The sequence below is a fragment of the Copidosoma floridanum genome, unplaced genomic scaffold, assembly GCF_036245765.1.
Source record: "Copidosoma floridanum isolate Cflo_tuat_1 unplaced genomic scaffold, Cflo_Japanese_pri ptg000007l, whole genome shotgun sequence".
Lineage (NCBI taxonomy): Eukaryota > Metazoa > Arthropoda > Insecta > Hymenoptera > Encyrtidae > Copidosoma > Copidosoma floridanum.
Genome location: NW_028321884.1, coordinates 1,022,777 through 1,164,216, shown reverse-complemented (window position 1 = coordinate 1,164,216; position 141,440 = coordinate 1,022,777). Strand labels below are relative to the sequence as shown.

At 38.3% G+C, this 141,440-nt stretch overlaps 14 protein-coding genes across 31 annotated transcripts; 7 read left to right on the top strand and 7 right to left on the bottom strand.

Moving 5' to 3' along the window:
* Positions 1-66,911: 66,911 nt before the first annotated feature.
* On the bottom strand, positions 66,912-71,093 carry LOC106644939 (uncharacterized). Of its 2 annotated transcripts, XM_023390749.2 has the most exons (5): positions 70,723-71,093; positions 70,038-70,154; positions 69,826-69,936; positions 69,029-69,145; positions 66,912-68,952 (listed from the first exon to the last, which is right to left on the bottom strand). In XM_023390749.2, exons 1-5 carry the CDS (start codon positions 70,837-70,839, stop codon positions 67,096-67,098), a joined length of 2,319 nt encoding a protein of 772 aa, XP_023246517.2. In that variant the 5' UTR covers positions 70,840-71,093; the 3' UTR covers positions 66,912-67,095. The 2 variants fall into 2 exon arrangements, with proteins under 2 accessions (XP_023246517.2, XP_023246518.2); XM_023390750.2 differs by lacking the exon at positions 69,029-69,145.
* Positions 71,094-71,762: 669 nt separating this feature from the next.
* Positions 71,763-76,609, top strand: LOC106644944 (transmembrane protein 145). 3 transcript variants are annotated; one of them, XR_001339156.3, is made up of 6 exons: positions 71,763-73,467; positions 73,549-74,059; positions 74,132-74,269; positions 74,363-74,618; positions 74,699-74,928; positions 75,708-76,609. XR_001339156.3 is itself a non-coding variant. In XM_014360658.2 (5 exons), exons 1-5 carry the CDS (start codon positions 73,082-73,084, stop codon positions 74,875-74,877), a joined length of 1,470 nt encoding a protein of 489 aa, XP_014216144.2. In that variant the 5' UTR covers positions 71,763-73,081; the 3' UTR covers positions 74,878-75,695. The 3 variants fall into 3 exon arrangements, 1 of the variants encoding a protein (XP_014216144.2); XR_001339155.2 differs by lacking the exon at positions 75,708-76,609 and adding an exon at positions 75,018-75,695; XM_014360658.2 differs by lacking the exon at positions 75,708-76,609 and having other exon boundaries at positions 74,699-75,695.
* LOC106644936 (Glycerol kinase 2) lies at positions 74,907-90,238 on the top strand. 8 transcript variants are annotated; one of them, XM_089589187.1, is made up of 11 exons: positions 74,907-74,928; positions 83,805-83,960; positions 86,429-86,511; positions 86,694-86,952; positions 87,348-87,565; positions 87,676-87,888; positions 88,005-88,372; positions 88,488-88,693; positions 88,770-88,913; positions 89,002-89,088; positions 89,175-90,238. In XM_089589187.1, exons 2-11 carry the CDS (start codon positions 83,879-83,881, stop codon positions 89,270-89,272), a joined length of 1,758 nt encoding a protein of 585 aa, XP_089445313.1. In that variant the 5' UTR covers positions 74,907-74,928; positions 83,805-83,878; the 3' UTR covers positions 89,273-90,238. The 8 variants fall into 8 exon arrangements, with proteins under 8 accessions (XP_089445313.1, XP_014216130.2, XP_089445312.1 ...); XM_014360644.2 differs by lacking the exon at positions 74,907-74,928 and adding an exon at positions 78,147-78,397; XM_089589186.1 differs by lacking the exon at positions 74,907-74,928 and adding an exon at positions 78,147-78,397 and having other exon boundaries at positions 83,802-83,960.
* Positions 76,951-77,362, bottom strand: LOC106644948 (peptidyl-tRNA hydrolase 2, mitochondrial). The gene has a single exon (XM_014360665.2). The coding sequence runs from the start codon at positions 77,360-77,362 to the stop codon at positions 76,985-76,987; it is 378 nt and encodes a 125-aa protein (XP_014216151.2). The 3' UTR covers positions 76,951-76,984.
* Positions 77,364-77,964, bottom strand: LOC106644949 (uncharacterized). The gene is made up of 3 exons (XM_014360666.2): positions 77,857-77,964; positions 77,566-77,714; positions 77,364-77,474 (listed from the first exon to the last, which is right to left on the bottom strand). The coding sequence occupies exons 2-3, from the start codon at positions 77,674-77,676 to the stop codon at positions 77,364-77,366; spliced, it is 222 nt and encodes a 73-aa protein (XP_014216152.2). The 5' UTR covers positions 77,677-77,714; positions 77,857-77,964.
* Positions 90,239-91,282: 1,044 nt separating the features above from the next.
* On the top strand, positions 91,283-103,190 carry Cbl (E3 ubiquitin-protein ligase CBL). The gene is made up of 6 exons (XM_089589159.1): positions 91,283-92,125; positions 92,472-93,026; positions 99,497-99,643; positions 99,773-100,045; positions 100,392-100,611; positions 100,816-103,190. The coding sequence occupies exons 2-6, from the start codon at positions 92,479-92,481 to the stop codon at positions 100,990-100,992; spliced, it is 1,365 nt and encodes a 454-aa protein (XP_089445285.1). The 5' UTR covers positions 91,283-92,125; positions 92,472-92,478; the 3' UTR covers positions 100,993-103,190.
* LOC106644953 (uncharacterized) lies at positions 94,267-96,222 on the bottom strand. The gene is made up of 5 exons (XM_014360672.2): positions 96,079-96,222; positions 95,226-95,319; positions 95,037-95,146; positions 94,864-94,955; positions 94,267-94,769 (listed from the first exon to the last, which is right to left on the bottom strand). Exons 1-5 carry the CDS (start codon positions 96,173-96,175, stop codon positions 94,554-94,556), a joined length of 609 nt encoding a protein of 202 aa, XP_014216158.2. The 5' UTR covers positions 96,176-96,222; the 3' UTR covers positions 94,267-94,553.
* LOC111642748 (uncharacterized) lies at positions 96,802-98,546 on the bottom strand. Of its 3 annotated transcripts, none has more exons than XM_089589144.1 (5): positions 98,421-98,546; positions 97,488-97,581; positions 97,305-97,411; positions 97,144-97,235; positions 96,802-97,061 (listed from the first exon to the last, which is right to left on the bottom strand). In XM_089589144.1, the coding sequence occupies exons 2-5, from the start codon at positions 97,574-97,576 to the stop codon at positions 96,840-96,842; spliced, it is 510 nt and encodes a 169-aa protein (XP_089445270.1). In that variant the 5' UTR covers positions 97,577-97,581; positions 98,421-98,546; the 3' UTR covers positions 96,802-96,839. The 3 variants fall into 3 exon arrangements, with proteins under 3 accessions (XP_089445270.1, XP_089445271.1, XP_089445272.1); XM_089589145.1 differs by having other exon boundaries at positions 97,488-97,578; XM_089589146.1 differs by lacking the exon at positions 98,421-98,546 and adding an exon at positions 98,297-98,332 and having other exon boundaries at positions 97,488-97,578.
* Positions 103,191-109,109: 5,919 nt separating the features above from the next.
* On the bottom strand, positions 109,110-112,123 carry Pex6 (peroxisomal biogenesis factor 6). The gene is made up of 6 exons (XM_014360632.2): positions 112,102-112,123; positions 111,507-112,004; positions 110,974-111,429; positions 110,664-110,890; positions 110,165-110,570; positions 109,110-110,056 (listed from the first exon to the last, which is right to left on the bottom strand). Exons 2-6 carry the CDS (start codon positions 111,943-111,945, stop codon positions 109,158-109,160), a joined length of 2,427 nt encoding a protein of 808 aa, XP_014216118.2. The 5' UTR covers positions 111,946-112,004; positions 112,102-112,123; the 3' UTR covers positions 109,110-109,157.
* A 676-nt stretch (positions 112,124-112,799) lies between these two features.
* On the top strand, positions 112,800-121,532 carry LOC106644951 (uncharacterized). Of its 4 annotated transcripts, XM_089589157.1 has the most exons (16): positions 112,800-113,143; positions 113,278-113,377; positions 113,543-113,635; positions 114,093-114,261; positions 114,384-114,588; positions 114,670-114,866; positions 114,939-115,173; positions 115,259-115,415; positions 115,502-116,044; positions 116,129-117,282; positions 117,376-117,893; positions 117,971-118,653; positions 118,734-118,909; positions 118,982-119,229; positions 119,316-119,579; positions 119,671-121,532. In XM_089589157.1, the coding sequence occupies exons 4-16, from the start codon at positions 114,122-114,124 to the stop codon at positions 119,843-119,845; spliced, it is 4,695 nt and encodes a 1,564-aa protein (XP_089445283.1). In that variant the 5' UTR covers positions 112,800-113,143; positions 113,278-113,377; positions 113,543-113,635; positions 114,093-114,121; the 3' UTR covers positions 119,846-121,532. The 4 variants fall into 4 exon arrangements, with proteins under 4 accessions (XP_089445283.1, XP_089445284.1, XP_089445281.1 ...); XM_089589158.1 differs by lacking the exon at positions 113,278-113,377 and having other exon boundaries at positions 112,800-113,136; XM_089589155.1 differs by having other exon boundaries at positions 112,800-113,377; positions 113,456-113,635.
* Positions 121,361-128,866, bottom strand: LOC106644931 (ras GTPase-activating-like protein IQGAP1). 2 transcript variants are annotated; one of them, XM_089589153.1, is made up of 24 exons: positions 128,760-128,866; positions 128,469-128,650; positions 128,098-128,191; positions 127,786-128,020; positions 127,557-127,701; positions 127,174-127,466; positions 127,018-127,102; positions 126,698-126,952; positions 126,463-126,626; positions 126,266-126,400; positions 126,043-126,199; positions 125,710-125,955; positions 125,482-125,630; positions 125,259-125,402; positions 124,896-125,177; positions 124,644-124,808; positions 124,469-124,582; positions 124,052-124,392; positions 123,756-123,980; positions 123,292-123,682; positions 122,906-123,215; positions 122,563-122,833; positions 122,219-122,500; positions 121,361-121,994 (listed from the first exon to the last, which is right to left on the bottom strand). In XM_089589153.1, exons 1-24 carry the CDS (start codon positions 128,813-128,815, stop codon positions 121,634-121,636), a joined length of 5,082 nt encoding a protein of 1,693 aa, XP_089445279.1. In that variant the 5' UTR covers positions 128,816-128,866; the 3' UTR covers positions 121,361-121,633. The 2 variants fall into 2 exon arrangements, with proteins under 2 accessions (XP_089445279.1, XP_089445280.1); XM_089589154.1 differs by having other exon boundaries at positions 124,896-125,174.
* A 485-nt stretch (positions 128,867-129,351) lies between these two features.
* Positions 129,352-130,273, top strand: LOC106644947 (uncharacterized protein C9orf85 homolog). Of its 2 annotated transcripts, none has more exons than XM_014360664.2 (2): positions 129,352-130,004; positions 130,084-130,273. In XM_014360664.2, exons 1-2 carry the CDS (start codon positions 129,572-129,574, stop codon positions 130,269-130,271), a joined length of 621 nt encoding a protein of 206 aa, XP_014216150.2. In that variant the 5' UTR covers positions 129,352-129,571; the 3' UTR covers positions 130,272-130,273. The 2 variants fall into 2 exon arrangements, with proteins under 2 accessions (XP_014216150.2, XP_014216149.2); XM_014360663.2 differs by having other exon boundaries at positions 130,081-130,273.
* A 170-nt stretch (positions 130,274-130,443) lies between these two features.
* On the top strand, positions 130,444-131,426 carry LOC106644946 (ciliary microtubule associated protein 1A-like). The gene is made up of 4 exons (XM_014360662.2): positions 130,444-130,519; positions 130,605-130,817; positions 130,896-131,097; positions 131,168-131,426. Exons 1-4 carry the CDS (start codon positions 130,468-130,470, stop codon positions 131,424-131,426), a joined length of 726 nt encoding a protein of 241 aa, XP_014216148.2. The 5' UTR covers positions 130,444-130,467.
* A 295-nt stretch (positions 131,427-131,721) lies between these two features.
* LOC106644932 (ciliary microtubule associated protein 1A-like) lies at positions 131,722-132,688 on the top strand. The gene is made up of 4 exons (XM_014360635.2): positions 131,722-131,794; positions 131,877-132,074; positions 132,189-132,339; positions 132,436-132,688. The coding sequence occupies exons 1-4, from the start codon at positions 131,722-131,724 to the stop codon at positions 132,686-132,688; spliced, it is 675 nt and encodes a 224-aa protein (XP_014216121.2).
* The last annotated feature ends 8,752 nt before the right edge of the window (positions 132,689-141,440 follow it).

Below are 141,440 nucleotides of genomic sequence, written 5' to 3'. Positions count from 1 at the left end.
AATGACGGGGCGGGTGGGTGGCGAAAGATTCCGATACGTGAGTCGGATGCAAAAGTGAATTTTGCCGTGCCGGGAGAGGGAGGAGGTGGTGGTGGAAAGAGCAGCGATCACGAGCCGGAAGAAGGGTTCTATTAGCCTCACGTTCCCGCGAATACAAATATATAGGATACACGGGTGTGCACGAGTGAGGAGGAGGTATTGGGTGGCCTCTAGCTGTTACGTGAAACTCGGCTGTGCTGTCTGACTTTTGCTCAACTATTTTTTATAGATCGGGACGTGGCAGGACTCACTGGTAGGGTGGTTTCAGCGTCGGTATTCCCCTGATGGTACCTATATCCACTTTGTCGCCGCTTCGTCATCCCAATGCTCGCTTCACGTATAACATCTCGTATGTATACACCTACGTCTACACTGTGATGAGTTTCGGTAAAAGCTATGTATATACATATTCGCGCAAGTGTACATGCCAGAGACAAATTATTACTTTGTGCACCAATGTGCAACCATATTTCAACTTATTGAGTGGGCACATGCGCCCACTTGTCGATTAGGTGATACTTATTCGTTTCCCTCGGAAGGGAAAAAAAGGGGAACGACACTCGGCTTGCGTCAAATGAAAAAACAGTTCATCTCGGGCGAAAAAGGACCCACTCGACTATTTTTCGCCGTACCTACACATCATCACATCACGTTAGAGACAAGATTTCTCATTTTCGCCTTAAAATCCGCGTCGACTCCTTTATCCATCATCCATCTCGGGGGGAAGAGAGAAAAATAAGCGTTTCCAACTTGGATGCCTACATTTCCAGGAGCGGAAAAACTCGAGGGGGAGAATTCAAGTAGGCGAAAGGGGACGCGATAAAGTCGTTATAAGAGTTGCCCGTGCAGAGGAAAAATTTCAGCCCCAAACTCTTACCTCTGTGCCACTCGTTGCCTTTGTCCCACAGGCACCAGCCCAAATGAAAACAAAACCAAAAAAGAATCGACAGAGAGAGCAGTATATTATATTATACACGTATACGTGCATATACCGTGGTGGCTTTGAATCCACGAGAGAGTGGCCGAGCCTTTGTCCCCCGAGATACCTCGTACACCTATATAATTTATACACGCATCCTTGCTCGACAGACAGTAGCTTTTATTGGAGGATACACTGATTCGCTTATTGGTCGTCGCGGAAGAGTCACGTTACATTTGGTCATATCCAACCGACAGAGTACACGCTATAGTTAGGTACATATACGGATATAATTCTTGAAATTTTCTTCCATCGACAACCCCACGAATGAAGGTACAACCCCACCACGTTCATAAACTGCGAAAATCCACGAGCGTGAGTAAGTGAGTTGTAAATAACATGTATATTACAATATTACACTCATGTATGAATGCAACAATCATAAGAGCGGCAGATACGTTATTTTTTCTTAATTCTGCTACAAAATAAGCCATAGGAAGAGATAGAAAAAAAAAAAAAGTCAATGCCACGTACGAACGAACGAACGAGTGGTCCTTTCATTAGGATGTGGCTCGTTTAAACTCGGCACATGATTCATACAAGAGGAGGGGGAGGGCATTTTTCTATTCCGAGGCAGCGACAGGGCGCAACAACTTTGTTGACGCTATCACCTCGAGTCGGGGACAGAAAGAGAAAAATATCGCCCTCGCAGCGACCGCAAAAAAAAAAAACGTACCGAGAGGGAGTGTATCTGAATTAATACGCTGGCAGAGCGCTGACATGCGCGACGCCGCGAAACCGAGTTCGTCGGCGCGCCAATTCCGCGTCGCGCGTGTGCGCGGGCGTGCAAATATACACGCGCATATACATATGCATTGCACTTGTGCCGAATGCATGCCCCACGAAATTCTCGGAGCGGAAAATACAGTGCTTTTATGTGCTATAGCCCTCATATCTGTCCGTCTACTTTTTTTTTTTTTTTTTTCCTTTTTTTTCCCTTTTTTTTCACGATTCCTCCTTCGCCTCGCCGCGCCTCGACGTTTGCATTGTTGTAAAGCGAACGCGATCGACGCCTATCCTCTACACACACATGGATACAAGAGACGCAAAGCCAATTCGTCTCCTCTTTCACGTCGTTCGGGCTTTGTTTTGTTGCTGCTGGCTTTTTTTTTACAAACACTTTTTTCGTCCGAGTTTTCTCGCTTCTATGCTCGGATTGGAGGAGGAAACACTGGTGGCACTACGTATACATATATATATATTCCGCGTCAATCTATGTACACCTACGCTCTGTGCTTTGACTCGCATTTTTTGCTGCCTTTTATCATCATTATTATAACAATGCCTGCGCGACCTGATCGCGTGGGAGGATAAAGAAGAAGGGGACAACTCTATTATCTGCTTCTTAAAAAAAAAAAGTCAACTCGAATTTGAATTATTGTGTTGTCAATTTTCAATGTATCCTTGGGATGAGCACATGGAGACACAAATTGTTCTTCCAGCGTCAAGGTTCATAATGCAAGGTAGTCTTTTCATTATGAGAATCGATACATATATAATTATATAATGTGGTGCTAACATCAGGTAAACATCACACAAAGTGAGTATGTGAAACGAATCTGTATAAAATAGTACCAAAAAATACCAGCATTGATAAGAGGACCGAAGTACTCTTCTTCGAAGCACCACTCTATTAGCAGCATTGAGTATAAGGTGTATATAACATAAATCTGATTATACCTGTGCGCAGTTATACTTACCGCGCAATAATATACATCGTCATCTTGATTATGTGATATACCTGTAATAACGCTGACTGGACTAGCACTTCGGGTGTCGAGGAACATAACAGTCCGCGCAAGCGATCTGTCGGATACGCGATATCTTCCCCGTATAAGCGTCACGTCCAAACTGCCCTCCAAAGTGTCGCGTGACGACTCGGGCGACCGATGTGACGCGCATTAGGTGTACCACATGTATGTTATATATTGTACGTAGATATAGGTACAGCGCACTACTGTCCAATCATGCACCCTCGTGTCTGTCCAGATATCTCTTTGATTCTCATCTCTGACACGTGTCGTGTTCTTTAAACTAACGCGCACTGTATAATTGGTTATTACATATACTTGCATCTTCAAGTAACAATATGCCTGCGAAGCGCAGCTGCTCGGCTTCTTCTTCATCTACCCCATCACATGTGCTACGCGATATACATTTGTAGACTTATATGTATATAAAGCTGTTATATGTCTTGTGCAGCGAAAGCAGATATACATACATATGTAGGGTTCTCGTTATCAAGACTCGTGGGCCGAGTTGTTTGGCTGTTGCAAGGGGTCACACGCGGACAATGGACCGCGTAACGAAATTGGTCCAGCTTACGTTCTGAGCGAAAATCAAGTTTGTCAAGGAGCACGGGTACGGTAAGCACTGATGCCATATTCATGTAAAGAAGGGAGGATGGTATCGAGGCATTGTGTACGCAAGGCATACAGGTATATACACGCACTTTGTGGGTTGAGTTACAGCGTCGGTGGAAGTTTAAAACATTCAAGGTTTTGCCGAGTGCTCATCCGTACCTGGGCAAACTCGGCTCTGGCATCACGTCGTCGAGCACTACGTGACGGAGAGACGAGATGCCGATGCTGTTCTTTCAGCCGTGGGTAACGACATGACAGCAGACTTTGGGGAAGGAGATCCCCGGCCCTCCTCGGGGGTGGGTAAGGGAGTCGAAATCCAACCCAATAATTCGGAAGAACCAGCGACTGATCGACACTTTCTCGGGATGTGACGCGAGATAAATGGCACCGCCGCCGACGAGCATTGCTCCCGTGATTTCGACGCTCGATACTTTGCGCGAATATCCGCGTCAGCATCACGTCGCGTCACATGAATAATAAAGTAAAACCGCGCTACTCGATCGCGAATGAAAAAAAAAAAAAAAAAAAAAAAAGCATTGCGTTTCAACGTTGATTAAACGATCGAGGTATACGTAACTCGTTAGAGAACTCGAAATTAACTTTTCCGGACTTTGCTTCGCTTTCCTCGCTTCGTACGAGTAGACATATACTTTTCCTCAAAGTGGATATGAGTAAAATGAAATGTCAATGTTTGCTCTCCCTTGGCTCTTCGTTTCTCAAATCATGATGGAGCCCATCCGGCGATCGCGATACGCCCCTCCAAGGCCAATGACAATTTTCACATGCACCCACGGAGAGGAAAAAAAAAACAAAGTGGAACAAAGGGACAATGCGAGGGCAGGCCACTAATTTTGAAAAAAAAATAGGGGGTGCAATAAAACGGGGAGTATATAGGTGTACGTATAGCATCCGGTGCGCGGAGTCGAGCTGGTGTCACGGAGGTCCCGAGAAAAATAAAGAGCCTTTTTTTTAAATGGTAGTTGCATGTCCGACGTGCACCTAGTTGTGCGACCTCACTGGAATCGAGCTGGAATAATAAAAAAAAAAAAACTACGGTACATTGTTACAAGATAACAATGCGTTCTTGTCTACCTTGAAGGAAAAATAATACTGCGAAAAAGACGTGCGGCCTTAGAGTATACCGTATAGTCGCAGGTATCGGTAATGTGACTACCGACGACCAATTGCATATTCTGCAAGAAGAAGAAGAAAACCGTATGAGAAGTAAACAAGCATAAAAGTTATAATGTGATAATCAATGTTATATACAGATTGAGAATTTTTATTATTGGGCGCGCTGATTCAGTAAGATCGGGTATTTTAGTATAGAGTACTTTTTTCAAAATTGTTGTGTTTATATCGATTGACGATTTATTTCATCGTCATGAACAAACAAAACTCCAACTCAAGATTTCACGTGTACATTTTGACCGATGAATCGATAAATTTATCAACTGAGCAAAAAATAACCACATGTGATAAACATACATTTTGTATTTAAATTAATATCAAATGTAAAAGTTATATGCTGGGTAACGCGAGAGAATCGATACTTTCTTGAAAAAACGGTCTTTTTCTGCGACTCTGACATTATTGCATTGTACAGTATCTTTTGTGACATTATGGGGCAAAAATTATAATAAAAATCAAAAAATTATAATATGAAGTAGGTACGCAAGAGACAGGGGGAGAAATGATACATTTTGAAAAGATGCCATTGCACAATTATATACCATAAAGAAACATGCACCAAGTACATGGAAAACCTGTGGTCATAGGCCCATTTTGCTATTTCCTCCCTCTCATAGAGAAAGATTATCGGACTTGATTGGAGAATTTTCTCGTTATACAGGTATTAGGACGAAGAAAAAACGAAAAGACATAGCAAAATGAGTGCTGGCGTGCACCGAGTACCTACGAGACGGAGCCCCGTTGCAGATAGTGTGTGTATACGCGAACCCCATGGACGAGAGTCGTGGACCTCGATCGGGCCTACATGGATAAGGTATACACGCAGTTACCAATACACGTCTCGGGATATATTATACCTGCAGGCCCGCTGTGGCTGCTCCAGTTGTAGGAAGCTATAGGTATACATGAGTACACAGGGAGAGAAAGAGAAGCGCGCCCGTGGCAATCGTGGCATCTCGCAAGTGGGGGCAACAGCCACGCTTATCCTGTCTCCCACCCGAGCCGAAACAGGTATCTCTCGTTCGTTCTCATGCGCGCACCACCTCCCGACCGGTTGAAGGGGGGAGAGGGAATCAAGGTGAAACATGAAAGGAGCGCGAGCGGTATATACACTCGGCTCCAAAACTCCAAGGTATTGCACCGCGTAACTATATATTATCGTGCTCACGTCGAGCCGGACAAATGATGGATTTTTAGGGTTCAATGTAATCTGGAGCCGGTTTCGCCTCTCTCCCTCTTTCCTCTGCAATCCCCTGACCCGACGGAAAAATATTATTCAACTTTCCGAAGGGGCACAACAGCGAGCGTGGCTACGTACTTTCAAAACCAACACGGCTAGGATAATACGCCCCCCCCCCTCCCCTCAACAGTTTAATCGCTCTATTTTGTATAGCTGGTATATTGGGCGATCGGTGCGGTGCGAGCCAAGAGCGAGAGGCCAATTTGTATAAAAAAAGTCTCCTAATGTCACGTATGGGTGTACATAAATGTATATGTATATGACGTGAGAAAACAAGATGATGGTGAGACATGTGACAAGGGCAGCCAAGTCCCCCATTCGAGGTGTACCTGTATACATATTATGGAAACCACGCCCGCGAGGAGGTAAGGAGCAGAGGTAGAGGTATACATGTATAAAGTGTAGAAAGCAGCCGAAGACAAAAAAAAACCAAGAAAGAGGATCGGGAAAATGAGGCGAAGAGTAGTCGGGGACGCAGAGAAGCGCGACGCTCCCCCCCGTGCATATATATATATATATATATATATATATATATATATATATATATATATATATATATATATATGTATACTTGTATTACACCGGACACTGTGGGAAAGGGCCGACGTGCTTTTGTGCGTGTTACGTAAATAATACGTATGATGTGTATTGGGCGAACGAGCCCGAAGATCGAGGTGTCGGCGCTTATGAGACAACGCCGAGCCCTTATTTTTCTCTCGATGCAACTAATATAAGTATGCTCTTCCTCACTGTTTCTTCGTACACGCTCCGTTAATTAGATACCCACTGGTTCATTCTGTTACTATACTGCAGAACAAAAGTCCTGGAAATACTTACTGATGATTTTACAGGTCAGTATAATCAGATGTACAAAATTAATCCTACATCTTAGATGGATATGTCAGTTGATTTTGTTGCTCGTCGCACACCGTTATCTCACAAAATACTTAATTTACCATCATTTTGTCAACCCCTCCCCTGTGCGAACCCGATCGATGAAAAATCATGTGAAATGGTTCTCATGCGCTCCGACAACTATACAAGTAAGTATAATATTATATATATATTTATCTCAACTTTGAAGTTGCCTGCTGCAGCGTCGAGAGAGACGCGATACAGGTTTCGCTAAACAAGACGTAGCAATTTGTATACCCACACACGTGAATGTAAGAGTTGGCTTATCTTATCAAAGGCTCATTGTTTGCGGGATCTGGGCTTGCTTTCGTCTCGGCAAATCCTTGGCCCACATCGCTTGCCCGTTTCCCTACGCGACAACTCCAATCGTTGCGTTAATTTAAAAAAAAAAAAAAAAAAAAATATCATGCGACGAAAAGGAGGAAAAAAAAGTTACAAAACAGAAAGTATAGTAGCGAAATTCATGAACGAATGAAGCAGAGGTGAGCCGGGACGAGGTTAATGGACGGCTTACATTCATTCATTTCAGAGCTCCACTGTACGTACTGTACTGTGTATATGTGTATAAGCCAGCTCGTCTCGAGTACGTTCGCGCTCATCGGGCAAAACAAAAGGAAAAATCGGCCGGCAGAAGCGAGCGGCCTGAAAAATGATACAGCCCCTGCAGTGGCGCGGAATGCCTGATGCGCCAGCAGGTCTCGAGCACACGCGCGCCGAGTAGCAGCTGTTGGAGAGTCCCCGAGACCGGATGCCACTCGTACATATATATATATATATACGTTTATCCGTCGTATCGGGAAAAATCATCGAGAGGACGAGTCGAGAGCGAGCGCTCGCACCTCCACGGTTTCACCTGACTCGTCTCGACTGTGTACCTATGTATGTTCCACTGCGAGTGACGGGTCTCGAGTGCGACGTACACCGGTCAAGTGGGACGATACACTTTTGTGCCATTGAGCATGTGACTTGTGGAGAAAAAAAATATACATATGGGACTAGCCGTCGAAAATCTGGTCCTCTTTTTTTTTTTTTTGCCTTGCACTGCAGATTTAACCTGGACTGTCAACGATGTCCAATGTGCAAATTAGCTGATGGACTTTTTCTTTTGCCCGAGTGCCCTTCGTACGAGTGTACAAAAGATCGGTATAATCTCACGGTGTTCAAACTCGAGTAAAAGTCAAACATGTGCACCGAGACAAGTGGTGTTCTAATGGTCCCGTGGCTTTGTGATGATAACAACAGCGACAGTAGCAACAATAATACACCTACCACAGTCACGATGACGATAGAACATTTTTATACAGCGCACGCCACGGAAAGGAAATGGAGGGAGGGGGGGAAAGCATTGCTCGGTTTTTAACTAAATAAATCACTCGGATTCAATGGCTTCTCCCAGGGCAAGGCGAAAAAATTAGTTTTCATGCCGAGAGAGAGGTGGGTAATGTACACCGACGCCCCGCTCACTCTCCCATTCCATTCATCATATAAGCGTTCCCGTATAATATACTTAACGTATACTAAGGCGGAGGAGAACGGATGCCGGCCTGCAGCGACCTGAAGCATAGTACCTACAGAGAGAGAGAGAGGAACCCGCACGTAGCTTGGCACGGGTATAGGTGTACGTATATTTATATATATATAATGTATAAAGCTTAATCGAGAACGCGTTCACCGTTGCCTCGCCATGTATAGTTGCCACGCCCTTGCCTATCGAGTATACACCTATATACGTGTATATAGGTACACGACGCAGCTCCTCGCATTGCAGCGGCTGCATAAATGTGCACCCGAGCACGTGTACGAGCATAAAAACCGGCGGCAGCTCTTAACAGGTGCCTTGATTGATCCGGAGCTTGATATTCCACTTTGATTCTCGTGCACAGACGACGAGCGCTTATAAAGTGCCTACACGTGCCTTCCGCAGCAAACGTTCATCGACTTGTTAATTTGTTGAATGAAAACAAAAAACAAAAAAAACTTCAACATTACTTCGTTTGATTGAGAGATTTGCTTTCACCCGATTAGTAGTTAACGCAATGACGACTTTCATTATAATTATTACATAGTTGTAGTTTATTTACAAAGAAACACGTATTTCATGAAAATCCCTAATGCTCGGAACGATTTGCGATGTAGTTTTGACACTTGCCAAGTCAAATACCAGTGTTGGAGAACTTTGTGCTAAAGTGCGAGCGCTAGTCGGGAGCAAAGTTATTAATGCGACGGGAAAGCTTGGATTTCCCAACACGTTATCAGATTAATTTTAAACTACGTCAAAAAGTTGCCTCTGCAACCATTTATCAGTGCTTTCATGTTAAGCATTTCGTGTACTTTTCCGACAAATGTTGGATTATGCTGGACGAATGACAAGCTGTCCTTTTTTGGCAATCTGTAAAAGCTCAATCGGAAATACAGGTATTTGTGCGGTAACTCACTTCAAACTGATAATCACGTGTCCTATAGGCAATTTCCTTTATAACAAAAGACACCGTAAGAAAATTGGTACGACGAAAAAAAATCCGGAACATATCAAAGCGCCACGTTCGATCGCCTATCTCATGTAGGTCACATTTGTTAAACATTTAGTTTAAGGGATGAAAAAGTATCACTAACGAAATTTAGAAAAACAGGGTTCGTGTCGAATATGGAAGCGAAGACTCAATTGACAAAAGTTAAGTGGATACGGCGAGGTGAGAAGAAATAAAGACAGATCCACTGGGGAACGAAGTGAACTTTCATTTTATCGCTTGTTTTTCAGCACCGTACTTTTTGTATCGAAGATATTTAATAAGAAAGTCACTCAAGTGGACTATTCCCGTTGAGCGTAATGCTATAATTCCTTCCTTTCAACATCTTTTCTCTCAATAACTTGATTAAAGATTAAAATTTCATACGATACCATTGAAAAGTATACGTGTTTGAACTTTCCAGAATTATTATTGTTATTTTTTTTTTCTAATTACTTGAGCCTCAAAGTATAATGACAATGACTTGAATTTATTGTTTTTACTACTTTAGACATTTATACACATTAGAATGTAACAATGTAGAATTTGCTTTGATTACTTGTGTCTACTCTAAAAAAAAAACAACAAAAAAAAAAACAGTAACATGTGTCACCAATTATTACTCAAGTTGGCAAGCATCTAACTTTGTTGGTGCTTACGAGTTGAGGTATACGTTTTCGTAATACGTGTGAGGCATATGTAGGAGTAACGTTATGATCCTCCACCGTCTCTACGAATTACTTCTACGTGGGCGCTTTATTCTGAGAAAGCTAATATGGTAATTTTATTAACGCTGGGTACATTTATACCCAATCTTCAGACTTTGGGATCGCATACGCCGAGGTACACTTTGGTTTCGTTTACATTTGGGATTTAGTCTCGTAATTAATGTCGCAGATGGTATCAGCACCGAATTAAAAAGTCGTTCTCCGATTTTTCTAATTGGTTTCTCGAAATATCTCTCCATTAAAAAAAAAAAAATGCCCATGGCATGGGAAAGAATGGACAGAAATAAAAGAGAAACCATCCAAAAGGCTTGAGAGAATGGAGAGGTGAACGATGGGTCAAAGCGATACAATGGGAAGATGAAAATATAATTCGTTGGCTCGAAAGAGAAAAAAAAAAAAAGAGCCCTGCGTATGGATTACCTATAGTCCTCTTTTTATTGTTGCTGGTGCCAGCGATGCTCCATCGCTCGGTCCCTTAATTAGAAACTCCAGTGAAAAATACACTTTCCGCGTTAATTGGGAATCTCCCCGAGGAGGTACGATGAAAAAGAAATGGAGCGGGAGCCGATGAATGGACAAATTTTCCTTCCCTAATGATCTCGTTACGTTAGATTCAGCTTCAACGAAAAACAAACAGATGTAAAGAGACGCCTTCGTTTCCTCCTCTCTCTCACTTGCGTCAATTTTTCCCGCCGATCCTTAGGAAACGCCCCTCAAAGTACCCGATGAAAAAGGAACTTTGGAGCTTGATTATTGAAGCTTTGAACGCAACTGGCAGGAATTTACGCGAATCGATGAAAAAAAAAGAAAATTAGAAAACCTCGTGTCACGAGCGACTGCGCGTATGACGTCAGTTCCGAAGATCCTTTTTTCTTTTTTCTTCGCACGAGCAGCCAACTCGCGAAAGGCACGGCTCTGAAATAATTTAATCTCGAGAAACGTTCGCTAATTGTTCGGACGATGGAATTAAGGCGGAGCTCAAGGCCAAGCTGTCGTTAACCTTGTCTCTGTCTCGAGATTCTCGCGCACACGCGACAGTCACGAAGGAAGTTGCGCGCGTGTGGAGAGTTTCGCCTTGGTGTGTGTAAGTATGAGTATGCACGAATCAGGAAAGACCATTAATGCGCGGAGGAGAGGCATCAGAGGCTGTTGTTCCGAGCGAAAAATTAAAATCTTTGAGGGTAAGCCTCTCGCCGGTGCGGCCATCCAATTACTCTTTATTCAACGTTTGACCCGCGGAATATACCCTAATTACTGGTTGTCTTGACTCCTCAACGACATACTTACCAAAATTTATAATAACCAGCTCCACGCGTGACTTTTGATTTTATTTCAAGATGAAGAAGCGACTACTTTCTTTGCACAGTCCCACTGAAATTGTGAGGTCAAAGATTTAATTTTGTTAAAACATGAAACACTACACGTCAAAATTACACTATACAGATGACATTTTCAACGGATGTTGATTATTGACAGTCTGTTTCTGCATTTGTAAATACTGTGATGTATATTTTTCAGCTGGTCTCTACTGCCGATCAGGTAATCGATCAAAAAGTTTTTCCCCTTACTTAACCACGACCGATTTAGGTACGATAGAAATCGGTAAACCATTTTATCGGAATAAGCAACGGCAAGTTAACGTGGTGCTCCGTCCTCTGTAACTAATGCGTACCTCTATGGTAAACAACAACGTCGGCCCGTATATATAACCATCAAGAGGAGAGAAATAAAATCCTCTCGATGCTCCATTTGGCTCGTCGAGGCACGATACACGCAGCTTCCCGCGGTCGGTGCTCGCGCGAGCGTAGCTTTCGTATATACCTGTATCGGCCGTTCATTCATCCCGCCGATCGGCATCGGTATTGGTAAGACACTTATTCGTAAACGCATGCATACACTCTCTCTCGTCTCGAGCACATGACGCGTAAGAAGCTCTCCAAAGTACTATGTAATTACACTTGACTGTACGTACACACACACGCGCACTTTTACCTCGTATATACACACATACCTGGCCAGCAGTTGGTGGGGGGGGGGAAAGGACTCGTCTTGGCTGCTGATGTTGCTGCTCCTCGTAAATCGGCCACTTCCTCCACGTGCAGTAGAAGGTGCACTACATATTATATATAGGTACGTATACCAACATGTACGCGAGCAGATGGGAATGGGTGCAGCGCTCGTTACTTTGCGCTTGCTCTTCGCAATCTCCGCGCCCAACCTCTCCCCCCCCCTTCGTTCGTGGATAGAAAAAACAGTAGCGACCAGCGGGGGACCTTTACATTTTCATAGTTTCGAGAGAAGGAAACGCGCCAGGGTCCGTGATTGCCATCAAATTGACCGGGGCAAGGTCAAGATGGTACATTTTCTCGCAAATTGCCCGCCGTTTCGGGCCCCTCGCATCATCATTTTGTATACCTTTCGTGCCTGTTGCAATTATTGTCGTTCTCCTTACAATACTTTGATTTTAAATAGTTGCTCTGATGTTTGAACAAAAAAAATATGTATGTATAATAATTGTCTGCATTGTAGAAATCGAGGACGCGTAGGATATTTATGTTCCCCTGCGCCTATCGTCATAATCGCAGTTTCGAGAAATATCTCTGACCTTGGAAAACATGTAATATTTTTGATGAAAGCGTTTTAGAGGAGGCCCTCGAGGCACCAAACGTTTGACTCCGTTATTCATCGTACGTTTACATCATGAATATACATATATATATATATATATATATATATACCGTTATTTATGTTTGTATGGCTGAATGATGGTGATGTATTTCGATACGGCTCGAACAAAAATGTTGATCGATCGAGCATTTCTTTTTATCACGAGTACGCCGTAGGTATAATAACCATGTATATATTTAATCAAAAGTTGCAGAGAGGAGCGAAAATTGATGTCCTTTGTTTCGAGTTTCGCTGTTGCTCTAAAACTGATATAACTTTGGGGGTGGATCATCCACCAAATTGAGCAGAAACTGTTGTTCCATCAACAAAACCTCGCCGAAAGGGACTTTATCATCACCCATAAGCACAATGGAAGTCACCTCCCAAAGTTTTAACACAATCTCTGCAGTCACCCCAAAAGTCGGAGGCGTCCTCATCATCGGTGCTGTTTTCTTTCACTATTCGCAGCTCTTCACGAACGGAGGAACACAAATAATTAGGCACGCGTAGAAGGTCTTCCGTTAGCGGATTAAGTGTAGCTCCTGCACGAGTGAGAAGCAGCTCGCTTGTCCCAACGAAGCACGTACCAACCTGATCGGATGACTCGTTTTTTTTGCTCTTGACAATAGCCCGAGAAAGGGGTTTAATTGAAGCGCGTGGCATTTTAATCGGGCGGCGAATGCACTTGTCGCGCGCGTACATACCTTTATACTCCAAATCAATCGCGCCTACCCCCCCCCCCGACCTTGGAAAAACGTGTACAGGCTCAGAGAGCGCGCGACGTGGAAATTTCTACGGCAGAAAGAAAGAGCGGATACGAGCGCGGTGTGCAGCAGGTGATGAGAAAAATGGGACCAGCAAAAACTGGATCTGCAAGTTGTCGGCACGTGTAAGATTCACACTCGGCGAGGCTTTATTCCTCGATATACCCATATACTCGCTTGTTCTTCATATTTATACCCATGCATGTACGTGTGTGCCCAACAAACTTTGCGTTATAATCCCACATTATATATAATATATACACTCTGATTTGCTGGTACGAACCTTTTCCCCAAAATCTGTTGGTGCACAAGCAGTTGTGTCCATGGGCTCGTCCATCAGGCACGGGGGTGTTTGCCGTAAGTGTACGGAGAACCTCAAACCTGCACTACATTTTTCTTTCTTCGAAAATCTTTTTCTTACACCTTTGTACGCGGTTGTATCGCACGGAGCGGAAAGCTGGGCAATAAATTTCTATTCTCCATTAGCGGGTCCCTCGAGGTCGGGCGGAGAGAGTACGAGACGAGAAAGAAAAAAAAGAAAAAATGAAAAACGAATGAAATTTCGTTTCGATGAAAAACAAAAAAAAAAAACATTACGGGTACTTTTGTCAAAAGAGTCTAATAGAAGCAATAGAAGCGGGGCATCAGGGGCTGAAGCTATAAAGAGCTACGGTGTGAAAAGGCGACGGGAAAAAAATGAAGACAGTATTTTCAAGTTGCTAAAAATCTGTTTTACAGTATAGTGTTGTCGAGCATTTGAAAAACAATCAGTTTAATCAGCTCTTCCTTACAATTGTTGAACCGTGTACACACGGTAAAAATCATTAAACGAAAATTATTGGAAAATGTCCTTATACCATTATAGGTTCTTAACGAGTATTGAATCTGTGACCAGAGCATTTGACACTCCATGTACAACCTTGTTTTGACAATGAAAAAAAAAAAAAAAAAAAAAAAAAAAAATAGTGCGGTACAAATTTGTCTATTTTTTTTTTAACTACCCCAATTGAGACTACTGTCTTCATTTTTGTGAAAATTGTAACCTCAATTGAATAGACATGCACATGTTGCAATTCCATGTGTACTCAGATAACATTTTCAATTAAACTAAAAGATCAATAACCACATGTGCAGTATAGGTACACGCAAAACTTTCGATTCAAGGTGGATACAAAATTCATGAATCCCAGTGTTACGCTGTACACATACGAACGGATAATAATCTCATATTTATATATATTGTTATTATACGGTACTCTCCCAATTTTCTAGAGTTCGCGCGAGTAACGAGCCTCGGGTCTTTACGTTTATCATGGCTGCTTCCTCAGAGTTGGCCATTTTTCATCCCCCACCAGCGGCACGCTTCCTTGTATACCCGCTTATCTGAGCGCAGTTTCTCGGTCGCGGTTAGAGAGTCTACATTACACGTGTGCTGGAGCAATAGGTACTATGTATACGCAAGGCGTCAGCGTGCGAGCGCTACAAAATTGCCTCGGGGGATCCAATAAAAGTCTATTTTCTGATTAAAAAATGCTGATGCGGCGCACGTGCTTCCTGTTTGATTTTATTGATGTTCCTCTATCCCCCCCTGCTCGCATGCCCTTCTACCAAATAGGATTTTAGTTTTACATTGGAAAACGCACTCCATCGCGTCAAACGACCGTAAACCGAATCCTCGAGTAAGTAGCCGCGTACCGATGTAATGCCGCGCTCGGTAAGGTAAATTTATGGCTGGACCACCACTGATTATTCCGTACGACGATTAATTGAATCCCCGCGCTTGTTTGGCTCTTAAATCTTGTGGGCTCTTTTGAAGCGCAACCGCGGCATTCTTGGGTACACGTCAACAGAAAAAAAAAAATTAATGTTTTTAACTCGCGGGTAGAGGAGGTAGTATGGAGATCAAAAGCTTTTTTGTCTCGTGTACACATAAAGTTCCGAGACAAGCGGGCTCATCTAGATTTTCGGTTAAACAGAGGCCAAGGGAAAACTCGACGGGACGGAGATCGTATCGTTCAACTTTAAGGTACAATCTCGCGTTGAATCGATGTTCCGCGTCTGATGAAACATGAAATAAAAGATTTTTCTCATCATCTAATTGATTGCACGAGCCAGTGACATTAATAATTATTAAATTGTTACTTTTAACTATACATCGAGTCGGATCGCTTGATAAGTATGTAATCGATGAAAAAATTTCCTCTCTATTTTTTTTCACCATCACCTTTATATCACTTTTAAATTGAAGAAAATTTTGAAAAAATGGCCCACGCGGAAGAAATAGAAAATGAAAAAGCAGCTGGATAAAAGATGGTCAGACGTATAATCGAGACATAACTGCGGACAAAGGATCCAGTGGGTTATATACTCCCGGGGTCCCTATATGAATCAGCGAGTCTCGCGTCGTTTGCCGCTATTATACGTACCTCGTTTGTACCCATCAACAATATACCTACTGCGTTACAGAGCAGAAAGAGAAAGAGGAGCGTGAAAGAGATGGACACTAGATAGCCATTCATATACCAACACGAAAATCGAGTACAAAGCTTACCTACATTGATATATACTTACTTGTTTTTAACACTCGATTGACTCGGTGTAACGAGATATGTATAGGTATATAATATGTGCTTCCGTAAAAGTGTTTAGTTACGCAGAAATAAGCTATTAAAAGTACTAATTATACGAGTGTAACCATATATGTTAACCAAAGAATTAATAATTGTTTTATCTCATCATCTCGAGTGCTTTGATTTTACACTTCCTGCATATTACTCAAAACGCATTGTAATATCGTTTACCGCACTTGTAGTATTTAATATGATCTGTAATTATCGTAATCCCGATTGTTGGGCGAGTACAGGTAGACTTGGTGCCACACCCTGGTAAATCTATGTGCATGTGCACTCTAGTTGAAGCGCCGTTTAATCGAGAGTAAAGGACGTGATTCTCAATTTTTTTTTTTTTTTTTTTTTTTTTTTTTTAGCTCGTCGAACCCATCTCGATTTGCGCACGAAAATATTAAATAACAGAGTTTTAGGTATAGGTACAATCAAATTTGTTCTCGTTGTATTGAATACATATACACGTGTATACGCTTTTGACCTGTTGTCCCCGGGAAATTTCAAATCTGCTGCTACGGGGGCAGGGGGGGGGGATGTGTATGAATTTCCAATCGCGCGGTCACTCGAGATGCCAACGGTGAAAATAAATCGTTATTCCCCGAACCGAATACCCGCGTACACTCGATGATTACACTCGAGCAATTAATCGTTCCGTGCCGTTGAATTAATTTTCAGATTATTATTTTCCTCATCATTGCGCCCCGGAAGTTTCATTACGATCGAGCATACGCGTCGGCAGCGCCAGCGCCACTGTGCCCAAATGGATTTTTCAAAGAAAAATGGGCACAAACATCGCGTAATGATTTATTCAACGGTTACGATGAAGTTAAAATAACAACATGAAAAAAAAAAAAAAAAAATAAATAAATAAACAAAAAATAAGCATACATAAATTATATTGTTTTATGGATTCGTGTATTTAACAATATTCATAAAGAATATATTATTATTTGGGGGCTAAAGTTTATCAAGAGTATGATGTAGCAAAAAAGTCATGTAAGAATTGTACACCTCAAACTACATATTATATATAATGTGATATATACGCATAAACGCGCGCGCCGAGTGCAGCAAACGAAAGCAAAGGGAGGAAACGAGAGGAGGAGGAGGAGGAGGCGAGGAAGGAAGGCTGCTGCTGTTTCAGCCTGTGTATAGTATATATATAAGTGTAACGGAGCGAGGTGGATGATCAGGGCGCAGGTGCATCCCGAGCACCACCAGAAGCAGAGAGGAAGAGAGAGAGAGAGAGCGTATATATAATATATAGAGGGTCTGGTGCAAAGTAGGTGTATACCGTATGTATATACGTGGGGTAGGTATACCTATAGCTGTGGGACATGGGTACCTGTTGGAGGAGAGAGAGAGAGAGAGGAGGCAAAAGGCGAGGCAGGGCGCGCGCGTTCGCGTGGCGGCGCGCGACGCACCGAACAGAGAGCGCGAGGAAACGATGACCTCGGGCCCAGAGAGAGAGAGAGATAGACGCGATAAAACGAACCGGTTCTCTCGTGTGTGCGTCTATCAGGAGCGAGAGCTGCAGCCTCCCCGTGGCGTTTTCTCTCCAGGTGCTACTCTCTCCCTACCTCCGCCACACCATATACTATACCTCTCTCCTCTTTGCCTCGGACGCTCCTTTTATTTTCCCATTTTTGTTTCGAGCAGTGGCCATCGGTTGCTGCTACTATACTTTCCTTCTGATCTTCGTAGCTCATCTCTCTCTCAATGAAAACTCTACTCTGGTTTTTGCTCTTCTTATCATACAGAAGATATACTTATAATATTATAGGTACCAACCAACTTCCTCTCTTGCGAGTCCTGCTAATACCTCATATATATTATATATATTATACAGTCATACACGTGTATACACAAGGGGGTGAGATGATACTAAGTCCAGCCTGCCATATTTGTATGTTTGAGCGGCTCTCGCTCTTTCTCTCCGTATAATGAATATTTATGTACATACGACACAATATAAAATGTATGGGTGTACCTATTTCGGACCTTCTCGTGTATATATGCATACTACATACATACAATATAATATATACTAGGGTGTATATAGTGTACCAATAGAGCAAGGGCCGCAAGGGGACGGTATAAATACATTATATCTATACGATGCTTGTGGGAGGCAGCTCGCCCGCGGGCGGTGGAAAGCATGTATATTATACATATATAGTCCACTCCGTAATGTATATGTGTTGTGTATACTTGTACGTAGGTGTGTACCAACATAATAGGGGAGCAGGTCGGTCAGAGGTGGTTGAATTAAAGCGCAATATTTGGCTTTCGAAGACGAGCAACATACCGTATTCTTGTAAGCTTGCTTATACTCATATAGGTCTATATATACGCTTGTATGGGCCTATACGTATACCATAACGCGTGTAGGTACCAATATAATAATACAATATGATAAAATGTAGTCGGTATAATTCTTTACTTTTTCGGAGCACCGACCAAATTTTTATACATCACATTTTTTTCACTTACCATTTGTTTATGCGTACCAATCAGTACATAGGTATATCTCTCGTAGCCTCATTCATTGGACTTGTTTTGTTTTTACCTTAATTACTTTCGAGAAAACTCGCGTAGCTTTTGTGACACTCCAACAGCCATAAGCCATGTATGTACGTAATGAGTTGTAGACACGTTACTTGCATTTATAAAAATGTATAATAATAAGAGAGGTGACGAGAAAACGCAAAAACGACTTAACTTTATGTACTTATTATGTACCTACGAGTATATAATATACGGTCCCCCTGATTCCTGTAATTACTGCAATCCTTGAAATCGGATTAAAAATGTGAATTACTTAAATGCTTGCCATTAGCAACAATAACGATGAAGATGTGGAAGAACTTTATTCAATTTGTATACATGGATTAGGATTAAAATAATAGGTATACACGTTAGTGCACATCATATTACGTCCTCTCTTACCTACGTATGTAATAATATGTGTGCGAGCAAGAGTAGCGTAGTGATGGCTGAAGGTATAAAATAACAGCCCAAAGAGCGAGGGGAAAAAAAAAACCACTGCAGTGACAGTAACAAAAACTACGCCAGAAGTGCCGCGTGTCGATGAAGTCTCGATATTTAGATGTCGCGCCAGATTTGCATGAAGATCGAATTGACCGTACTCTGTAACAAAGGTGGACATCCGGCGAGGTAGACGAAAAAAAAAAAAAAAAAAAAAAATCCGATGAAAGCTCCTCCGTCGAGCATCGGTATAAAGCGAGGGAAATTCGGTCGATCGGAGCAACACCCGATGTCGAAGGCCAAGGCTTATCAAAATCTGCTGCCACATTAAGTAGCTCAGTTTAAGGATGGATTATCCTACACACAGGCTGCAATTGATAAATCTGCGGGACGCATGCGCGAGAGAAATACATACACTGTTTTCTCGATTAGTTGTGTCGTAGTTTGGTTGGCGTCCTATAACTCATCGAACTACAGATGCACATATGATAAAGTAAAAAATGTTAGTGAATGTGTATAATTCGAAGATTGGAAGTAAATGAAGTGGGAGGCAGTGGCGTCTTTGGTGAAGGTAATTTTTGCGTCCACCGCGAGGTTTTTCCTCCGCGCGGCTCTGGACAGCACCGGAGAAATTTCCCTTGTTCGCCAAAGAGTCCCAGATCTGGATTTCTTGGAGGAAAATCGTACTCGTCTTCGCAGCAAAGGGGGACGATGCAGGCATAGGGCAATAAACGAATGGGAAAAAAAGAAGAAGAAGAAAAAGAAGAAAAAAGGTAGCGTCTCGGATCACTCGAAGGAAACCAGCGATGCGTGATCTCGGTACTCCCGTTCTTTGCTCGCGCAAAGCAAAATCGCGAGACGCAAAAGAGGAGCGCATTCCCATGCGAAATCCGAGCTCGCTTCCTTCGGCTCGTCCTGCACCTCCTCTTTGCTTTGTCAGGGTGGCGCGCCGTGTCGACTCCTCCTCCTTTATTCCCTTTCTCGCTGGATATTTTCTCTGCAGCTAGAAATACGGACCGCGTGGATTCATTCCCTTTGTCCGTCCGATGCCTGCCCGCTGTCTCGGATGACCTAATCGAATCGATAAATATTCGGTGCGCAAGCTCGCCCTCCTTCCCCCGGCACTTTTGGTACCGGATGCTTTAAAATTCACGGCGCGGGGGACTGTCTTTCAATTGTTGAATTTCCACGTGCTTGCCTGTGACCTACAGCTCCCGACAAACGCTTCAAACGAAGCTAATCCTTGTAGCGTCAAAGGTGTGATAGGCTGTGAATTTTTCTCCCGGAGAAAGTAAGAGAATAATTTACGTTTGACAAAATTTTCCTCAAGTGCTCAGTTTATTCGTATATATACATGCGCCATTAGACACAGGGGGCCAAATTGATTACGAGCCCATACATCACGATAGAGATACAAGGACGTGTTTGTAACATTTATGAACTCCTTGACGCCCTCACGCGTAACCAAATAGATCCTGTATTAAGTATACCCAATGGCATCAACAACCCCATGGAACTCCGGGATTTGCATGATGAAGGTTTACAGATCCCAACTGTTGGAGTATATTATGTTCCGAAGATACGACAAGATAAATTTTTAAAGTGTACAATGCACAGTACAAGTACAATGTGGATAACTCATGCGTGTGGAGAAGAAGCACGATTTTTGGGTACATTTTTTTTTTTTTTTTTTTTTTTTTCGTACTTATAGGTACGCGCAAATCACGAAAATGATTGGGCGAGTTTTGGTTCAGTCATAGATATTGTCGGAGCTCTAAGGGGAAAAGTTGGAAAAAAAAATTAGCTGCAACAAAAGTGCTTTCAAATTCATCCCCACGTCGACCGTATTTATGTAGATAGGTATGAAACTGCAATGTACGCTTCCGCTCATGATATACTTAATCTCGTTATTCGTACACTTGGCGAGAGTTGCGCAATATAGCTCGCAGGTCGCGATCATTGGTGTGTTTTCTCACGTGGATCGACTGGCCACCGGTAAGCTATGATATATATACGCACGAGGACGATCGCCGCCGATGCAAAACCAAAAACGAAGACGAAGAGGGACGTCGACGACATACGTGATCCGGAGATCAGCGGCTAGTAAAGTCGGGGAAAACAAATTGCTTTTGCTAAAAAATTGAAACAACTCGGGCGCACAATGGTCTCCCGGTGGACTGGGCCCTCGCCGTGGCCGGAAAAATCCAAGGAACCCCAGTGACAACGAGGCAGACAGCTGAGGAGGAAGAGTATGGCTCGCGCTGCACGACTCACGCACGTCGCAATACACGAATGTGTACGAATATGTATATATGATATACATATATATCATAGCTTCGTATAATGCACATACAACATCACAGGGGGATCGAATTCGCAGTGGACGAAAGCGAGGGGAGACCGCGACACTCCGTGTGTACGTGTATAAGTAACCCGAGGCCCAAAACCGCAATAACTGCATGAGCTCTCTTTCTCTCACGCCATTCGCCGCGTCGTCATCATCATCGGATCCCTACATTTGCGGACGGACGATCGTTAGCCGTGAAGGTGCACGGATGAACGATGAATCCACGCTGTTGGTTTTCTTATCGTGGGTACCGTCCTATCCATCACCCCCTTTCGGCATATATGTATTTGTTTACTGTGGGACAAAACACACGTCGATCGGTGAGAGCCTGTCACCCGAGCCGAACAATCACTGCCATCAAAACGACAGTACGCAACCCACCAACCAACGCATCATACTCTAATTATGGGTGCTAACATCATCGATACTTCTTGCACTTCATAATATATCATGTATAATCACTCCAAGTTGTAAGAAGCAGATAACGTGTTTACGAGTATAAGGTAATTTACAAAAGGGAGTATCTTTTTTTTTTTGCAGCAACGCCCGCAGCTTCGCGTATGTAGCCCGCAGTGCTCGCCCTCCCCTGCAGGTACATTAATTGGTATGTGTTTCAAAAAACACTACTGTGAATATTGTAGGTTGTAATATACTTTAGCGTATGTTTTTTTGTTTATTTTAACTCATACCGTAAACAGTCAGTATGGTTAACTACACAGTGTATAGGTATACCCATCATATCGGCCTGCATGCGTTTCTTGTGGATTCTTCTCACAACGTAATCATATACATACGCCTATTCAGTTACGGTATGGTACCAGCGCGGCTTACTTTAACATAGGTATGAAAAGGCATAGCATATTATGTATTTATGATATATATGCACAACTTGACCACAACACGCTAACCAGAAATCGATTTTTGTATACCTATACTGGAATGGGTAGAGCGGCACCAACGGAACACATTCTATTTTTTTTTTTTTTTACGTTAACGTACACGTACGTGAATTCGTAAACACTATGCACAATTTGTTATTGCATGTTACGTTAATTGCAAAGTTTTTATTTTCCAAAATCCACTCTGTACGCAAAGTGTCACAGTATAGGATATACATGTATACGTTTCAAAGAAGTATATATTAGGCTGTGCGCAGTTGTAGTTTGTTACAGTTATGCCATATGCATGTATACGACGACATATTCATGGAGCTTTATAAATTATGCAGCCGTGAAGATCGAGATAGCGCTGGACACAACGTATATACATATACGTGTTGGTCATGACGCCGAAACTGGGCTGTTGGAAAATTGGAAGAATGAATGAAAGGTGACGTTTCGTCTCTTATACGCGACGCGTTGGTGAAGAAAAAAAAAAAAAAAAAACAGGAAAAAGGAAAATACTCGCGGCTTTTGTTAATTAAGTCGAGTGCGTGGGAAGCTACAGCTGATTCACAATTCCCCGGTCCAGTACCGTCAAACGTCACCCGTTCCCCAATTGAATGTGAAACCGTGTCGTATGGAAGCGACCGCTGACGCGTGGGCGATCCGAAAAATCCCGTGTCAGCCAGCAATTTTTTTTTTTTTCCTTTCCTTAGAATGTCCTGGCCTTCGGCTGCACATTGTACCTGCGCGCCCATCCGCTATATATTCATGTACACACCCGCGCGCGTACTATTCATTGACCTCGTGCACGTCGATCTACCGGATGAGGACAAAATATGTTTTAAATACATATTTAGATCATCTCAGCGCTTGTGCATTATGCAAGTGTAGGTAGTACAGGTGCATGGTGATGTGTGCAAAATACATTACCAGATGTACCTGTGCAGTTCATCATGTATATGGAGCCAACAAGGAGAGAACCACTAAGATCAGAATGGTGTATAGATAGAAGTAGCTCGATAATTGGGAGGGTATTAGTTGGTACATTAGTCTAAAGTCTGGAGCAAAGGGGCAACTCTACAGGCCCATCTAAGCCTGATGGGTGCAATTACGGGATTTGTACGTACTTTGCGCGCCACGCTGATGGTAGCAAACAATACCAGTGTGTATTCGTGTGCCTACAACTGTACGCCTATCCATTAAAAATGATTGTGATCTGCATGTAGACTCGTTTGAGTCGATCAACAACAACGACCACGACCACGTTCATATAAATTTTCTGATTTAGAGATTTAGTCACTTATTGTATTAAACTCGTGATTTTGACCCTCCACGAATGATTGTAAAAAATATACTAAGGTCGATTTGCCATCCCCGCTAATTTTGAGGTTTGATTTTTTTTTCCTGCATCGTTGACAAATAGTGGTGTAAAAATTAATTAATGGGATTACTTATTCAACAACAACAACAACAAGTCCACAGTAAGGGATGGCGTTCTCTGATACCTGCCTAATAGAGTAAAAGTTTTCCAACGGTGAGTTTCAAGTTAGCCCTCGGGCGAGGTGTAAAATTTTTTTTACGACTCGACCGTTCAATAGTAATTTTCGCGTGCTCCGGCGGATGCGAATTAAAAGCTTTTTCATGGTCCAAACCAACGACCCGCGAGTTCTGTAAGAGTTTCGCAGTTCGTTAAAACCTTAATTCCATGCTGCACTCGCCGAAACTCACCACCAAGTCCGTTTGAGCCCCCTCGCCCACTCTCGAAAATGCGTTCTCGCCCCTCCGCTCTGATTAGAAGCAACTCCGCTATCTCTTACCTGAAACCAAAAAAAAAAGAGCAAAAAGATGAGTCGAGATTTTAGGGCCGCGAAGAGAGAAACAGTATATTATGTGCGGATTAGGTCGTTCTTTTTCACCAAATGCATTTGTTAAAATGGTAGTTAAAATTTTTATGGCACAAGCATGCGTGAGTCTGCCGTTAATGGTTTGAATCGGATTAAACATTTTTTGAAACAAAAGCTGCTTCAAAAAATGTTTTTTCCATGGTATTAATTCCAAGTGCAAATACCGTTGACAGTTAACACCCAAAACGAATTTGCTATAAAGTTTTACAAACAAAATATACCCAAGATTTCGTCATTGGGAGTTTAAAGTTAATAAAAATTAAAAAAAAAACCCAAGCTCTACCAGAAGCTACAGTTACATAGAAAGAAGAGAGCACCTCCAAACTCGCTAAAGACGAGATTTTCGAGATATTTGCCGATGCTTCCACATTTCTCTTAAAAACGCCATATCTTTTGATTAGTAAGGCAGGTGACTCTTGCATCGCTCCAGTAACCGATTGATGTATATATTTTACATAGGTATACGCTTCCCCTTTTTTCTTCTTTGCACACCTACATTTATTACTTTTCTGATTGGCGCTCGTTCCTTTTTGTCCGGCTGATAAAGGGATACCGAGAAATGGGTGGAGATCAATTTAATATACTCGCGAGTCACAATACTTGGACTCTCACTGTACCTATATCGACGCATCGTACGAAGTCTATCCTTATTCAGATTTTCCAATGTTAATTTAAATGAGAAAATGTGAATAAAGCTAGACTTCGTACGAGGCGTGGTTACACACGCGCGCTCATCGGTCGTTTGCGAATTTCGAAATCGCCTCACAGCACGGAATTCGTGAAATTGTTGTGATTTACCTTGGAAAAGGTTCGCCTGAAATAAATGTCGCCTCTTCTCCATTTGAAAAAAAAGAATCCCAAGGTACAAGGAAATTCGCTCGTGAAGCGATCATTTCTCGAATGTGTGCGGGATGAAAAAAAAAAAATGCACAATCTCGAGTCGAGTAAAATTGAAGGAAAAGCTATCCACGAAACAAAAAAAGACGAGTGTGTAAGGAAGAAAAGTCAGGTGCAACGACAGGCGGGGTAAACGGTCGTAAACTGCTCGGGAACAGCGGATATTCGGTAAAAAGACACGTAGGTATATGTACATATAGATCGAGGACTCGGAAGGAGCATGTGCACAGCACGAGCGTTTGTTGCATAGTCGCTTCGCCCGCAAGGAGGAGACAGAAAAAACAAAGAAAAAGAGGAGTGGCCGTGCCACCGCTGCAGCCGGCAATAAGATTTGTGCTTGACGAGCCGATGAGATGACTGTACCGCTGTCGCTGTTGTCACCGCCATGTATTTATACAATACATATATGTACACCGCAGCCCGAGAGGACGATCTCCCAGTTAAACTACTTAGCACGCCTCCCACAACTGCGCTTAATGACAACGTGTGTTGACCATCTTTGCCCCGACCACTTTTTTACCCTCGCCGGCGACTGCTGCTTTTTTTTCTTTCTTTTTTTTTTTTTTTTGCTCTTATACCCATCGTGTATTTTCTTTTGCTATCGAGCTGCGGCGGTGGGATGGGATACACGCTGTGCTTCCCCTTTGCCGAGCATCGGGAGAGATTCACCGCGTTGCGAGTCCCAAGCCGAGCTTCTTCGAACTTTAATGGCAGAACCACACAACTGCGTGGGATTTTTCGAATCGAGTTTATTCCGCGCAGCGAATAGCCCAACGAAAACAAACTACTGTGGAGGTTTTTTTTTTAAATCTGAAATTGATTTAATTGTTTCAGTGATTATAAACTTTTTCCCTTTTTTTTTTTTTTTCATTTCTTGACAAAAATCATCTTTAAATAGAAAACACCATTAATAATGTATCTCGAGTTGAAAATTGTCTCAAACTAGCAAAAATATGTATATTTAATTACATGGTCACTTTGAGGATAATTTTTTAACATAAGTCATTGGGCTGTAAAACAATTCACAACTTATTTGCTTCCATCTAAAATTTTCGTGTCGCTGCACTAAAGTATCGCCCGTAAATCATCCTCCAAGCATGCAAAATAAAGGACCAAAGACGTGGGTGATTTTTTCCAAGCTCACGAGAGAAAAACATTGATTCCTCCGAAACAACAGGAAAGAGGGTATACTTGATGCGAGATTCACCCGTCAAAGTTTGAGCCACAAACTTTAGGTGCACTCTGTCTCGTGGCAAAGGACAAGAAAAAGTGTGTCGATACCTCGTATATAGGCGTAAGGGCCCTCGCTTCAGCACAAATCCATCATATTCCACTGAAAAATGTAGTACGCGCAAAGAGGCTGGAACAGGGGCTACAGTGCAACATTTTACCCTTCGCCGATCCTCTCGCTCCCCTGCACGTGTGTGCTCAAACTACTTTGTCTCTGTTGGACAAACAACCTTTATAGAAAAATAATCAGTATAGGTACAGTACGCAAATTTGGTAATCGCTCGTGGCTGCAACTCGTCCCCGCGGGGACCATCACCCAAAAAGCAACATTCAATTTGACACTGACAATCGTAACGTAATCTCCCCCAAAAGCCAGCACCTCAAATTTTTATTATTCCACATTGCGTAAGGTCTGCTCTCCCGAGAAATCCTTTCTTAACTTTGTCGACACCGTGATCTCCCTTTCTTCGTTCACGCCTCGTTTGCTTGTGAATCAACAAAAATTTGCGACATCGCATGCGTCTTTGTTCGATTTCAAAGTGTCGAAGCTGCGATTATTCGAGGACAGCTCAGGGTTGAGAAGAAGAGAGGACTGCGAACGATGGGTCAACGAAGAGTGGAAATTTGCAAATTGCAAACAGAAGAGGAGAAAGAAAAAGCCAAACGCCAAGTAAGTGTAATTTTGCCCCGTACAAGTGTATATGTATATAATTGTGGTTCTCCCGTCTCGGTGCACATGTTAACGGCCACCGGGGCTCTTCTGCCACGTCCCTAATTGTGTACACGTAAGTATACAGTATATACATACTAACATCATTTACAGCAGATGATGTTCTCTGTTTGGCAGTGGAGCTATAATTATAATGTGCTCTGCTTCGGGGCGACGACGCGGTGGTGCCCGGCTACGAAAATAAAATAACACCGGGGACAAAGTTGTGCGCCTCCAGTCTCCCGCAAAGGATGAGCCCGCACGTGTTCACCAGCCCGTCACTCGTTTATAAGAGACACTATATATATATATATGTGCACCTACTCGCCTACTCGTACATATATACTTATGTACTCTCTGATATTCGGATTCGGAGGGGACGAGTATAGTGTGCATCATAGCCATGGCATGTTATATGTGCAGGGGACGCGAGAAACGACAGCCAAGTCCATAGAGAGAGAGAGAGTCCACCAGATGCATTATATAATACTCACCTGTTTGTGTGTGTATGGACTTGCAGAGCTTTAAGTGCTGCTCTATACGAATGCGTATATATATAGGTACACGTGCAAAAGTCGAGCTCCTCTTTTTCTTCTCGTGTGTTCGACGAGGGCTCGAGAGGCAAAAGCTGCGCTTACTCCATGACTGGTGGCGAACCGCGGTAGATCGAGTTAATCAAACTGCCAAGACAATATATTTTTTTGTTTCTCCGTTTTCACTCTCATCGAATTTAAACCGTACAAAGTTAGTGTGTAGGAGAGCACACGTGTTTTCAGGGACCAGAGGGCTGCAGTTTTTTTTTTTTTTTTTTTTTTTTCCGCAGACACGTGGGCTGCACGCATTTGGCGACGACGAGAGCCGTTTGAAAAACATGTACAACACTCGTCCCTTGGTACTTATAGGCGGCCTTTGAAGCACCGACTCCGTCTTTTTCGCATGAATTTACATTTATTATTATAATCGTCGATCCTATATTGAAGTGTATACAGTTATAGGTATACGTATGAAAGGTAACGATGATCAAAAGGCCATAACGGATGAGTGATGGACTAAATGAGAGACGATCGGATGAGCTAATGAAACAATCAAGTACCGAAATCAATAAGTATAATACATGTAGGTGCGAGAGTGCCGGTGCTGTACATTATATCGTGACTAATATAATCCAAGTGTTGTTATAACGGTATTCCGAGAAAACCGAATGAAGCAAAGAATTTCGTGGCTCGCTCCGCAGAGCAGCCAAGACAAAGTAATACGAATAACATAATGTACGTATATATAGGTATACGGGTCATCTCGGCCCAATTGCCGGCAATTGATGGAAATAAATCGAATTAGCACGATATATATCTGGATCGTCCCCGTATACCACGTTTGCCCTCTCCTTGGGGGCATTTTATTTTTTTTCTCTCTCTCTCTCTCTGTCCCCCTCCCACTTTGACTCTTGCCGTACGTAGAAACAGGAAGGGATGAGGCAGAGGTGCTTTCTTGGGTGAGGGGGCGCCAGACCAAAGCCAATTGGTATTGATTTATCGGCAATCACTCAGAGTCGAAAGAGGCCGGAGCTTTCCTAATTGAATTATATGCAAAGTCACTGCGCTTGTAATTGAATTTCTTTTTGCCCACCCCCAACGGTGGCGCAGAGAGAGAGAGAGTACAGCGGCCTCTCGACTCGAAACACGCTTTTAAACCCCGAGGTATATAAGTACTCGAGATTACACCGACAAGGAGGGACACTTTGACGTTTCGAGAGCGACCAATTGAAAAAGAGAGAAAAAAACCATTGTCCATACTGTCATTATACTTGGGATGATCTTGTTTTACAAAAACACAAAGGTATAGTCAAGGAAAGAAAAAATAAAAAGAGGGTGATCGTGAGAGAGTAACTCATAAAAAGAAAGGTACTTGCGATCGTCTCGAAAAAAAAGGGGCTCGTGAGGCTGCTCGTGTTCGCATAAATTTATGCGTTTAAGAGAGAGAGAGAGAAAAAAAAGGGGGACCCAGCTTGTAATCCACTCGAAACTAGTAGATTATACATTATCCGTAGCCATGTACGTATAGCAGCGAGCTAGATAAAATTCAAGGAGCGCTGCTTCGCGTGGTATACGGGGCTCCGGGGAGACGGGTGAGAGCGAAAAGATAATGAATGGAGGGAGCGGGCGGGGGGAGGGACTGTGCGCGTAACAGAGACCGTCTTCACGAAACTCAAGTTGGCAGCTGTGGTATATATACACATATAATATAACCAGCACTTCAGATAATCACAGAAACTAAACGTCGCATCAAAGTTAGTAAGTAGACGCTCGTCAATCTGTGCAGTGCTTTTGTCGCGATAACTGTGGTATATATATATTATGTATACACGTTATACCTATACTTGATAGTCACGGAAAGTGTTTTATTGAACCTCTCCATTGTTGCCCGACGCTAAAAAAAAAAAAAAATAACATTTTCAGATCGTTTATGAGAATTTCGATTGGAGTGGGTGAATATCTATAAGTTTTTTGAGGAGTTTTGTCAAAAGCGTTTTTCAACATGGTTACTTGGATTGTCTGTTTTTTTTCCCGAAAACTTGTAACATACTATGAATAATGTCCATCTATATTGTGCACGTAGATCGAAATTGATATAGCCAAGCTTGTTTTAAATGTACATTAAAAGTATACCGATTGCACTACAGGGTAGTGAACCTAATCCTATACATGCTTCACAAGTGCCGCTGTGCAAGAAAGAGGGGGGGGGGTTAGCCCTGCCCGCATACAATACAATGTGGTGCGATGTCACTGCTCATACATGACGGTATAACGTCCCGCTCGGTTATGAATTATTAGAGCGCCGGTCAACCAAATTAGGCGGCACTTAAAGTATACGTGACAAACCTCGTTCCTCGCCCCCCTATATATATGCATCGTGTGCGGAAGAGAGTAAGGCCACGGCCAATTGACATTGCGAGTTGACCCTCTGCAGCTGACTTCAACTATACCGGAGGAATGACCGGCGGCGCCTCTCTCTCTGCATGATGATTTCGTAAGAAAGTATGTTAGGTGTATATGTATATATGTTATAACGCGCGTCCCTTTATTTGTCCGCTAATCAGATGAGCGCGCGTTACACCGTGAACATACACATTGACTCCAATCGGGACGTTTATTTATTTATGCTCCGACATTTTTTAGTGGCTTTTACTCTATTTTATCAATTCATACGTAAATTTCGGCGTTTAGCACCAAGGGATGATGATGAATGTATAAGTATGCACATGATTGGTCAAAGCAAAAATGATGGACCAATGGGTTTGATCACGCGGATGCATAAACAACAAACGTATGTACCGTAGGTGCTCGCGTGCGGGGGAAAGAGCAGAGAGTATTGCAGAGAGCGCGAGTGTACGATGTGTAAGGGAGACACCCACCACTGAAGAGAGAGAGAGAGAGAGAGAGAGTCAAAAACATTCTCTCTCTAATCAATCTCGGTCCTCTCTCGACAACCGCAAATTCCAGGTAGTTCGCTTTTCCCGCGCCAAACCTATTCCCTTTGTCACCGGCACAACGCCACGTATATATAGGATACCCGCTCCGTTCGGCTTTGGAAATTTCCTTCGGATCCCGGTGAGCTCGCATTTTCCCCTCCCCCGTTTGCTCATTGTAAATAGCCAGACCTCGGCTCTGTATACCCTTTCTCTCGTCCCGACCCGCTCTCGGTCACGGTTGCATCAACCACCGCGGCCTTTGATGCACTACCGGTGCATTATGCAGCCGGCAATTACGTGATTACGCATTTATCCGCGTTGGCCCCGAGTCCTCGAGAATTTCTACCTGCAGGTACACACGTACACATGGTGCCTTCGATGTCGTCACCAAATGCACCCGCCGCGGTGTGTCGGGTATACACACCGATGAGCGGTATATAATGGGAGAAAGAGGAACGGACAGCAAACTGACCAATCAATCGAACGAGGATGGGGAGGGGCAAAGATTTAGATAGCGCACCCATTATATATACCCATGCCCTACAATCAGAGCAACGCTGATGGTAAATGTCCCGATAATTGCCAACCCCCTCCACCACCCCTTTCTCGGCTCTGTGATGCGTGTACCTATTTTCATTGTACCGAATCTCTCGTGTTCGCGCCTCTCTATTTTCTACTTGCCGAAGGGCATATACGTATACGCGTAAATTATCCGTGATCCATCCGGTCATTCATTAACCAAAGAGTAGGACATAGGTGATGGTGTCATTTTTTAAAACCAAGTTGACCTGTACAGACACGTATAGTCAACGACCAACTCATGGTGCAATACTTGAATGTCAGTCAAAGAGTCCATTGAAAGAAAGAAAGAGAGGGGGGGGTCTTCAGTTTTCACTTTCTACCCGGAGAATTTACGGTGTAGGAGGTCACTTCCCGATAACCATTATACACCTATTTTATCTTCATGCGCGGTAATACTTACATCCTCGTGCAGTGTCTCAGTTATTCGTATATGAAAAAGCGAGTGACAAACTATAAGGTGTAAACAATGACCCACCCCTCCCCATCGAATAATACCTATTCATGTATTGCTCTTGCATTCCATGCAGATATACATATAATATACAAGTACTCGAGGTCGCAAATGGTAACTGTGGTTATGATGATGACGACAGCTGGTGCATGGCAAAACAAGGGTAGGTCTCTGGGGGCGAATGTTCGTCGACGCGATTCTCGGCGATACGCGCGTCAAATAAAGTAGGTCACAGTGCTCGAGCTATTAAAAATAAAAGGTTCGCTATTAGTCTAATTGCCACTGGATATTGCGTTATTCTTCAAATATGTCATTAAAAGCCACTGTCGCGTACACATACGTATGTATATATACTTAATTGGTGCAGCCAAAAAAGCGTCGGCCCGGGCAGTCACGCGAAACTTTGTCGAGTCAATTTGATTTGTTGCCCCCGTACAACTCCATGCGCCCGTTCGTTTGTGCATCTTCACCTCGCGCCGAGCTCCTAGCGCGTTCTATTTCTCGTTATTGGGCCACCCCCCACCCCCCCCCCCGCGAGTTTTCGAGCGCCAGAATGGCTTTTGGCTCGGGCCCGCTCCTCCTCTTGGGCACCCGTCGTCGGTGCCCAAAGGACGATTCCCCAAAAACTTTTCGATTTTTCGCAGCGATTTGAGGCCGTGCCAAAGTCAAGAGAGACACTCTCGCGCTGGAGAGTCGAAATCGCTCCAACGGCGGCGACGGTGGTCGAGTGGAGTGGAGGTAAAATGAGCCTTGATTGGCCGCGTGGCATGAACGCTTTTTCCGCTCGGGAAGTGACGAAGTGGCCGATGGCTCCTCGCGGTCGAGCGACGCCGCCAAACTGTCAATTAAGAGCCAAAAGAAAATTTTTCATTTTACCTCGATCGAACAGTGTCGTTGAAGAGGGCCATCCGTAAAGTGTTCCATTGTACGAGCGCGTGAGAAGCTTGCGTGAGGTGAAAGAGGGGAAGTTTTATTCGTCGCGAGAATCGCCGAGTTGGTCCAACTGGGCTCTTGATTTGCTTATTCTTCGTCTAGAGCATTCGATGCGAAAGAGAACAAGAGGCGAAGAAAAAATTTTTCCCTACCAACCTGCCGCTCTGAATTTTTTTTTTTTTTTCCCTCTTTCTGTTTGGCGGCTCTTTCTCGCCCTTTTTTTCATTCTCCTCTTTTCCAGCTCAAAGCGAGCACCTCAAACGGTTAATGAACCTCTTCGAGTCCTTAAATTTATGGCAAAAGAAGAAAATTTTTCCTTACAATCCCATGACTCTTTATTAGTCCTTGGTCCATTCTACGATGATTCTATGGTTCACCGAAGTATGAATTATATACTCTTTCTCATTTATTGTACGTACTTTTGAGTGGAAAAATCCAACCAGAATGTATATTTTTTTCGTCAACTTTGACAGGTGAATTTTCCATTGTTATCTACTGTTTGAATTTAAATTGAATGGTACTTGTCATATGGGCTCGATTGCAAATGATTGCACGAGAAACCTGAAACTGCGAGAAAATTTCATCAGTTTATAATGTGTACGAGCCATCCATTCCCATCATCATTATTATGAAGATAATGATAATAATAATGATGATAAAACAGCGATACTCCAACGTCTCGCGTACGAATCGATTGATTTAACAATGTTTTTTAGTTAAATAAAAAAAAAAAAAAAAAAAAAAGTAATAATGAAAAACATACTTGTATACGGTCGAACAACTGTAAAAAGTTGTCCTGCCGGTCGTCACTCGGGGCAATAGATCGAAAAGAAAGAGAGTATACAATAATGTATGTATACGCGCTCTTTTTTTTCTCCTTGTATACTGTATAATATGTAGTAGAGGTCCGCGAGCGTCACTTGAAGGAATAAGAAGTATACCTAAGTGTATAGGTACGTACGACTTCTCTGGCTTGCGACGTGGAGAAACAGAGTTGAAAGAGAAAGCTGACGTGCGACGGAATGAACGAGCGTCTAAAAAGGAGTGTAGACTCGAAGAAAATGTGACGGAGGGACAGGAGAAGAGAAAGAAGAAGGAATCGAAGATACAGATACTTCGTGACTTGGCTAAAATAATGTTTTTAGAGAGTAGCTCCGACAAAAAGCTGTAGCGACGACGTTGTGCATTTCCAAGTATTTTTTTTCTTCTTTTTTTTCTCCTCTTAACCACAACTATTGCTGCTGCTCTCAGATGCAAATCATTTTATCGTTATCTCCGGACTCCCGTCTTTCTCCCGGCTTTTCTTCCACACGAATTGAGCGGAGGAGCCAACTTCCGCGTTGTATTGTGTTGATTGATTGTATCTACATCAAACGAAACGTCGATGAAACAAACTCTTTTTTTTCCCCCCCAACGACCCAAACTCGGCATCAACTACATTCAGTCGCCTCTCAAGTGATACGTACAAGCGTTCTTTGGGTAACAACTTTGTAACTGTATCATCATTTATTGCCTCAAAAAGAGATTTTCATCAGCATCCACATAAAGTACCAAAAAAAAAAAAAAAAAAAAAAAAAAAAAAAAAAAAAAAAAAAAAAAAAAAAAAGGATTGAACTTTCAGCCGACTGCTGACACCACTGTTAACGTAGAAACGGAGATTTATCCGTGATTATCCGAGTCACCCGGTAGGAGATTCCGAAGCAAGCATTAAATCCGAGCAAAAAGGTGGAGCAGGGGCTCGGACCGATTAACCAAGGACTCGATAACGCGATCCGTTACGCTGACCGCTCGGCCATGACCTACGCCAAACGTGTATACCTGCGCTGCCTAATGGATGTATATCACATGTATATGTGTGGGGGTGAGCAAGAGCCCTATCTTCTACCACTTTTTGCTTGATTTATGATAACTATCGGCAGTTAGTTAAATCATCGTGTGAAACAAGAGCGGCGCAAACGATTGATTGAAAAATCCATCGATAAATGATGAAGAAAATGAAAAACTTAGTAAACGATTGAACAAAAAAAAAGAAAGAAAAGAGAGGGGGAGGGATGAATTGAGTTTACATCGGTATGAGCCGCGGTTGAAGCGACAACGAGGACGATGGAGCGAGAGCTCGGTGGCGAACGAAATCCGCGTTCAATAATCGACAAGCTGGCGATCAGCGCTACACGTATCCGCCGAAAATCCAGGACTGCACGCCACGGACAGGTGAATTTCAATAATAAAACAATAGCCGATGCGTCCCCAGCGCGAGGGAGCACCACCGGAGTCATCGCCGGGGATCGATCTCCCGGGAACTCGATTGACGGGAGGGCGCGCGTGTGTGTTTTGCTGCCAGTGCTCTCCCTCCCTTCCATTCGCGTTATCGTGCACGCGCGCGCACCAGCGAGAGAGAGGAGGAACCACCACCCGTTCCCACGATCAGTGTACACGCGACTGACTCCACCGTCACCGGCACGAACGCTATACCAGATGAAGAGGCAAAGCATGGAGGGCCCCGCCAAACGTAGACATTTGTTTCTCATCATCGAGGGAGCTTTCGAGGAAATTTACATTTACCAAAATTCATCAAGTCCTATTCATAATAATTTTAAAATACCTCAAAAGCAGCTCTTTTAAGCTCTGACCTTCGAGTATCCTCATCATCATTTATTTTCCGTCAAAAGCCTATTTTTCATGCCTCGTATCATCATTATTTTTTTTTCTTCCATGGTAATAAGCTACATCCGAAACATTATTTCGCAGTAATTACGACGAACGCGCCTGTACTTACGCTGATCCATTACTTTTTAAACGGAGTAAGTACTGAAATGGTTGCCCATTATTGGTAAAGTGGGTTGTGTTATATATTTCAAGTGTAGTTACCGATACTGTGTACATACAACGACGAAGCAGTTTGTACTCGTTTTCAGAAATACCCTTTTTTTTCTACATCCACTTTATCTGACAGTAACATTGCATAGAAATAATATAAGAGAAACAAAGAAAAACACGGTATTCCGGCACTCCAATGTCTTACCTCAAAGTACCTATTCTACTAAAGTGAATTGTACAGTTTTGAATAGCCATAAAGTATTAGGGACAAAACGAAATAATCAAAAGGTGTCCAAACGCATATTCATACACAATTAAACCTCTTACGTTCGTGTGAAATGAAAATTAAGCGAACGAAAGAACCAAGCGCTGCTCGAATACGTTGGAGACGCAGACGGAAAACAGCGAGTAGGTGTACGCGTGATAAACCAATAAACCACAATCTCTACTTTACGAGAAAAAAAATAATAATAAAGCTTTGGGGCATCAATGGCAGTATTGAAAAAAAAAAAAAAAAAAAAAAAAAAAAAGTGGAGGGTTTGGGGGTTGTGTCGAGGGTGCGCGTGTAAAAAATGGGCTCCAATATTCGGGGAACAAGTCTACAAAGGAGCTTGGGTGATCTTTCGGCTCATCCCTCCCTTGATTCCTCGACCCTTTTTCTCCTCTTCCACGCAGGCATCACCATTCGTAAATCCTTTGGCTATCATAATAATATTTATACATGTATAATACGCACAGCCAAAAGCCGGGGGGCACGCGTGGCTATATTGTAATATGTATACACGCTATCGTCCTTCGCACGGGCACCTACACACGCGCCCTATCTCTCTTTCCTGGCGCGTGTAAACAGCAGCTGCGAGCACACACGCGAACGATTTTAAGTACTCGAACGAACGAGAAAAAAATTTTCCTTTGTTAACAGCGTATAGGTATACTTGTACAGGGGTGTGGCTGACGAACGGTATTCCTTCGCATATGGGTATGCATCCACTGAGTCGATGACGTTGAAATAAGTATAATTGTCGAATGCACTTTGGAGCAATAGACGCGCAAAACGATACATACAGCAAATAAAAATGATTTTCCAGATCGATCACACCATTATATCCACCTTTCAGCCAAGCTGCTGTTGCTGATGTACGTCCCTAAGTTTTCGTTGTACCGTAATGGGTATAGGCACACGTGGACACGCATATATACTTATGCGCAAGCCGAGTCAAGCAATAATTAAGACGAAGCACGCAAATAAGTATACCGAGTGCAAGTGGAAAGGAAGAACGAGAGAGGGACGAATCGTGCTGTAAAAAAGGGGGCACTTACAAGTATTTCGCATCGCATCGTTCGGCAGTAGCAGGTAGGGGCGACGTTGCCAAGGAAGAGGTGAAGGTAACGCGAAAGGCAAGAGAGGGATATGGCGGGGATGTAGAAGAAGAAGAGGAGGAGGAGGAGGAGGAGGAGGAGGATACATCGTATACGAGAGAAGAGAGCAAGGCCCTATACCTATACATCTGCTCTGACATCTGCTATATGTGTATAAGGTGTACGCGTGGCTTTGCCGGTGCTTCCTGACCTGATTGGACGCTGGCTCGTGGCCGGCGCTCGCCGCTGCTCACCGGAAATCCAACATCCCCGTCTCTCTCTCTCTCTCTCTCCTCCTACCTCCTACAGGTGTACCAACACACCAGCATCATCCAACTGTAAATATATGTATATACATGTCTGCGTGTGCGTGTACATGTGGGTTATTACGCTTGTGTGCATGGGGGCAGAAGGACTTGTGGCTTTTTCTCCTCGTACATCTTTTAGACAAGCTTCGCCCCGCTCCTCTTCCCACCCGATGAAGCTCCCTTCCTCCACTTTGGCCTCCCTTTTTTTCTCTCTCATCCTCTGCCTCTTCATGGCTCTGCCGTCCGTTGCTCCTGTGTACCTATATATATATACACTCAACCACTATACTACTTTGCTTGCGGATTATCATCGGCTCGCTTCTCTTTCTCTCGATTCGTTCGTTCGGAAGCAATCTATCTACCAGCAGCCAAGCTTATCTACGCTTAAACTGTTGAATCCGTGCCATCGGAGAACCTCGTCCCATCTATGCTAATGATCATATATATATGCTATATTTACAAACTCTTTTTTTTTTTTTTTTTTTTTTTTTTTCTTTTCCATCTTCGTCGCGTCTCCAATTTAATGAGATCTTGTGACGATGTACGCGAGGTATAAGTTTAGCCTTTCAAATTGGGCAAGCACCAAAAATGACAAACAACCAATGACTTGGAAAAATCGTAGTTGGACGTTTTGTGTCCGAAGCTCGACATCATACTGTATAATGTTATTGTGAAGATACTTACTGTTTGCTGCACTTGTTGTTACGGAACAAGTACGAGTCGTGCATGTACATCATCCACGTAAAGATAAGGCACAGGAATTCATCGATACGTGGAAAACATAAATAATAATAATAATAATAATGATGTATACCTATACACGTTATGTATACTTTACGTTATTTCCAACAACTGTATGCTTATAAAAAGCGTAGAGGATCCTACTAGAGATGGATGGCTATTCCTGAGCCCAGCTAACAAATCTTGCTCTTCCAGGACTCGGGTGCTGCCGCGTGCGTGCAACAGCGCCCAGCACAAATACTTACACGCGAGTACTATATATATGTGCCTACCTGTACTTATGGTGCTCGTTTTTACTCTCGATTTCTTTTTCCAGGTCCGCTGCTGCTGTTCGCTTTGCCGTGCTCGAAAATAACCTGTCAGACCTGTTCCGCGAGATCATAGCGAGTAGGATATACATACACGAGCTCTAAGCGCTCGCCTGCGGGCTTCTTGCTCGCTCGCATGACTCGCACCATATAGGAAGCTGCGCGTGCTGACGGAGGATGGAGGTAGCCGAGGAACAGCTATATACGTGGAGAAGAGGACGGGAAGAGGATAATATGCGGCTGACCGGCAATGGGCATCATGGGCACCATCACCAGCAGCAGCAGCGACCACAACCTACTTTTTTTCAAGTCTCGTCATCTCTCTTTTGTTTTCCTTTTTTTATTAATAATAATAATAATATTGTCATGATAAAATTTTTTTTTACCGTCACCGGAAACAGGAAATATAGTACAACTTGTCGTGTCTGAGGAAGATAATAAAATAGTGCAGCTTTATGCAGGATAAGTCCTGATACTTAGCTAAGTAATGTTATAATGAATGTGTACACGTTACAATGAATTATCAACATGACTCCCGTAGATGGTGACATTTTTAATGAAGAGAACTTGTCGAATGTACGCGGACAATTGACATTTGGTGACGGAGCACCGCAACGGGAGAGATCAACAGCCCACTCAATTCAATCAAACGACATAAACACGCTCGGACAACCAAATTCGTATACGAAACGTTTCCCCGATGGACCGACAAATGTATACAACATATACATCACACCCGCGCGCGTATATAGGTACGTATATATAATCACCCACACCTATATGAGTCGTAGATGCAGGTGCCATGATTGTGGAAGATGAAAATGTATACAGATGAACTGCGGGTTTGGTGTGGTGGCGCGCGGATACCACATATGGGCACGAGAGAGATCCCACGAACAAACTGTATATATATACGCATGTAAAAGGGAACGGCCAAAGTTGAGAGAAAGTAAGAAACATAAATACAGGGAAGACCCCGGGGGGGGAGTAAACGGGGAGATGGTAAAAACAAACTGGCGCAGGGGGAACCGACATACAAGAAGCCAGAATACATCAGGAGGGAAAGATTTAGGTAAAATAAAGCCTCGGGGGCAATGAGATTACCATTTCATAGCTAAGCAGGAGCTAGTAGCTACATGCGTGGTCAAGGCAAAAAATTGGACAAACTGATGAAAACAGAACTGGTAAATTGCATGATTAATTAGTGAGGACGATACACACATATAGGCCTTACTAAATGATAAAGTAATTCTTAAAACACGAGGCTCGTGGTAATTCCCTTTTATCGTTGGATACAACGGTGTGGTTTCATACACCAACTTCCTTACGCTGCCAAGGTACGGGCCCTCCTTAAAGAGGACCAAAGGTCCTTTCCCGGGGATTCAATCAATTTTTGGACCCCCAAAGCGTAGGTGTACTGTTGTGCGGCACTTTTCGTAAAACACCACAACATTCCAATTAACGAAACACATGAATCGGGCTCAGAGAGGGAAAAAAAACAACGCGTGCGAAATTCCATCGTCCTCCTCTGTACTTTCCCCCATTAGTATCTCTCTTCCTTGAAGTATGTATACCTACGTAGTATAGGTGCGTATAAGTATACACAAGCGTAGGGCGCTCATGAATTCGTTTGGTGATGTCCTTGCATGATTTATTAATTATCGCGTCTGCCATCAACTCGGGACAGGGGCGAGAAATAAATTGGATTTTCCGGGCAGGCGCAAAGAACGACGGAAATAATAGCGAGGCTCACCCATATTCGTGATGACGTTCAGAGGACAACTTTATTGACAACTGCGACAGGTGTATACAAAAGAACGGAATCACGTGGGGCCAAATACTTACATCCCGGGGAGCCACACCCCCTCTCCCCATCTAAATCAACTCGAGGAACGGGGCACGATGGGTTACATATATATATATATATATATATATGTAATCATAGACTTGCTCGTTTGGCTTGTGCAAAACTTTGCTCCGGCATGATATGCCATCGTCTGGCACGCCCAGACCTTCCAGCCGAGTGCAGGTAGGTAAGTATACTTTTACGTGGGCACGTTATAAATACAGGAGCATACGAGCCGACTGATTGACTCGTCGGGACGGGTGTACCTACCTATAGTATAAATAATAAGGAGGTAGGTACATATTTATTAATTATATAACGGCAAACTTATACTATATAGCAAACTCTAGGCGTGCCGGAACCTAATATTACATATACATATATACATCTCCCGATCTGCCGCTATACATATTACATATACATGTACATGTACTCGATCGGGCTAGATATAGATCATCGCGATGATAATTTGCAACCCGTTAACCGGCCCGAGCAGCGGATGTATTAGAGGGGCAGAGCTATAATAATATGTGGTGGGATGAGCAGGGTATCCTTTTCTTTTTTTTTTTTTATCGTAGCGTTATTGCCATTCCATTCGAGATACGCGTTAGAGTTGACTGCATCAAAGTTGCATTTTGCCACGCGTAATCGATTGGGCTGGTTTTAATGTTCTGTTATGCGCAGTAACAGATGATGATTTACGGAGCGTAAAAGAAAATAACAACATAAAATGTGATTTTTTAACGATACCCCTCTACATGACCATCTCCGGGTGGGTCGAGCAAGTATAAATAATCAATGGCCGGGTAAAGGTAGATTTTTTGCACCCATGCACTGTTCCCCCAAAAAAAAAATCACTCGTAGACTCTTTATTTCGGAAAAGCGGAAAAAAATTGGATTCATCCAAACGTGGGCCGGACAAAAGCTATATGTGTAGGTATAATGACGAGGGTAGGAAAACAGTAATAGTGGGAGAACAGCAGTAAATAAGAGAAAGGAAAATGTATGCACGCGCTCGATGCTCCACCTTAAAACTCGCGTGTACTCGCGCTGCTTCTCCTTTTTTTCCCCATTCCGACGCTTCGTAGTTTGAATATCCATCTAATATTTCATCCGCATTTCTCGTTAACTATCCGAGGCTCGCGAAGCCGTCGAAACTGCAGTGCGAAAGGTGCCAAGTTTTTCGCCACCTGTTATCCTTGAATTTGATTGTGGCTGGTGATCGTGTTTTTGCCAGAAAGAAAAATGAATGCTGGATGATGATGTCACTATACTATTATTAAGCTTGACCAAAAATCCACTAAAAAATCAACCACAGCGTTGTGCGACGAGTTATTAAAATTTTCGTCAAACAAGCCAAGATCGAACGTCAGATTATTATGTTCATGTATATAATTATATAACCACGAATGCACCAATTGATTGGAAAAATAATTCCAATTGTAATGAAAGTTTATTGAAAACCAACGAATCGCAGTGTGGATCGATACTCGTTGTGAGTAATTCGACGCTGTAGAAGCAAAAACAGAGCTCGTGAAAAAAAAAAAAAAAAAAAGAGAGAGCAGAGCGTCGGTGGGAAACGTCACCAACAACTTTTTTTACGAGGAAATTCACGCGTTGGGCTCTCTCGAGCACAATTATTAATTTTCCCGTCGCGTGTACGAGGTGCAACCAACCGACGCTCTGTACGGTGTAAACTTTCCTACCAGCCGTCGATGTTCCCTTGTCCTCGTAGCCAAACTCTCCCTCTGTCGCCTACTAGCGCGAATTTCCCGTATCGGCTCTGATAGCAAATTTCAAAGAGAGTTTCTCGGCCCGAACGAGATAGGAGCCACCTCTAACGCTGTTCGACCCACCCCCTCTATATACATGCATCTCTCGTTTTCTGATTTTCAGGGAAACACCTATGTATTCTCACCCTCTCTTTGCCACAACGTGTGTACGTATATGCTTATCTGATTCGTCCAACTATAACTAATGTGTCCCCCGTCTATGACTTTGCGTCGAATCTTCCTCCATACGCGCTCGAGGCCGTTGACTTGCACGTTATACTTACTTTTCTAATGAATTTTCCAATTTTCAAATTATTTGTTGGGCTCTTTAGATTATGTTTAGCTGATGCCTACAACATTCGATAAAGTATACCTACCCATACATAAATATTTCAGTCATGAAAATTTGTGAAAACCTGCCAGATGGAGAAATCCCATTTCTTTGTGAATTTTCAAATTCTCAATTTTCCCGGGATGGAGCCCCTTTCGTGTTGATCCCTCGTTTGTTGGATTCGCGAAAGACACAAGCCTGTGGTTTTTAATCTTTGATTATTCAATTTCCTTTACGCAGACGAGGATATCCGATAAAATAATAAGCACATTGCGGTGCAATACATCACCCACCTCGAGCGACCAAGTATAAAGTAACGTTCCGTGTACACGTGATTTTTACACCTTTTTTTATTCCGACCCCAAAAATCACTTCCACAGTGCGGTATGAAAAAAAAGGAAAAGTACCTTCGGGCGTGGAGTATTATATATACAGTACATCGAGTTAATAACGTATTATTAAATTAAAAGGAAAAGGTGTCAAAGTCCATTACCGTTTTGCGGGTAGATCATAATGTATATACCTATACGATATGTACATGTTCGTAAACGCGAATAGATATTCTTCGGTCGCGGACATCCATCCATCAGACTGTCCATTACAGGCGTGCGTGTGTAGCGCCAGCAGCACTTGCTCGCTCGAGCTTCGCGCGCAGATATATAAGTACACACGCCAAAATACACCATCTCTCGTGGGTCCGAGCTGCAGCGAAGCTAGCCCGAGGGAGCCAACGTATACCTATATCCAATGGCCGTGGTAATAGCAGCAGGTACCTGTACAATGGACGGTATAGTGGTAGTTGCTGCTGCAGTGAAGCTCGTCAAGCCTTATCTGACTCTGAATTTACCAATCCGAGCCAAAGTCACTTATCCACGGAACAACATGCCGGGCATAGTTTTCCATTATCAGGGCGAGCAACAGCTGTACACTTCGTACCCTCAGTATATACATGTCCGTACCGGAAATTTTTACCATAATATCACCCGCTAGGAATACAACGTTATTCGCGCATCGCGCCAAGGACTTTTATAGCTCATGTGGCTCGAGTGCAGCCGATAACCACAAAGTAAAAAGATCGAGCATTGATCTCGATGAGCATTAATTTCCATACGCGTGCAAACATGTTATAAGCGAGTGTCAAAAGTCAAGAGCTCAGCGGATAGGAGGAACAACTTACTGCTCTGCCATAAAAGAGGCAGATAGCGACACGTGTGCAGCAGCTGGAGAGTCCTTTTGCTACGGGCGTAATGTTGCCGACAACGGTATCTCTCGCTTCCCAACGTTTGGCCAGTTCTCGTCACATCGCGACTTGGCACCACGTCTCGCGCGGGCGAGGGTATATTTATACATTCGTTTGCTTTTGATAACCCATCGCGCGACCTCGCAGTGCAGCTCGGCAGCAATGAGTCTTCAATTGAGAGCACGCGTATTTTTAAATAATCAACTTATCTGGATAATTTAATCAAGTTGATCGGGAATTCGTAAAAACGAGTTTTTAACGAAAAAATGTGCATTGACTTACATGCAGTATAGGCAGCGTCTATTTTTTGTCAAAGTATACCTACTTCATCGTTACTCCGCGTCAAAGGTAAAATATACCATTGGAAGCGTTTTTTGCTCGGAAGGAGATGCCGGAGATAAGTAATGGTAAATCGGAGGAACGAAAGCCGATATGCATCATGCATATCTGGTGTGCCGCATAAGGGACTGTAACGTACGTGTGTTCACTATCAATATCGCAATAACAGAATGATATACTCGGGGGCGCGCGTACGCACAAATTATTATCGGTGAATCAAATAATCGAAAAATATAGAGGGGGGAAAAAAAATTTAAGGAGCGGAGCTCATCGTGTCCTGGGAGGGTGTACCTTTGATTTATAGAATTGTGACCGGTTTCAATAAGAAGCCATACGAGTTTCGTTAAAACTCGCGGAGAACGATCCAGCGGAGGAGAGATGCATTTTTTTCCCTTTTTTTCACTTCAAAATGTATAAATCCAGCTACGTGGCGGATTTGAATGAAATGTGCGATAATATCTCGAAAGTAATTTTGTTGGCAGTTTTTTCAGCTGTATGAAACATGTAACTGTTTTTTGGTGTGCAAGAAGCTGCATTTATTTTTCTCTATAACCTTAAGAAGAAGTTTCGCATTGAAACGTATAGTGGTTGTTTTTTTTTTATTGCACACATAATACGCACTCCCTCGATCGATAGCGACAGTATGTATATATGCTTTCACGGTGCTGGATGGTCGAGTTGAGTTTTATCGTTCCCGTACGAGAGACAAAATTTACGTAATTACTGCCACGATCCGTCAATTTGACACTGATGTATATACTGTATAAAATATACGTATATATCACGAAAGTGCTCCCAATCTGTTAATATAATGGCCAAAATCACACGGGATTCGCGTGATTTACAAAATTTGCATGGTAATCCGATAAAATCTCCGCTAACCGGGATGAAATCGTTTTTTTGTTATAAAAAGCTTCATTTCCTTGATTACCCTTTTTTTTTTTTTTTTGTCTCCTCTGCACCTCCAACCCAATCAGCACGCCCATAATCGATGGCCGATGATTTATCTCCCACGTACAGGTACAACATGCAAAGCGGGTAAGAGTAATTATACGTTTAACACGTAAATATCGATGAGTCCGAGGGAACAAATATGCCTCCAAGGGTGGAGAGGAATGGGTAAAATCATACAGTTGCACCAACTCCTCGGAGCACATCCCGCAAGCTGAACTGGCTATATTATGCTTGTGTCAATATATATATATAGGTGTACACATGAGCGTAATAGTCCCGCACCACCTCTGTTCGTATTCGCGTACTCCGATACACTTGCGCGTGACAAATGCCTCACGCGGACGCCGAAAGTAACAGCCTTCGATGAAAACAACCGTACCGAATGTCCGCACCCCCGGCTAAATCAAATCGATCCAATTCGGCTGGAAATTGATCGGTATAGGAGGTATCGCCATGGCACTACGTCTATACAGGTACTCGGGTACGTACAGCCCATGAGAGTGGTGCAGAAGGAAAGAAATACCAGTATAGCGGGGCGAGCAACCTGTTTTCTCTTGTTCCTCCTCGGCGCCGCTCTAGCTGCCCTGATGGCCAATTCATTTAGGCAGTTGTATATAAGTAGATGCAGCACGAAAGACACGGCGGCTGCGCCAAGTGAGGCCAGCTGGCGAGCGGGGCCCATTCTTCTACCCCTACATGTGTCCATATATATATATACACAAATTTTTAAAGCATGCGGGCAGAAGCGCGTAGCGGCCACTTTATTTCCTTATATACATTGTGTTCAAGTAGTTGCTATATATATATATATATATATATATATATATATATATATATATATATATATATATATATGTGTGTGTGTGTGTGTGTGTGTGTGTGTGTGTGTGTGTGTGTGTGTATATATTTACGTTATACGTTGTGGTAGAACAAAAATAATAGGTACTTGTCGCATCGGCGTGTTATACTTAATACTAAAATATACATCGTGTTACTGTGGCATCAAGTTTACGATCCATACGACTAAAACCTATGGCTAATTCGTTAAGAAAAAAACGAAATTTCTGGCCATTTGTGACAATATTAGCGCATCTTGACTTCGGGACGAGATAAAGCATACTTATTTGTTTGATGAAAGAATACAATGATTGTACTTATTCGATTGGACTGAAATTTTGTTTCAGCGACTCAATCATTTCGTCAGGGCAATTCTTTCATTCAATTTCATACCACCGCATCACCCTTTAACAAACACGTATATATTATATGCAACTGGGTGTATTCACTCCGATGCCCTTTGATCTACTCTTTCCGTAGTTGTAAAAAAAGGTCTCCATGGGCTGTGGCTCTGGGAAATCGTACAAAACACAAAAACCGTAGTTTTATATCCACCCTCGTGTTGGAGAGAAAAAAAAAAAAGCCAAGCTAAAAGAGATGAGTTGGATGGTATATGTAATAGACTTTATATCCCGTTCATCGTCATTGGAAAGCTTGTCCGTTTCCACGAACGCGACTTTATGGTCAAACAAACCACGATCTACAGCTTATCTAGGAAACTTGTTCGTCGTTCTTGGAACTGATCCTCGATTTTCATGTAGAGCGCAGTAGCCCGTGGCACGTACATGCGTAAATTATTATAAAATCCGAGTGAGGTAGGTACATACAATCGTCATGGGGTTACTTTGAGAGGAAAAAAAAAAAAAAAAAAAAAAATCGTCCAAGCCCGTGTATACGTAGCGAGTTTTTGCCTCCTGATGAGTTTCGCTCGCATCTTGAAAAATTATTTGCCACCGGGGGTAAAAGGAAGTGAGAAAGGAAGAAAGGAGTTTAGCTGAAAAGCGCCAAATGGGAGGCAAATACCGAGACGAAAGTTTTTTGTTTGTCTTTAGCGAGCCTGCGGTGGGGGTGCGGCCAACGCCACACGAGAGAGCCGGAGAAGTGGCTTAGGGTATATTACTTTTTCCTTCATTAAAGCTCAATTTCGACAAAAGTACCTATCCGTGCTGCTGCAGACCCCCCCGAGTGAGGAAAATGAGAAACTCGGCGAGGTGGGATGAAAAGCTGCGGGCAAATATAGTAAAAAGAAAAAAACAAAAGCTGGTACGCTGGAAACGAGTGAAAAAAAAATACTTGCTATGCACCGGCGTAAGCTCTAACGGCGGGCAACTCAAATGGGAGGGCTGCGACCGTCAGAGAAAAGCACCGTACACGAGTTTGAAAGGCTAAACTGTTGAACTGCGCAGGTGCGCACACGAGCGATACACATGTGCGTAAGAGACAATGGGGGCTTTTTATTTTCCGTTTTCCCAAAATATATAAAATAAATTAGATGGAGAGTATTATCTTACGCCATCTGTTTTCTTTAATCAGTCGTTTGTTTTTTTTTTCTGTTTCAAAAATACACGTATTGCAAAGTAAATAAGATATTTTGAGGAAAACTAGTTGTTTTTTTCAATATACACCGAAAAATATCACTCGGTAGATTTTATTAAAGACAGTTGAAGGCATTGTCATTACGATAAAATAATTATAAAATTAGTTTCAAATGAGTGTAAAAGGTGAGTTCCTACCTAACATTTTTTGAAGTAACATGACATAGCTTATGAAAAGGATTCGGTATCTCAAGAGATAGCACTGGCTTTCTTGATCCATACCAAGGCCATCGGAAAACGTCCGTACAGTTTACTCGAAAACAAAAAGTTACTTCCCAAAGAGTCCTCCAGTAACTATCGCCTAACCATTTACATCTACGATCACCAATATATGTATATACGATATCGCGCGTCTTTGCATGGATTTTATTATTCAGAGGTTAGAAGAAAGGAAAATAACACGGTAGGATAATTGGACAGGTGTCATAAGTATATACGGATGCAGGTACATAATATATATGCATTACAATCGGACGAGGCGGCGGTTTCTCGTCATTCTCGTCAAACTCGTCCGCGCGCGCAAGCCTATAATATAACATAGAGGTTCTTCCCTCAGTGTGTCAACGGGGACAAGAGGCGCGAAAAGCCCTAACGGGGCATAATGAGACGCTCGAGCGGATACGGATGCCGAGAGCGCAATTAGAGGGAACCTCTCGGAGCTGATACTTACGTAATACGTACATGTAGGAGAAACCGGTCCGTGACTATTCCACGGTGTCGTTGTTTTCCCTATACCCGATAAGTACATGCACTTTACGACTTTAACGCCTAGCATAATATATGTGTATATATGAACATACCGTCAATGTTATCATCACCTATATATACATGTGCCAGTGCACACGCGCTAATGTAACGTCAACTCGAATGATATTACCGAGACGATGAATTCTCGTGTTGGCGCGTCGCAAGTCATTCAGCTCAAATTCAAGTTGTTTCCTCGAGTACAGTATTTAAAGTGAGAAAACCGTATCCATCTGTTGGATGAAAAATCGATTCGTGTGAGCTCAAGAATAGGAAAACGGCAAGGCAATAGAGTATGTAATGTACATTGATTCTTTTTTTTTCCCCTCGACGGTCAGAGGAGGATCTAAACGCGTCGGAGGTTGGCGATTGGGATTGTCAAGTGCCAAGGAAAAAAAGAAGGTACTTGGGAAGAGTATAGGCTTGATAAAGACTGAAACGAACAAGGGGGGGGGGGAGAGTACAGCAGTTTATAGGAGCACGTGGGAAGAAGAAGGGGTGGCGGTGGCGCGAACAGCTTGCGTGATGGCAGTACAGGCGGTGGGTCCCGTTGTTCCCATCTCGACGCGCGTACAAAGGGAGAGACTTGAGATTTGCATGGGGCTGACTCGCGCGACTCCACCCGTGAAATATCGCTCGAGTGTATATATATATATGTTACTAGTCACGGCCACCTAGCCCTGCCTACGTGTCTGCCCTGCACTCCTAGCATCCCCCCGCCCTCCTTATTTTTTTTTCTCACTTTCAGCTAAATTTGTTTTGCGGACATACTGCACATCAATTTTTTTTTTTTCTTCACCTGCATTCCTTCTCTTAATCATCCCGTTGAAACGGCCCATTGAAATAATATATTTCTTAGAGCAGGCACGTTATAGTAAAATATTACGATGGTAAAATATTTTCCTTCTCGATGAACAAACAGAAAAATTAATAAATAAACTTCGTTTCACTAATTTTTTTTAATCTCATCTTTCGGGAGCGCCAGCTTTGTTTTTTTCTCTATTTTGAGTGTACCAAAATGCGAAAGTAAAAGCGCTTGAACAACGAAAATTAAATCCCAGGGTTGGAATTTTTCGAGCTTTAATGTACCTTCATAAAAATCATGAAAAACATTTTTTCATTAATTTATCACGGAAAATTACTTTCATATTTTTATTAATTACCACAAAGTAACGCAACACATCTCGCGTTACGAAAAAGTTTACACGCGAGTCTTCAAATAAACTACGGCTCACCGTTGGTATGCCGTTTCATTTATATTATTTCAAAGAGCATCCTCCTCGCCAAAACGTTAAAATAATTAATGAACACACCAGCTCGGTAATAAAAGTTAATAAGCAGACTTTAATTAAACCTTTTCTTTTTTTTAATTTTATTCTCAGGGGAATGATTAACCGGTAAAATTAGATAGACGCTCTCGGAGCATATATATATAATATTAGAAACATACTTACGAAGGAGCAGCTATGTGTATACGGGCAAACACCGACACTTGCAGTACGTCGGTATGAGAGGTAAAACAATATTTAACGCGGAAAATTCCCCTTTTAGGCGAACTCCTATCCGCATACATATATATGTACAGTGTACATGCAGGTGCTAGCCAATGTAACGAAGCTCCGCACGTCTTGTTATTATTGCTCCGGTGCACCGCTCGTGCCCATCATCGATCGAAGGAGAAAATACACGTATATTACAAGCGCGCAAAAACGATAGAGTATTACGTACAAGCACCGACTTCATGCCTGCATCCATCCCGTATATAGGCAATACATATATTGGACGTAATATTAGTACAACCCAATATGGTACAATACGTGCGTAGGTATAATATCGCGCTCGTGCGCGAACCAAAAAACAATAACAGGTGCGAGAGGGAGGCGCGAGGCAGGTGCGCTCGGGGAGTAGACTTCTGCACCTGCAGCGTTGCTGATGCGACCGATGTTTTGTGTATAGGCGACGGCAGCTGGAGGGACACGCGCGTGCCGTCGACTTTGCTGATGCGGGTTGGCCGGAGGAATACGGACAAATCCCGGGTGTAAGTATTTAGCCGGGGTAGTTAATGCATGGCTTTTGAAATTTCGGCACGTGCCCATTTTTCTTTTTTTTTTTTCTCCCTCATTCTTCGGGCTGATGGGTGTATACTTTTAGGCTGTACTGACCGCCCTGAGCGATCAATTTTACAAAAAAAACGCATGTTTGGAGTTGCTCGGATTTTTTTTTTTTTTTTTCACATGTACTCGTATTTTTACTTTCCACGTGATTTTTTAAAGTATAGGGAAATTCGAGAACGTGAAATAAGTAGGACATGAGACACTTTTTTCAGCCTTTCTAACTTTCGAGGAACATTTTTATCTATTGTTATATCGACCGCAGATGGTTTTTGCGTGGAGAAAAAATTTTCAAAAAAAATGGCACATTCCATAATCGGTGGCAAATGTTTCACTAGAAAACTGCGAGTATAGGTTAGAAAAAAAAAAAAAAAAAAAAAAAAAAAAATTTAACAACTCGAAATTGACTGCTTGCAATAGGTACTCTGAAGCACAAAGCGCTGAGAGAGGACTGTAACAATTAAGCTTTAGGTACCTAATGACGCCCAATCAATCAAGCGATCGGATACAAGCTGTATACCTATACTCCGATATGCATGAGGTTGCGTCCTGTTCTCCAACTATGTGTAAGTTATTTACCTTAATAGCCCAGCCGAGCTAGCCCGCCTCATCAGGGCCAAATTCTCTATGGTACTACGTTAGGGATGAAAATTGGGTGGGCAGGTAAAGTGTGTGTACAAGCAAGGATACAGTAAGAAACACTCTTTTCTTATGTAAACGCTATTTTCTAAATTATGTTTATCATACACTTATAAAACTTATTTGTTCGTGCCATTAAAATGAGGCATTGATAATGTTATTACAAAAACATAAATATTGTTCCATTTTGCAAAATCAGTGAGGCGAGAGTTACTTGAACAAATACTTATTATTCATGCATTAGTTAAAAAATTCGGCAATGAATAAAACTAATGAATCATCATCTTGACGAATAATAATTTTTAATACAAGGTATGTTCTTTTATATTTGCAATTTATCAAGTTGTTGTAAGTGGGAAGGGTGATGTTTTTTACGCGAGGTAATGGCAACCACGTGAAAGTGGATAAAGTGCGATTGGTCAATGACTGCGAAAGTATATATTATATACTTGAATGTTAAAGAGTAAGAGCGACAGGCATGAGAAGTATACTTGGCAACATTTAGCGTGGACCTACGATTGTCACCTGCGGCTGGGAGAGAGAGAAGAGGGCTCGGACCTACATACTCTATTACGTCGAAATGAGGCTAACCCTCTGCTTCCCTTCTCCTCCTCCTCCCTATTCTTTGAATTTCAAGCGACACCTGCACGAGACTCGTGCTCTTCTTTCGCTCCATTCCCCTCTCCCCATCTGCAGAGACTGATGGTCCTGCTGCTATATACACTCAACCTATTACTTCTGCCCCTCATCCTCCCCTCTGTGCTCCAGATAATGTTTAATAAAATGAGGGTCTGCAGGTGATGGTTTCTTGCAAAAGTTACTCGAGTGATTGGATTTTTTTTTTTTTTTTTTTCAAAAGATTTTTGGGCATCGACCCTTTCAACGGTGATTGGTCGCTGAGCTCTTTATATGCAATTGTATATGAGAAATTGAAAAAAAAAATTTTTTTTGTTTAGGGTTCCAAAAATGGATCCAAATTTTTTTATGAGGTAGATTTATTTTACCATATCTTTTTTATTCTTTGCTCTACCCAAAATTGATTAAAAAATTGTAGTTACAATCGCGCACTCAATAGTAGCTCTCGCACTTACGGTCTTTGCCTTGTACTCTTTTTATTCACAGATAATGCCAAGGGGTTGTTGAGTCACTATCATCACTATAGCCTATTTTTTTCTGATGAAAAAAAAAAAAAAAAAAAAAAAAAAAAAAAAAAAAAAAAAAAAAAAAAAAAGATTTTAAATTAACACGTGTTTATTTTAAGCATAGCAATAAAGTAAGATCTAAAAATTTACAGCCAGTTTGGGCTACACGTGTATACCTAATTTGTAAAAATTTATGAAAAAGTCCCATACAAGGCACTAAATTTCAGTGATCCCATTTCATCCATGAAAATATTGTATTTTTGGGGAAACGACCCTTACGAGACTCTTGCCATGTTCTCCTCCGCTCACTTTCCGAAACTTGTTCTATAAATTCAAAGTTCAACTCTACTAGTCGAATCAGAGTTTCAAAAGTACTTTGTCTACCTTGAAGTCTCCATGGCGAGGCCGAGCTCGTGAATACCTTTTATTTGCAAACGCACGAACATTTAAATAAATTGATCAACCTTGTCAACTCGAATCGTGTTATCATTATAATTATGAGCTTTTATTTGCGATATTATTGTTATTTTACGAGTCATAGTAAATGACAAATGAGAGACAAATAACAAAAGCACGAGCATTTGGTATATGAAAAAAATCGTGTAGACGACTTGGTGACTGGAAGTGAAGTTTTGCATATAGTTTGGTTTTTAATGAAGTGATGTCACACCATAATAGGGCAAGAGAGACAAAGATGATTACGACGTCACTTTGCTAAAAATCAAGCCATTCGTAGTAGGTACGACCCGTAAGATAAAGTTAGGGTGTATAATCGATTGATTGTGCATGTGCACACCGGTGGGCGACGGAGCTTTGAAGAAATAAACATCGGGTCAAGTGGCCGACGTCAAAGCACCGAGGCAGCTTGCAGTGCAGCAGTAATCGACAGCGCGTTGGGGGCTTTTCTTTTTTTTTTTTTTTTTCCTTTTTCTACCAAGTGGAGCCATCGACTGCTCTGCGCCCATTCAGAGCCAACGAGCAAAGTGTAACCCGAGGCAACATCATTGCTACCATCTCCTCTCTCTCTCTCTCTCCTCCTTTCCCCTTCTGCTCGCATGCCACAATACGGCTTTTCCTTGCGCGATAGAAACTTAATTCTTTTCGCTCGCGACATTCCTTGGTACTTGCCGTGTTTTTCTTTTTTCCCTCTCCCGGCATACCGTATATTTACGTTTCCCTCTTTCAGGTCTCTCGCGTTCATTTTCAGTGGTTGATTTGAGTGGCTCTCTCGAGTGGCACTTTTCGCTCATTTTCTTTCAAAGACAAACCAAATGAAATACCACTCGATTTTTTTTTCAAATTTTTTTCTTTTTTTTTTTTTCGTTCAATGACACTTTTTTCCATTATAATGCGTCAACACGCCTATTGGACCACTGTACACGAGCAAGGTTATTAAAATGGACCCATGTACGTTGTCAAGCGGCTACTTATTTTTTTTGTAATAAGAAAAACGCGCATAGGAAATTATCTTTTTGTAAATGGAAATTCGAGACCAAACTATTTGTATTTATTGTTGCGTCGAATTAGTTATACTCTCTTGAGTATAATATATGAGAAAGGGTGACTAGCCCAAGCTGTTTATTTTAGTTTTATGAAAAAATGTAGAAAGACCATTGGAGTAGGCTATAACGTGAACGTTGATTAATATTTTTTATTGTACACGGATTGCTTATTTCTATACTAGTGATAGATTGAATAATATTGGAAAATTTCTTGGTAGTTTTTTTGGAAAATGCAATGTATGCATCAATCGCTCTGACAATCTCAAGCTAGCTTTACACTTTGAAAAAACACTCTGATTTTGAATAAATCATAGAAAATGTGCTCATAGAGCTCTAACTCTCAAACTGGATAATGTTATACTAACAGAATTTGTTTTCAATTTTATTAATCAAATTTTTTTTCACTCGAGTACTAGGTATATTTTGCAATTTGTGAAAAAAGTTCTTCGAGCACTGAGAAAATACTGATAAATTTTGAAGAAAATCGTAAATAAAAGTATACCCATAAGGCAAATGAAATTTTCAAGATATTTTTCGACTCAACTAGTTACGTTTTTATTATTGCTTTATTTCTTCTGATCAATTTTTCTTATTTGTTTTCGTCTTCTGAGCAACTTTTACCAAAAAAAAGCTGGAGTAGAAAAGTCTAAGACGAACCCCGAAGGCTCACACGAAAGTCTTCATTTAAGGTTTGCTTTTCGATACGAAATAATGTCGAATGATTTTTCACGGGTACACGAAAGATCATAATCCACTTTTTCGTAAGCCCCCGTGATATATCGCACGAACGTAAAGAGATGAATTTTGTCGGTGGTGATCTCTCTCTCGCGCACAGCTTTTCGGATCATATTAAACAGCCGGATCTGCCGGGGGAGTAGATCGGCTCGATTATGCAGAGTCCGTATACAAGCGAGGCCTAATTGACGATTTATTAACCACCCGTGGCCGCGAGCATACAAGTGGGGTGCTCGTGACTCGAGCGCCCGGTATATATATATATACATTTGACCCTCTACCACAACTATATCGCTTAATCGGACCTCCTTTTTGGACCCGAGCATTTTCTTACAATCACGTAATAGCTAACAAACTTTTTTTTGTTTCATCGTACAGTTTAGATATTTATTTCATCACAGCTTTTCAAAGTTATAAGCAGTAGTTGTAGATAAAGCGTCCATATCCTCGTAGTAGGGGCAAGCCCCTCGGCAACATTATATATACATACTCCTTTTCCGTTCAGTCTCACGTTCACCATCCATCACCAAGTGCACACCCACACACGAGCTCCCAATGGCTCTAGGCACTTAGTTGTATACATATTGTGCCATATACATATGTACACGAGAGCACGCAGTGTCTGTTCGAGTCATTTGCGCGCCACGGCGAGAAAGGCGTATATATACACATATAAGATGGCATTTACATATCGCGAGCACGCGATCGGAGTTAATAACGAAGCGCGAGCATTATATGAATACCTACATATAGGTATATAATATAAAGTATACTTGTGATGCATCCCCCTTGCACACTTGGCTCGGGCTCTCTACTTGGGTATGTATGTATGTATGTGTGTATTATTATACGCGTGTAATATTTAAGTACACAATGTACACGTGGGAGCATCGCAGAGTGCAGTGTAGATACGCCTGTAATATTGCACAATGACACGCCACAGGTTAATGACGCCACGGCGTATAGGTATATTTATTATAATAGACGCCCTTCGGGTCATCCGCGGTCGTTTTCCTTTACCTATTACTGCGCCCTTACGTGATATCCAGCTCCCCGTGTTATTACCAAGTCCTACTGGGTACACACCCCGCAGCTCATTGACCTTTGTATTTACGTATAAATATGTGTTTACTCTCGATGTAGAATACTTGATAACAGGTGTGCCTGTACGTATTTTTTAGAAGAACTTGGATGGGTAAGTGGTTACAATCATGAAAAATCTAGGGATATAATGGTTGGTTTAAATTTTCGTTGGAGATTTTTAGGCCTTTTTTCACAGAATCGATGGAAAAAAGTAATCACTGATTTCTAAGGTGATCAGAGTATAATTTTTTCAAATGTATACGGTATCGGTAGCTACTGCAGCTGGAACTGATTTTTAAGTCTTAGTATATATATTGTTCAACGACTCATAATTCAGAAGCAATTAATTTATGCGACAAAACTAAGTACTGTGAGAGAGAGAGAGAGAGAAAAAACTAACAAGCATAAAACCCTTGTTTTGTATAGTAAGCATATATTATTTCGTATGGCTACCGTTAGATTTCAGTTGGCTTTGGTAACAATTAATTCAAGTCAATTGCTAATTCAGCTGTTTGATGCATACATTATATTATATTGGCTGTGCTATTTTTAAAGAGAAGAAAAAAAAAAAATCACCGGTACGTGGTTGCGAGTATTGCGATGTGTGTCTGTATGCACGCATCACCTGATGTATAGACTCGGACAGGTCGCGACGACAGAGACCAGAGGGAGGAGGAGGAGGAACAAACGACGGGAGGTAATATAAGCAAATGGAAAAAGAGACGGCAGGTGTACGAGAGAGAGAGGGTGTAAGAGGAAGAGCCAGCTTAGCATGCGACGACGACCACGGCGAAGGCGAGGTATATACCTAATAAGTCCTTCGGTGTTAACGAACGTGCTTCCGGCGCACAAAGGTAAGTATACGACGAAGCGTGTAGGCGTCCTTTCTCACGCGCTAGGGCAATTTCGCGACCCGCGCTGCTGCCACTGCACTATTCTATCTTATTTCATGCTTTGCTATACAAGTCCATGTATACATAAACGTGTATCGTACAGGGGGTCTATACTTATGTGTAGGTGAGTTTTGCGGCTGAAATTATGGCCGCTTTTCACGCCAAATGCACCCGAGCTTAAGTATTACCAACTGCTTAATTATCCGGCAGGGTGTATTCCTCGCAATCTTGTATTGTACCAGTCTCAAGACGACTATGATGTTGCATGTATAGACTTCTTATGAGCTATTCCCTGTTTCTCCGCTATGCTCTCCACGAGTCAACGCAGATTTGACGTACAAGTATCGAGTTCAATTGGGGCTTTTTTTTGCCATCAGTTATATATATTTTTGACTTTTTTTGTACTAGATGTGAAATATATAAACACTGTTTGACATTTGCTTTGAGTTACGTGGGCTGAGCTCGTTATGTTGTATAAAACCCCAAAAAAAATGTATAATTAACAGCGCGTGTAGGCAAGGGATGAGCAAGAATGTACTTTGCAGCCACTGTATATGGGCGAAGGCACGTAAGATAAGAAGCTATAACGCATAAGGCGTCGTACCTATAAATATATACTTACATATAACGCGAGCGAACCTTGCCCTTTTGCCATCATCATCATCCACTAGGATGTGCGTTTTATGCCCGCCAACTATAGCCTTTAATCTTCGACTCGAATCTTCTCATGATTGTTACTCGACTTCTTTTATGGACACGCACAACAGCTCGGGGTGAATTTTCATAAGAAACGCGGCTCGCGCTGACTTTTTAGTACACGGGGTCTGTGCACCCACTGCACGCGCGTACATAATTTACGTTTACGCAAGACATTTAGGGTTCTCGTAAGAAGAAATACTAGAAAACCCGTCCTTTTTTTTTTTTTTTTATGGATTTAAAAAGCTCTTTCTTCCAAAATTTCGTTTGATTCGTAAAATCGTTAAATGTTTAGTGCTACGAAAGGCGCACAAAGAGCTCGCATGAACCCTTCCAAGCTCAAAAAACTTTGTGCGCATATGCTTGAACAAGATTTAGTAATGGCTGCCACACGTGGTACGCATGTATTTCAATAAAGCTCTCCTACCATGCATCATGGGCAATATCTAACTTGTAAACTAGCCCCCATAATTCAATTTTCTCGGAGCGTCTTGGCTCTTTTTTTTTTTTTTTTTTTTTTTTTTTTCATTCCCCACCCGGGAAAAAATGTTTTAATACACGTCTATATAACGTATTAGTTGATACCGGTAAAATTAAGATTTGTAAATGCCTCCTTGATCCTGTGCGCGTGTGTTCAACAGGGTGAGCACCGCAAGGGCAAAATTTGTGAAAGTGCCATTTGTCGCAGGCATTAGGAGCCGACATGTAGGAAGCATTCGGTGGTTTTAGTTTCCCTTTTCTTTCTCAGACGTCGGTATTTTGAACTTTTTACCGGAGTGCAGAGAGGCTGTGTATAGCGAGAAAGGGAGAGAGAGAGTGCAAGCAGAAGCACTTTGCTCGAGTCGGCGAAAGTTTCGACTGCGAACAAATGCGAGTCCCCGGATATTTTAATCCCAGGGATAGCTGGTGATTTACGCTGGCTTGACTGGACCAGTGCTTTTACCGCCTCTGCGCGCTGCAGCCGCTCTTTCCCCAACTTTGGTCCCAACTCCGGCTCCTTCTTTCTCCCGGTCTGGCCCTTCTTATACCCTTGATTAAAGCTCCTCTCCCGCGCTGATCGCGAATTTTCGCGTTACCAAGGGGTTATTGTTATTTTTGCCATCCAGGCTTAACTTAAATTTAAAGCTTAATAGCAACTAGTGATTTAGATGCAGGATTTTACAATACCACGCTTTTTTATCTAGAGCCCGACTGCTACATTAATCACCAGAAATACAAGTGTTATTATTACAACATGCGTGTTTAAACATTAGAAGTTTAAGTATTTTGAATTCGTATGTTTTATAAAATTTCAAAAAAAAAAAAAAAAAAAAAAAGAAGTTTTAAACTTTTCTGACAATTAGGGGCAAAACATTAAAAGGATATATATATATATAAAAGTCGAACGAATGTGTTTTAGTTTTTAAAATTTGTTTATTCTCGACAAAATTGGCAGCAATAATACCAAATATATTATTGATTTCCATGAAACTCCAAAATTTTCACTAGGAACGCTTGTTTAAAGCGAGAAAAGTTGTAATAAAAGTGCTAAGAATTGTTTTTCCACGAGTAATACATATTGTTAATTGAAAACTGTAGGGTTTCTATACATAAAGACGAAAACTAAGTATTTCTGAAAAAAATTCTGGAAACCAATTACGTAATATACATGATGTAAAATATACTCTCACCAAACTCATACTCTGAATGGTTAAAATTATTGTTCTAGCTAAACGTACACAAGCTTAACAGTCACAACTATTTTGTAAAAATAACACTTGACGAAAAACATTGGCTCATTATCTTTTCGTACCTCCGCTGTTTAAAATCATACCGAAAGCGACGTAGATTATTTGTTACAATTTTTCTTTTTTTTTGTTTCAAGCCGGTTTTCACTAATATACGTACGCCGTTGCTCGGGTCAATGCTCCTTTTATTATAATGAATCAAGGAACTCTCGTTATCTTGAAACCAAAACGGAAAAAGCTTTCAACTTGATGAGTCGGCGATGAACTTTTGCAGCACAGGCAGAGGTAGGAAAACATTTCTCTTGCAAAGCAGAGCAGAGCTGGCTTCGGAGAAAAGTTCGAAACCGGTTTCAATCAATTCTCAGCTTAGAAGAAAAGCGAGAGGAGCGGGATCGAGAAGACAGGGAGAAGAGAGCTGGTATTTTCTCGAGTAAGGCTCACCGGCAATCCTTTTCGATGCAACGAGTATACAAAGGAGAGATGTATAGAAAGCGACAAAACCAAAATAGCCAGACTAACCACTATCGCTATGAAATTCCACATAATCTCTTATACCTTGGCACTTACTCATAGTCGTCATCCTTTTTCGTCTTTATTATTCGATTTTTCTCAAGTACGACAACGAAAGTTAAACGTCCGTCACTGGCGTTAGCTCAACCTGACGGGTAATAATTGGATTCAGTCTAGAGGATGAACCGCCTGTAACGAAGCCGATCAGGCTCTTGTCGGACCGAGGAAGGGGTTAAAGTGGGAGTGGAGGGTCGAAACCAACCCCAAATTGGCTTGCCACTCGCCTTACGGGTTTTCTCTCGAAATCTCTCTCTTTCTCAATGGCGCATACTTGCATGATAGCCCTTTCTCTGTAAAATTATCGTACATAAAAATCGTAAAAGGCCAATCCGCTGTTTCTCTTCTTCTTCCGGTCTCCCGTTCAGCTGACCTATCGATTATTCAACTATCGACCGGAGCTATCCAAGTTGGGAAACGCTGAAGTAGTTCATTGTTCTTCCGAGAGAGTCGTTCAACTTGGTTCAACCAGATCTCACTATGAGGGGGGCCATGTACTATTATGTACTGTTCCAAGGGGCGGACAATCTTTAATTGCATATCCATCGTGTAGGACTGCAAAATGGAAGGCAATCCCGTAGTTGAGTAAAAAAATACTCTGCTACGTTTCGGAGGGTCGGTATAGGAGGATAGAGAGAGAAAGAGGAGGGAAGATCTACTTTGCTTTTACTACAATGAATTGTCCTGTAAACCTTTTTCGAAACGTGTGTTCAATGTATTGGCGCCCGAGTGTGAAGAGAGCAGGTATACCACCACGACGTATACAGTACTCGCTCGCACATGTATGCAAGCTGTACGAGGCAGAGTTTAATGGTAATGAGGGATGGATCAGGATTATGTTGGCAGCTGCACGCGTTCCTGGTGAATGGGGGGGGGGGATAAGGACCTCCGAAATATTGATTGAAAATATGCTCTCATCGCCAAGCTATGGTTCAACACTTAAAAACTCTTTTTACTCTTGACTTTTGGAGCAAATTGTAAGGAGAGCATGCAGTTTTTAAATATTATTATCACCCAGAAAAGCAAGACTTTTTTTCATCATGACTATTCGTGCTGCTTCTTGGGAGGACTTGCCGTGGAAACTCTAATCCGATTTGTTTTTCAAGGGAAAGAGAGAGCCGAGGAGCTCGAGCTCATCGGTTGAAATTAGCGAGGAAACTTCGATGAGGGGGAGAAACGAGACCCAAGGCGTAACTTTCCGCTTACCGGGAGAGAGAGAGAGAGAGAGAGAGCACTCTTGAAAATTAAATGCAGGCCCAGATGAGGAAGAGGCGAGGGTATGGCTAGTCAGAGTGGAATAACGCGACCGAGAATCGGTGAACGGATACGCTGGTAGTTCTGCAAGACGAGGTATGAATGTTCTCCCCCCCACACACACACACCCCGAACTCCTCGCGACGACCTCGAGTTTTCGGGTGGCAAGGTGCTCCTGCCCATATTTGATAACCCCGGCGTCATCCTTTAATCTTGAGATTCACAATTTTATTAATTGAAAGGTGTACTTTTCGGAAAAGCTATGGTATACCATCAATATGCCGATGTACTTTTTTTCAATACCACTCTAGATGTGTTCGATCAAGTCGTTTCGGACGCATTTTACTAAATTAAAAACAGTACCTACAGTGGTACGCCAGGATTTTTCTCCCTGCGCTGGATGTCCGAAATTACCATGTACGTAACTATATTGACAAAACTGGTGATCAAAGGGTGGCCGGTGGAGATTTTAAGAAAATTCGATTCTGGAAAGTAAATTTGATACGTGACTCTCGTCCCCCCGTGTTCTCATAGCTAAGTTTGAAAAAAATCCGGGCTTCAAATGGTGGGCACTTTGCAAATATTACCGGGAGGTAGGCGTAAAAGTCTCATTGATGCCCGCACGCCGAGACACGGGCTGACGTAATCCTGACTCTTTTCCCTTATTATGCTTCACCATCCGTGGTTTTCTATACAATTGGTTATATTCATACAGTAATTTAAACAATTGTAACCTAATCAAAAAATGCTTGTTGTTGATTGTCGGTAAAATTCATATTCATTAGTGTAATATAAGAAAAATATTAATAATTTTTAAAATTACGTAACAAACTTTTCTAAAATTTCGTTGTCGATGTAATTTTTTTTTAAGAGATACATTTTTAAAATTTTATGATACTAAGAATAGAAAAAATTATTTCATTAAGAACGATTTAATTACTAGGCGGCAATAGTTGAGAAAGTTTAGTTCTGAGGCAAATAAGCGTTCATTCAGATGAAATTTTTTTTAAAACGTTCGTATAATTTTCTGTGACGCTATGAACCATTTGTTTATTCGTGATGACTTTTTTAAAACTCTATTTTATTTATTTATTTTTTTTTACTCTAATACATTTTTCCAAACACAGTCAACGATGGTCTTTCTTCCCTTGTGAGTGAAAAAAAGCATCTGTTTTCGTTTATTTGAAAAGCTTACACTTTAATAGCTAGAAACGATGAATAAAATCACAATTTCTAGTCAAGCAAACGTTGTTTCGTTAGAGATTATAATATTTTCGAGATTGCAACGCTACAGACGACAGGTACGTTGTTCGAACGGCAAAAAGCAAGACAAGGTTTTTTTTAGTTTTGAAAATAAGCTTTATTAAGACCTTAAAGGCTTTTGCGAGTGTATAGCAGACGCACCGGGGCAAATATCGCGAACCGACTTGCCCGGAGGCCGCTTCCGGGAACCTTGAAATCCAATCCGCGACAACGTGCATTCCGCGTTGCACTCTGGCGCGCGGGGCTCCACAGAGGAAACTCGATCCCTCGGTGCTTCGAGAAATACTGTTACAGAATCCCGCCCGTCGCTTTTTCTCCTCTCGTCATTTATGCACTACAAGCGGGTCCCGTAGGACACGGGCAAACAGTTTAGACACCGTCAGGCCTTTTGCACGTCGGGTATAGTGTACAGAAGTTTGGAAGAGGGTTGACGAGGGACAGGTCATTTTAAGATGGCTTCGTTTGTTTTTTCACGCGGTATACAAAATATTGGATACATTGCCCGTTTAATTATTGTCCTGGATTCGTTTGCAAAAACAATTGCTTGGTCGATGACTTCATTTTCAAGTATATTTCTTTCAATAATGAAATACTGAGTCTGTGTAAATCTTAAGCGTATTATGGGTACTTTTGTAGTTTTTTCTTCGAATTTTTTCTTTCTTCCAAAATTTTATTAGGATCGTAAAAGTTATGCGTTTATTGTAAGAAAATTGGGAGGTAAATTTGTCTTACGCGTCTTTTGATTATTCTTCTTTTTCTTTACATCAACAATCTAGGACAAAGAAATAACTATTCTGACAACGTGCAGTAATTTTTTTATCGTACGTAAGTCCCTTAACCAACTAATAAAAATAAAAGCTTCCACAGCTCGTATATGAGAGATGTAATACATGTATTTTTGCAAAATATATTTCTATATCTGCATTTTTGTGATGCTTGATGAGAAAAAAAAGAAAAATGTAGCGCGCGTGTGGGATTTTGGAAGCTATCAATTTTCAACCCTCGACTGTATCGGTTCGTTAGTTACGCCCAACTACCGCGTGACGTTTCGAAATTATTGGCTTGCCCGAGTAGCAACAGCAATAACAAAAGAGCGGCCATGCGTGATCGTAAAACAGCCGAAAATACGATTTCACGCACGTGACCTGAATTTCTCGATCAATCGCCGTCCCAAGAGAGAGCGAGAGAAACGCAGCGTATCCGCTCGAAATGAATCTGTCACACGGAAAATTGCCATGAAAATTACATTCGATTTATTTAATCTCTAAACGGCGTGCCCTCCACCGCCATTCATACTTCCGACTTGCTTGAAATTAATTTTTTTTTTTTTTTTTTTTTTTTCTTCACCTACTACTCGTTTTCAAAGCTTGCATAAATTATTTTATTGGAGAATCTGATAAATACACACGCACGCTAAACATCAATATGACCGACATTAAATTGAATAGTGAATACTCTCCGATGATTAAAAATTAATGAAAGGGGGCACGATGTGGCCGATGTTTAGCTTATAATTTATAATCCATAATTATTATATTTTGTAATGTAATAAACTACATCTATGAATAGTTATGAAATCACTTGAGACATTTTTTTTATAATGAAGTAGGGAAATACCTATATTATTACCTCACTACAATAACCACATGGCGCTGCTACACTTTGGTGTGGTATAAATAAAACTTGTCCTCTCTATTACATGTTGATTTGTGTGATCGCGGTGCAAAAATGCGCGACCAGAGGGCTACTTATTATTTTTATTCGCCAAAGCTATATACATGGATACTGCGCTACATTATATTATATATACATTAGTAGGCAACACGTTTATTATTACCATTACCCTCTTCTCGTTGTTTGTTCAAACTGGCCTCTATGCCCTGTTCGATCCCTCTTGTTTTCCGAGCACTCGCTCTACAGTTTGCCCATCACTCGAGAGCTTTGCCTTGCCCTCGAAAAAATCGCAATTCGAATAATCGATGCGAGCTCGTCCAGACAAACCAAACACTTTTACTGTACTTTTACAATGTTTGAAATTCGAGGCAAGGCTCGAACAGTAGGTACGATCTACTCGTGTTTTACATCTCGTGGGTATACGTGAAAAATAAGCAAAGCTTTTTAAAAAATTACTTCTTAAATTTGGTAGTTCAAGATACAAGACAAGACGAACGTTTTCAGCTAATCGTTAAAATTGCCTCTCCATCGGTGACGATAGTGGTTTGTTTGTGGTGCTGTTGGTAGTAGTGGACTTTTTTATATCCGGATGTACGATAATACACTTACTTTTTGTAAATTGTCGTTGATAAATACATCCACTCATCCAGATATTAAAGCATCAAGAGATTCCATGTTTCTCTTTTTGCACAATGAATTTTATTGATGAAAAGATTAGATGATGTAATAGCGAGTAAAGCGCGGCTTTTTTTTCAGATTGACGAAAAATAAAGTCCCCCAAAAAATATTTGTCTTTTTTTCGCGAAGTGACTGACTTCCTCTTACCCTCTTCTTGCGCGCCCAGTTTCATACCTATATATACAAAGCGTGACAAATGACCAGCGATAAATAAAACAACATCAAGCCAAGTTTTTGTGGCAACGATGTACAGAAAAGAACATCGGTAGGGAGAAAAAGAAGGGATGGTGTTTTTTTTCCTTAAATTATACAATGTTACAAATGATGAACGGAGACATTAACGCCAACTGGGCGAGCGAGGACGAGTTCTCTTTTATTTATTTTTTTTTTTTTCGCAACTCAAGCCACGGCTTCCAAGTTTAATGGGACAACGGGTTGTGATCCACGAGCGTGAAATTGAGAATAAAAATTCTTCGAGCAACCAGTCAAAGGGAGGAGGAGGAAGAAATATTAATGGGACATCCTTGGACGTTCCTCTCCTACTCTAATAAACTAATATGCTGCATTTGCTTACCCTTTCCTGACGTTCCTCCAAGTTCCTTCCTCTGCGGGTGCATGATTCCATACACACACTTCAAACCTTTTTGTCTTGATCTCCATTTCATCGCTTTATCTTTTAATATTTTTTTTTAATTAAACACGTACGTATCTCCTTATTCTATTTTTCTATCTAGACGTAACACTGTATACTAGGCGAGATTCTAGGTGCATTCATCAATTTACTTTTTTTTTCAATGTACATTTTCTACTTGAAAATATTATTGTCAGATTATAATATTGTAAGTAGTGAATTAACTCAAAGTGGGGGTAAAACAATCAACTCGATAGGGTCGGCCTTTTACCATACATTCTGTTTATGTTTCAATTTATCATGGTTCGAAAAATTGTTTTAAAATGTTGCGTCTAACCTTTTTTTACCCGGCTAACTGAAAAAGGTTCTGCCTTAATGATTGTTTTGTTGATACACAACCTACATGTACTGGCTTAAAAAAAAAAGAATAGCAAACAAAAATAGTGGAAATAAATTATTGTGTACCTTTTGCGTTGATGGAAGAGATGCATGAAGCGAAAGCCAGCAGAGTCAAAAGCAGCCCAGCAATGTCCTCTTTGACGGCCACGCTCGTCATCCTCGTAATCATCTTGATAAATATTTCGAGCACTTCGTAACGGCGGCCACTTAGTTGCACTTCACTGAAAAAAACACACGGGTACTTTGTGGTTGTACCGCACTACCCGACAAAAAATTCCCCACAACTTGAGTGTGGATAAAAATAGTTAAAAATCATTAGCCACCAATCGTCATTATCATAATATGTGGATGCCTTCCCATGCCGTTCAGCAGATAAGATTGAATGAAACACAAGGGGATAATTTTTTCGGACTCAAGTACCGTGGCAGATTATATTAATAAGCAATCGTCTATCGACGAGGTAAGCAGTGACTTGGTGTCGGTGACCTTTGAGTGGATTCCAATAAAACACGAAACACGCACGTAAACGTTTTGCACAGGCTGCATATATATATAGGTATTATAAACACACCTACCAGCTGTGCAGAGGTGTAAATAAATTGTACTTTAGGCGTATATGTGATGTAGTACCTATGTATGGGGATGTGTGGTAAACGACACGAATAAACGGCAGGCGTGAATTGTATAAATAAGGCGTATAAGTATATTATCCATGGGCGTCCATAATTGTAATAGTGCATGCACCAAATTTAATATACCGCACGCACCGAGAGCTTGGAGAATCAACGAACATTTTTGCAACGCATCGAGACACACAGCTCACACTGCCTGAAGAGTATAGGTACGAATGAAGTAGGTGTTTTATTAAACCTACAGGATCTTGTTACACCCGCTTATATATACTCACTGACACTTCCACTGCAATCTACACTATAACCGCAAATTTAATGTCTTCGATTTTCTTTTTGACAGTGACATTGAGGTTCACGAAAGGACGGACGGTTTCGACAATTTGCACCGCTTCCACGACATCCTGAACATAAATACAAGTCCATACTTCCGTTGCATCCGCTTCGAAGTCCGCGAGCTTGCTGCAGCATCTCAACAAGCATAGAACACGCAACACATATCAGCATCGTACGGATGCTGGAGCCTGCACATACGGACGATTTTAACCTCAAATTCAGCTGCAAGTTTTAAGCTCCAGTTTATACAGAGGGCGATGAACTAGCAAACTGACGCAGGAGCGGCTTTTTTTGCCTTCTCCACTGCGATTCTGTAACTTGCAACCCTCTATAGGTATACCCTACCTACTCTTGCGTGTGAAGACTGAGAGGGTGAATGCAGCACAGAGAAAAGCGAGAGAGGAGAGTATATAGAGAGAGAACGATACCGTGTATATACAGTGTAGTACAGTGTGGTACTTTTTATACCTATATTCATCTAACGAGCGCTCGGGCAGTGTCTGGGCTGCGGTTGCTTTTACTACTGATGCTGTACTATGTTGTTGCTGCGGGTTACGGTGCCTTTAAAAAGAATTAAGATATGCTGCTTTTGATGGTCCTCGATTAGAGATTACGAGGAATGGCTCTATTGGTATTAGTAAGATATATTGCACTGTAACGAGTAACGAGCGATTGAAGAAAAAAATAATAATTTCAATACGATCAGTATCTTGAAATTCACGGAAATAGATTGTCGATTCGAGAAATCAGTAATTGTTGGTACAGAATGTTTTTTGATGTAAATAAATATAATGCACATAAAATATTGGTTCATTGCAAAAATTACAAAAATATATTAATTGTAAGCTTGCGTGATTTTTAAAAATTTCCAACTGCGGCTCAAATAATTAATACATATAGGAAAATATATTTTCTCGCATTTTTGAGCTCGGCAATTTTTAATCACACTTCCCTTACAATCATACGTAAGCATCGTATCTAAATTACAATCGTAAATATCGGTGTAGCAAAACGCTGCGATTTGAAAAAAAAAAAAAATAGTAATTATAATACATTGTTGGAGAGCAATGCGACAGCCTTGCGGCGATTACATCCGTATTTTACAGTATTAACCCTCAAGATGTACGACGTTACATACTACCGGGTAAACACTTTAAATATTCTTCAGCATCACGCCGTGCCTCAGTGCCAAACTTTACGTTTTTCGAGCGAGCTTTTCTCGTAATTTCGACATAATGAGAACAAATAAGCTGTGCAGTCAACATTCAGAAATACAACCACGATTGTTACATGCAAGTCTAATAATGATCGTAAAGATTTTGAAGGGGCCGTGCAAAAAAAAAAAAGGTATATTCTCAATGTACTTTATTGCGATGTGTAAAGTAAATAACAGTTTTTAATCGTTAAAAGCACCAATTTTTTATTAAAACAATATTATTTCTGACACCGTCATTTTATTGATTTTTTCAAAGGGTTTACATTTCGTAACTATTTATATCGTTAATATTTTATTCAGATGCAATATGGGACACGATCATAATATTATATATCTACCCTTCCATTCATCTGTCGTTATACTCGGAGTATCACTGGTAGCAGATGATGAATAACCACTTGTAGTTGGATTGGGTTGATCAGTGGTACCGGCTGTTGAAAACGATGGAATGCTGTCAGTAGTGGTCGCAGTAGTTTCAATACTAGACGGCGTAGTAGAAGTATTTTCGTGTTCTACAGTAGTTGGCCCTTCGTTCGAAGACGAAGTGGTTGTTTCTTCACTTGACTCTGAAGTAGTTTCTCCTCCGGGGCCTGAAGTTGTTGGAGTTTCGCCTGACCCCGGAGTAGTTGTTACTTCGCTCGTTGTTTCACTTCCGGATTCTGTGGTAGGCGGTATTTTAGTAGATCCTTCAGTTGTTGTTTTTTCACCAGAAGACGTTGTGGGCTTACTTTCTTCTTCAGATCCTGAAGTTGTGGGACCTTCACTCGAAGACGACGTGGTTGTTTCCTCACTTGACTCTGAAGTTGTTGTTCCTCCGGGGCCTGAAGTTGTTGGAGTTTCGCCTGACCCCGGAGTAGTTGTTCCACCTCCAGATTCTGTGGTAGATGGTACTTTGCTGGATCCTTCAACTGTAGTAGTAACAGTTGTTGTTTCTTCACTAGAAGACGATGTTGACTTACTTTCTTCTTCAGATCCTGAAGTTGTTGGACCTTCGCTCGATGTCGTTTCTCCACTTGAAGACGAAGTGGCTGTTTCTTCACTTGACTCTGAAGTAGTTTCTCCTCCGGGGCTTGAAGTTGTTGGTGTTTCACCTGACCCCGGAGTAGTTGTTACTTCGCTGCTTGTTCCTCCTCCAGACTCTGTGGTAGATGGTGCTTTGCTAGATTCTTCAGTTGTTGTTTTTTCACCAGAAGACGATGTTGACTTACTTTCTTCTTCAGTTCCTGAAGTTGTGGGACCTTCGCTCGAAGACGACGTGGTTGTTTCTTTACTTGACTCTGATGTTGTTGTTCCTCCAGGGCCTGAAGTTGTTGGAGTTTCGCCTGACCCCGGAGTAGTTGTTACTTGGCTAGTTGTTCCACCTCCAGACTCTGTAGTAGATGGTGCTTTGCTAGATTCTTCAGTTGTTGTTTTTTCACCAGAAGACGATGTTGACTTACTTTCTTCTTCAGTTCCTGAAGTTGTTGGACCTTCGCTCGAAGACGACGTGGTTGTTTCTTTACTTGACTCTGATGTTGTTGTTCCTCCAGGGCCTGAAGTTGTTGGAGTTTCGCCTGACCCTGGAGTAGTTGTTACTTGGCTAGTTGTTCCACCTCCAGACTCTGTGGTAGATGGTGATTTGCTAGATTCTTCAGTTGTTGTTTTTTCACCAGGAGACGATGTTGTTGGCTTACTTTCTTCTTCAGATCCTGAAGTTGAGGAACCTCCGCTCGAAGAGGACGTGGTTGTTTCTTCACTTGACTCTGATGTTGTTGTTCCTCCGGGACTTGAAGTTGTTGGAGTTTCACCTGACCCCGGAGTAGTTGTTACTTGGCTAGTTGTTCCACTTCCAGACTCTGTGGTAGATGGTGCTCTGCTAGACCCTTCAGCTGAAGTTGACCTTTCAGTGGATGATGGAAAAGCCTTAGTCGTACTTTCGGTCGACTCCGAAGGTGTAGATGTTCCTTCACTCGGTGTATGAGTCGATGGTCTCTGGCTCGATGTTGCAGTCGATGGATCAACGGTTGATGTTGGAAAGGATTGGTCTGTGGTAGTTCGAGATGTTGTCGTTCCTTCACTCGACGTCGAAAACGTTGTTTCAACCCTCGACGTTGAGCTTGTTGGCGATGATATTTTGCACCGACTCGACCAAGGCTCGCAAACGTATGGCTTACAGCAATCCTCAGTTTTTGCGCACTGAAACGTTCGACATTGTTTAAATACAATTTTTTTTTAATTTTTGATAGGTATTTCATGTATTAATATTTATTACCATGGCATTGTGAGGTCTACAAGTTTGCCACGGAGGTAAATTTCCCGGTCTTTTTGTGCATCGCAATTTCCACGGGTTACATATGAGAGATCCACAACATTGATCATCTGCTACACACTGCATTGAATAATGAAATTTATTACCAACGTACGATCGAAACTTTTCCAATATGTGTGAAATAAGCCTTGTAGTTATAACGTAAGAAAAGGAGAAAATAAGGATGCTTAAACAGAAAAATCAGTACTGGGAAAAAAATACCGTTGGCACAAAAAATCTAATGTGTTATAAAATATAACGAATCAGAAAATTAATACAATTAAGCAAACTAATACAAGTAAGTACTTAACTAAATGAATTTAATTTAAATATTAATGTACGTAGTCGATGAGGCGTAAACCATGCAATTTTATTGTACGTTAACACGTGCACGTGTGGGCAAATACGTGTTAAAACAACTCAGAGCCATTGGTTAACGTGAACGTATGTAAGTTGTAAACTGACAATGGCAGTAGTGCGCGGTCGGCCTGATGACAGTGTCATGGAAGTTAGGAACAATGGTGACATAATATATATACCATAGTGTCGCGTGTTATACAATGACTGTCACTCTCTATGATAACTATAACGAGTTACGATTTTGAATGAAAATTATCGGCACGTAAAGTACAATAAATTTAGTATACACTCAACCGAACAGCCAACCAAATGGTAAATGTAATTTTGTACTGTCGCGAATGTTTGTAAAACGATTGATGGCGAAGTGAGCTTGTCGACAAACAAAATTAATATTCACCTACCAAGGCACCTCTTGGCTTGCAGTTCGAAGGTAAGTTCGGAGGTTTTTTAGTGCAACGATTCTTCCAGGGGTTACAAATCAATGGCCCACAGCAATGACTATCCTCTGTACACTGCCACGAACAAAAAACATTCGAAATTGCATTTAGATGAAAATGTCGACTAGTATATAAAATATAGCTTCGTGACTGTATTAAATTGAAATATTTCTTACGATTGAACCGGGCGGCTTGCACGGTAATTTTAGCGGTAAATTTCCCGTCTGCTCTGCGCAATGGAGTTTCCAAGGATCGCACACTAGCTGTCCACAACATTGGCTATCTTTCAAGCACTATTTGAAACATGAAAATTCAGACGTTATTTTAAACTGAACATTACTTCGTACTAACATTTTTAATAAATTTGTGCTTCCAAAAAAAAAAAATCATCAAATGCTCTATGACAAAGATTACGCTTTCGTATGTTGAATGTTAATAAAATAACTGTAGTCCAATATTGATAGTTTTTTTTTTTTTTTTTTTTTTTTTTTTTTTCACTTACGGTACTAGGACGACATTCATTATTGCATGAAAAAATGTACAATTTGTATTGTAAACTATAGCTGTTTGGTAAATTCTCTTTGAAAAAAATTAGTTACAGAAGAGAGTAAAAAAACTATGTTCCAATGATACCTATATATACAACTTTTTCTCAGAGCAGCTTTCAAGTTACAGATTTTGCTAGTACGAAAAAGCGTATCAAGACGAAAATTGTACTTTATATCGAGCTAGTCTACGAATAGAGTTAATTAAAAATACTCGATCAACGCTCATTTAAGTTGAAAATTTGTTTGACGCCGTAAGTTTTTATGAAGCTTTTAACTCTAATAAAAATGTCGTGCGCATATAAAAGATATTTACTTGAAGTCCTTTGGGTCTGCATGTGTCCTGGTTAAATATTTGTAATTCCTTAGCAACGATAAACGTAACGGTAAGAAATATAGTGAAGATAAATACCAATCTGTGTGACACTGTCATGTCTAAGCTGATACTTTTTCTTGTACGGTGTAAAACGATTTTATTTATCGAAATTGCATTGGTCGTATTAAAATAAAATTCTTAGCAACTTGTTATTTCAAAGTAATCAGGTATTTAACTGTTTCCAAACACTGGTAATTTTGGTACAATGTCCAAGGTAACTATTTTTATGACTATTTAAAAAGTTTTAAAAATGTCGAATTTATTAAATATACTTTATGGTTGTGCTTCCACTCTAGTAATGTCCAACGTCTCCTACCTGAGGCATTTATTTATGCTCTTCGAGTTTAATCTTATAATCTCTTATTATTACATGAAGGCTTGATAGGATTGATAAGAAGTGAAAGAAGAGATACGATAAAATCGAATTGCAAAATGATGAGCTGTCAAGTTTCTTGGGTCGCAGTTTAATTCGATGTTTTCTACACTTTGATAACGAAGATAAATATTTCGATACAAGAAGAATAGAATACACTCTCTTTTCTTTACATTAATTTTTTTTATCCAACATTAAAATTTACCGTTTGAATGGAAATGTTACCTCGAAAAAATAAATTTTTCATTCGGGGCCGATGAAACGCGCCAACTGAAAAGCATAAAAAAGGTGTATATATATTTTAGGTCTAATTCAATTTTCTTCCGTTATAGATTCTGCCTCGCAAAATAATTTAAAAAAATCTTTTCGGCTCAAGGTTTCTTTGGTTGGTTTTGACACGAAAGTGTTCATCAAAGCCATAATATATACATAAATACAACTAGCAAGAAAAAGTACGATGTCGTCGATAGGTGCGTAAATGAGAAATGAACTTTTTTTTTTTATCTTTCCCATGCAGCAAAGAAAGTATAAGATAAGGGATAAAGTCCCTGACGGCAAATCATGATTGCAGTATATACCTACAAAACATCTTGATTCTTCTCAGCGATATTCTCAAGCACGTGCTGTGCGAGGAAGTGAAAAATTTCTGTTATTATTTGTTAGTGACAACATATTATTTGATACTGCGGACAGTGGTGGTTCAAAAATCCATTAGGGTGCGTTTAAATGGAGTCTGGAGACTCGCACACTCTCTTCAGACTCCATCTAGAAACGCACCCTAACCAAACTCACGAGATGAAATCGAGAACACAAAAACACACACCCAACTGCATCCTGCAGCAGCTGCAGCGTATGCAGAATGCAGCATCACTACAGTTTCAGTGGAGATATCCTCACGATATAAGTAGAGAGGAAGTTCTAGATTATTTGAATTTCTCAGTGGCATTGCGGCATACATCGACAAATATCGTAGTGAAACATTGAGTGAATCTAAATGAATTGGAACGAGTCTTACCCAAGTGTTTTTTGAAGAAAATCAATAAAGAGCTGTATGTCGTGGATATAGAGTATTCAGATAAATAGATAATAGAGAGGAAGAGGGACAAACTTATGCATTTCCTTAGGCATAGCAAAGATAACCCGCGAAACGGGTCTGCGTTGACTTTGCTTTTGTTTTGTGTCATCTGTTCCGCGAAAAGAGCGCTTTAATTTTGTCGGAGATTAGTCGGAAGGTCAGTCGTTATTAAGTGCAATTGATAAGTATCGATTCTGCTAAGTGGAGTGAAAAAATGACAGGGATGCATTTGCCTTGGTTATTGTTGACGTAGCCAAGCAGCTTTGCTTTGAGGTTAGTCTCTTCTCCGACAAGAAGCCAAAATATTTCTTACTTTCACTCGACGCTTAAGTACCTGTTTGTATACTTACCAGATTAATTTTTCATGACGTTGTGAAGAAAAGTTTTAATTTTTATGAGAATAAGAAGAAGGAGAACCGATATTTTTTATAGTTGGCTGAATGCAACAACTGTTTTAAATTAATAATCAGTGTGTCATGAATTTCTACTGATAAAAAGAAAAAAAAAGTACATCGAACAAACGATCAGGCTTTGTTTACTTCAAAATCTGGGTTATCACGTTGATAAGCGTTCTTTATCATAATAAGTGTTTGTCACCAGATCTTGGTAGTGCAATATTGCTCTTAATATTGCAATCCATTAACGTATTATGATTATCATGAGTGTTAAGTTTTATGAATTTTCTTCTAATTTTTTTCACCGAAAAAAGTAGGTAATTGATGAATCAGGTCGTAATGAGAACGAAAGGATACAAAGTAATTAGGAGGCTGTGAAAATGAAATAGTTTTGCTGGTCGAAAAATGTCAACGAAATCAATATCAATCTCTTGACAATCGGTACAGTTTGTCGCAATGGGACACTGCAAACTGAGATTGATTTGTCTGATGGCACTAATGTTGCTGTTGCTGCTACTACTGTTTGAGAATACTAGCTCGACGCACATTAGTGGCACGTTTGATACAAAGAATTTCTTCAAGTTCCTTATAAAGTTTGGCTTTCAAAAAACAGATCCTCACAGGCAAAGAGATTCTTACGGCTATATTTTCGGAAATGTTACTTCGAAAACGGATTTTTCGAGAAATATCACCTTAGCTGTATTAGATCGCAACCACTTTTTGGAGTATTATGGAAACCGTATGATTAGAGATAAAAAGTTAGCTTGTACCAGAATGTTTAAGACTCTCAACCAGAGTTCGTACGATATGAAATGCAATGACAATGGACAAGATTATTTAAGGTGAGCATTTTACTGGCTTGATGTGTAGTTTTGTTTATTATTACTTCTCTTGGTAACGATTGAAAATTTTAATTATTGCAGAAGAGTACCTTGTCAAGCAGGACAATTATGTCCTGATGAAAATTTACCATGGAATGTAGTTAGTGGTAACCAATTTACTTTTACAATCAGAGACGACTTTCAACCACGCTTTTGGTACGTTAGTCTGGTAGCTTGCTACAGAAATAATGAAACTTGCCAATGGGAATATTATGACAAGCAGGATGAACTAGAATACGATATCTGGTTAATCAATGGAAATCCCAATAACACTGGCTTGAGTAGTCTAAGCTCCTACCAATTTTCATACGACAGACAAAACACCATTGAACTCTATTTGTTATTTTTTATATGTTACACTGTATTAGTGCCACTACAGCTGTTTGCAGTAAGATTACAAAAGCATCCTGTTACAAAACTTTTTACAGCAAGTCTCCTCTTGGAATTCATGGCTCTGAGCCTGATTCTTGTGCATGTACTCAAGTTTGCCTTTGATGGAGTTGGCTATGAGCAGCTAGAAGTAGCTGGCGATATACTTGATATTTTATCTCGAGTAAGCCGAAATCTCATAAAATAATGCTTGTTTAAGATATTTGTTGTATAACTGATGGTTTATATTGTTTAGGCTTCATTCATGTTGCTCTTACTTTTGCTGGCAAAAGGCTATGCTGTAACCAGGCAAGAATTCACTAGCAAACTCTTAGTATTTGCAATATGGATTTGTTACGGTGTAGTTCATATTCTGTTGTACGTCTGGAACTTGGTAAGCCTTTATGTATTTATTAATTTAAAAAAAAAAAAAAAAAAAAAAAAAAATTTTCAACTCTTGTAAGAGCATTTGTGTAAAAATTTTCAGACTGAAGTCGATATAATCGAAGATATCGACGAGTATCAAACGTGGCCTGGTTGGTTTATACTGTTTTTCCGCAGTATGATAATGTTATGGTTTCTGTTTGAACTTCGGAGTACAATGATGTATGAGCACAATACTCAAAAGCTAAACTTCCTACTTCACTTTGGTGCATCATCATTAGTATGGTTTATCTATTTACCTATAATAGCCCTCATAGCCCTTCAAGTCAGTGCATTGTGGAGGTTTAAACTCCTCTTGGGTAAACAATTAACTTTGTATTACTAAACTAAATTTATTTAATCATAAAAGAAAAAATCTAAATAAAGTTGAAACTTTCAGGTATTACTTATTCTGTGGATTGTTTTGCTTACTGTGTAATGGCCCATTTACTTTGGCCAACTAGAAGCGAGCAATATTTCCTACTGGCCCAAGGAGCCTACAACGGAGACGAGCTTGATGAATTTAATGAGGCTCCTCATGTGTTGAATCATTACATAGAGCCAAAAGTGATAGCATAATCTCTCTAGGACTAGTTTGTCGAGGATGCTCACATATTCGTCAAACCAGAGGTGAGAGTTTCGGTTTTTAATGAGAACAGTGACGCGTTACACAACTATGTTTTCAATCTAGTTGTTGTTCACGTTATCGAACTTTTCAGAATGAGTTATATCACTGATGTTACACACGAGATAAGTAAAATAGTCCTTGGGAACATATGTCACAAATGTAGTAGATGAATAGAATTAAACTCTGATTGTGGCCATACTCACAATAGACAAATAAGCAACTACAACATTTTTAACGAATAATTGCTTAGTAAAAAATTTTAATGTGTACCGTTACCGAAACGTAAAAAATCAAAGTTGTAATTGTTTTCCTGAAACTTCTATCACGAAAATAATCCCATGACTGGAAAGTATGAATACCGAATTTACATATTTAAAATTAAAAATTCCAAGTTTTTTTATTCTTTTCATTAGTACAGGTGGTAATGTAGTGATTTTCCAACTTATTATATATATATATTATTGTATATATAAGTAGCAAACAAGTATTACTGTAAACATATTTCTATTACTGCACAACTAAAGCAATGAATACATACATTACATGTGCACTGCAGCGATAATTTTTCTTGTATAAAGTTCATTCGGTTCATCGAATTATTTTTTTTTTTAACTTAACTTAATATGTCAAATCATTTTCTATGAAAACGAAGGAAAGTTGAAAAAATTACCATTATCTATATTTTTTTTAAATTTTAATTCTTAATTATTCAGAGAAGTGAAAGTTTGATGCGAATAAAGTATTTGGAAATGAAAACAGTCAATGTATGTTGTGATTACAGGTCAGTTACTAACCAGATACTCATCCGTTAAAGTAGTTTATTTGGCTAAATAAGGTGTAATGAAGACATTTAGTTAATGAAGTTGTAATATGATGTTAAGTCAATACAACGACACTGTGATGTATATTTGCCAAAAGGAAAAAAAAATAGAAAGAAATGCTGCGTGCTTCTTGAGACTGATGTAATTTGATATTTATACCTAGTAAAAATATTGACAATGTTTATCAAACAATGTTTTCATTATATTGGAATGCTAAAAGTTGAAAAATAACAAGAACGCATAATTTGAACCATCTATGATTTAGTTTTCATTTAGAGTAAATCTTTTATCGAATAAAACGATGTTAAATTCAATATTTGCATTTCACAATATTACTGTAAGAAATTTCTCACATTTTTTAACACTTATTTATAGTCTCTGTAAGCTCAAAATTTATTTCATAAAAGTAAATTAAATCATTTTAATTAACTGTACTGCTGCTACTCTTATTTAATGCACAATAAAAATTAAGAAAAGTATGGCAAAAATTTAATTAAGTGAAAATAAAGTACTCAGTCAATTCAATATATTTAGGAGTATAAAATATCTTGAAAAGATATAATACTCGATTAATCCATGTATATGAAACGTACGATTCCAATGAAAAATATAATAATTACCTGTTCATTCAAGGATTTTGTACAAACTTTAAAAAGCGATTTGCTACATGTAAATTAAATCTTTTAAAAAATTCTTATCTCAAAGTGTGAAGAGCAAAATTGAATTTGAAGTCTTACATTTTAAAGCTCTCCAATCTTTTTAGACCTCATATTTAAGTAAATCATGTGGTTTTAATAATTGAATTTTAAAAAATTGTTCAGTTTTTGTATGATAAAGTGTCTTGCATGTGTTAATCAGCTGAAACATATTACTTAACTCAATTTTTATAGGTTGGCTGTAAGTAATTTACATTATCAGTATACTTAGATTTTATGACTAAAAAATATACCCGTTTGTACCAGTCTTTCTTGAACATTTCTATATAAAATTGTATAAATGACTGTATAAAAAAGGGACTGTAACTAAGTTGCAATAAAATTAAAAAAAATCAAATACGTTTATTAGATTACTTATTAATGAAATGTAGCTAGGGTGTTTTGTTTTATTATTTTGACTGGACTATCATCAAAATTAATTAAAGTTTTTTTTACAAATTAGTTTTATTTATTTATTTATTTACAAAAAACAGCAAAACAATGCTGATTATTTCTACTCGAATTATTTCTACTTTTTGTAATCATAATAATTTTAAATGCTGTGTTATGCTGTCAATCTTTTCCTTTGAGCCAGGGCCAATTCCAGCTACAGTTATAGTACCAGGTTTTAACTGGGTCCTGCCTGCATCTGCTACTGTAGCCACTACCAGCCCAATCTTTTCTGCTTGTCTAGCAAGTGACTGGAGTTCCTGTTCATCCTTAACTCTGAGCACAATTTTTGGTTGCCCTACTATGAGCCATGCTTGAGCAGCCATTCGAGCAGCTAGACGCTTTCTTGCCCTTAAATAACATTCCAACGTTGCATGAGAACATTGAGCAGCTATTTTTCCTTGGCTCATTTGTAAATCAGTACGGACAAGCAGTACCATTTTGAGAGCCACCCTTTCAAAAAATGACATTTCAAGACTTGTAACTTTCTTCTTGTTTCTTGCGATATACTTCCATACACTTTTTAAACTCCTTTATTTCTGTTTGGCACTTTCTCCAGTCTTGTGTTTCAGCAAAACACTCCTACAATATCGGGTAACTCAAAATTATTTTAAAGTAACGTACATCACGAGTTAAAGGTTACATATCCAAAAATTAAATAAAATATTCTTACTTGCACTTGATAATGTAACTCTATGCAACCAGTTTTCTTCAACATGCGTTCAAGAGGATCCTCGATTTCTTTTTCCTTGATTAAACTATAACTTTCATTTGACACGGACATTACTTAAAAATTACTCTGGTACTTAACTGATTATTTAACTGTAAGGTAAGTAAATAAGTTAGCTCTTGAAAGAAAAAAAATATGGAGTCTGGACTGCATTGATAACAAATAATTTACTTTTGAATACAGAAATGCAGCCTAGCTACTTACTATATATTATTCACAAACAAAAATACCTACAGTGTTACAATACGAAACAAATGATTCAACATTTATCCGCATTGTTGACGAGAGTCGCTCGAACTCACACGTTGATCGCGTTCGCTCGCAACATCATGCATATTCCAAAACTCCAATAATCCGATGGTCCGTTCGAACTCGGTTCGGTATAATATGCGTATACTATACGTAACACTCGGTAACTCGGTATATATAAGATAATATACCTATATGGCGCAGGCTACACGTGCTTAGGTGCTATACACGCTTCTATATTAGTTCTATACAAGTACAGTGATCAAGCCATACCAAGTGAATGTTTAAATTTTCTTATTCTATAACATATGGTTACTTAGCAATTTTGAATTGTAAAAATAATAGTGATTGCAGGGCTCATCATAATTTATCAATAATACGTCAATTTTTTATTTATAATACACGATTGTCTCAAAATAATAGTGCAATGCCCGCAGAACTGAGGTTAGTTTTACCAAAAACACGTATTTCCATTCTCTACACGCAGAAAGACACGGGAAGAATTAGAGGATACATGTAGTTTGATGTGAGTATGATACATACATACACATTGCATTAGAAGTCAAAATTTAACAAACAAAATAATGTATCGCTAGTAGATTAATAAATGGATAGTTCATCACTTTTTGTACTTGGAGAAACGAAATTTTAAATTAACCCACATGTCGGAGTTCTTTTTTCTTAAATTGAAATCAATTCAATGTTGTTTGCATACATGAATGTATTTAATAAAATGCTTAGCTCATTTTTACTCAAATTACTTAAATATGAAATTTGTTATATTCATCGTATATTACATGATTATTCACATATACCCATATAGGTACAACATTTAGCAGACGACACGAATTTTATATCGCACTCATGCCTCACGTGCATCAGTACAAGTATACTTGATTGATAGTTTATACTCCGCCTAAGTACTACATATTACAAGAATGTAGATAATGTATTAAATTAATTTTATTTAAAAAAAACATACGAAACACATATTTTGTAATAATTATTTGGCGTGCACAAGTTTATGTTATCTGTGATCACAGTATGCGTATTAATTCAGCAAAAACAAACGCAATAAATAATGGCTTTTAATAGTAAAGATGCCGAAATTGGACTGTTTTCTGGAGAGAAAACGTATCATATATTTACACCGCCAGTAAATATGACCCAAAAAATGTAAAAATTCCTCAGGATTGTCTACAGTCTCCTCCCTTTGCAAAAATTTATGCCGCACAATTTTCCTGAAAAAAATTCGAATTTAAAAATAAAAAACTTCAACCGGAATAAAGTGTTATAAAAATATTCAAGAATTTATAAATTTGAAACGTCTTTTCCATTTTTCAGTGATATGTAAACACAATTTTCGAATATAATAGCGTATTTTTATTATAATGAAACATTTAAAATGATGCTTGTTTTTCCCATAAAAAAATTACGAATCGATTAATTTTCCCTTCATTTAGCGAAAAATCAATCCAAAACAAAACACAATACCTATAACGAACCATCCGACATTTTTTTCCTAAACTTTACTTGAAAAAATGTTTTGTAGGTGTATAGGCCAAATGTAAGTTATCGGATCAGTTAATGACCATTTCGATACATCTTAATTTCCCGTCGAGTCGAGATGGTATTTTTTTTAGCGCAAAATCATGCCTCCTATGGGTGACGGCATATGTTAATTTGTTATAGACATTTTGAAACGTATCACCTCAGATTAAAGTATCGACCGCGTCTGCGCTCTTACTCTCTACGTATCTACGTATAACACGTGAGCGCGCAGCTTTTACTCCTTTGCAAGCACCTTTCAGTAGTACCTATGCACCTGTTAAGAGATAAAAAAGCTTTTCCTGTATTTTACAAGTGCACACGTCAGATCTCCTTTCCCCAGTGCCTGTAATACTCAATTTTTCGTAATATGTAGATTGGTTGTCAGTTATCTTATCTTGAAATGTAAATCTCAGGTGTATGCATATAAATGTAAATATACAATTTAAATACTTATCTCATTTTTGCGCGATGAGTGCTTTATTACAAAGATGACCTTGAGTGCTGGCTTATGTGATTTTGATGCACATGTCGGTCCACACGAGCACAGGTTTGTTGGCTCGTGCTTGAAAGATCATGCACTAAAAAAATATCAGTTATAATTGAAAAAAAAAACTCAATAAGTTGGTATTTATACTTTTTGTTCCCTGAATATGCGCATTATCTGGTTCACTGTGGAAGAGACCGTAGGTGCGCACAATTATTGAATATATACGGTTAAAAAATGTTTTAATCAATTGGCCGGACTAAATTGACGATGCACAAATGGCACAAAAAAAAGTTTATAACCCTACCCTTCATATTTTGAAGGTTTTTTTTTTTAATACTCATCAAACATACGTAACGATAATTACCACGTAGTCAATAATTCCAAGTGTTGTATACGCAAGCCGAAATTGAAGGTCAAGGTGCGCTTATACTGAGTTTCGTGCAGGTATTACCAACCCGTACGAGGTGAGCTTTGGCAGCTAATACGATGAGAACGTCATACAATTGAGTTTTAAAGAAACTCTTTCAATTTTCATTGTTCATTTGTAGCCCAGGCCCTTAATGTAGTCGGTGAAGCTCGTGATTTTCAACAGCTATCCCCGTGGAAATCATCCAATGATGGTAATAACGGGAAAAAATGAGTTTTCAATAAAGTTTGCTCGCACTCGTACCTTTTTTTTTTTCTAGAATGGTAGCATACATATGAATCATAAAATTGTGCTCAAAAAGTGATCCCCCCCCCTCCTAAATACAAAACAATTTAATTGTCAAGTGTTTCCATGGTTTACCTAAAAAAAAAAAAAAAAATATTTCGAGCGTATATCTGATAAAATACGGTCCTGTGATAATTTCCTCTGTTCGTAATGAGTAACAGCTCCTAATTTGCTCTATATTTTGTTTTTTTTGATGAAAATTTCTGTGAAAAAAAGGAGCGAGCGTCAAACTCGTAAACCTAGCAGCCAACGGCTAATAATAAGATTGGCAAAGGTATATGCATCATCGAGAGCCAGTCTGAAGTTCAAGGCTGGGTTATTTGCAAGTGATGGGAGGGGATAGATGAGTCAACACCTGCAGCGTGTGTAGTGGCGAAAATAGGAAACCTGGGGTTCCAAATTACTGTCATTTTTGCTTAATGAAGAAATTTACAGATGTTATCATCACGTATGCATAAATAGTATCAACATTATGAAATTGCAGTTGTACAAATGTAAAAAAATGAACTATGTGGTGCCAAGAACGGTTGTAAATTGTTTGAATGTAACAATACATTAAATAAAGTCTCGTTAGTTTTCGATCCAGAGCACACACTCAGAAGCAGACGGCTAAAAGAGAGATAAATACGCGAAATAAGACATGATCATTGTGATTTCTATTATTTAAACGTTTATGAAATGTGGGTGTAAGAAAGTGCTGTGGTGTCGTTCAGTGTAACAGTAGCGCAAAGACAAATGGAGTAAAATTACATAAATTTCAATGATTATCCAACTGTAAATAAAAGTAATATTCATGTGCATTGCAACTTGGACAATTTTCAAAATAATCTGAATAAAACGTGTACATGCAGGTTAACTTAGTAGGGAGCTGAAGTTACCGATCGAGGTCTGCCTTATTACGACGGCACTTGTCAAATTGCTAACTCCATCACTTTGAAATTCTGTAACATCGCACACATGACTACTTTCAACCAACTGTTTACCTTTTTTTAAGGCTTTCGAGTTAAAACAAATCGAGTGCGTGATATTCCTAAAGCCTGTTTTTATGATTACATCCATTATCAGATGAATAAATACACTAATTTTTTGCTAGTTAATTAATTATTACTAAAAGTGTGCATCGGTGTATGCTGTTGACGTATAATGTGGGTACCCGCGGTTGCATGATTTTGACACCAAGAGTGGCGCTGCATGACATGCACCTGGCCAATACCTGTACGTGCTCCGTCAATGCTTTCGGCGTGGTACTTGTAGCGAAAAGGTATATAACGTATAAGTACATTACGAACTTTATTCACATTTTCCGCTGTTTTCTTACAGTATACATATAGGTACACCTCGATTTGGGTATTTATTTGCATTTCAAGTTCCTTGCTTTCGTGCTTAATTAACACAAAAATATAACATGAGGTGTATTGCATCAACGTGGAAAAATTCAAATCCATTTGGAACTATTCGAATATTCTTCAAAACTGAGAGACGCTGGTGTACACGTGTCACCTATATCGCCGACTGATAAGAAAAAGGTCATGACTCAGATTAGCGCTGTAACAAGTGACCACTGAGCTTAGCCAAAAAAATACTACTAAAAAATCAAGTTAAAAAAGTATGATTTTAACACAAATAATACGCCCAACCGCCAAAAATCATTGGTAAAAATAGTAGCTCTTGTTTGATCAAGGATCCGACTGTAATTGTATTTGCACATACATTAAAATTGATAACTTGCTGGTGGGCAGCACGAGAGCGCTAATTCTATTCAGTATCGCTGGATTGACCGGCCGTGAAGCGCTGCTCTCTCTCTCTCTCTCTTTAATGTCTAGCCAGTAGAAAATTATCAATTAATTTCTTCGCGATTTATCATCAGGCACGTTACACATTGACAAACCACAAGTTTAAAATACAGTCTTGGGACATTGCAGTTGAAAGGTCTTTTTCAAGGCATTTGTTTGCTTTTCTAATTCAATTTAATTATTTGTTGCTCCTACAAAAATTACTACTAATATTGGCATCATTATCTTGATTAGAACATATTATATTTCGCGTGTAAGGGCTAATGAAGACTAAACACTTTCTTATCAATTGAACTGACTTTGAGATGCAGTTTGTCAATAACAGCTATTGGGTACATGAATATATAATACATACGTTTTTTTTTAAATTTCCTTACCTGTAAAAAAAAAAATCTGTAAGCTTATAAGTAATTAATTATTATGTCTGTTATGAATAATAAAATACAAGACTTTAAAATTTTCATCGTCATCTGACAAATGAAAATAAATGTTAAGAAAATTCCTATGAATACTTGATAAAATTGCGCAAGGCTTTCTTATATGGTTGGATAATTTTTTAACGAATCTCACGTACGAAAATGTATAGACTTGAGTTCAGGTTGGAGAGAACATTGACAACATTATAGTTGGATAGTCGAATGCGCGAAACAATTGGTAATTTTAATTATACGGAGCTCAATAACATAACATATTATGTATTTAAAAAAAAAGTAAGTAGTAATAACAATATGCACTTGGTAGAAGTTTAGTTGGGCGTCTCGTCAGCAGCTCCAATCATTTAAAAATACATAGGTACCGTCAACCAAATTGGTGGAGGAAAAGCCGTGATAAACATGAAAATATGTTTCTTATCGTTGATCATTTCCCAAGATATATATATATGTATACGCTCATTCAAGCGCGACATTCTGACGAATATCACTGTAGCGATTGCGCGAGACGTTACCCAAAAACACATCTGGCCTTAGTCTTGACCGCGCCGCCCGTGGGACGACACGTCTCTCTCTCTCTCTCTCTTCCGCATGTCTGCTCCATCTTCTTTTTTCTCTCTTGCCACACATAACTCGTGTAAGTGAAGTGATTTAGAATTAGGTGTACCAATGCCGTGAATAACTCATTTGCTCAAACAATGTACACCCAACGCGCAACATATTGGAGTTGATATTTTATATACCCTGGACTGTTTTTATTTACTCAACTTGACGAAACCGTATCTTACTCCACTTATGACTTTGCCTATGTTTTACGCAGTGCAGTCAACTGCGCCTTATCGAATGAAGGTCTTTTGGAAACAATGCACCCTCCAAAGTGACGAAAAAATTAATTGCTCCCATTTGTTTTTATCGAGTAAAATGTCAAAATTCAGTGTATGTTGTGTGTGTTCCAGCAGCCCCGTAAATTTACGAGGAGTATTATACCGAGAGCGAATTTGAATCGACGATCCGAGCGGCTGCTACGATCAGCATGACTACGGAAGGTGGCGCGCAAAACGAAGAGGGCAGCGGAGATGAGATCGGACACAAGCGCGACTGCCAAAATTCGACAGGTAAGTTTTCGTCGCGTTTAAATAAAAGCTAACATCTGCGGCCATTTCACAATAATCTATATAATAGTGACAACCGCACCAAAGTGTTACACACGTATATTTTCATTCGAATTTATTGTATACTTATACTGCCATGGGCCAATTTGAAAGTTTGTATTTATGGATAACTTAAATGAGTAGATGAAATGAATTGAATTCTTGAAAAGTGTTATTGTCATATTTATAAATTCATTATTATTTTTATTCCATTGATTTCGTGTAGCGCGTGAGTAAATAATATTAACGAGGATGAAATACGCGGTTTTCAAAGGCAATTAAAAAAATATAACACAAGTCGATGATGAAATAAGCGGCAAAGGAATGAAGATTAGTTAATGAAAATTAAAAGTAAGAAAAATAATGATTGAAAAAATTAATAAACGAATAAACGTAAAACAAAGACTAAAATTATAAGTACCGCGAAAAAATACCTAGTATACACAAGAAAAACAATTGTATAAGCAAAAATGACAATTACAAGTTTTTTTTTCTCGGTTGTTTTGGTATTATCTATGCTCTTGTGACTATTTTATGGGAACATTTTTTTTGTCATCAAAACAGTTGAAATCTTCAATTTCATTACATAAAAATACAACTTTTAATTAAAAAAAAAAAAACAAAAAAAAATAACAATAATTATTTGTTAGATATATATGAATAAGCTAACAAGTGTTTTGGGAACGTCGCCACGTTATATTATCAAAAGAATTTTTTCAATAATGAGTGTACTTTATTTATTAACAAAAACAATAGGTTTTTTAGTTGATTCAGTGGTCATGTCTAAACGGTATTACTTCAAATTAATTGATACAGTTACTAATGCAATTAAAAAAGTTTTTTAACCTGTTAAAAATGTTTTTACATGTTAAGTAATTAAAACTTTCGGCAAATTGAAGAGTACATTTTGTGAAATGCTAGAAACCTATACGTCCAGTTTAATCTCGTAGTAACGTTACAAAGTGTTTTGTTTATCATTTATTTTAAAGAAATCTTCATGAAAATAGACTAAACTATAATAATTGGTTTAAGAAACACAACTACTTACGGGTCCAAAAAACAAATTAACCTTTGCTACTTGTGATTAGCGTCAAAATTTAATCATTTTCCTGATCATTGAAGACTTTTGCAAAATCATTATTTTTGCGTAATACTTCGGAACAAAATTCTATTCCTTGTCGTTTTTGTCTATAAAAGTATCGCGGCTGCACGCTATCGTGATGCTCCTCAAATTTGACAGCGGAGCGCTGGCGCGTCTTTTGATTATACCACGCGTGTACACAATTTAAAATAAAAGTCTGCATCGCTCCTTGGCCGTGAATATCGCCTAAAACCGTAAGCAAGAGGGAGAGAGAGGGTAGGAAGTGAGAGCTGATTTTTTTTTTTTTTTCTTCATCAATAAGAAGCCATAGTCGGGCAAGAGCTCATGCTGCGTCAAGCTCACGTGCTTCATCTATAGAGATGACTCCGCTACTTTTTCCTCGGCCGTTCGCATGCTCGTTTTGTGTCTGTACCCAATTAAATCGTTCTTACTTCATCATACGTCGCTGTCGTCAAGTTTTTCCTTTTCCTATTTGTTGCTCCTCTCTTTTTTAACTGCGCATAATATTATGTGTACATGTACATTTACCTATGTCTTGGTATTCATTTGTTACAAATTTTTTTTTTTTTTTTCATTCGGATGCGTTTGGATAAAGGGCCCTTTTCAACGTATCATAGTATCGAAAAGTGTACCTGCCGAATCGATCAGATTTTAAGAACTCGAAATTGATTTCTCACAATTGCAAATCCTTGTTTGCGTACGTATATTAGTGTTTGGCAGCTGCTTCATTAATTTTATCAAATTAACTTTATTTAGTCTACGATTTTTCAATAGTTGAACTTCTAAAGCGTGATCGAACTTTTTTTTAACATTGGCCATAATTAATGGTACTTTTTAATTTTTTCATGCATTCGATAGTAGTTTTTTACTTTGGGTCTCATATACATATTTTGGATTGCTACATGGGACAGTTGAGATGGAAAAAATTAAATTTTTTTTTTGTTTCCAAAGCCAGTTAAATATTAAATTTCGTTCGATAATGTAACAAAATGTACCCTGGCACACGGTCCTTACTTAAAAAAAAAGAAAAAAAAAAAAATATATATATACAAAATAAAGTTTTTAATTTTTTCTCCTTTCAAATTTTCATGACCTCGAGTCAACTACGTATGCCATATACTCTGTATCGATTGCGTATCGGCTTATGTTTGGATCAATTCGCAGGAACGACCACATGACCCACAAAAATCACCACTTCCCAATTGATAATAATAATAATAATAAAGTTTTAACGATGACGCCCACATGGTTGTTGTTATTATCAGTACACCGCTTTCGTTACGCTGTATAAGTATTGCGATCAGTGACGTTGATTTTTCCTCATTTTCAGGCAGCACGATGCCTTCAGCCCCGAGCCAGCCCGGCCCCTTCATCGGAGTGATTGACGTCGGCACGCGAACTGTTCGGTTTGTTGTGAGTATATTCAAGGAAACTCACGCGTCACCTCTCCCCCGCACTCCCATATTATTATGTACCAATGTTAATGCTTCCGTTGAGCAAATAAACATACAGCTCATGAGGAGGAGAAAGGAAAGTGGATCTATGTGAATAATGAGTTGTTTGTTTTTTTCTACTCCTTTAATTTGCCACCATAGATATTCAATGCGAAACACGTGACCGAAGTGCAGTCGCATCAGATCGACATTGAGCAGCTGACCCCCCAAGAGGGATGGGTCGAGCAGGACCCGAAGGAGATCCAGTCGGCGATCAAGGACTGCGTCGGCGAGGTGTTGAGAAAAATGGCAGGGAGAGGCCTGGACGCGAGCAACATCGTCACCGTTGGCATCTGCAACTCCCGGGAGACGACCCTCGTCTGGGACTCCAAGACCGGCGATTCCCTCTACAATGCCATACGTGAGCATATGTCCTTTTTTTTTTTTTTTTATTATCGTCATCGTTGGTGCATGGAAGAAAAAAACTGTTTCGAAGATTTCGCGGCTGGGAAATACACCCAAAACTATCATTTAAACAACAATAAATTGGTTGGTCGACATTTCAATTTTAAGATGATTTTTAACTTAATTTTTGGAGTAAAAACGTTGCTACTCTGCGGAATATTTTATTTTTATTTTTTGCGTATTCAATAGTAGATTAGTTTCGATACTAGTGCGACTCGACATATCTCACAAAAAATGGCACTCAAAGGTGAAATCCAACGAGTGCCAAAAAAAATGGGGGCTCTGTAATTGTCATACTCGTGCGAAAATGGTCAGCTTTGCGCGATAGTTACGTGATAGTCGTATTTTTAGTGTGGTCGGACATACGGACGAACGAAATGGTGGACCAAATAACGGCCAAGTTCCCGGACAACGACAAAAACCACTTGAGGCCGATTTGCGGGCTGCCAGTGAGCTCGTACTTTTCGGCCTTGAAAATCAGATGGCTCATGGAAAATGTACCTGGTGTCAGGAAAGCGATGCGCAAACGTCGATGCATGTTTGGAACCATAGACACGTGGCTAGTCTGGGTAAGAGCCGTTTTTCTTTCGATTAATCAATCTTTTTTTCCACATCCCATGAAACAACAGTATAATGCTCATATAGAAAAAATTAAAAAAAAAAAAATGTCTTTCAACAGAATTTTACTGGTGGCAAGAACGGTGGTCTGTACATAACCGACGTGACGAATGCATCGAGGACGATGCTGATGAATATCGAGACGACGAATTGGGACGTAACGCTCTGTCGATACTTTGACATTCCCATGGATATTTTGCCAGAAATACGCAGTAGCTCTGAAATCTACGGGACCATCAAGCTCGGAGCGCTTGCTGGCATTCCAATTTCGGGGGTGAGCTTTGAAATTGCACTTAATTAACGACCAACTACTGTAGACCCATCATAATTATCACGTGGGTAATGAGGGGAAAAAAAAAAATTGTTTTCATAATGATTGATGTCCTTTAGATATTGGGCAACCAGCAGGCAGCTCTTGTTGGACAGAATTGCTTGAAGCAGGGGCAAGCAAAGAACACATATCGAAGCGGGTGTTTCTTGCTTTGCAACACCGGTACGCAACGGGTCTTCTCATCCCATGGCTTGGTAACGACAGTGGCGTATCAACTGGGACCCAACAGTCCGGTTGTGTACGCCCTCGAGGGATCGGTTGCGGTAGCGGGACTTGCGATTAAGTGGTTACGCGACAATATGAGCATGATGAAGGACGTCCATGAAAGTGAACACCTCGCTCAGAAGGTCTTGAACACGGGCGACGTGTACTTTGTTCCGGCTTTTTCGGGATTGTACGCGCCATATTGGCGCAAGGATGCTCGAGGGTAGGCGTTTTGTTTGCTTAGTCTTATTTTTAATTCAATACTTTTTTTCTCCTTTTGACTTTTATTCAGATTTCGTAATGATTCCTCATCAATAAAAATAACATGTCTTTCACAGCATTATTTGCGGGATGACTGCCTTTACGACAAAGGACCACATTATTAGAGCATCCTTGGAATCGGTTTGTTTTCAAACTAGAGATATTTTAGAAGCCATGTTCAAAGATTGCGGCTTTCCGTTAACTAAACTCTACACAGACGGCAAAATGTCGGTTAATAGTTTATTGATGCAACTTCAAGCCGACATTGCTGGTATTCCCGTGTGTGAGTATCCAATTTTTATATTTGATTTGTAAGCCTTTCCACTGGATAAAAGTTTGAAAATTACTTCATATTCCAGTTAGATCTATGGTTCCCGATATAACTGCCCTGGGCGCTGCTAAAGCTGCTGGAAACGCAGCTGGTATTGGACTTTGGCAGTTGGAAAGAGCAGGTGTTGAAACAGTCTTGACTGATACATTTTTACCTACAACGACCCCAGAAGGTATTTATAAAAAAAAAAAATAATAAAAATAAAAATACATGAATGATCGAAAAAGGGATTTATTAATATTCTTTTAATTTTTTTTTAGAAAGAGATGCAAGGTACAAAAAGTGGAAAATGGCTGTGCAAAGAAGTCTTGGCTGGGCATCGATTAAGATGTCTCCACAGATGACTGGTATATAAAATCTATATAGTTGATTTAAAATTTAAATATAGACATCGAAAAATCATACAAATTTTATATTTTCATTAATTTTTCAGATGAGAGGTATCGCATATTGGCATCAATACCTGCAAGCTGGTTCTTAATGAGTAGTTTTATGTTACTAAGTATAAGCATTTACTTTAACAGTCGGTGACGCATTTATTTTTGCAATACGAATCCACCAATAATTATTATATACCTATTTGTCAACTAGGCCAATTATTCGTGTATAAAAATGAAACCAACTGTATAGCTAAAGGAAAAAATATTCAAACTATGATGTAAACTAGGCTGTTTTTATAACACTTTACGCTAGAATATAGTTCGATCGATTTTAATAACGATGTATATACACCACTTAATTGTTTTTTATTTTATGTTTTACGAATTTTTATAGAATTTATAGCGGTTATATTATTCGGATGGCATACTGAATTCGTCTTGAAAGAACTATTATTTTATAAAAACAAGTGTTATATACTTTTCCAAGTAGTTTTCTTTTTTGACAATAGACTTACGAGAGACAATTTTATTGATGTTTCAAGTTGTGTAGACAATGAAAGCGCAACTTAAGCGTTAAACATGCGATTATTATATAATTATGTTCATTGTAATGATTATATCCCTTGAATAATAATGGATAATGTGATTGTTTTAAATTACTTCATATTGAAATAAAAAGTGTTACTGCAGCTTGTACATATTAGTTGTATAAAAATAAGTTGCCATGAATTATCTTAAGGTCGAATAATTTTTATTATTTGTACATTTCTGTGAAATCAATTTTTCATTGTTTCAATTAATAACTTAAGAATAATTAACGACCTTACTTTTTGATACATACGTTGATTGAATAGTAAGTTGTTAATTAGTTTTATCGAAGTTTATTTTCAAATAAAACAATTCCTAATTAGAATGTGCACAAAATATTAGGTAAAGGATTCATTGCTCACGTCCTGTTCTTGCAGATTACTTTTTGGTTGAACTATCAATAGGTCAATTGTTTGAGACTATAGATATTATCGTTATGTGAACAAAAGAAAATAATTGACTACTTTTCAATAGAATATAAAGAAATATGCAAAAGAAATGAATAATAAATTTCGAAACTGTTAAAAAATATCTGTTCACTTTTTAAGTTCTCGCAACCTTCCACGGACATGCATGTTTTATTTAAAAAGTTTAAATAAATACTCTTCATTTACTATTGGTGAAACCATCCCTATAAGTTATACAGAAAAAAAAATTTTCGATCGCATGTGAATTATGCGTGGAAAAGTCGGGACTTGCTCTTTCGTGTAACGTTTCGCATACGCGATATCATCGGGCCAAATAACGCTCTGGACGCCGAAATAGACTCAAATAACTAATTTCAGCTTAATATTTAAATAATTTATAAGCTTCAAATAGGCGCGATTAAACCTTATGGTCATAAAAAAGAATTACGGTTTTTATGTCATGAAAAAATAAATGATGGCTACAATAACGTACAATAATTATTTATTAAGATTTAATTGAACGAACAAAACATGATTAATTAGGTCATCACGATATTCAAATAACGTTCCAAAGAAGAGCGATGAGTCGCCGATGACGCATTTCGGTCTTGTTCATGAACTGAAAAGCGCCAAAATATAAGTTGTTCGAAAGGTATAAGTCGATATATCTTCATCTTCTCCCGTACCTATATATAATATATAATCTCTCGTAACAACTTATTAAATTAAGCCAATAAAATGGGCCCGCCCGTCGTCGTTAATTCAGCAATTTAAATGTTCGTTCCGCGATACGCGATAAAATCTCCATCTTATCTCTCGCGCGACTCGATCGCTACTTCGCTTATTGCTAATTCCGCGATCCGTAGAAACATATTTTTCAGAGCAACGGCTATAAGTATATAAATGGCATTTCTTCTGAACACAGCTTACTATAAATACCTACCCTACGTATGATGATGATTATATTTTTCGGTCGCCTCGTTCTCGAGATTATGAGAAAACAATGTAGATGAGTATACTATACTCACGCATTAGTAACGAGGTATCAGGTTCAGGGTTCAGGAAATCAGGACAGGACTTTCAGGTGGTTGCGATCAAGTGTGCGCATCTCAGTTCCGCTGATGCTGCTGCAGCATCCTGCATCCTCAATGTACACGTACTATATGTATAAAGTGTATGAACTATACTTACCACCAAAGAAGTACAACACTAATCAGAGAAGCAGACGCATGAGCGTTTGTGTGTGTGTGTGTACATTTTGGAGTCAAAGTTGCGAGTACCTATTGCGAATCTGCGAATCACTTAATATTAAGTGTATTTGTGCGTTTGTTCGCTGTAAATAGTAAATTTATTTGGCATATCGAGATGTATGCGCTTGTAAACGTGGGAGTGTATAATGTAGGTGGCCTGTTGCCCGTGATCCGTTGACTGTATACGTAGGTAGTGTTTTATTTTTATGTACATGATAACTACTTACCTCTTATATATCTCGCACCTGTATAAGTACCATTCATATCACTTATCAGGATTGTGGATTTGTGGAGCTCCTACACAATTTGTGTACGCGTTGTCAAGTTGTCAGAGATCAGTTTTCTGTTGTGTACTTATATAGTTTTACTTCTACGTCATACTTACGTCTATAAGTATGCTGCTACTGCTGCAGTTGTATACTTATTATCATTGACGCTGGGGCGAGTGTTATATGTGGACGTATAATGTTGAGTGACATATGGGCTACGTCTGCTACGAGGCTTCGTAGGTATAATTGTCAGCCTTGACCCTCCTAATTGTTCGTAATTACTCAAAGGTTTTGTCCAGAATGGGCAGAAGTCTCAAGTAAAGAGAGACACAAAATAGAAGTTTCTTAAGATTGTGGGCCATGAAGGGAAACTTCAGGATGCATCAAGAACTCTGCTAGGAACGAGGAGTGCAGGAAAAAGAAGTCAGGGGTGGAGGAAGTACGTTTGCAGCTCTTTTCCCTACACCTGGAGTTGCACTCAATCCCATAGGTAATCAACTTGCGATTATCACATTTGTCTGCTACTGTTCACTTACAATATCAAAAGTGTAGCATGTAAGATGAGCTTTTGCAATGGCTTGCTTATTTTTCTGCTTTTTTGCCTACCTGTTATATTAATTCTTGTAAACGAATTTTTTTTAACTTTATCAAATGTCCAGAGTAATAGGGTTAAGTTTTTTCAAATTATTTTTTCCCAATACTTAGCAAAATGTGTCAGCTTATTATCATTTTTGTAGTGAATACTTTCAATAAAATTGGTATATGCGTGGGTGGCTTTTGAACTTCCTTTTTTTAAATAGAGGAGAAAAAAATTTAATGATTGTCTTTCTTTTTAGAGCCAATATGTCTTCTGGTCAAAGCAGCAGAAGTAGGGCTGTGCAAATAAGCTCGCTCTTTCAAAAGCTACAGGGTCGCTTTGCAGATGCAATGACCACACCGCCAAAACTGTCTACGGACAAAAGAATGCTCGACAAAACGTGGAAATTAATGGATAAAGTTGTCAAGTTGTGTCAGCATCAGCGTATGAATCTTAAAAACTCACCACCGTTTATACTGGACATATTGCCAGACACATATCAGAGACTCAGGCTCATTTATGGCAAATACGAGGATCGAATGCATGTGCTGCACAGCAATGAACACTTTTGTGTCTTTATAAATAATTTAATGAGAAAGTGCAAACAGGCGATTAAACTTTTCAAGGAAGGAAAAGAGAAGATGTTTGATGAGAATTCTCATTACAGAAGAAACTTAACAAAACTTAGTTTAGTTTTTAGTCATATGTTGTCAGAACTGAAAGCTATTTTTCCTAATGGAGTCTTTGCTGGTGATCAGTTTCGCATCACCAAGTCAGATGCTGCCGAGTTTTGGAAAGAACGGTTTGGCAACAGGTATGTAAAATCTTATATTTACAATTTTTAATTATAAATACTGTATAAAAATGTGGCAAAAGACAAAAAGTGGAAAATAAGTTATTGTAAATCCTGTAACTGAATACTCTCTCTAGATGAAATACTCTTTACCGCGATGAAATCACATTTTTAAGTAATACACACTAAGATGTCGGCAGTTTAGCTGTATTTTTTAAATGTCTATTCACATGATGAAAACAAAAACTATAATCACATAGTTCACTACATTTCTCTACAAGATAACGGCTTGAACCATAAGACTCGTGCAATTTTTAATTACTTCAGACGTATCGGTAATATATCAAATATGCTATGCAATAGTTGGAAATTTTAATATTTTAGTGCAGCGTCGAATAAACTTTTTACTATCTTAATGTGCAATCTACTTTACACGGGGCTTAATTCTTCAAAAAAACGAGTTCAATGAGAGAGCGAGCAAGTGTCAGTGCGAGCTAGATAATCGAATAAAAATTCTCATTAGAATCAGCAAGTAGAACCAAAAAAAGAGAGAAAGTTAGCACGAAGCGAGAGAGAGGAAGATAGGGAGGGAAAATAGGATGTGAACGATTGTGCAATTATCAGCCAATGCATGAACCTTCGGTTTCCGGTCAAATAATCCGCGGACGTCCGTCTCTTTTGTCGCCACTACACCGGAAGTCAATGATTCCATCGCACTTTTTTCAACTCATATTTACTGTTTGTATGTTGCAATTATTAATCTTATATTTATCGATATTATATTCATCGATAAAATCGGTACACAATTCTGAGAATCAAAATACGTATATACTCTGACGTAGGTGCATTAAGTGCACGCAACTGTTGAACAATCATACAATTATAGCAAGTCAAATCATTTTTCAACGTCTAATATACATATCACTTTTTTTAGAGTAGAGCTATAAGTTTTCAAATACGTATTGATTTTTTTTTCAAATTTAATTTCATACAACTATTTCACATAACCCCTTATAAAATTATTTAAATTTTTTTGATCAGTTTATAGCTCTGTTTCCAAAAGCATGATCTTGAGGCAGGGATCTGTTATTACTGAGTTAGGAATCAATCCCCTGAAAATGTGTTGCTGTAAGCTTTGAGAATCGATTTTCATTAAAGAGATCTATAAAAATTAATTCAATAACGTAACTCTGCACAAATCGCAATCAAAGGAAATATCAGTCAACCAACTGATAATTAACAAATTAAATAAATAATAATCTTCCGTAAAACCAATGCTTTATTATGCAAAGAAAAATACATTAAATATGTGTATATATTAAGTATTACTTACTTTATATTTATTACTTTGTTTAGAATTTATATGTGTATAACACAATTAAAAATTTTAAAAATCATTTTAATATAAAGGCTTCAAAGTTTTTAACAACGCTGTATGAAAAATTACAGTTACGTTCGTCATTTTTCATATTAAAAAAAGGTGATAATTCTTAAAAAATTAATGTGTACTAGACTCTTAAAATATATATCAAATTGTGAGGGTGCATTTTAAAAATACTTTTCGAGGTTACTAATAAGTTTACTGGGATTAACATTGGGTCCATGTCGTTCAACCACTTTCCCCTCTTTATTGACGATAAATTTGGTGAAATTCCATTTGATGAAGTCAAGAAGTGTACCTCCTTGCTCCCTCTTAAGATATTTCCAGAGGGGGTCCGCATTGTCGCCGTTGACGTCGATTTTTTCAAAAAGATCAAATTTTACCTAATATTCAGATAGTTTATATTTTATTATTCCATTATTTACTTAAAGTTTCATACAATAAATGAAGAAGTACTAACTTGATGATATGACTTACTTTTTGTCGATTAGCAAAACTACAAATTTCTTCAGCATCGCCAGGTTCTTGGCCATTAAACTGATTACAAGGAAATGCCAAAATTTTCAAACCTAAAAGTTATACAATACATACTTCAATAATTTTGAAGTAACTCATCATTAAATTGTAATGTTGTTAAAAATCCATCAAACCCTTGGATTCTGCATATTGGTCATGAAGTTCATTAAGTTCCTTATAATTATCTGCAGTAAGACCGCATTTTGAAGCAACATTTACAATTAGTAAGACGTGACCTTTGTATCTGAAACATGATGAGATACAAATTTGTTTCTTTATTTAAAAATTTACCAAACATTTTGAGTGAAAACTATAATTCTTACTTCTCCATTGGAACATCTTCTCCTTTAATATTTTTAACTATAAAATCATAAACTGATTTGGCAGACTTGTAATCAGCGTTTCCACTCATAGTTTCTGCAAAAAGAAAATATTTTTCAATTGAAAAATTTTCGAGTTTTCAAGTTTTTTTTAAATCAAGAAATTGAATTTTTGCAGACTCATTGCTAATGCTTAACTCAGCTTATATTCACGCATATAAATTTTCATGCATAAATGGAGTCATACACATGTGTACGTTTTTACATGCATAATAACAATGTCATAGAAACAAAACACGTCGATTTACTTTGTATATTTCATTCAATTAATGTACAACTTTCAAGAAGGTTAAGGTTGAAACTGCCCATGGCCATAAACAAGTGTTTTATTTTTGATTTAAACAATCGTTATCGTTACAACTGACGTTTGCAGAAAGTTTGGTAAATACATAAAAAAGTATTAGCTAAAGTATAAATTCGCTATGACTCACTGACCTAACCTCGAAAAAAAAATTGTTCTTCAAACTGAATTTCATCATATTACAATTGTGCAAAGCAGTATTACATAAACTCTTTTTAATCATTTATCACCCATTTACTCAAGTATTTTATAGTGTTCATAGTGTAAAATACATACAGCACGTAACAGTGAAAAGTATACCAGATAAGAAACCTGTAGCTTACTTTTTCATTTACAATAACATTTAAGTTCTTTTTAAAATATATAAGTACATAAATAATCTGATATCCGATTATATTCACGAAAATTAATAATAACCGGTACGACATTATAATTATAGAACATGATGTATTTATTGTAAAATTAGTGGTATTGTCAGAGGTTTCTACTTTTTACCTGAATATGTTTTTGCACTCTGGTGTATTGCTTTAGTTTGATGAAAAAATCGCAAGTTCTTTATAATATTTCTGAGTAGATCTTTTCCCTGACACATCTGGTCAATAACTGCTGCGTAGTGCGTACCGTACCTTCGTAGCACCGAACTATATCGCAGTGAATCACTGCCTGCAGTGATCGCACAAAATGAATCCTACAGTGCGTGCATGCGCTAACACATTGACGTGTGTCACACATACATAGCATACACTTCTGCATTTCTGCTACGAAATTTAATAATGCATATACCTATGTTATCGTGTACTTATGTATATTAATAATCAAAAATCTTAAATAATATATTTTTTGACTATTATAGCTTATTGAAACAAAATAATTAAACAATTTTCGCGTTTTTAGTACAATAGAAAAAGTATAACGACCTAACTTATTTTTTACTATCCAATTATTAATTCAACTATTATAGAAAAGAAAATTTTATTTAAAACTCAAACGATTTTGTACTACAAAATTGTATACATATAGCAACACACTGTAACATTCTTGTATCATTGGAAGTAGAGACATATTTTCATTTTGTTTATGACGAACAAGTAAACATTAAAAAAAAAACCTTAGTCATTTAAAATTACAAAAAATAACAGTTTGATACATAAAATAAAAAAAAGATTTTTAGTATGAAAATAGAGAAAAGCGTAGGAGCCATGAAGGTACATGTGTAACTTACGAAAACTGATATTTTATTAATATACCTATAAAACTTAAGCATTTAAATACTTTTCGATGTCCTTGGTCATTTTTAGGGGATTGGTGCTAGACGGGAATCGTTCAACGACCTTGCCATTTTTGTCGATTAAAAACTTGGTAAAGTTCCACTTGATTAAATCGCCAAAAGTGCGAGGCTCTTCCTTTTTAAGGTATTTCCAAAGAGGATGGGCATTTTTACCGTTCACGTTGATTTTTTCAAACAAATCGAACTTCACCTGTACAATTAAAACATTTTTTTTTTTTTAATAACAGAAATTGGTAGATTGGAGGGATAAATTTTATTACTTGGGTTCTTACGTTTTTTTTCGCAGCAAATTGACAAATTTTGTCTGCATCTCCAGGCTCTTGTCCACGAAACTGATTGCACGGGAACGCCAAGATTCTTAAACCTTAAAAATAATATTGTTACTTACTTAATTGCATTAAAACGGTACAATAATATTTTTCCCACAAATCACCTTGAGATTCATATTTTTCATAGAGCTCATTTAACTCCTTGTAGTTTTTTGAAGTATAGCCGCATCTCGAAGCAACATTTACAATCACCAATACGTTGCCTTTGTATCTAAAAATTTTTTAAAATAATATAAAATTTTACGTATGTTAAAAAAAATTGTACGATTATCTGATTAGACGCTAACTTTTCCAAAGAGATATCCTCCCCTTTGATACTTTTTGCGACAAAGTCATAAACTGACTTGGCAGTAGTGTAATCATCGTTTCCACTCATCACTTCTGAAAAATAAATTGTGAAATGTCAACACTATTGATTTTGGTTGAAAATTTCCACAGATAAAACGTCAAGACTCTTTTTGTTAAGAAAATAATATTTTCATTTAATAATTTTTAGTTATATAATTCTACATCTACGGTATATACAGCATGCATTTAATATTACGGTTGATGCGCAATACAATAGTTTTTTAGTTAGCAATGTGATGAATAATTAATTAATAAGCAAACAATGAAGGTTCAGGTGTAGAGGGACCCCAAGGAAAAATGTTAAGCACAGAGCATAGAGAATAGGGAGTCACGTGTTTGGTATAACTATGTGTATGAAAACAATACACATTAAGTACACAGGTTGTATTGATGTATACAAAACACAGGTATTATTATTCTTGCACCTTTAACATTTTACTTTTTTTTTTTTTTTTTTTTTACAAACAAGTGCATTTCTACAGCTGTAGCGAACGGTTATTATTACAATTACCTACATAGTGGTATATATTTTTTTGCACTGAAGCATTAATGCAGAAATTATCAGCCTTATTACTATACCAACAAACATGCACGTGGGCGCGCGAAAAGTACCTACAGCCTAAAACTTTGCACTTCATCGATTCCTACCATTGTCATGTCGCATTTTGTTTACAATTGAATTGTTAGTTGTGTCTAATAAACTTGTTTGACAATGGGAGTTCATGACACATCGTAAAAAAGCTGTCACCTATGATTTATCTTCACCTTCCCAATATACCTGTTGTCATGCAATGCATTCGTTGTTGATGATGAATAACATCGATAAGTAGAACAGTGGTAGAAATATGTGTATCAATACGTATTTTTTATACCTTAGTTTTATCGGGCTCGAGAATCAATCTATCAATCAGTCGGTGTTTATAAGTTATGTAAACCTTGTTTACCATAAAAATACACGCGTCACTCTCGTACTTATACACCTTCACACAACTTTACGGTTTACAAGCAACTGCAGGCGAGCGCGCGCGAGAGTGTTGTTTCGTCCTTTTCTGCACACTTCCCTTATCCCCAAAAGTCGCCATGTTTTTCTTAGATTTGATTGGCTCCTCTCAAAACTGCCTTAATTTTAAATAGCCGATTTTCGGAAGGACACGCGGTTGCCTTGATCTTGTGGTACTTAGCAGATACGCAATTTTTTTTCTCCTCACCGATTTTTATGATACATAAAAACATTATTTATGGTTTATCATGGATTTACCCCCTCTGACACACATGATTGATGGGCCAAGTTGTAACAAAGGGCCTCTAAAGCAAACACGTCGCCACTATAAATGGCTCCGTAAACAACTTAACTATTAGGTATCGATAAATACTTACATAGTATACCTGTATTGACTCCGATTATCTGTAAAAAAACACTTGCGTTTATACATTGCAAAAAAGCGATGTACGTGAGGAAACAGCATGACTTGACATTTTTTAAGTTTAAAATCAAGAATAAACTTTAATTTTTTGATTTTATGTGTCGATACGTATAATTTATTGATTGAAAAATATTCCAACATTATACAACTAATTAATCAACAATTGTACATTAATAAAATTAATCAAGATATATTTGCAAAGGATAAAAAGAAAACATCTGTATCTTTTAGAATTAAAAAAAAAGAAGTTATTTTTTGTCTTCAAACAAAACTTTCAGAGTAAAAAAAAAAAAAATCACATGTCGAATGTTGTTGTAAGAATAACAGTTGTTAGTATTGGTCGGCAAATAACTCGAATAAATCAATAAGAAAATTTAGACACTTTACGTGTATGAGAAACCGATTTATCCATTTGCCGTTTGATATAAAAATAACGTACGTGTAAAGTACACGACTCAAAATATTTGGATCACTAAAATAATACAGTTGCACTAAATATATATTATTGATTTTTGTTGTTCCAGCACATTGGTACCTTGGAAAGTATTTAGGCACGAATTGAATCAGGTGCACCCCATAAGCTCGGGACTACAAGCTATGGCGCTCAAATCAACGATAGACCTCACGTGCAATGGATACATATCGAATTTCGAATTCGACGTTTTTACAAGGTATGAATATAATCGTTACGAATTATTTTATTTACGTATAATAATACCAAATGATAATTTTTATCCACGATAAAACATGAAAAGATGTTTGGATTTTTTGTCCCTCTAATCACATATATACTCGTGCAGGTTGTTCCAGCCGTGGTCTACGCTGCTGCGCAACTGGAAGATCCTGGCTGTGACGCACCCCGGCTACGTGGCCTTTCTCACTTATGACGAGGTAAAGGCCCGGCTGCAAAAGTACTGCAGCTCCAAACCCGGCAGCTACGTCTTTCGGCTGAGCTGCACGAGACTCGGCCAGTGGGCCATTGGCTACGTCACCTCCGACGGCGACATACTCCAGACCATACCGCACAACAAGAGCCTCTGTCAGGCTCTCCTTGACGGCTACCGGGAAGGCTTGTGCGTTATTACAATCACTTATGACATATATATTTATAACTTATTCATATATATTATCTCGTGTTCCATTATAATTAAGTTTTATTATGGTTGAATTTGATTCATTCTACTGTAGTAAATTGTTGTGGCTTGTGCACTCATTAGGACCATTGTCATTAGTTTACGTAAGGTTGCGTTTTTTATTTGCTGTTTATCTTTCATCGTTGGTTCGTTACGTTAGCCAATGCTCGAGGAACTCATAATGATACGTATGTTTGTTAAAGATAAAAGTTAAAAAAAATGCAACCATGCCCACTAATATACTTGATACAGGCAAGACAAATAAGTTGTATCCTGAAAATTTTAGTTATTTGTATCCGGACGGGAGGAGCCAAAATCCGGATCTCACGTGGGCGGTCCAGCCAACGCCGGAGGAACACATAAAGGTCACTGCCGAGCAGTACGAGCTCTACTGCGAGATGGGCAGTACTTTCCAGTTGTGCAAGATATGCGCCGAACACGACAAAGACGTCAGGATCGAACCGTGCGGTCATTTGCTCTGCACGCCTTGTCTCACAGCTTGGCAGGTAATAATAATACTTACGATTAACGATACGCTTAACTATATAATTACATGGTTGTTAGCTTTTTTTTTTTTTCAATTAATATTATAATAAATTAGCCCTCTCGCAAAATAATTTTCGTTGAAATAAAACAGTACGCAAAATAAAAAATCATCATGCAACATGTAATCGCGTGTTTTTAATTCGTATCGGTATTTTAACGCATAGGACTCGGAAGGCCAAGGCTGCCCGTTCTGTCGAGCAGAGATCAAAGGTACCGAGCAAATAGTCGTTGACCCATTCGATCCGCGACGGATGCACCGGACTGGCGCCCAATCTGTGACTGCTAGCAACGCTTCGACGCCCACTAAGGACCTTGACCCCGACACCGAGGTATCCGACTAGGTCGCACAGCGAGCACGCCAACAGATTGAATATATTTTACATATTTATACATATACCTATATAGCTGAGCATCTTTTACTTCTTCTTCTTCTTCTTCTTCTATTCTTTGCCTCGCGCCATGCGTGCATCTTTTCCCTTGCGAGCATTGAGGAATGCACAAATTTTTTTACGCCTTTTTGCTACTGACTTGATTTTTGCTAATACCTACGCAACGTTTTTATCTGTTTTTGTTTGTACATGTATGCGCGTTACGCTTGTAGTTTTATGTATTTGTCGCACGTAGGTGAACACTTTCTAAAGCAGGAGAAAAATCGGTCATATTATTCTTTTTCATGAATTTAATTGCGCAGAATGAGTTTTAAGACGAATGAAAGGTCTTGCGTGATAAACTTGGCTGTAGAAACTTTTAGACTAATCAATAAATTTAGTTTTATGTTTTGTAATCGACTGAGTTTTTTATAATGCAACGTACATGTAAGAATGTTAAAATTTTGTACAAATAGGGTACTATTTTATAAATTAAAAATAGCATGATATGAGTGTCACGTGTAATAAATGCATTATTGAAAACATATTTTTTATACTGTTTGGAAAGTGTTCAATTACAATCGCCTTTAATATTTAACTAATTAAACAAAAATTAAAATTTTTTTTCCATTTATACGCAAACATCAGAAAAAAAATTTTGATTTAAATTAATAAAAATCAAGTATTTCTTCGCGTCGAAACCATTTATTCATAAATGAAGCACACGATCATTAAATTAAAACATTTTTTTCATACAAATAAAAACTGTTGATTATTATGCGTGTGCGTGTGCGAGAACACATTTTTCATTGAAAGCTTGTATTTTTACGGATTCCATTGATCGATTAAATTATTTATTCATTCATCTCATCCATATTTTAATTTCCTTTCAAAATAAATTAATTTTTCAGTTCTTAATTATTTTTTAATGTAATAAAATTAATTAAATGTTCAAACTTTTGCAAGATGGTTCACTTACCGACTAGAAGTTTTAATAGCAAAAAATTTTTTATTCTAAATTTTTTTTCATCTAGTTAATCATTTAGAATCATCAATACGTTTGTAAAGTTTCACACTAATTTTCAGCAATGAAAAGTATTCGATTACTTGGATGTTTGCAAAATATTGGCTTTCAACACTGTATATCGATGGTTGCGGTCAAGAAAGAGACTGTCATTTAAATAGAGCTAATTTAGTTATCATGCAAAAAGCTGCTTAGAAAAAAATATTTTTTCAAACTTTGTATCACCCCTGTATCTATATACGATTGCAAAAGAAATTATTTTAAATATTGAAATATTTTTGAAACTTGACTATTGATTGGCTGTTGATGTATAAATTACAACTAGAATCTAAATTAGCTTTTTCTCTCCCGCCACGATTGATATTGCTGTAAAAAAAAAATAACTAAATAAATAACACTTTTCAATGTAAAGTGTACAAAATTATACTTGATATTAACACTGCGCTCTCAGTCCGATGATCAATCACAATATTAGCCATTATTGAGTGCGTGTATATTTTTCAACTGGCGTTGAATTTTGCGCATAATTACATTCGAGTTTAAGGTAGGTAAAAAAAAATCTTATACACCATAAGTATTACTAAAATATTTGTAGATGAAGTAATGATTTTTTTTTATTAATTAAGTTTAATGTGTAAAAAGCTACTTATTTAGGATAAAATTTTCGTGGGGTAACTTGAAATATTTTTTGTTAAGGAAAAATAATCAATACACTTTGACTGGACCTTAAATCATGAAATACTGAATGTATATAAGATTTATTTGGCAAAATCAGATATAGTGTTGTTCTTTTTTTATATGTATTATTTGGTCTGTTAAAGTTTCTCATCATTTTTCTTGATTAAAATTTATTACTTGATATTATATACTATATTTATGAAAATATTAGAAAATTATTTTTGTAAGTACCTAAATTAATATAATCTGTGCAATGAAGAATGTTTGATTTTCAGTTTATCTTTTGCTCTCCGCGCAAGAAGGTATATTTGAACGAATTAAAAAGTAGCAAACTTTAATGCATAATTTTATAAACAAGATTTTTTTACTCTCCATAAAATGCTAGTTACATAGAATTTTTTTTTTTCTAATGAAACATTTTTAACGCAGCATTTTATTACTTATTGTACTACTTAAAAATAAATAAATAAATAAATAAAAAAAAAAAAAAAAAAAAACACACGTTAAAAGAGAAGTATAGTTCTCAATCATATTTTATTATTGTGTAGAAATATTTGAAAACACATCGTTGATGAGGACACAAAAAAATGCAATGTATGTGAAACCATTTATTAAAAAACAATTATGAAATATTTCCGAAATTGAAAATAAATGCTGTTAACGACATATATGTTGCTTTATTATTATTTTTGTCTTGCCTGCATGGGTTTATTAAAAATTTTGTTTCATTCCTATTGAGTATCAATGAAAAAATGTATTGTATAGTATGACTTGAGATGTTTGTCAATGAATTAGCTCTGTTTACCTGCATGAGAAAATCAATCGAATGTAAATGTGCTCAAATTCATGAAAACCAATAAAGGGTCACTGAAATTAATGAAACGGAAGGTAAGTTGTCCAAAATGTACAGTTAGTCGTTTTATGTTTTTGCAATACAGCTATGCAATTCGGCTTGTCCTTGTGAATATTAAAAATACCAACTGTTGAGTAATACTGAAAATACCCATCTATGTTTGCTTAAGCTTCCCAATTTTAGTAAGTAATTCAAGTTTATTACAGTTGCCATCATGTATGTACAATGTGTAGATTCCACGAATGTATTTATGTCCTTTAAGTTACACAAAGTTTTAATATAAAAAAACGCAAGTCTTTTTTGTCATTTGAGTGAACGAGAAAAATGTTTCGCAACCACTTATTAAATGACGTGAGAAACACGATAAAACTCTGTTCGCAGGAGATAATGGAGCTGATAAACGACAACTGCGGCTCAAACGACACGGATGACGAGGAAGAGGAGGAAGAGGACGAAGACGAGGAGTCATCACCGGCGGGCTCGCCGCTGGCCGCGCGTCAGGTTGGTCCGTGTCCGCCCTTACCACCACGGCGATCCTCGCCCACCTCGAACAACGGACACCCACGGAACCACAGACACCTCACTGTGCCCAAAGAAATAGCGCCACCTCCACCGACGCCACCACCCTCATCGCCGATTTCCCAGCTACATCAGGCTCTGGTTGCTTCCCCGGCTATCTATCAGCCACCATCCTTGGCCCTACCACCCGTCACTGTTGTACTTTCGACTCCCAGTGATGCCAATGTGTTGAACAATACCACCACCATTAACAACAATAACAACAACAGCAGTAGCAGCAGTAGTAGCAGCCATCACGGCAACACCACCTCCACCTCCGCCAACAACAACAATAACAAAGGTATTGTGTAGCATTGTTTGAAAGACTGATTTTGAAATTTCCACCACCTCACAGTTATGACCGTGTATCCCGCAAATTATAAGATCGACAGCCTGAAATCTTGATGAATCGGGGGATCACGTGTAATTTTACGCAGTAATGATTCGCGATTTTTGTGTTGGAGATGACGCAAATGGGTTCATTTTCGAAAAAAAAAAAAAATTTGTTGGTGCACCACCGCTTTGTAAATAACAGACACGTATTGGGTGATGGTTGTTCCCCGCAGGAAGTACCGAGGCGCCAAGGTACGACATGCTGCACGGCGCGACATCGCCATCCAGAACGGCCATGCCGATCCGGCCTCACGGCTCCCGAGGTCAGCGGCCGCTGCCAGACAAATCCTCGTCGTCTCAGCTTGCTCCTCAGCAGCAGCAGTCGTCGAGTTCCGGGTCGCAGTTGGTTGCATTGGTGACGCCGCCTCTTCCTCCGGCGCAACCACCGCCGTCCCCGCCACCGTTACCCGCGTGCGCTCCCCGGCCATCGAAGGGCCCGAGCAAGGACTCGCAGGATCATCTGTACGAGAACACCATCATCATCCCGGGCACGAGGCAGCACGTCGTCAAAAACATCAACTTTGACGGCAACCGGGCACGGCTGACCGCCCTCATGAGGGACAAAGACGACGACGAGGCCGAGGATGAGGTCGGCCGGCCGGCGCCCAAGATTCCCGAGGGCGCTGCCTACGAGAACATCAACGTCGAGCACATATCCAGGTTGGTGGCCCTTGGCTTCGCCCAGGATGCCGTCGTCCGAGCTCTCGGCATCACGAGGAACGACCTAGAAATGGCCTGCGACATACTACACGAGTTTGCCCAGAAGTCCTCTTGACCTGCAGGTACGTCCACACCATAGGTAGAATTTATTATACCCCTTCTTATAGCACCTCGTTCGTTCATTTTAATTACGTATTATACGTATAAAAGAGGCGACGTTTACGTGCCTGTGGCAAAAATAAAAAGTTACTTTCAATGGGCAAAATCGTTTTTTGGCTATAGTGGCACGTAAAATCGTCTTTATTCAGAGGCGTAATTATATACTGTTAATTAGTAACAAACCGAGGAACAATTTTTCATTTGCTTCGTAAATGGATCAAACAGTGGGACTGTATTTTTTTTTTTTTCCCAACAGAAATAAATGGCGAGGAGTCATGACCACCTCTGCCGGCCAGGAGGTATTTCTGACGAGGCAGTCGCATTCGGAAAAACCGAAATTTCGTTCAATCTTCACCAAGTTCAAACGCTCAATGAAACATTATGGATGATGCAACATTGTAGATTAAATACATGATGGTACGAGGGTAACAAAAATACAAAACAAACTTAAAATAATAATAATAATAATAATAATAATAATAATAATAAGCAGCTGCGGTGGCACGATAATAGAGTCAATAATCGTCTTGTTTATAGCTGCGCGGGCTTTTCCTTTGTATTATAGTAAATTAAAACCGGACGGACGAGCCGCAATCGATAAGTACCTTTATAAATATACACATTGTTCGGTAACTCAGGATCCACCAGTAAATTATTACAGGTTACCGGTTTGGTAATCTTTGACATTTCCTTCTTTTTTTTTTTTAATCCAACCGATTTTTCGGTATTTCAATTTTTTTTCAAGAGAAAAAAAGTTATACAATTACATGCATATTTTACCAATGTTGGTTGTACAGCTATTATACGCAGATCATTTTTAACTATGCACATAACAAATTATCAGCGTATCTTTCTGTTGTATGAATAATAAATGCGTTGTAGCCATTTGTACACCACACCTTTGCGATCGAGCCGAACACGCTTCGACTCTAAAGAGATTTTTCAACAGGTGCCACGCCAACTACTACGTATATTATAATTTATTTAAAATGTATTGTAGAATCCTTGGACACGCGTATGCACCTGTACACATAGACAACAAATTACTCGGAATCATAAGCTCTTTCTACTCGATTGCGACCTGATTAGACATTATCGTTAATATATAATTCAGCTAAAATATACGTATATTTTATTATTATGAATAAAAATGAAAAAAATTATTATTATTTAAGGATCCCGAGCTACCGTTGTCGTAAATATTCAATAATATAAATATGTATGCAAGTGCGCGCGAATTCTTGATGTGTAAACGTGTGAAAGGTGGCTGTCTATTGTATTAAATATAATATTCAAAACAACATAAACGGGGAAGTATTGAGTAAGACTGATTTTTTCGAGGTAAAGGTTACAATTATTATACCCTCTTATCGAATTTGTTTGACTGTTATATTTTTGAATTTTCCACCAATAGATCATTTTCCCACGAAGCGATTGTCGATATATACGGATCTAGTATTATTATGTGGATGATAAGGTCATTTTAACAAACTCGACATTCGCCATACAAGATCAAACTGATGCATGTATAGTGTATGTACGTGTATATTTTGAAAAATATCGAACCTTAGATATCGCGATTAAAAATTATGATAAACATCAAAAAATTTAATAAATCTTATTATTTATGTAATTACTCTTACAGAAATCGAATCAATAAAATCACAACTGAAGCGATAAATCAAACACCTCGACGAAATCTGTTTTGAAAAGTCTTTTCGAGACTATATTTTTAAATAACCATCTAGTGTTCAAATAAAGAATATTGTATAGTTAAATATTTTACGAACATCATTGTTCAATTAATTGTTTACTGTTTTTCTTTCTTTCTTTCTTTTTTTTTTTTTTTTGTTAAGCTATTCAGAATTAATTTATATAGTACAAAACCAATATTTGTGTAATCATCATATAAAAAACTGTCTTTCATTGTTATTTCTTCGGACGGATCGGTAGTAAATTTCGTAATTGGCGCAACTGTAAGTCCTCTTATAAAATTGTCCTACCTAACTAGATGCGCATCGGTAATATTTTTTTTAACGAGGGTACCTACAGTGAACGACTAAATTTAAAGAAAAACACCCCAATTAGGAAATAGTGATTTCTTTGGTACTTTGAATTCATTACGTGTTTAGTTATAGTGTGCTAGTGGCTGTTTCTCTAAAACGTAAAAACGTAAAAATTAATCTTCTGGATAACGCGTTCATAATAACTTTTAGCGAATAAAATAATGCTTAATAATTAATTATTCCTACTGATTAACAGTTTATTACTTTTCTTGTTGTGAATTTAAGTTAAATTAAATTATTTAGTAAATTTGCAATATTAATTTATACTGAAAATTATAAAAAAATTTGTTTGTTGATTTTATTTTCAACGATTGTATAAGTCTCGCTTGGTGTTACATATTCAAGTAAGTTTGTACTTGTTTATGGAAAGAAAATATTGCCGATTTGATCATTTTAATTCAATTCTGCATCAGAGATTGCAACATCGTTAGCTTGAGGCAAATAAGAAACATCTAACGAAATAATTTATTTTTAGCTTTAATTTTTCATAAATTTGCGAAAGTTTCTCAATGCAATTATTGATTTTTTTTTGTGTTAAACAAGTTAGTGCAATAGGGAAAAAAATTATATTTAAATGTAAACAAAAGTAAATAACTCACATTAGATTTTGGAAAAAAATTGAATATTTTTGTACTTTAAAATCGAAAATTAAAACACTAATGTACCTTGTAACCATTGTATTTAAAAACTGTATGTTGTACATAAGTAGTCAAATGTAAAAGGAAGAAAAGTTTGATAGAGTAATGGTATAAATACTCGACACGTAATCAATTTTCAATTATTCTAATTATTTTCGATCATTAGAAGAATATTTAGACATTTAAGGCGAAAAAATGTATAGAGTACATGTATTGTAAAATTTAATGTTATTTTCAGTTACGAGAATGAGCTATATCACATATATATTATTGAATAGGTACACCCTAAAATATACAAAAAATTACCATCTCAGAATTTTTTTCTGTAAATTATTTACGAAAAAATCAAAAGGTTATTACCATACTTTTATATTCATTAATTTAAATCGATAAATTTATTCAATGATTTACCAACGGAAAAAAATAGCATCTCTTTGACAGTTTTTATGAAAGAAATTTTAAACAATTCAAAAAGCGAAATCGAATAAAAAAAAAAAGTTCATTTGATAATTCTATAAATTCACTAAAATATTTTAAGAAAAAACAAGAAGTAGTACATTACACACGTAGAACAAGAAAGAAAAGAGATTCGTGGTATTTGTAAAGAATTATATGTGCTGCTGGCATGTACATTTTTTGTTTGGTCAACACTTGAAAATTTAATTAAAAAAAGAAATTGAAAAGTGTCACGCTATAGTTAATACGTGTGCCATCTTAATTTTCTACGTTTAATAATTTATTCTCCTACGCATTCTGTAACAAGTCGTATGTAAGTATGTTACGAAAAAATATATAAAATAGAGACAATTGTAATAATTAAGTAAATCAATAATGCAAGGCCTTAAAAGATTCGAGCAACAAATTTAACAAAACAATCACCTGTGTAGTTTAGGTATCAATTATACATGTAGTGAAATATAATGAGAAAGTTTAAAAACTTTCTAATTTAATGGTTGTTTGTATAAATTATTGTCTGAGTTTCTTGAAAATAGATATTACATTGCAAAGATCAAATAAATATTGTGTTATTTTTTTATTGTTAAAATATTTATAATGACTTCAAAAATAGATAAAAAAACAAACAAAAACTCAACACAGCCCAAGAAAAATCACCTCACAGGTAATAATTCATTTCTAAGTTTTTCATAGCGCAGCAACTCTTCCTTGCTAACCGAAGGTACAAGATCCTTACTGGCACAGAGAAGATCCTCCAATTTGACAACGACGTCTTGGCCACAAAACGTTTCTTGATTCTTCGGTTCTATGTGGGTCAAGAGTCTCCGAACGGCTCTGAGCCAAGCACCGGAGCACACGGAGTATAGATCAGCCCCGGTCAAGTTCTCAGGAAGCTCGGAAAGCAGCTTCTTCAGCTCTTCTCCGTGCTCCTCCAAGTTAAAGCGCCTCGTAAGGGCTCTAAGCACACCCAACTGGGACTCCGGCTCTGCGTAGACGCCCACGTATAGCATTCTATCGAAGCGACCAGGTCGTAACAGAGCCGGATCGAGTAGGTCCGGTCGATTTGTCGCTCCTACTATGAACACGCCACCCGCGTTCTCGAGCCCGTCCATTTCGGCTAGCAGCTGCGAGACGACGCGGTCCATTACGCCCCCGCTGTCACCACTCTGACCGCGCTTGGGCGCCAAGGAGTCCAGCTCGTCGAAGAATATTATGCACGGGGCCGCGGCTCTGGCTCGCGCAAACACTTGACGGACGTTTTTCTCGCTCTGGCCGACATACATGTTGAGCAGCTCGGGTCCTTTCACTGACAAAAAGTGGAGCTGGCATTCGGTGGCCACTGCCTTGGCGAGAAGGGTTTTCCCAGTTCCCGGAGGTCCATACAGTAAAAGACCGGATCTGCCGAGACCCGAGGTGACGTTCATGAGCAGGGGCATTTCGATTCTGCGTGTAATTTCGCGTTTCAGATCGGCCAGACCCCCAATATCCTCCCAATGGACTTTTGGTACGCGAGGCGCTCCGATTTGGTCCGAGAATGCGGACTGCATGTGCTCTGAGGAAAGTATTTTTGAAGGAAATAGCATTAAAATCTACAGACTACTAACTTGTTTTGGTATGGACATACTCTTATGTATACATATTGACTTTAACGAGTATTTACCGATCGCATGATTAAAGTCCTCGGTTGATAAAACTAGGCGTGTTCCTTCGAACGAGTCCTTGCTGTGGAAAAGTCGTTTGGTGGCATGCATGACGAGGGCTTCAAGATCGGCCAATGCAAAATCTGAACAAATCGCGGCTACTTTTTGCAAATCCACGTCGTACTTTATCCCTTTTCTTTTCATGTGCCACGACAGTATTTCTGATCTCTGTTCCTGCTTCAAATGGGCAATAACAATTTTTTCAACAAACGTTCTATCTACGTCAATTGGAATTTCAGAATCCGTAGACGTTGCGACGATTATCACGGGGTACTTTGATTTTTCACTGTACAGTTTATTCACATAACTTTCAAAAGTGGCGAGAACTCGCTCGTCTTTTTGCCCTTCAGCGTTGACACCGAAAATCTGTAGCAGTTTAAAAATTCAATACAGAATTATTCAAGAGTCAAAAAAAGAAAATGTTTCTGAGACTGCACATTCAGCTAGAAAGGCAAGTACCTGGATATTTTGAAGCATCAATAAGCACGGAACGCACGTCTCGGCATTGTGAAGAATAATTCGTAATTTAGCTTCGGTTTGAGCAGATGATAGCGACTGGACCTCAGCCAAGTCAGCTTCTAAAAAATGTAAACCTAAACTTTTGGCTGCCGTTTTTATAAGTCGACTTTTGCCGCTACCATTTGGTCCTTCTACGAGAAATATTGGCTTGATGTTAATGTACGAGCCTGTAATGAATTTATTTTTTATTTCTCAATAGTTTGTCGAAATTATTTTTGACTGAAATATTATCTATTTATTATAGAATTACTATTTTGCATAAACGGAGCTATGCAAGATTGTAGCTGATTCAGTGACTCTTTTAGAGCAGGTGGCCAACTGCCAGAAGAATGTATCTGATTGTTTAAATAAATTTGACACAGGCATTTTTGCGGAAGGTAGCTGTGTATGTGGGTTTCTTGAATCAAAGTTGTTTGCCCATAAACAATAAAACTTCCATGAACAGTAGAATCATTTTCTTTAGCCTTTAGTGATTTGACTTTAAAATGTAGTACATTCACTTTTGAATCTGATGTGGAGTACTTGATTTCTGGTGCGTGATTTTTTATATCGACTGTAAAAACATCATTTACTCTAAGATACTTTGGAGTAGAAAAATAATTTTGCAGTAAAATATTTATAAGATTGTTTGTGGAATCATAAGGATTAAAAATCAGTGATATTTTCATTTCTGATGCAAATGAGATGAATTTTCTGTCTGCTGCAACTAAAAACAAACAAAAAAAATGATAAAATACGTCCAGGTAATTAAAAAAAATATAAAATTAGTTGAACAATAATTACCTAAAAAATAGCCTGTAGAGGAATTTGAACTTTTTAAATTTAAATGGTTTGTTATGTTGAATTTCATGCTTTCAGACACATAAACACAATTCTTTTCGATTTCATTGGTAAAAATAACAAATACTGAGTATTTTTTTGAAGAAAATCTATTGCACAAGTGAAACATTGTAATTGATTCATCACCAGATTCCCAGTTACACAAAACGTATAAATTTTCATCAACAAAATAATCTTTGCAGTTTAAATGTTTCATAACAAAATACGAAATTATGTTATTTGAGACACAATGCAGCTTTAAATCCATCTTCCAAAGAAGCAACAATTTTGTAGGAATGTAGTAAGTAATAAAATAATGATATAAAAATTTATAATGGTATTTTTTAATAATCTTTGTCAGGAAAATTGCAAAAAATAGATCATCATTTTTTTCTCTATTCATTTCTATTATTTCGGCAGCAGGTTGCAAAACATGGTTTTTTTCGTTGAGTAGAAAAGCAACTGGAAAAAAAGTTAAACAAATTGAATGAATTATAAAAAATTAGTCTCTAACAATTATCACAACTTATCACTGTATTTTTAAGAAATATACAGTTACACTCGTGTGGATCAATGATCCAGTAACAAGTTACCCCAAGAACATTAAATGTTTAACTCCAAAAAAATCATATTTGTTGTTGCAGAGACAGAGAGAATGAGACTACAGCAAGCATTTTATATAGGTTTGTTCAAGCATTGAGTTGGTCGATTCGCTCCGAGGCGTCCGTCGAGCGCTCCGAGCGACCCAAGACTCCCATAGTTGGGAGTAAAAAAAGCCGATCAAAAAAGTAAGTTGCAAATAAAACTATACATTTTCGCTCGCGGTCGGCAAAATTCGAATATTTGATGTATTTTTTTCATTTAATATGTGACAATCCAGCGAGTCCGTTCATTCAAGTATATACAGGCGTAGGTTTTATGTACCATTACTGACCCTGACTGACCGTGTAGCGTTGACAAAACGTTAGTACAATAAATAATAAATAAATAAATAAGCATTTGAATTTTGTGGGGAACGAATTATTTCCCGGTTGTGTATTTTTGCCAAATCTTCAATGTTATTACCAGCAATGGGTAACAATGAAAATATTTTACCCCCCCCTAATTGTTCTGAAAGAAAAATATCACTATATATATATTGTAACACCGACGATAAAAATATAAAAAATGGTACCACTAGACAAAACTTGCTGTCCCTAGAATTTCTACCTCATCTGCGTGTCCGCATCTTAATTTACAAATGTTGGCAGGTTGGCACCTTTGGTTGGCACGAACTTGGAAGTCAACTGTGATTACCGTGAAACATGTACCTAACCTAGTATATTCTTGTTATTGTTGCGCTTATAAGCACTTGGTCCTTTTACTTTGGCACTTGTAGCAATGTCAAATTAATTGTCAATTCCAGCCCCAAGTTCTAACCTTGAAACATTGATCTCTGTAACAGCAAGTGCAGCATCCTTACTTTTATTCGCTTAATTTATTTTCTGCCTTTGTCCTTCTGTGCACAATCTAGCAGGTATTCCTTTTGCCAGTTTTTGCCATTCTATTCATCATTAGGCCACTACTTGCACACTCATATAGCATAAGGTTAAAGGTACGAGGTAATTTTAATAATACATACGTATGAGTATCATATCACAAATAAGTACTCAAGGTGCAAAGTCAGTGAGTAGTGAGTGTCTTAATTTTAATTTTACTGGGGATCTGTAATTGAATCTGAAATACAAATAAGTAGCTGACGGACGTTGGACATCGACATTCGACATCATCGATCATTACTGACCAGTGACCAGTGTGACCAGTGACCATCGACGGCACCGACAGCCCCTTGATAGGTACTTGTATATCTATCTACTTCAAGTAAACGTAAATATATAATGCCTACCTATATTTCTATTTTTCAAATATTGTAGTTTTTCTGTGCTGTGCTACGCTGCTTTCTCACGCAGTGACGCATAAGTAAGTAAGTAAGTACTTGAGTACTTACAACTTTGGTACAGTTTTCAGACTCTGCATCCTCGAGGATTGTGCATGTATCGTCATCAGGACGTGCAGACTCAGATCGTCATATATCTGACTGTTTGCGGTTTTAAGTAAGTCTCCAACAAATAAAGTAGCATAAATATTGCAACTATAAAATTTATTTTTAAGTAGTTGCCCTGTCGTTGTTCTTAGAGTTCTTACATTTTTGGGCCATTAATATATTTTATAAATCCTTGTGTGTTCTCACCAGTGTTGCAGTTCAGTTAAGCATATATACACAAACGTGTATCTTATTACAATGTTTAAAAGGAGCATGAGATTTCTTTTGAATTATTTTGTAGTGTCTGGTGAATTCTCTTCTTCCACTCGTTTTGGGCATACAAAAATACAATTTTTACCTGTTTTCTAAGTTAGAAGCTCATGTGCAAAATGAATGCCTCATTGGTTTTCATCAATTTTTATTTTTTATTATTGATATCTAAATTTTTTTAAACCAATGAAAGTATTAATATTTATTTTGACATAATGAGCCATAATACTCATAATAATGAGATGTTATTTTTCAAGGATGTATAAAAGTATTTTAACGTAAGAAAATGGATCTCCAGACCACTATAACTCTCTGCAAAGAAAATATTCAGCCTTTAAGGCATGGAAGAAATCCAGTGCAGCTTGGCACTGCTCTACGAGCTCAAGAAGATGCAGAAACTCAGCAGTTGCTCCAGCAAAAAAGACAGTACTGAAATCATTATATTATCTTCATCATCATTATTATTACTATTTTAATCCTGTTATCATTAATATATGAAGTTTGGTTTCGTTTCTTCTTTTTCAATTTTTCAATTTTAATTGTTTTAGGGTGTATGAGGATGCCATTAAAAATTATGTGGGGGACGATCCATTAGAAAATTGGTACGAGTATATTTTATGGGTAGAGCAGAGCTACCCCAAAGGAGGGCATGGGTCTCTTTTGTCGAGACTTTTACAGCAGTGTTTAACAAATTTTGAAAAAGAAACAAAGTATCATCAAGATCGTAGGTTTATCAGACTGTGGATTAATCATGTAAATACCACTATTATATGAAAAAAAAATTAAAATCACGAGTAGCAAAATATTTATCTTGAAAACATATTTCCATTACAGATAAGTGCTCTAAAAAACCCTTTAGAATTGTATCAAATGCTTTATCACAATGGAATTGGAACGATGGTTGCGGATTTATATCGCGCGTGGGCATTTGAATTGGAACTGTTGCAAGATTATAAAAAAGCGGATGAAGTCTACATGATAGGTTTAAGATGCCAAGCTGAACCGAAAGACGAATTGGATCACGCTCACAAGTATGTACGGATTGCCTTTAAAAAACTAATCGACAATTGTCATTAAAATTCGATTTAATTTAATTTTCGTAGAAATTTTCAATTGGCTGTAGCTCGAAAAACTTTGGGACGCAATGACGACAGAAACGAGGTTTCTTTAGCCGAACAACGACAAGCTTTTAGCTCTTTAAAGGCTATCAAAGCAGGAAAAAAAGTGGGTAGCGTAAGAACAGGGCATCGCATACACGGTTATACACCAGGTGTGCTGCCACAAGCTGGTCCAATGAATCCAGCTCACAAGTCAAATGCACCTATACAAATATACCAGGTAAAATTTTTATTAGCATAAACAATTATATGTCGAATCATCAAATTAAATATTGGTAATATCATTTTCACTGAAATCAATTTAGGATGACATGCCTGGTGAAATGAAAGGCTCTAGTATATTAGATCACGTTCCTATTGAGGAGGTTATTCACAAGGAAAATATGCTTAAGCCTGGACCTTGGAGTAATCATGCTCGAAAAGGTGTATTGATATCATCAGCTGTCAAACCATCATTTAAAGGTATGTTAACACAACTTTGATAATCATAGAATGCATTAAGAATCGTTTGCCAAACCATTTTTCTACATGTGACAATTTCATTTCAGTCCATGAAGATACCGAGGAAATCGTAAATGATAAAATCAAATTGTTTCCGAATCATATTTCATTTTACGATGATAGTAAATACGATTTTTCGGTACCTATATTTGTCCCAGATGCACTTCATCCAAATATCATATTAAAACCGCACTACCCCAAAGACTTAGTTTATTCTAATAATGAGGATAAAAGTATGGAAGAAATCAGAGCTCAAAGGTATTTGGAAAGGCACAAAAATTCAGCATCCAGTGGACAAGCGACAGATATCAGTAACTTGAATCAACATTCCATGTCTAAAGATAATGAAATGGAACAGCAAATGCCAAATGATAATCAAATGAGTCAAGATTTCGACCAACGAGACGTGCAAGAGCAAAGTTGTGAGCAGCAACAGAGAGAGGCCGAGTTGGAGAGACAAAGGATTGTGGAGCAGCAGCAGCAAAAAGAAGCTGAGATGGAAAAGCAAAGGCTTTTGGAACTTCAACAAAGAAAAGCCGAGTTGGTAAGGCAAAGGCAAATCGAGCATCAGCAACAAGAAGCTGAATTAGGTAATATTAAATTTTAAACATTGTATTTAACGATCAAGTATTTCGTTGGTGGTTCTTAACTTTGTGTATTGTTAATAATTATAGAACGCCAACGTCAGCAGCAGGAACAACAAGAACAACAAAGATTGCATGAAGCTGAAATGAAGCGTCAGATGATGTTTGAACAACAACGACACCACCAACATCAACATCAAAGTCTTCAAAATTCCGGCTACCTCGGTCAACATCACTCGTCGGCTACGGATGAGCAGCATCTACTTGGTCAAAGCATGACTGTCAATACGAAAGAAGCGATCAGTGCCGTTCAAGATTTATGGCAGTCACCCGGCAACACCAGCCGTATAATGCCTAGCCCTGTTTTGCATAGACTGCAATCTGAGCCCAGAAACAAGCTCTCGTTTGACATACATATGGACAGTTCAATGACTCAAAATGTGATGGTAAACAACAAGATGCATCAGCAGCAGCAGAATTATGGAACCATGACGGCTTTGAACGATCAAGAGAATCATTATCACAATTCATATGAGCATCGAGATTCGTATCATTCTGGGAATCACTCTGGTCTACAAAATTCCTACCATTACCCAATACAACAGCCAGTCCAACATCATCAGCTATTGCAGTCACCTCATCATCCTCACCACCATCATCAAGCCCTTATACAGCACCAGCAGCCGCATCATCATCAACATCAAGTGTCGTCTCCGCATATGCCAGTGCTACATCAGATGTCGCATCATCAAGTATCACCCCACGCCATGCACCAACAATCACCGGTTCACCATCATTATCCCCAGCAGCACATGCAGCTTTCTCATCAGCATATTCCATCCCATCAACAGCATATGCCGCCGCAGCACATGAATGTCTCTCAACACATAAACATATCGCAACACGTGAATGTGTCTCAGCATATAAATGCGTCGCATACGTCTCAACACATGAATCACACGGCGAATATCAACACTTCGCAGCATATGAACACCTCGAGTCATATGAATACATCTCAACACCTTCAGCATCACCCTCTTCCCCCTCACCAACAGCATCATTTTCAACATCCTCAATTACTTTCGCAGCATTCTCATAATCATCAGCACGTTTCTCCGCATCAACAACCATCACCTCAGCATCACGCGTATAATAATGTGCCAAATATTATGAGTTATCCAGTACAACCATATCCAGTTCCTCTGGTTCAAATGCCTCACACTAGCCTCGAACAGCCAAAGCAGGCAAGCATTAAATATTGATTTTTCGATGCATCTGCGTGACAAAAATGTATGTCTAATTTCATTAAAAATTTGTTAAACATGCATTTTATACAGGTACACTATTCACCAGGCTACGTTGAACCATGCACCGACAATAGCAGCGGCAAATCGTCTTCCTACCGTATGCCTCTCGAACTGCCGCACATTAAATCCCCAGGAATGAACAGACGTGATCTCAAGTATCTCGAGAATGCCGAGAACAAGGAGAACGCGATAGAACTTGGATATAATGCTGGTTTTGAGGACAGCGTTGTTAAGCAACATCAAGTCCCGACGCACTTGCATCAACAACACCACCAGCAGAATGAAAACCTTGTAGATGAAAGCCTGGGTATTTCGCCTCTACAAGGTGTCAACGAATCCTGTTACACGGAGACATTCAACCGACCCCTTGTGGCTTCCACTCCTGTGACCAACCACTTTAAATTATACCCCAAGGCACCCAAAGATATGCCACTGCATCACCCGCATCAACAGCAATTCCAACAGCCGCATTTACAGCAGCAGCATCATCACTACCAGCCTCAACAACAACAGTCTCCTCAGCAGCAACCTGTTGTTTCACAACCATCGTAAGTAACTTGTTGTAAGGTACACGTATGTTTTTTGTCATCGATGTATAAGATTTTTTTTTTCCATCTCCTTGAAGAATTCAACCTGTGCCTGCCGCCGCTCCTGCATCGGAAGAAAAACTGAGCGTGATAATGGAATCAACGAGAGAGTATGTGTCCAATAGTTCAGCCAGTAGTGCCAATACTCGAACTGGTTTCACGATAACTCGTGAAGATTTACCAACGATAAAAGAGCAGTCAACAATTGACGAGGCAACGAATCATTACCAAACAAATCCTGGAATTATGAGCTACGAGCAGAATCAACAGCACGCGGCCTACGAGCAAAAGATGCGAGCTCAAATCCAGGCGGTGCACGCGCAAAGTCCACGGACGGTACAGCGAAATGTCGATCAAATAACAAGTGACATCAAGACGAACTGCGATCTAAGAAAGTCCATCAAATTTAATGGGACTCTAACAAGTCCCCCTGGAAAGCCTCCGTTACCTTCACTCGACGATACAGAAGCGAAACAAGAGACGGATGCATCGATGGACTGCGAGTACCACGAGCCGATGGATCAGGCCGAGGAAGAAGAGGAGCCAAAGCAGGAAGAACCGCCGTTTGAACTGCCTAAAGGTGATATCAATCCTTTCGACAAGACTATTATTGCCGGGCTCCTGAGAAGCATCAAGTTTCCTCAGTCTCACCACCAGGATGGCTATGTCAAGATTTCAGGCAATCTTGTCAAATTTGTGCCTTCTAGTACTATCAATCTTGGTGAGTGAATTTAAATTATTTTTTGATATTTTGTACAATTATTATATTTTTCATGCTCGTGAGTAATTTTTCGTTGTCAGGAAATGATATGTACGATTTGGATAAGTGCCTTGGAAAAGGAACATACGGTACCGTATATAAAGGTACGGATTTAAAATGCCAAAAAGTTATTGCACTAAAAACACAGAAGCCTGCTTGGGTTTGGGAGTACTACATTACTAGGGAGATAAAAAATAGACTAACTAATCCGCACATGGTTTGTAAATTTCTTTTTTTCGTCGCGACAAACTACATATTAGTATTTACGAATGCCAAATTTTTATTTTAGCTAAGGGGTTTCATGGACGTTCAGACTGCCTATATAGCTGATAATGCAAGTGTATTAGTATCGGAATTTTCCAAATACGGCACGTTGCTTGAGGTGACAAACAAAATAAAGATCTCGACGGGTAAGCCTCTCGTTGAGCCGCTTGCTATATTTTTCACGATTGAAATGCTGCAAATTGTCGAGTACCTGCACAAACATCAAATTATTCACGCTGATATTAAGCCTGACAACTTTTTATTGATGCACATGTAACGTATTCCTCTCGTCTTTTACATGGGATGTAATCTCAATTCTATGGATATTATTTTATTATTGTTTGCCATGAATTTTTCAGGCCTTCCGAAGATGTTAGACCGACGATTCAGTTGATAGACTTTGGTTGCAGTATAGATATGAGTTTATTTCCAAAGGATACAAAATTCACACAAATTATAAAAACAGAAGATTTCACCTGTATTGAAATGCAGACTGGAAAACCTTGGACTTATCAAACTGACTTGTATTGTCTAGCTGCCTCTAGTCATTGTCTTCTGTTTGGAAACTACATGAGAGTTTCGATGAGCGGAGACAAGTGGTACATCAATTCTAAACTGCCCAGGTAAATATGGCGTAAGCTTAATTCATTGAAGTTTTCATTGTAAATAAACCGGTGTACAAATTTTTTAAATTTCTACATTTTTATCTCCAAGATATGCCAAAAAAGCCGTTTGGGAACAGTACTTTACAGAGCTTTTAAACATCGAATCATGCGAAAAACTGCCAGATTTAGCAAAACTTAGAAATATAATGGAAGAAGCCCTAGCACAGATGCCCGAGCTGCAGTCCAAATATCGTCAATTTTCCAATGTTCTTAACCATCGATAACAGTAATTAAATATTACGGTATTGGACTAATCATCGAACGCAGAGCGTCATTTTTTACGACTCATTGACTATCGCTATTTTGTTTTTCAAGAGACAATCTACTGATATTTTATTGGAATAATATTTTTCGTTTTTATTTTTATTTTTTTGCGTGACATAAAGGCTTTAAACTAAAAAAAAAAAAAAAACAAAACAAAAAAAAACAAAAAAAAAAAACAAAAATTTAAAAAAGCGAAAAACTATTGATTATATGTAATTAATATACCACTCACTAGCTTGGAAATTAAAGCCGATCTCTGCTGCTGTTGTCACAAAAGCTTTCAAAGCCAAGCAACAAATTTTTATGATTGTGAAAATGTGGCTTCTTTTACAAACGTCATTTACGATCTTAAGTTCCCTAATTTACTTTCTTCATCTAGCAAGGACTATCTAATTAAATAACTTATATATTTTTTTTGTAATTTAAAAAAAATTCCAACACTAGAATATATGAATGTATACATATATTTTTTTTCATTGTGTAAGTATTACAAAAAATGAATAATTTTTTACGACATAATTTCTTTTGCATGTAATAAGAAATTTTTCACAACAGCAAATCGGGAGGTTCGGAGCGGTAATTTACGAATATTTTGGAAAAAATTATAAGCAAAAAACTAACGTTTAAGTGGTTTTGAAATCATTAACCAAAGGTCTATAAAAATAGTCACTTTTCTTTACCCGAATACCATTTTCAGATGAGGAGAAGACTTGCAGAAGAACAATAGCACAGCGATCAAAACAGTTAATTTTATAGATATATTTTAATGAACATGATAAAGCTCCTGAAACGATATCTTTCTTTAAAACGAAAAATACAGAAAAAATTGTGTTAAAAAATTTTGTCGTTTCCTTAAAACAAAATTTTTTTTAAGTATCTCATTGTAGAAATTTGTACATAAAGCGTTTTAAGAAAACTTGATGAATACATAGGTAACAAAGCTTTTTAGAAATTTTAAAGGAAAAACTTCGGCTTCTCACGGACATAACAAATATTCCCCTATATTTTTCCTATTCGCTATGAACTTTCGAACACTCCTTTACTTGTCGAATACTTCAGATCCACCATTGATTTTTAGACTTGGCTTAAAATACATCATCCAAAAAATCATCAATATTGTGAACATTTGGGTCATTTGCCAATACTGAAATCCAAAGTAAGGTGATTTTTTAAATAAAATGTATTGTATTTTTTATTGTGTATGTTGCTGAAGCGAGCAGCAAAATAATGTAAAAAATTTTAAACTTTAAAACAATATTTGTGAAAATCCACTTTTTGTATAATATAAGTAAACAATTTGCTGTACTGTCGCGCAGACATTTCAGAAAGTAATATACGTAGTAGATAAAAACCTTTGTATTATTTTGTGACACATATTACTTGGAGGGAAACTTTCGGAAAACTTCAAGATTATGGATGTAAAAATTTTTATTTTAAAAGAATGTATAAAAATATATAAAATTATGATATACACATACACAACTAGAATAAATATCGCATGAAAACTTATCAATGAAACGCCATATCGTATAATTGATTTTACAAATTTTTTCAACTTTCACAATCGACAAATCACTTACATTTAAAACTTAGATCTACTTCCTTTTAAAAATTTGATACAATAATTAGGGTATTTTCTTTGACCAGAAAATTAAAATAGTGCGAATACATTTGATTATGAGAAAGCAAATAAAATACATAACAAAAGTTAACTGATTTTCCACATCTTTGACAATTGATTCGTGATACTATTTTTTACCATAATATTTACAGTTAAGTAAATACAGCAATAAATTAACATTGATCTTCGCTTTACCAAACATATTCATGATGGACGAGCCCTCATATTGCAGTGTAAGCAAATTTGTAACATCAACCTCAATTTTTTCCATCTCCACGCCCATAAATTTACCTCGCACCGTAAATACTCCGTCGTTGCCGGTAGGCGTTATTTCGAATATTACGTTTTTGAACTGTGACTGCGGCAAACCAGCTATTTCGAGCAGAATGCCCTTTTCTTGAAGTTTTGCAGCTGAATACTTGAGAGTATTCTTGGACTTGAGTTTCATGTGACCATTTTTTTCCCTATTCTTCAGTGCACGCATTGTTCTAAAAAATAAATAAAAACTATGTCATTAGAAAAAAAAAATTTTTTTCTTACCTCGAGCATTTTTAAAAGTTGGGTGTGCCCTTGGTAAGAAAAACAGGATTCGCATCTGGTACGCATCCAACCAGGACAAACACAAGGCCTGGTGCTTGCCCTGGCGACAGGTGTCACCAGATACGAAAACTATCATTAAATAACCATGCTGCGGTATGATTTCAACAAATACCCTTTTCCAGCATTGAGATTTTGCAAGCATCTCCTGATGTATTCGCTGTAATATTTTACTTGTTCTCTGTAATAATGCTCTTTTTCCACCAAACGTTGCTTTGTGCTACGAAGCATCTTCAATTCTTTGCTTCTCAAAACCCTGTAGTGACTTTTATTGCATAAATCCCTGGCTACCGCGGTTACGATCGTTTGATAGCCGTCTTCTCGAGCAACAAGTCCGCTCAATTGCAATTTGCTCAGATATGTGTTGAGCTGACGTTTGCAATCGCTCAATGATAGGCTAACGAAATAAACATAGTGTGTATAAAAAAAGGCGCAAAAAAAATAAAAATAAAAACTTACTTGTTGCAATCTAGCGTTTTGAAAGCAAAATTCATATTTTTCTTGGTGTAAGCATTTTCGAGGCATTCCAGCGTTTCAGTTTCTAATGCTTCGACCAGAGTTTCACCTCTTAAAAATTCCATGATTGACACAAGCAGTTCTTTCGTCTTGATAAATAATCTGCTGTAATTAGTATCGTCACTGTCAGGCACCTCAAATTTATTCGTTAAAACAAGGTAGACTTCTTTTTTGGCTATTCGAGCGACATTCGTTTCATTCGCATCAGTCTCGTCTAAAAACATTTAAACATTAATGCTGGAAATACACTTTAAGTTTTAAGTACATACAAAATGTATTTATTAACTTAATCCAATTAACGACGCTACACTCGGAGCATTGCCCAAATCCTCTAGTAATTCATGAATAGGATCATCTCGATCCGGAGCTATCTGATCTTCGTAATCAAGCAGCAGACAGTGAGTATCGCAAATATCTTGAAGAGATATTGCAATCTCTGGCTTGTGGATCAAGGTAACTTCCGTGTATTCGTGCATACTAAAGCGCTCGTCAAGTTCTTGGATACGACAGCAATGTCGGAAGAATTTTTTGAATTTTTCATGACATTCAACAATAAATGGATTCAAACACACAAGATGTTTCGCTTCCTCACCAAACTAAGTGTTGAAAAAAAAAATTGAATTAATTAAAATACGTTTGTAAAAAAAAAAAAAATCTCGACTCTGTACTTACTCCTTTCTTCGACGCAGCGAATTGCAAAATCTTTGCAATACTAGCCAAATTTCTTCTCTGGTCATTGGAAAGTGATCTATCGACTGTTAGAGTCACAATCTCGTATGCATCGGGTGCAACAATGGCAGCATTGATATAGTGATAATAAATGAAATCGCCAACAACCTTCAATATGTCCTTCTCAGGAGTACCTGGAAACGTTTCAGTCAGAGTGTGGTTCAATACTTTAGCCATGTACAGCATGCCATACGGAATTAAATCTCGAGACGTGATAATTCTATTCAGTAAATCCAAAACGGTCTTCTGAAGTAATCTCATTCCGTTGTCCAATCTTTTTCTCACCGCGTCGTATTGCAGTGCTCTTTCCGAAGTAACGTTGTACGGTAAATCTCTAAAATTTTGAAAACGACACTAGTATAGATTTACAGATTTGTGGTATATTTTTATTACTTTTCTAAACTTACGAGGTTTCACCAGTCTCCATTTCAAGTTGATTTCTCCACGACTTGTAAATGTCCACGGGATTCGTTTCTATCATGATCGTTTTATCAGCAAGAATCTTATTAATTATTGGTCCAAGAATATCCCTCAAAGATCGTTGGCCGTGTAATTGCCTCGCGTAAGCTACTGCCATCTTTAAAACCAAAGGATTTCCGCTCACAACATCCATTGGTTTTTGAAATTTACACCTTTAAAATAGAAATTTTTACATGCAAATTCATATACTTGATATTTAAATATTATTCGAAAATCGAGCTACCTTATCTCTTCTTGTAAGGCAGTTCCCAAAAGTTTCAATAATAAATACTCCTCTCGCGAATTAGAGCCGTAATTGAACAGTTTCAAAATCATATCGTGCAAAAATTTGTTTAGTTTACTGTGCGGCAAAAGAAAAAGGAGCTTTGACAAGTATGCAGGATTCGTTTGAAGAGCATAGAACAAATGCTGATAGCCTTCGAGCATCCTGCGACCTTCTCTCGTCAATGATTTCAGGCCTTTCAGAGAGCAATGCGCATCAGATGAAACATTTTTATTTTCTTTCAATAAAACGTGCTTGTCCTTTGTTAAATTCTCCAAATTTTTTCCGTGTGCAACCAAATCCTTCGCGCAATTAATTTTACACGTATTAGTATAACAATATTGTTAAATTTTTGTACAACAGAATTTTTCGATATACCTGCAAGGCTATTCGATTTTGAATGACCAAGCCTATTTTTATGTCCATGTCATCCAATTGTTGTGCAAGGTTTTGATTGTGCTTGATAAGTTTTACCACTTCGTTTTTTAATTGCTAAAAAAATTTTTTTCCAGGGTTCAGTATAAGGAATCGAAAGTTTTGATTGTTTGCATACCTGCAGCTGTAGATCTTTATCGTAATCTTGGGCAGTAAAATTTAAAATACTAGCAAAGTGCCTGACTATGGAGAATGGAGGCTTGTCTAGGCGCAAAAGCGAGTGAAAAGCTTGTCTGGTCAAGCGTCCGCGCCATAAAGCTTGAATTTTAATAATTTTACTTTCCTGAAATTATTTTCTTTTAATTTTTTTTACCATGTCAAAGCATTTTGCATTAAACATAGTCAGAAAAAAAATTTTTTTATAACATACGTGCGCCGCGTAATAATCCATAAAATTAAGATTTTTCTCTTTGTTTTTTCCACTTCTCGGTATTTGGCCATTTGTTAGCCATTTGGAAAAAATTTGTCTTTGTAAAACTCCACGCCACCAAGCTTGGATCTTTATAATTTTTCCTACATATTCTGCACATCTTTTACGAACAAGATAGCCCCGTATGTAAGCTTGCAGAAGTATGATTGTATTCGTCAGTTCTTTTTCCCTGAATATTTTGCTATGGCAGTTGTTTTTTGTCACATCTTTTAATATCACCTGCTATGAAAATAACAAAATTTTTATTTTTATTTTTCACATAAAAATCAATTTTTATCATACCCTGAAATCATTTTAAACTACCTCTAGATCTTCTTTAGTAATAAAGTACGTTTCACCCGTATCCTTTGGAGTATCCCATGTGTACAAAGATTTTTCGATATCTAAAAACGCAGTGTTGCCCAATGAGGTTGTATACTTTACAAATGGAGATGAAAATTTTTTTTGCTGTGGACCACATTTTGGTGACTAATGAAGCTTGGATTGGTTCATGATTAAAAATAAAAACAACAAAAAGCACACATACCTTTTCTGCTCTCAAATTCCTTAAAAATTCAAAGTATGCGATACTATGCTTCTCAGGTAGTTGTACACCTTCCAATTTTAAAGCCTTAATCATCAGGGATACATCATTTTTTTCAATACTCGCATTAACGTAGTGAAGTATGGAACACACTGAAAAGAACAAAAATATTTTATACTGTATAGTTTAGTACAACCAATAAAAATAAAAAAGTAGTAATTTGATTCATACTCCGTTCGATATGCGATTTTTCTAATAACACTGTTTTTACAATATCTTCAACATCTTCCAACCACAACTCAGATCCATCCGAGTGTTTATCGATCAAGCATTGTCTAAACAATTTCATATACAAGGAGGAATCCATTAAGGACGTGGACTTATCTGATTTCACATTAATTTCTTCTAAAGCTTGCAACATTTCAACTTTATTATTGAATTGTACAGCTTTGTTTAATCTTTGTAAAATATCAACCGCTATAGTAAAATGAAAAGTTTTGTTTATTTTGCGCATCGCTAAAAAATGTCCGACCTTCCATTGAATTGGGTATTTTATAATTTTACCTCTGTTATCTTCTGCACATTGTTCATTAACAAAATCGATACAGTCTTGTATATCGCTGTATGTCAATAATTGGCATTTTTCCTTCTTAATTTTTTTTTCATTACGAATGGTCAGTAGCCCTCTTAAATATTTCACTTTATTGTTTTCTTCAAGACCCTAGAGTAAACAATTCCTGTAGCTTTTACGCGTGAAATATTACATTGGCGGAGTTAAAATACCTACATTAATGTGTACATCTGAACAATTCAAAGATCTATAAACCAAATCGGGATTATTTGTATCAACTGCTTTGGTAACGTTAGCGATTGCAGTCAACACGCGGATGCTGACTACTATATCGTCATAAAGCAAATCCATCTAAGAATATTGAAAGTTTTAGTGTTTTTTTTTAGAATATTCAAAAATATGTAAATATTTACTTGGGATTCTGAATGATCTATGTTCATTTCTTCGTAATAAAGTGGAATTGCAAACTCGTCGACCATGTTAGAGATTTTTAATTTTGGATTTGTTAAAACTCTATAAAAATCCTTTTCCGACCCACTTTCCAAAACATGATTGAGATGTCTTACAATTTCCTTGCCTGCGTATACAATTTATTTCAATTAAAATCTCTAATTGTTTATTGATACTTTACAATTCATATAAATTTACGTTGGTTGAATTCATCAGCAATATCATTGGCAGAAATAATAATTTCCTGTATTTTCTTTTGCCAACGCGAACTTTCTTCTAAGAGTCGATTTTGCCAATCAATACCATCTATTAATTTCTTTAAATGTTTTGTGTATAAGTCATCATTTTTTTCAATGACATGCTGCAGCTGTAAATCCGGCCTTTTTAAAACTGATGAAATGTTTTTTTTATCTTGCCTAATGCAATCGTCTAAAACATCCAAGGCACATTGTACTAAAAATAAAATAAAAATTTTAGCCAGTAAATAAAATCCTTGAATAAAATTATTGCGTATTTACTGTTGATGTTATTAATGTGCCCTTGAATCTCTGCTTGGGTTAAAAGTTCATCATAGGCGTCTGGTACATAACTGTCATTCAAAGACTAGAAATTTATTTCACAATATTATTAAAAAAGATGATCAAATAAATACTTAAATTATCATTATTGTTTACTCGGTTCAGTGCAGCTTCGGCTTTTTTCTCTTTCGCAATAATTAAAATGTTGAAGTAGAAATCGACGTAGTCGGGATTCACATTTTGTAATTGAGCTGCAGGGTTTTGAAGTAGAGAAAAAATGGTTTTTTTATTTTGGTGTATCAAAGATTGATTGATTGTTATAACTGCCGCGTGTAATGCAGCGATATCGCCTTCCATACAATTTGTTAGAATTCCACCAATTTTTTGAAAAGCAGGCATTTTTACGCCTAATTTTTGTAACTCTCTGCTGACGGTATCTATTTCCTCATCTGTGACAAAAAAATGTGTTATACAATGAAACCATTCTCGTAATAATATTTGAAAAATATTTCAAATAACAAAATCCTACTCGGTCATACCAGTAAAGTTAACTTTTCCATAAAGATCTTGAATTTGCGTTGCTCTTCCCAATTTAAACAAGTGAGTACTTAAGGCATGAATACAATAAATTAAACGAGGCATGTTTTTCTTATCATAAATATCAGTGGTTTCGGGTTGAAATGTCTGGTAAAAAAATAATTTTCTAGTGTCAGTAAAAACATTAAATAATGGTCATTATCATAAAACATTTACAAATGAGAGACTTACATAAGGCAATTGCATGGATTTCAGACACTTTAAAAAAAAATTAATATTATCCGTGTGACGAAACTGCAATCCAGCAACTGCATACCTCTTTTGATCGACATCATATATTTTATTGAGAGGCAAAATTTCGGGAGCCATGAAGTGGCCAAGTTTTGCTAAAAACACCCCGTTTCTTAAATTTTCCTCCAATTCTGTGGTAGAAGGTAATTGCTCCCTTAAAGTTGCTTCCATCCATCTAAAAAAATTATTTTCGTAAAAAAATGGAGAACAGTATATACTGTGTTAAAATTAAAGAAAAAAAAATTCACCAACTTTTTAGCTTCTTCCAAATGACACAAATATTCGTAAGCCAATGTCCTCTGTCTGATCTCGTCCATTTCTTCTGCTGACCGCGTCACATCTTTTTCTGCTCATCAAAAATTGTTATAAAATTGTATTAAACTATATTTTTATCTGATTTCATAACTTTTAACAATTTAATCTTATTTAAATAAAATGATTTCCAAAGGGATACGAATTCTCACCGAATGTATGCATAACGTACATAAACTATAGTAATGGGTACCCGTAAATACAAATTTTACTCATTACTTACTCGATGTTACGAGCAGGTGCATTTGCATTACAGGAAAAATATTTTTTTTCAATGGAAAAATTGATAAGTCAAGGAAAAAGTGACTCACCATCGACGTCCTTCGACTTCATCCTTATAATGTCGTTGCGTCCTATTCGAAAAACTAACGTGCTGAGTGTGTTTGACTGCTGGCTGCCGACTGATAAACACACATTACAATTACCCTTTGTATCTTCACCTTTTCCTTGATCTCTTGATGATAATGTCCTTGCCTTGATTTGTGTCACGATGCTGCTTCAGTACTTATACTCATTAATATTAATTGTTGTTGTTTTTATTACTGCACAATTTTAAAACAAATACTTTTCTGTTTTAGCGCTCATCATAAACATCATAGTACCTGTAACAGACTTGAAGCGACAACATTTGAAAAGTACGTTTCGGTGAGGACTGCATGAGAGGGTCACGTGATCGATTCGTTGCCAGCGCTTTGTCGTCGTCGTCCTTAATATGGATATTCCTGATTATTCCTGAATCGAATCGAAGGCATGACATTCGATTTTCGATTATTTGGGTTGGTGTGAAAGATCGATTTCTGACGAATTGATAAAAAAAAAAGAAATCTTTTAAATATTTTTTAATTACGAAAATACATTTTATAAAAATCTTACAAGTTAAACAAAATCAGGAATTGTTTTCTTTTAAAAATAATCAAGCAGTATAACTAAATTAATTACATTTCCCAATAAACAAATGGTAGAGACAACAAATAGAAATTCACTTGAAATGTATACTTAAATTATTATTAAACCAAAAGACTCTGCTCTTGATTAGATTCGAATTTAAATCAATGCACAAAAAACTGATGTTGTTGTAAGAATCGATTTTCCGATTGATCGATCTCACAACAAGTTTTGAGAGTTGAGAAAATGCGAAAGCTACACTAACGTGCATGCTAACGTAACCCCAAACAAAGTATTTGTACCTGCGTATGTCAAAACCAGTACGATTTAATTGTTTGACAATTTTAATTAGTGATAAAAAATAAAATCTTCCAGGTAGTGGACATTATTCCCCGTATATATATATATATATACGACATCAGGTGTGTACACAGTCACTTACATTTATTCTTTCGTCTTTGGAAAAGAAAACATAATCATCGAGAGGTACAATTCAACGTTTAAAGGTTTTTATTTTATTGAAAATATTATGAGCACACAAAAAGGTAATGCTCATCGTTCACGACCGCAGAAGTACCAGAATCAGTTTGCATTTAAAAATAGTCTGCATGATACATCAAACAAGACAAAGATAATTAATAATTTACAAGTAGCCAATGTGTGCCAGAGATGCAAACAGATCATCGAATGGAAAATCAAGTATAAAAAATATAAGCAACCAAAGGCACCTGGAAAGTGCAACTATTGTGAGCAAAAAACTGTCAAACATGCCTATCATACTATCTGTAGGGCTTGTGCAAAGGAAAGGAATGTCTGCCCAAAGTGTGGAAAAGAAGCCGAACTAGTTGTGCCACAAGTGAATGAACAGGAACAGCTGAAATTGGACCCTGAAATACAAAAAATGCTTAAAACACTGCCCGAGAGAAAGAGGAGAACTTTTGTCAGATACATGAACAAACATAGTAAGTACACAGAAATCGTTTGTAACTTTTTGAGTGAAAAATACGTTGTAATTTATAAAATAATTGTATCTTGTAGTAGATGAGAAGATAGATCTTGATCAAAACACCAAAGAAGATCAACAGTCTACACAGCACGTTCGCGATGACTTAATTATTAAATTAAAATCATTGATGGTTGAAAAACAGGGGTCAGGGGAGGAGGAAGAGGAAGACACTGACGATGACGATGACGATGACGATGACGAAAATCCGGAATACACTGAATAACTATACTTGGAAAAAACATAAACACTGTTGGATGTGCATTCAATTTTTTTGAAAAATTATACGAATGAAATCTGTTACAATTGGTTTTTCTTTTTTTTCTGTGATTTCTATCTAACCAAATTTTCAATAAACGCTAGATTTTTTTTGTGAACATAAATTTTAGAGGTGTTATAAATTTTTCAAATATTTTTGTAAAATGGACTATGAAAAAAGCAACAAATCCAAATCAAACAGCTGTAAAAATCGAGGTATGCTTGACATACGTTTAGAAAAATAACCTTGTTAACTTTTAAAACCTTGATAATCAAACTTGCTATCTGATACATTGATAAGGACCGGGGCCCAAGTACATGCTCAAAACACTAACGGGATTTGATGACCATGATCCATCAAAACGAAGATATCCAGCTTATTCCCTTAAATTTCGAGGCAAAAAAAAAATTGCCCTCACAGGACCAGGACCTTATCCGGTAACCGGCAAAATGACGCATCATGGCTTAGAATCATCACCTGCATATACCATAGCATCTAAATACTATAAGAAATGTAAGCTGGATTAAAAGCGATCTCAAAAATCTTTATTCCAAGTCAAAGTAATAATGTAAAAAAAAAAACCCCCCACAGATCACGATAAAGTGCCAGGTCCTGGTGCTTACGCTCCCGAAAAAGGTCCTCTTTTCAATCATCAGCGCAGAGCAGCTGCTTACACGATTCGCTTTAGACATCATAAAATTCCCTACAAAGATGGACCAGGACCGATTTATATGCTGCCAACTTGCATCGGACCTGAAATCCCAGACATTCGCGCTGAAGGAGCATACTCAATGTAATTAATTATACTGAAACTTTAAAGCAACTGCGTTACAACTATCGTCATTATAATTTTTTCTTTTTAGGGCCTTCAAACATAAACAAAGACAAGAAAATCTTGGTCCTGGTCCAGCAGCGTACAGCATCAAACTAGCCACTTATAAGCGGCAAAATCCGGCATACTCAATGAAATTTCGACATAATTTGTTTGACCTCGCTAAAAAATCTCCAGGACCTCAGTACAGTTACAATTTGAATTTAATAAAAAAGCGACAACCCATATACTCTTTCGGAGTCAAGTATAGTGAATGCACGACTGTAGGGCTTCTAGAAAATGATGATTGATGTATTTAAGAAATTAATAAAAATATTACGTTAATGAAAAAATTTGTCAAAAGATTTTCATCAGTTATTCCTACTTTTAAGTAATTTATTCATGCGATAAAATTTGTACTCTCACATTAACCCTTGACAGATGCACATTCGTCAGATTTTCATTTGTTACTTGTCAGTTAAATAAATAAACATGAAGTAACAAAATTCATTCTAGTTCTGTTTGGCTTAGTTTTCGAAATTCCCTCAAAATTCACAGTAAATTATTTTCAATAAAGTAACTAAGAAAAAAAATTAAAAACCAACAATGCCGTCCAAAAAAATTACTGCAGAAGACGATAAAAAACCAAAGAATAAGACGTTATCATGTGGTACAAAAAGTAAGCCAATTATTACAGGTTATATCTTATTTTGTGGGCATAGTTATGTGATTTACGTGTGAATCTTTACTTTTTTCTTAAGGCCCTGGTCCAAAGTACAATTTACGGCCGGTAGTAGGATACGATCTTCACTGTCATTCAAAGCCTAGATATCCTGCATACACGATTGGAAAAATACAAAAAATAAAGGCACCCTGCGTAGGTCCTGGACCAAATAAATATTTTCCCAAGCTGCCAAAAATACCTGGTTACTCTATTCCGCGCGCCGTTTACAAAGAAGGTATGAGCTAATTTAAAATTCATTGCACTTGTCATCAAGTGAAAAAAAAAAAAATGTAAAAAATTGCAAACAACTTTTGAAATATTTATTTTACCATATTAACGGTAATTTCAGTGAAAAGCTGTAGCCCTGGTCCCAAGTATACGCTACCTGATTTCACAGCCCCAGCTTACACGATAGTAGGCAAACCAAAAACTAGATGCCCACCTCCATTGTCAGGTCCCTATGATCCTCCAAAATATCCGCCAGGACCATCTTTTCCATTGTAATTATATTTAGAGTCGTTTTTACGATTATTACTTCACTTTACTCCCAGAAAGAAAAATTAACAAGTACATGAACAACTTGAATCTTTCTCTAGTGGGTTGAAAGGAAAAGACCGAAAGTGCGAGTTTAACCCGCCGATAAGGGATCCTGGAGACATTTCATTGATCAAGCCTACCTCACCAGCATTTAACTTAATCGGTAGACCAAAAACTAAAACTCCTTGCATCGGTCCTGGACCTGCAGCGTATTTTCCAAAGATAAAAGAGTGTGTGCCAGCTTACAGCTTTGGTTTGAAACACACCGAATGCTCAACCATTCCAAGAACTGAATGTGATGAATTGTGCTGAAAAACTCAAGTATCACAGCTACTAGAGATAACGAAAATAAAAATCGCAAAATATGTATGAAAACTGTACTTATTTGATTTTAAGTTTGACATGTCATTATGAATTTCATCAAACTTTTTTTTCCGAGCTTATAGAAAAAAAAAAAAAAATTTTTTTGTCAATTCAAAGGTGACTTCAAAAACAAAGAATAACGATACACATTTAGTTTAAAAGCGAAAGTTTTTGTGAATGTTAATATTACATAAGAACTTGACAACACAAAATCCAACAAGTAGTAGGTTATACATGAAGCAAATAACTTGGGTCTTATAATAAACAATTCTTTTAATGTCGTTATTTTTAAATACATATTAATCCAAAGCCATCGGCTGCCTAATTCAATTGATCAAAGTTTTTTTTCAGTACTATCGAGTAGCTGATGTCGTTCTCTTGCAAGTTTATCAAACTCTGGCTTCCAGGTGTAAATACTGCCAACCACACTGATTGCTGAGATGAATAGGATTTGATACTTTGGAATTCTCCGAAACATTACTATTTATTGAAAATGTATACTTATAATCACACTTGGCTAAGTTATTCTTATATATTATATGAATAACCAAATAAACGTCACCACAGACCAACACGCCAAGTTGAAAGAAACACAATAGTTACCTATACACAATATAGTTACACTATAATTACCTATATTGTATATTAGTTTTTTTTTAGTTTTGAAAATAAGCTTTATTAAGATCTTAAAGGCTTTTATAGCTAAGATGTTGTATATTAAACAAAACAAAGCAGACGACAGAACGTCGGAAAATACGGCGCACGAAAAAGAGCAAATGTATATAAATATTGACCAACGTCGTCTGTTTTTCTACTGATGGTGAGAGATTGCGAAACACATCACATCACCAGTGAATGGATATATTAGCGCCCCCAACCATACGCAACGTAACAACTGTTGTTGAATAAACAACAGTCAGGTCGTGTCGTACATACATGTAACCATGACTGGCGGCGATTGCAGAATACACCCTGTGTTATACTATGAGAGCATTCCAAATGACGCGACAGTGTGACGCAGTCCTATTAAAACCAATACCTACTAATGAGTCGCGTGACACCCAAGTGTCGCGTCATTTGGAATAGGTCCTATACCAACGTTCCTCGAGGATTTACCAATTTACCATGGTAAATCGACAGTAGCGCTCCCAACCATACGCAACGTTGTCACGTCGTAGGTCGTATGACGTATGTACATATGTATAATTTTTTTTTTTTTTTATATTAATAGTGCTCTACGTCCGGCCCCTTTGATAGGGGAACTACTATGGGCACTTAGCACTTGGGAAAGGGACAAGGAAAGGGATGGGAGGCCTCCCATTACTGGGAGGGGGGGGGTTGGGGGAAATTAGGCAATTATGCTGCGAGGAGGTCGCCTAAACCCTCCTCGAGGAGCATTGCGTGGTGAAAAAGCACATGTGAAAAATCTATTGGCCGGGCATCGAACCACGGTCTCCCGCGTGCCAATCCAGGGCCTATAGTCGACCGAGCCACCGCGCGCTCACATATATGTAAGAATATTTTTTCCCGATTAAGTTAGCGCTCGCGGCTCTACATGCTAGAAAAGTGGGCGAAGATTATACTAGTTCTACGAAAAGTTACAGAAATTGTATAAAAACTTTATATAAATAATAAACTAATTTCATTACATGATTATTTTTTTTTTAAATAATGCATTTTTTTTTTTCTTTTCGGTTAGTCTAATCTTTGATGAGAAGAAAATTCATGGTGCTCTAAAGAAAGTAATGACCGCGAGCTGCATGAGCGTAATGGATAAAATTTTTGTGTTCATTATTGAAAAAAAAAGTCCTTTGATTTGTAATTCAAACTGAAAAAGAATTTGATTTTCCGAAATTCCCATATTCAAAGCGCGTAACAGCAAAAAGCTTTTATACATACACACGTATACGTATGAATGGGTAAATTGTATATTTTAAATGACCAGAGAGACAGCTTCTAAACTGTACGCGCGTGATGTGATTAATGCCCAATCGGATAACGGATTAAGAGGGAGGGATAAGCGAGCGATATATATACATAAAACAGGTAAAGGGTACATACAGTGGCGGGCCGAATAAAGTTTTCGAATGATTCATCGCCCCCCCCCCCACCCCTCAAAAAAAAAAAAAAAACAGCCACCGCAGAGATGATACCACGCAGAGACGCCAATTTAGATGCTTGAGTTGTGTACCTACACGATGGTTCATTATTGCAAGTGCATATTTTTGGTATCATATGCATAAAACCAAAATAACTTTGCAAATTTGAGGAAAAAAAAAAAAAAAAAAAAAAAAGATTACACGCTTGCACATAATAATATATATATAACACATGATAATACGGTGTGTACGGTGTCGACATGAGCATCGGCGACGGCGACGACATGTGATCCTCGGGGTCACTTGGGGTCGAAAGTTCGTCAGGGCAGCGAGCAGCAGTCAGACTCCGCAGTCAGGCGAGCTGCTATGTTTAGATCAGTCTCGGGCCAGGCGGGTCTGACAGGTGAAACGAGATGAAATATTCAGGTGGACTCGCGCGACTGAATGTCAATCTGTCAGACCGATATCCCCCGCCCTCCCCTGTAACGCTCCGAGGGAAGGTTCTTTCCCCTACCAGTGCCAGCCGACATCGTCTCCTCTCGTTCTTTCACATCCACCTGCATCACCTTTGACTTTGTTTATTTAATTACGCCGGTATAACGGACGCACCGATCGCACCCGCGGGCAGGGAAAATCGAGATATAAACCCAAGGAGTGGGAGATTAAATTAGATTAGCTTCTTTCATCCAAAGTTGTATACAAGGGCTCGGAGCCCATTATATGGGAGATGGAGCGAGAATATATATCATCGGTTTCCCGCGAGTTTGTTTCAAACCTCTCGCGAGTGTATAATATGTTTATTTTCCCTTGGTATATCCCAAAACTATAAATATACGAAATCATTTTTTTCTTTTTCACGTTACAGTTGGTAACTCATTCCGTACCAAATTTTATACATGAATAAGTATAATTATCATATCTAGTTTGTGGGTTCGATAACATTAAATTTACCTACGAAGCTTGGCTGATTTGTCAATCGTATAAAAATGTTTGTTTTGATAACTCGTTCAAGCCTGTAGATAGGTATATGTGATTTGAAGCGGTGGAATGTAAAAATTAAATACGAGAGTGAGCAGAATATATAGGAGAGTGGGAGAGCAGCCCCTAAAATGATTTTCACGTGTATACATTAGTGACCGTGGCAGTCCTTAATATTTGAAGGACATGAACACGAATTTTATCTTATCACATGTTTCGAAGTCGCTAAATATGCTCATCTGATAATAATATATAGTCTCTATACGAAAAATGCGTAAAATTCGCTCGCTTGTGAATTCAAGTATGTTTCGCTGAAATTTTCTCCCCTGGCATTTTTACTGTCTTTTCATACGAATCGCTAAAGTTTATCGCAGTTTAGCGACAAAGTTTTATTTTTAAGTCCCTAACTATTCAATACTAGCATAATATATGATGCAACAACGATGGTTTTGTTTGCTCTTACATCTAGTAATATTATACATGACAACCAGAGGCGTGTAAATTTCTTCATGGAAAATCGTTACGAAATGGTATGCATTACAGTTTAACCAACGAAGCGATATACTTTTTATTCTCATTTTTCTTAATTACAGTTATGTTAATTTTTTTCAAAAATACATCAACAATGTAAAAGGTGCCAAGTGGCTTTCGATGCTCATATCGATATTTACGTAGCCCGAAACGAGCAATTTTTTAAACACCAATAAAACGGGACTTAGATATATGCTTGAACTCCTTTACAGAAATTGAAAACAGTCGATAATAAATATAGATGCAGGTATGTATACAATCAACAAATTTAACAGTTCATATCTTATATTAATTTTTTGAGAGCATGTATTTTTCAGAATGAAAATACACTTCACACAATTTGCCAGTATTAAAACTGTATATATACTTACTCCAGAGAACTAAGCCTTGGAAATTATTTTGAAATTTCAACGAGTTTTTGCAATACGCGCACGACTCCCTAATAATGATTGACAAATATCTATAGGTATGTATACTATATATTTACCTAGTACGTGTTAATAATCGGCATGCATGTGGATAGAATGTGATAAGTATTTACGTGTTCTATATCATACTCGTTGGGCCGAAAATTTGACAAAGGGTCGGAAGGAGGAGGGTTTAATACTCACCAATCAACTTCCAACATGCGAGCGTACCCGGAAAAGCTTTTAAATTTTGCACGCGTGATAAGCAAGTGGATAATATATTTAGATACCATACAGTGGGCTTATAAGAGCTCATACCCGCTTGTCTCCTCTCTCTACGTTTACTTACCCTCTTCTGTCCCTCATTTTCTCTTCCGATACGGACCCTCCTTGACCACCACGGCTATAATGGGATATTTGAAAGACAGTGTACGAAAATGATCTCATGGCATTTTATTTGCCCCCTCCCCCCCACCAACCCCTCTTTTTGCTGCTTTTTTCTCCCTCTTCCCTCCGAGTACGAAATTGTCTTCGCGTTCATGTACACCTTGGTATTTTTTAGCCACGTGAGATACCCCCTTTAGTATTTTTTACAACTTATTTTTTTGAATTTTAATTTAATTTGGTTTACCAAATTGGACAAAAATTGTATTCCTACTCTGTACAGGAATTTGAAAAATTGCAATGAAATTCAGTGCTGTAGAATATACTGAGACAAATTCAATATTTGTTCATTGAAGTAATTTCAAAACCTAACGATTTCTCTAAAATATGAAGCTATTAATCTTATAGCATTTGTGCAAAATAAGTTATTTCAAATAGGCGAAATAAGTAACCCATTTTCTTTCGATTAAAAACTATTTCTTTTTTTCATGTATTATAAGATTATGTGTTTCATATATTACGTATATTGAATTTTCACTACCTCACCAAATTTAAAAAAGTTGATGGAGAACCGATTTTTCAAAGTTCGAATCCAATATTTCTTTTTGCGTAAGAGGGGGGTGTCGAGAATATCTCATTTCTTGCGATTTTTTACGCACGCAGAGAATGGAAGTATTGAGCATTGGAAAGATGTTTTTCAAGCAATTTTTTTAACGAACCACCCTTTGTACAAAAACAATTTTCTGGGGGTGAAGAGAATCACACATGGAATTATTCGACCTCCATTTGTTTAATTTTACGAGTAGCTGTTGTATGGATATTGTACCAGGGGGTTTCTGATATTGTTGCGAATAATAATTTATTCGAAATGATGGTGCAGGAACAAAAAATGATCGATTTCTACGTCACCGTGAAGAAAAAAAAAAATAAAAAATGTTGTTCTGCTCTGCTCCATCGATTAGCTTCGCACAATCTTTTACCGTCCGTTCAATGGAAAAGGAAGATCAGAAATGCTTCCGAGCAACCTCCCCTTGTTTCTGTCATATCGCATTCTTCTTCACCCCTCAATGATCCGCAAGAGAAGGAAAAAAACTTGAGCTTCCATCAAATTAGTTAAGTTCATCGATACACGGTGCAGTGTACCTAAGTATATATATACGCCGGCTCTTGCAACATTCGGAGCAGAAACTAAAAGAAAAAAAAAGAGATCCAGAGGTACAAAAGTGAAAAATAAATGATCATTAGATTCATTTGCTTTATATTTTTCCCCTCAAGTTGGTCGACTGTTTTGTTATTTCCGATTAACTTGACAAAAAAATATACGAGACGCGTGTATACGGTACAGAAAATTTTAACATACGTATACACATTAAACAGATATAATAAAATACAACAAAGAGGAGTGAGTTTTTTTATAAAACATAAGCGCATTTGTTTGTACAAAATATTCATACATGATGAGTAATATTTTTCGTCGATGCAAGCAAAAATGTTGTGTATCGAGTGGCTAAGATGTGCACCAAAGCCACACGTATAGTACCGGTGAATTTCGCTCTCATGTGATTATGATTATTGCCCGAAAGCCGGTATCTAATTCAAGGCTTTCAGAGCAACAATCAAAAGCGTCGAGAGCGTGAAATTTTTCGGTGAAGCGGCAGACTGGAAATTTGAGATTGCGTCGTCTAAAATTTAGAAAAATTAATTACATTTGACAAAGATTTCAACTAGACCTACGACTAGACTAAAACACCAACATAATTATCCTCGTTATTTTTATTGTAAGAAAAAAACCAAACAATTAACAAAAATTTTTTCAGGAGTGCAAATTACATTTTTTTTTCACTCGCCGAGGTACAGCAGGTGCCAGCACTTTTTTGCATTGTTGTTCACACTACAGAAATCGTCGTGCTACTTTTATCCTGGTTTTCCTGGTCTTTCTCCTATTCCACAGATGTTAGTCTACGCGATGAGAAATGTAAAATAGTTTTGTCAGACAAGTATATAACTTTGCAATGATTTAAAAAAACAAAAAAATGTAGTAAATAAGACGCAACATGATTCGAAATATTGACCAGTATGATTACGCATCCAATAATTATTGAGAATAAGAAGAATGAAACAAGTAAATAAATAAGCGTCAAAAATACTAAGAGTCAAAAAAAGGAACTTTTTACATTACCGTTTTGTCGGGGCAGCTAAAAAAAATGTTGGCGCATTACAGCCGTCTTCCTTCCTTTACTCGAGATTGTCACGAGTGAGTGCTTCATACTGGCCCGTGTCTCCAATGGTTCGTTCACGACTCAAGTACCCAAAACCCCTGATTTTTGACACCTTGCACTGCCGATGGTCCTTACTGTTTTGCCTTGAAAAGCAATTTTAATCCCATTTTAGCAAACATTTGAAATCTCTTTGATGCGCAAGTAATTGAGAAAAATAAACTGCCATTCACCGTACAAAAGAAGAACAGTAACAACAAAAGCGATGTTATTTATAGACGAACAACCCAATGGAACTTGTGAAGAAACAGGAAGAAAAAAAAGGGGGCAAACGGCTACTTAGTAGAGCGTAAACTAGGAACAGCAACTGCGGTTTCGTAGTTACACTCTAGTGTCAAACTAGAGAGAGGGAACGAGATAATATAAATATTGCTCGTCGCCGTAACGAGCTTCCCGCGCGAAATACCGGTATGTGTCAGCAGTCCCGCGGGTCAGCAACCCCCAGAAGTCGTCGAACTCCCGTCCTTTCCCGAAAACGCAACCGCGTAATTACCCGAGTACATGCAAAAAGAAAAAAAAAACGAAGGTGGAGACAAAAATGTTAGTACAAAGAGAGACGATGATGGGCATAATGACAGTATTACACATACTGCAGAGAGACAGTTTAAACTCACCTCGGTCACGGCGAACGCGTGGCCGTCACACCTCTTTTTTGTTTGTGGTCGGCGTCAACCCTTAGCTTTGTCGGGGTTGCGCCCCTCTACCGCCGCTCATTGTACCGGCATTATCTGCGTTTACGCCACCGGTGTTCCCTTTACCGATGTATATAAACAATTTTTTATGCATATGATTACGCGATGCGTGCGTGAAACCGCGTGGTGCGACGATGTCGACGCGATGGGGCTCCCGGTGTACAGGAAGGGTCAACAACGCGTCCGGCTGGATCGGGTGCGCGCTCCCGAGTGACAGACGAGGCTCGGGAGCAACCGGCATCAGCCAAGATGGAAATAGGTGTGTGGTAGGTACACCTATAATATCGCTCGGTGGGTGGTTGCACGGGATTCCTCGTGGCAGGAGAGTGGGGACCCATAGCTTGGGTAATGCGCTCCGTCGTCGACGCGAGCGCAGGCGCACGTGCTTCCCTAACACGCGGGTATGGTGTATACGCAAAACAGGGTGCACAGCTGGTCTTCAGTTGGCTGGCACGCGCCGGCGGGGGTTGGGCTCTTCCTCCCACCCCCTTTTCTCGGTGGTTGCGCGGTTTTGCAAATGCATAGGTATTATATCATCCACAGATGTAACGTTAAAACCATACATGCGACGACGATGAGGGTGCATTCGCCCGGTTTGGTTTGGAAATCGGCGAGCAAAGGACATTGACTCGGTCTTTTTCACTGCAGGTTTACGCTTTATTTACCCCGAGCCTGTTTCTCTCGCTTCACGTACTTTACCCATCTTTTACAATACATATACATCTACATAATCTTGACCTTTTGATTAGTTTGATCGGTTATGGGATCGGGGGGTGCCAGGCGACACCCTTTGGGATATACGATGGGATTCGTTATTCGTTTTCACCACCTATTTTAAAAGTGTATTTTCTCTCTACAACAACAAAAATAATAATAACACAAACAATTACAACGAAAATGATAATTCAACTACACAAGTAACAACGTCAAATAATATTCTTAACCACCTTTTGTTTTTAATGTCTTGTGTCTTTTGGGTGTTCATCGTAACATCCTTTAGTTTTTTATGGCTTTTCGCAATTACAACTCACTATCTTAATTCATTTAGTTATACATCTCGATTTGTATCCCTAGTTTAATATTTGTAATTTCATCTTTGAACATGTCCGTATCATTTAGTTTTTTTTTTTTTTTTCTTATTTTTCGATCTTCACTACTGCATTTTTGATACCATATCCTAATACCTTAAGTAATTCCCATTAACATGCATCTGCATCTTCAATCTATGGGTGTATATGTATGATTGTTGAACGAGCACTGGGAGAAGGATTTGTTTATTAATTATTCGCACAATACAGTTATGAATGATGGCATCTAGATAAATATGTTTGTGT

Bases quoted from the DNA above. Each gene is read 5' to 3' on its own strand.
- LOC106644939 (XM_023390749.2), bottom strand. From the start codon at position 70,839: ATGACAGTGTCACACAGATTGGTATTTATCTTCACTATATTTCTTACC. The intron at 70,155-70,722 runs GTAAATATCTTT...TGTTTCAAATAG, and splicing joins GCAGACCCAAAGGACTTCAA to TGCTTGAAAGATAGCCAATG. The intron at 69,146-69,825 runs GTAGGTGAATAT...TATTCAATGCAG, and splicing joins GCAAGCCAAGAGGTGCCTTG to TGTGTAGCAGATGATCAATG.
- LOC106644944 (XM_014360658.2), top strand. From the start codon at position 73,082: ATGGGACACTGCAAACTGAGATTGATTTGTCTGATGGCACTAATGTTG. The intron at 74,270-74,362 runs GTAAGCCTTTAT...AAAAATTTTCAG, and splicing joins TGTTGTACGTCTGGAACTTG to ACTGAAGTCGATATAATCGA. The intron at 74,619-74,698 runs GTAAACAATTAA...TGAAACTTTCAG, and splicing joins GAGGTTTAAACTCCTCTTGG to GTATTACTTATTCTGTGGAT.
- LOC106644948 (XM_014360665.2), bottom strand. From the start codon at position 77,362: ATGTCATTTTTTGAAAGGGTGGCTCTCAAAATGGTACTGCTTGTCCGT.
- LOC106644949 (XM_014360666.2), bottom strand. From the start codon at position 77,676: ATGTCCGTGTCAAATGAAAGTTATAGTTTAATCAAGGAAAAAGAAATC. The intron at 77,475-77,565 runs GTAAGAATATTT...CCGATATTGTAG, and splicing joins AGTTACATTATCAAGTGCAA to GAGTGTTTTGCTGAAACACA.
- LOC106644936 (XM_089589187.1), top strand. From the start codon at position 83,879: ATGACTACGGAAGGTGGCGCGCAAAACGAAGAGGGCAGCGGAGATGAG. The intron at 88,914-89,001 runs GTATTTATAAAA...ATTTTTTTTTAG, and splicing joins ACCTACAACGACCCCAGAAG to AAAGAGATGCAAGGTACAAA. The intron at 89,089-89,174 runs GTATATAAAATC...TTAATTTTTCAG, and splicing joins GATGTCTCCACAGATGACTG to ATGAGAGGTATCGCATATTG.
- Cbl (XM_089589159.1), top strand. From the start codon at position 92,479: ATGTCTTCTGGTCAAAGCAGCAGAAGTAGGGCTGTGCAAATAAGCTCG. The intron at 100,046-100,391 runs GTGCGTTATTAC...TGAAAATTTTAG, and splicing joins GACGGCTACCGGGAAGGCTT to TTATTTGTATCCGGACGGGA. The intron at 100,612-100,815 runs GTAATAATAATA...TTTAACGCATAG, and splicing joins CTTGTCTCACAGCTTGGCAG to GACTCGGAAGGCCAAGGCTG.
- LOC106644953 (XM_014360672.2), bottom strand. From the start codon at position 96,175: ATGTGTCAGGGAAAAGATCTACTCAGAAATATTATAAAGAACTTGCGA. The intron at 95,320-96,078 runs GTAAAAAGTAGA...TTCTTTTTGCAG, and splicing joins GAGTGCAAAAACATATTCAG to AAACTATGAGTGGAAACGCT. The intron at 94,770-94,863 runs GTAAGTCATATC...TCTGAATATTAG, and splicing joins GTTTTGCTAATCGACAAAAA to GTAAAATTTGATCTTTTTGA.
- LOC111642748 (XM_089589144.1), bottom strand. From the start codon at position 97,576: ATGAGTGGAAACGATGATTACACTACTGCCAAGTCAGTTTATGACTTT. The intron at 97,236-97,304 runs GTGATTTGTGGG...ATTATTTTTAAG, and splicing joins TGAAAAATATGAATCTCAAG to GTTTAAGAATCTTGGCGTTC. The intron at 97,062-97,143 runs GTAAGAACCCAA...TTAATTGTACAG, and splicing joins AATTTGCTGCGAAAAAAAAC to GTGAAGTTCGATTTGTTTGA.
- Pex6 (XM_014360632.2), bottom strand. From the start codon at position 111,945: ATGAATAGAGAAAAAAATGATGATCTATTTTTTGCAATTTTCCTGACA. The intron at 110,891-110,973 runs GTAATTCTATAA...AATTCATTACAG, and splicing joins AGCTCCGTTTATGCAAAATA to GCTCGTACATTAACATCAAG. The intron at 110,571-110,663 runs GTACTTGCCTTT...AAACTGCTACAG, and splicing joins TGATGCTTCAAAATATCCAG to ATTTTCGGTGTCAACGCTGA.
- LOC106644951 (XM_089589158.1), top strand. From the start codon at position 114,122: ATGGATCTCCAGACCACTATAACTCTCTGCAAAGAAAATATTCAGCCT. The intron at 116,045-116,128 runs GTAATATTAAAT...TAATAATTATAG, and splicing joins GCAACAAGAAGCTGAATTAG to AACGCCAACGTCAGCAGCAG. The intron at 119,230-119,315 runs GTAACGTATTCC...TGAATTTTTCAG, and splicing joins AACTTTTTATTGATGCACAT to GCCTTCCGAAGATGTTAGAC.
- LOC106644931 (XM_089589153.1), bottom strand. From the start codon at position 128,815: ATGCAGTCCTCACCGAAACGTACTTTTCAAATGTTGTCGCTTCAAGTC. The intron at 128,192-128,468 runs GTGAGTCACTTT...TTTGATGAGCAG, and splicing joins GAAGTCGAAGGACGTCGATG to AAAAAGATGTGACGCGGTCA. The intron at 122,834-122,905 runs GTTAATAAATAC...AAATGTTTTTAG, and splicing joins AGCGTCGTTAATTGGATTAA to ACGAGACTGATGCGAATGAA.
- LOC106644947 (XM_014360663.2), top strand. From the start codon at position 129,572: ATGAGCACACAAAAAGGTAATGCTCATCGTTCACGACCGCAGAAGTAC. The intron at 130,005-130,080 runs GTAAGTACACAG...TGTATCTTGTAG, and splicing joins CAGATACATGAACAAACATA to TAGATGAGAAGATAGATCTT.
- LOC106644946 (XM_014360662.2), top strand. From the start codon at position 130,468: ATGGACTATGAAAAAAGCAACAAATCCAAATCAAACAGCTGTAAAAAT. The intron at 130,520-130,604 runs GTATGCTTGACA...TACATTGATAAG, and splicing joins AAACAGCTGTAAAAATCGAG to GACCGGGGCCCAAGTACATG. The intron at 130,818-130,895 runs GTAAGCTGGATT...AACCCCCCACAG, and splicing joins ATCTAAATACTATAAGAAAT to ATCACGATAAAGTGCCAGGT.
- LOC106644932 (XM_014360635.2), top strand. From the start codon at position 131,722: ATGCCGTCCAAAAAAATTACTGCAGAAGACGATAAAAAACCAAAGAAT. The intron at 131,795-131,876 runs GTAAGCCAATTA...TTTTTTCTTAAG, and splicing joins GTTATCATGTGGTACAAAAA to GCCCTGGTCCAAAGTACAAT. The intron at 132,340-132,435 runs GTAATTATATTT...ATCTTTCTCTAG, and splicing joins CCAGGACCATCTTTTCCATT to TGGGTTGAAAGGAAAAGACC.